The sequence below is a fragment of the Rhinatrema bivittatum genome, chromosome 12 (assembly GCF_901001135.1).
Source record: "Rhinatrema bivittatum chromosome 12, aRhiBiv1.1, whole genome shotgun sequence".
Taxonomy (NCBI): domain Eukaryota; kingdom Metazoa; phylum Chordata; class Amphibia; order Gymnophiona; family Rhinatrematidae; genus Rhinatrema; species Rhinatrema bivittatum.
Window position 1 is genome coordinate 65,751,913 of NC_042626.1, and position 101,968 is coordinate 65,853,880.

General features: G+C 46.2%; 2 protein-coding genes across 2 annotated transcripts in view; both read left to right on the top strand.

The window, feature by feature from the left end:
• The first annotated feature begins 1,720 nt into the window (after positions 1-1,720).
• LOC115073966 (mucin-13-like) lies at positions 1,721-60,643 on the top strand. The gene is made up of 12 exons (XM_029572974.1): positions 1,721-1,928; positions 35,604-36,590; positions 37,249-37,365; positions 39,202-39,311; positions 41,182-41,240; positions 43,082-43,224; positions 43,448-43,576; positions 51,093-51,135; positions 52,881-52,918; positions 53,256-53,343; positions 54,757-54,934; positions 56,116-60,643. The coding sequence occupies exons 1-12, from the start codon at positions 1,853-1,855 to the stop codon at positions 56,245-56,247; spliced, it is 2,100 nt and encodes a 699-aa protein (XP_029428834.1). The 5' UTR covers positions 1,721-1,852; the 3' UTR covers positions 56,248-60,643.
• A 34,557-nt stretch (positions 60,644-95,200) lies between these two features.
• ZNF281 (zinc finger protein 281) overlaps positions 95,201-101,968 on the top strand; it is a 42,243-nt gene continuing 35,475 nt past the window's right edge. Inside the window, 2 exon segments of the mRNA XM_029572840.1 lie at positions 95,201-95,703; positions 95,706-95,837. Coding sequence (XP_029428700.1) covers positions 95,497-95,703; positions 95,706-95,837 — 339 coding nt within the window. The 5' untranslated portion in view covers positions 95,201-95,496.

The window sequence follows — 101,968 nt, forward strand, 5'->3', positions numbered from 1 at the left end:
GTAAAGGTTAAGCGACACCTCTGAACCCAAGGCTTAGCCGCTTAAGCAGTTTTCTGAGACAGAAACTAAAGTTACAAGAGCACAAGCTTGCACTGCCCAAGGGGTGCTGATCCGGGGAGATGCCACGTTGGGGGGTCTAGGAAGGTGTTTCTTCCACCATGAGGCAACTGGCAGCGAATGCTCTCTTCCTCCGGCCCCACAGAGGGCCACGCCAGCCCGGCCAACATTTTAGCACCCAGGGCAGGCAAGCGGATTTGCATCTCCCCCCCCCCCCCCCCCCCCCCGGGCCTGTCCAGCCCATAGATTCCTAGATTCCCACTGCCCAGATGGACACCAGCTCCAGCCCCCACCCAACCTCTCAATCCTGCCCTCTGCAGCTGCCTTGAGCGCATCCCTCTCTCTCTCTCTCTCTCTCTCGTTTCTTCTGCCTCTTACCCACCACCAGCCCTGTGCTTTAATGTGTCTGTCTTGGTTTTGGTCACTGTTTTCTCTGCCAGTAAGGCTACTCCAGGCATCAGCCAGGCTCTCAGTAAGGAAAGATTTTGTCATGTTTTGTGACCTCTTGTCTTTGACCTCCCTCTTCTGTGGAATATTTCCCCTTTCCATACCTAACCAAAGCCTGCCAAATATTCGCAGGTTTCTGCCCTGCTGCCCCTGCCTTCCTTCCTCTAGCCTTTCTTGGTAGGGTTGTAGGATGTGCGTGGCCCTTTTCTGAGCTGTCTCCATCCTCTCGGGGTCCCTGTGAAGGGGCAGTTTACAGAACTGGACGCAGCATTCGAGGTGGGGCCTCACAAGTGACCTGTAACAGAGGCAGCCAAGCAGCATTCCCATTTGCTTTATTATATATTATATTATATTTGCTATATTACATTCTATCAGGGGGGCTGATTTATTATGTTAAAATATTGAAATTCCCAGGCAAAATAAAATAGAAGCTGCAGAAGAAGGTCCCTGGAGATGGTCATTCCTAGATCTCCTTGCTTGACCGCTTTCACTTCTTCCAAACGACACCTGGCTCATGGATTTTTTTTTTTATTTTTTTTTGCAGCTCAAACATAGGATTTTACACTTTTGTTGTATTGAAGCTCCTTTGCCAAACAATTTTTTTTTAAGTCCCCTTCCCATATTTCCACTTCGGGGGTGTCTGCTGCGTGGCGGGGGGTTAACATTCCTGTAAAGCAGGGTATTTACCCCCCCGGTGATAAAGATTGCTAAGAACTGGTTCTGGGGCCCAGCCTTGGGAGGACCCCGCTGATCGGTGCCCACCCCCTGCCCCTGAGTCCATGGGCGCTGGAAGTCACACTCTAGGGCAGGCGTGTGGCTGCTGCTGGTGGGGGGAACCAGGCCAAGTCCTTTTCTCCTCCTCCCCTCCCTTGAATTTGAAAGCCTAAATCATTCTGTAATGGTTTCGGGGTTTTGTGCGGTCCTGATTATGCTTCCCTCTCCTCGGATGTCTCCTTGCTTCCCAGCCCATCCATTCTGCAGTCCGGATTGCAGGGCCAGGAAGCGCTGGATCTGTTCGCCCGACCCTCACCTCTGCCAGGTGTTAAGAAAAAGGGAGTAGGGGCTTGAGCGGGGAGGGGGACTGGTGCCTCTGGGTCCGAAAGTGCAGCTTTGGAGAAGGATGCACGAGAAACCCGCCCCCAGCCCCCAGCCGTGCGATTGTTCCTCCTGAGCTTCCATAGCCGGCGCTGCCCGCACCTCTGCCCACCTCTGGCTGCCCCTCCCCCTCCCCGAGGAAGGTCAGCGGGGAGGCGCTGCCTGCGCCTCTCAGTCCCCTTCCCTGCTCGCTCCGGTCCGCTTGTCGCCGTGCGCTGCCGGTGGTCGGGGGCTGCGCTGGCCGGAGGAGGAGATGCGGGGAGCCGCCAGCGCTCTGGGCTGCCTTTGCCTGTTGCTGCTGTTGCCAGATGTGCGGGGCGCCGACGGAGGTGAGGCAGGGCTGAGGGGGGAGAGGAGGGAAGCTGGGATTGGAAAGGTGCACGGGAGGCGGCAGAGTGTCAGCGTCCCCCTCCCCCCATCCCGGGGTGTCTTCGGCTTGCCTTCTCTCCCCGGTCGGGGGAGCCACGGCGCTGCCACCCCCCTCCCCTCCCCTTATTAGTGCCCGGCTCTTCCTCTCCTGAGTTTCCCCGGATCCCTCCTCCCCCCTCCCCCCTGCTCATCGGAGCCAGGCTTCCTTCCTCTGGAGCTTTCCTTTCTCATGGCAGCCCAACCCCCCCCTCCCACCCAGGGTCTATCTGCTCCCTGCAGCCCAGTTCTCTTCTTGTCCCCTCTCCTCCCTGGAGCCCGCCTGTTCGTCCCCCCCCCCCCCCCCCCCCCCAATCTCTGCAGGAATCCAGATCGCCCCGCTCCTCCCCCAGCTATCCCCCCTTCCCTGCTCCCTGGAGCATGCACAAGTTTTCTTAATGTTGATGTGATTCATGCTCTGGTTTTCATGGCAACGGATGATTCAGAGGCTCAGAATGGCACCGATAGGAGCCGAAAGTATGCGCCCCAGAACCTGTATACAGGAGGCTGTCTGCTCCCCCAACCCCCCTCATGTGAGCTGACATAGCCAGAGCACAGCAGCTTGTTTCTTTTTTGTTTCAGACTGAATTGATAGCCTTTCAAAGTGCTAGCCCAAGGCAAGTTGCAAGTTCAGGTACAGTTGGGATGGTACTTGAGGCATTGCCCAAGGAAACAAGAAACATTGGTGTGGGAAGTGGGATTTGATCTCAGGCTTCCCTGATGTTCTTCCTTCTGCTCTAAGGGCTACTCCTTTGCCCTGCCAGGCTCTGCCTTGACACTGCCCTGCCCCCCCCAGCTCCCTTATATACACACAGCCCCAATACAGGAGGCCTGGGTCCCCCTGCACACAGAGAACCAGGAGGCGGCCGGGCCCCAGCTCCAAAGGACCAGGACCCTGCTGAGGGATACCTTTTCCTTTACAGTTATATTATTCACACCTCACAGTGTTCTCCTGAAGAAGAGAGGCAGACTGGTTGGTGGGGGAGGAGGTTACAGATTAACAGACTCCCAGATATTACTTCTTGCCCAATACCAGCTCAGATTAACTCTTAGTGGAAGGCTGCTTGTGTTGCTTATCTCTGCTTCCTGCTGGGCCCATAGGACTGGATACAGGTTGTCTACAGATTGGTTTGGGTGTGTGTTTTGTTTTCTTCCTATTGGTAAATAACTGCAGGAGTTTTTTAAACTTGATTTAAAAAAAAAAAGTGTTACCTAGTCTTGCATGTGGCTGCAGCGTGATTTCCAGCTCTGATCTGTCTGGTCACGGTCTCCTGTCATCCCCATGCTCAAGTTACTAAACAGAGAAACTGCCATACAAAGTGCAGCATGCATTCTTTCAAAAGACTGTAGGACAGTTATTGTCTGGTGATTTTATTTTATGCAAACCTTTTTTATGGCCTGGCAGGTTCCTCCTTCTCCTGTGGGTTTCCACCTTCACTGGAACCAGCCCCACTGCACTCTATGCCATCATTCACAACTACCTATGAGGAAAGGCTGAAGAGGTTAGGGCTGTTCAGCTTGGAGAAGAGACGGCTGAGGGGGGGATATAAAAGAGGTCTTTAAGATCATGAGAGGTCTTGAACGAGTAGATGTGAATCTGTTATTTACACTTTCAACTAATAGAAGGACTAGGGGGCACTCCATGAAGTTAGCAAGTAGCACATTTAAGACTAATTGGAGAAAATTCTTTTTCACTCAACGCACAATAAAGCTCTGGAATTTGTTGCCAGAGGATGTGGTTAGTGCAATTAGTGTAGCTGGATTCAAAAAAAGGTTTGGATAAGTTCTTGAAGGAGAAGTCCATTAACTGCTATTAATCAAGTTTACTTAGGGAATAGCCACTGCTATTAATTGCATCAGTAGCATGGGTTCTTCTTAGTGTTTGGGTAATTGCCAGGTTCTTGTGGCCTGGATTGGCCTCTGTTGGAAACAGGATGCTGGGCTTGATGGACCCTTGGTCTGACCCAGCATGGCAATTTCTTATGTTCTTACCTGGAGCTTTCCCTCCGTTTTTAATTCTTTCTCCTGCTTCCATCTAGCGTGGACATTTTAGTGATGTTCTGTGGTCAGGGCACACAAATCACAGCTCCCTCCAGACTTCGGTAAGCGTGCATCCCCAAGTCTGGCTCCTAGGTATCCCCGCTGGTGCATCGACAAGAGACCCCTTAGGGAGGGCTGTGATTGCTGCTTCTGCAGCTGTCCCAGGAACCGGAAGCTGGGGCTTGGGACTCAAACCCAGGCCTTCAGTCAGCTCTATCAGATAATTTTAATCTGTGACACAAGCTTCTGGGATCTGGAAGTGGCCACACCAAGGTCTCAGATTTGCGTTAGCTACTTTTTGCACTGCACAAAGGATAATTTCAAGTTGAATATTTTAAATCCGGCGACAGTTACACAGTATCTTTTCTTGCAGAGTAGCCGCATGGCTCAGTGACCGGAAAGCATGTTACGAGAGAATCTTGTTGCATGGAATGCACTCTGGTGTTTGCAATCCTGTGATATTTATTCATTTATTGTTATATTTATTTAATTTTATTCATCATAAAATATTTGTATACCGTTCTGAAAAGACTATCACAATGGTTTACAATATATACAATAGTGCACAACCAAACAATAGATAAAAGACAAAAAATGTGAAATACAAGATAAAGTATATGGAACTAAATCATATAAAATAGTAAAATCAGTAGACTAATATAAATAATTTACACAGCGAGAGTAAAAAATGAAAAAAACCCCCAAACAATAAAAGAAAAACAGCAAGCATCATTTAATATTTCCTATTCCAATACCATCAAACAGTCTCAAAAAAGAAACAGGCTATAGAGTCTGCCAGTTAGGCCTTATTTTCACAGGCTAATTTAAACAGCCAAGTCTTCAGACCTTTTTTAAAAGCAATAAAATCACTCTGCAATCTTAATTCTACCAGCATAGAGTTCCATAGTTTGGGAGCAGCTGCTGAAATTGATCTTTCTCTGACTTCACTTAAGTGGGCCGTACAAATTGATGGAACTGTTAATAATCCTTTGTTTGCAGATCATAAGTCATGTTGAGGAGTATGTAAGTGAGTCACATACACCGCTCCCACAGAGTAAATCCGGTCGGTGCAGTCTACAACATCAAAAACGCAATAAAATCATCAAACACAAAAACTTCAATAATATTTCCAATAAAAACACATTCAACTAAAACATAAATACTACATCTGAAAAGGATGCATATTGCTACCTTCCCATAGCCTGAAATATAAACAAATGTATACTTTGAAGAGCTGAAAAGTAGAATATAAAAATCTAAATACATTAATTAAGGGGGAGGGGGTGGGGAGCGAAATATCTGGACTACAGGTTGCAGTGCGCGGTGTTAGTAAAGTTGCACAGCTGGGGCTGACTTGGCTTCCTTCTGCTGACCCAGGACACACTGCTGTCCCGATGTTTGCAGATTATAATAATTCCACTGCCGAGTCAGAGACCTCAAGAAAAATATCTGGGGAACTGTATTCTTTTTTTTTTTAAAGAAGGCCAATGTTTTTTCTCTAGAGTTATGTATGATCTTATATACTTAGCTTTTCTTCACTGTCAGGTTGATATCCTTATAGGAAGACATGCCTTCCCTTCATCATCCATTCACCTCCAGAAACTCAACCCGTTGCTCCCTTAAACCTTGAAATAGCCCCCCTCTAGTAAGAGTCCCCGAATCCTTCTACTCCGTGCCTCAGCCGGTTGTGATATGGCCGTAACAATGGCTGGTGACAATCTTCTTTATTTTCAGTTGCTGTGTCACACACTGAGCTGTCTTTCATTCATGGGGATGCAGGCAGCAGTTCTTTAATGGCTGGAACGGACCTCTGTATCGAGTCGTGACGCAACGGCACCTTGAGTACTGACTGCGGAACTAGAAAAGGTGGAGAGGAGGGCGACCGAAATGATAAAGGGGATGGAGCATCTCTCTCATGAGAGCTAAGCAGGCCAGGGCTCTTCAGCTTGGAGAAGAGACAGGACAGAAGTTTATATAATCATGATTGGGGTGGAACGGGTAAATAAAGGATGGTTATTGACCCTTTTTAAATAGTACTAAAACAAGGGGACCCTCCGTGCAACTAACCACCAGCAGATTTAAAACATCAGACAGTATTTTTTCACTCAGCGCACTATCAAGCTGTGCTGTAGAAGATGTGATCAAGGTGGCTAGCATAGCAGGGTTTAAAAGAGGATTGGACAAATTCCTGGAGGAAAGGTCCATAACTCATTAGCAGCCAGGTAGACTAAAGAAAGCCATTGCTATCCCTGGGAATGAGTAACAGGAATTAGATCTGCTTTATGGCATCTGCTGGGTATGTGCGACCTGAATTGGCCGCTGTTGGAAAAGGGATGCTGGGCTCCATAGACCTTGATCTTACCTAGCTTGGCAATTCTTCTGTAAGTTACCCCTTCCCTTAATAGCTATCACCTTTTCTTCCATTCTCTGGCATTATAAAGGAGGAAACTGCCCATCTTTTCTCCTCCTCCAGATTCACTTCTTGTTAATCCCATTTCTACCAAATTCCTCAGTTCGATTTCCTCTGCAGTCATCCCCTCCATCTGTGACATCCTCAAGCTATCACTTTCCACTTCAACCGTTCCCATTGCCTTCAAACATGCTGTGATCTCACTCTCTCTCTCCCCAGAACAGTCCAGTTCCAAATTTTTGCCTTCTCGTCTGACAATACCTTCTGGTTGTCCCACCACCGCCTTAAGCTTAATCTGACCAAGACAGAAATTATTATCTTCCCACTCTTTTACATTGTTCTGTCTCTCTGGATAATATGGTCATCCTCTCGGCCCCTTTGGCCCAAAGTTTTAATCATCTTCAACTCCTCTCGCTGCTTCTTTGCATGCATGCAAAACACTGCTAAGCTGTGCAATTTGCTTGTCTAACACACTACATAATGCTTATGTACACTCCTCATTCTCACGTGCTTAGATTCCAGCAACCTACTCATAGCCAGGGCTCGACGCATCCATTAGACGAACTTAGGCAGTCGGCTATGGCGTCGACCCTTAGGGGGCGCCGAAGAGTAGCGGCAAAGAGAAGTAGAGATTTGTTGGGCCTTGAGCAGCACATATGAACGAGGTAGGAGGAATTGGGCCCAAGGCAGAAGTCTTCTAGGGCACCTACTCACCTTGCACCAGCCCTGCTCATAGCTCTCCCATGGAACCATCCATCCTCGCTACAGTCTTTTTTTTCAAAATGCATCTGTGTGACTTATCTTGCTCCGTGCCATCACTACATTGGCTTTCCCCATTCACTTTTGTGTGCATTTCAAGTTTATCCTTCTCCACCTCCAAGTGCCTTCACTCTTCAACTCAATACCTCTGTTCTCTCATCTTCCTCTACAGTCCTCCTTGTGACCTCTGTCCAATAGGCTTCTCTTATTTGTGTCCTTCCCCGTTGCAACTCCTGACTCTGTTTTCCACTTGGCTGCGCCAAATGCCTGAAGTGGCCTTTTTGAGTTTGTTGCATCCTGTTCCCTCTCTGACTGTATTCAGGTCCCATCTAAAAACCCACAGTTTTGAAACTGCTTTTAATTTTTAACCAAGGGTTCTTCCATTTTTTGGCCTTCTCGCTCTTAACCGTGTTCACTGTAATAAATACATTTCTTGAAATCTCTTAAAAACATAGAAACATGATAGAAAATTAAGACCAGGCTGCCCCATCCATCCATTTAATTTAGCATTATAATCCTCATCTCTTCCTTAGAGATCCCATGCTTTCTTGAATTCAGACACTGTTTTTGTCTTCACCACCTCCACTGGGAGACTGTTCCATGAATCCACCACCCTCACTGTAAAGAAATATTTACTAAGATTACTCCTGAGTCTACCCCCTTTCACCTTCATCTCATGACCCCTCGTTCTCGAGCCTCCTTTCCATTGAAAAAGGCTCAGCTCCAGTGCATGGAAACCTTGGAGATATTTGAATGTCTCTATTAGATCTCCTTTCTTGCCTTTCTTCTAGGGTATACATGTTTAGGTCTTTGTCCATCCCCATATGCTTGCTTGCTTTATTTATTTATTTATTTATTTATTTAGATTTAGATTTAGATTCTGCTTTTCACACTTTAGAAGGAAGACCACTGACCATTTTAGTAGCCACCCTCTGAACTGACTCCATCCTGTTTATATCCTTTTCAAGGTGTGGTGTCCAGAATTGTACACAGGTCTCACCCGGGACCTGTACAGGGTAATATCTCCCTTTGGTTTGTCTGTGTGTCATGTCTAAATAATCTCTGCTTGTGGTGCTTACAGCTTCTCATGGGTATCTTAAAGGACTGTCTACATCTAGCAGAGCTATAAAAATGAGCAGTGCTTGTAGGTAGTACTAGACTCTCCCTCTCTACAAGGACTCATGCAGAGGTCAGCTGAGAGGAATATTCCTTATCTACTGTATATGTGTGTGTGTGTGTGTATAGATATAATATACTTATACACATACATATACTTTCTAGTTACATATTGTTTTGAGGTCATTTATTATATTGATTCTTTGTATTTTTATGTATACCCACATTGATGTTTTTTTATTTCATGATATGTATGGGTGTGTGTGTATGTATGTATATGTGTATATATATTTGATAATACACAGTGGTGTACCTAAAGTATTTGGCACCCGGGGTGGATACTTCCTTTGTCACCCCCCCCCCCCCCCCCCCCCCAGTGATCTCCAGGCTCTCTCTCGCACACACCCCTGCACACAGGCTCCCTCTGTTTCTCTCTCATACACACACACAGCTCCCTCTCACGTGCACCCTCACTCCCATAGACACAAACGCTCTCTCTCTCACTTCCTATCCCGCTCCCCATCAGAAGCAGTTTCCTCCTTCAGCCCTTGTGGCAGAGGGGGACTTTTCATGTTTCTTGAGGCGGCTCGGGGGCTGGTGCAGATCTACTTCCTGCATCTGCAGTAGGGAGGGTGGGGGGCAGCACTTGCTTCGGGCTGCGACTGCATGACCTTTCCTTCTTCCCGCCTGCGCAGACGCACCACTTCCTCTTCCGGGTCGCGCGGGGGGGGGGGGGGGGGGGGCGGGAAGAAGAAAAGGCTATGCAGTTGCTGGCTCCAGGCCCGTGGCGCTCTAGGCGGCCGCCCAGTGCTTCCCACTGCTCACAGCCAGGAGGCCTCCCTCTTCTAGCGCAAGCGGGATGGGCTCCGCTTGCAGCTGCCCAACCTCCTGCCTGTCACCCGGGCGGCCTGCACTCCCCTTAGTACGCCACTGATAATACAATTAAGCAAAATAAAAAAACAATATGGTAAAACCAACAGTTAAAATAAGCAGTATATTCAATTAGAAATGGGATGAAGACCGTAAGACATCTTAAACTATAGCATATAATAGGTAGAAAGATGACCGGATGGGCCTTACAGTCCATCTGCCCAACTTACTTCCTGATACAGTACCGTTGATCCAAGGCATTCTCTTTATTTCTTCACAACTAAAGACTCTGCGTTTAATCCCAGGTTTTCTTGAATTCCGCTGCCGTCTTTGCCTCCACTGGGAGACTTTTCCATAAATCCACTCTCCTTTCTGTGACACAATATCTTCTGATGTTACTCCTCGGTCTAGGCTGCCTGGAAGCCTTTTATCATGACCTTTTGTTCTAGAAGCTCCTTACCAATGGTTATGCCTTTTGGTGTATCTGTCTTTCACATTCCCCCCACACGCCACTTCTTTTCTCTCTAGGGTATACATCTGTAGGAGCTCATATGGCTCTTGGTACAGGCTCTGAATCATTTTGGTACCCATTTCTGCACTCTTCTCTACTGTTTTATATTATTTCAGAGGTATGGCCTCCAGAAATGGATAAAATATTTCATGAGGTCTCATAGTAACATTCGGGATATACAGTAAATCCCGCGGGAGAGCCGGCGCTCCAAGGCGAGCACCGGCTCTCCCAACAAGCGCCCAGGCCACTCTTCTGGGCGCGCGATCCAGTATTTAAATGAGGGCCCGCGGTAAAAAGAGGAGCTAGGGACACTAGCGCGTCCCTAGCTCCTCCTTTTTGACAGGAGCAGCAGCTGTCAGTGGGTTTGACAGCCCACGCTCAATTTTTCCGGCATCGGTTCTCGAGCCCGCTGACAGCCACGGGTTCGGAAAACGGACACCGGCACAATTGAGCGTCCGTCTGCAGGCTGCGGGCATGTTTAAAAAAATTGTTTTTTTAATTTTTGGGGCCTCCGACTTAATATCGCTATGATATTAAGTCAGAAGGTGTACAGAAAAGCAGTTTTTTCTGCTTTTCTGTGCACTTTCCCAGTGCCCGCCGAAATTAACACCGACCTTTGGGCAGGCGCTAATTTCTGAAAGTAAAACGTGTGGCTTGGCTGCACATTTTACTTTCTGTATCGCGCGGGAATAACTAATAGGCCATCAACGTGCATTTGCATGTTGCGGGCGCTATTAGTTCGGGGGGTTGGCAGCGCGTTTTCGACGCGCTATTACCCCTTACTGTTTAAGGGGTAAAAATAGCACGTCAAATGCGCGGCCAAACGCGGGCTAACAGTGCGCTCCACTGGAGCCTACTGCACTGTGTCGGCCTGATAATAAGTGAAGGCAGAAAAAGACTCATAGGCCAACCAGTCTGCCCAACAAATTGTTTAGGATAGTAACTGCCACTCTGTGCAGGTTACCCCCCGTGCCTTCTGTTCAGGGCAGTAACTTCTGCTCTGTGCAGGTAACAACCCCCCGTGCCTTCTGTTAGTGCAAGTTACCCCTTTTCTTCATTTCCATCCTTTAGCCATAAGGATCCTGTTGTGAATCCGAAAGTGGACCCCTGTTCCGAGGTACAGTCAGTGCTACCCAAAAGGGAGACAACCCTCTTAGGTCCCTACCATCGGAGAGCAAGGCCTTATGATGCAGATGTTGATTGAAGACTTCACCCTGGAAGCTCTCGATTCCCCCAGGAGGAGCCCGTAGGAACCCAGCTTTCTGGTGACAGTAAATACACGCCCTACAGGGGGAGAGGGGAGATGGTAGGGAGGCCATTCGGCCTCATCTATCTCAGAATGAATGAAGAAAAAACTGGGGGCATAGAGGGTGGAAGCGGGGAACAGGGAGCTGAGGGGTTTGCTGGGGGGAGAAAACCTGCTTTATTGCACATGGCAGGAAGCAGAGTTAGGACGTGGTCCTTAGTTATCCTATGCCCAGTGCAGAAAAGTATTTAAAATGCTGCATCTTTGCATATCATTTTTTAGTGTATTGCATTTGAATTTAAATTACTTATATTGTGAATATTATTTCATTTGGTTTCTGCACTGGGACGAGGGAAGCAACACTGCAAGGCAAAATATGAGGAAGTGAAATATATGCCCGAAAGCCGAGCTTGGCCCCCTGCAGGGACTGGCACTGCTCCAGCATCAAGGTTGACTTTTCTCACTGCACATTAACAGGATCCAGGCAGGGGAATTTAAAATTGCTCTGGGAACCTGGAGAAGAGGAAGTGAAGGGGGGAGGGGGGGGGGAGGTCCCTCGTCTGAGCACAGGGCGATAACCTATACATTTTCCTGTGGGAATTCTGGGCACAATATATTTCTCAAAATAACTTACCTTCTCTTCCGCAGGACCATGCAGGGCTGGGTGGGACTCTTAGCGGGGAATCGGATGCAGGGGGCTCCGAGGGTGAGGTGGGTTTCTTTCCCCCGTGAGAAGGAGGGAAACCTACCTAGCACCATTTACCTGCATCAGAAGGAAATCCAAAATTAAACTTCTGCTGGTGAAAAACACTGAGCCCTTCGAGGCAAAGTGCCATCCTTCACTGCAGGGCATGGCAGCACTCACCTTTCCCAACTGGCTTGGCCTCACGCCTTCTCCATCTGTTGGGCTCAGGTAGCGACGCTTTCATTTCCGCTGGCTCTGCTTCTCTGTCACACGCCCGCGCTGCCCGTCTCGTCTGCCGTATGTCACGCCGCACCGCACAGCTCGTACAAGAAGTCCATTTGAATTGTGAAAATGGATGACCATTAAAGTTGAAGAAATGTAAACATTCAGACGGGGGTCACCTTACTGAACGGTAGGGTCGAGTGGCAGGGTCCATCCCCCGCGGTCTCTTGCTTGACTGCTGCTTCATGAGGTTGGGGGAAGAGGGGCTCTCCTCCCGCCTCCCCCAGCACCTGCTCCTCTGCCAGAATGGAAATCAAACAATAGCACGCTGACAATCCAATGTATGTGAAATGCATGTTTCCTATAGTGGCTTTTTTGCTGCTTGTACCATGACATGTGATATACATTTATTCTAAGTCTGTAATAAAAGTTTTGGTGATTCGGGAATCATCTGCCATGTAGCTCGGTAGCAGCCCTGTGCCCTGCCTTGCATAAAGCCTCTGGTTCACATCCCATAGCGCGTCTCTCGCACCCTGGGATGTGGAGCCCATGGGACGGTGCTCTAGTAGGAGCCCTGGAGCTTGGTTCCCAGCTGCTGTTGCAATGATGATCAGGATCTACTTAAAAAAAAAAAAAAAAAGAGGCAGGGGGGTTTTCCCCAGGTAGTTAATCCTGCACGAAGACTCATGATGCCAGGATCTCAGCACCAGGGCTGGTATTGGGGTACAGGGCAATTGCCGGGGGCCCTGTGGGTGAAGCCACTGAGGCAGAACGAGCCCCAGCTCACTCCAGCCGTCCCTGCGTTGACGTGCATCCTCCAGAGCTCGACTCCGATTCCAGCCCTTCAAAAGCAAAGATGGCCAACATGCTTTGCATTTTGGCTCCAAACCAGAATTTGGAGGGTTAGGAATCTTTCCCTTCTGGGTTGCTGTTTCCAGCCTCTTTGCCATCCTGCTGTCCCTCTGCTTTCCCTTCTCTGTAGGAGGCTTGGCAGAGCTGACTTAGCAGATTGTCACAAGGGATTTAAAGGTAGGGTCACCTCCTTATCGGCTGAGGAAGACTCCTCTTCTTCCGTCGCATCATGACCATGCTCCTGCTGGAGGGGGGAGAGAGAGCCCCAGCAAAAGCACGCAGGCATGGACGCAGCGCCTTCACCCATCCCTTCAGAAAAGCAAGCTTGGTTAAATGTTTACATTTGCTCATCCTTTTTCTACTGTTTAATGATGATTCTCTTTGGTTTACTTTTGACATTCAGACATGACGGCAGAAAAAGACCATAGGGCCAATGCAGTCTGCCCGTCCATCCAATTAATTTGGCCTCACTTCCATAGAGATCCCTTGTATGTATCCCACGCTTTCCTGAATTCAGGTACTGGTTTTGTCTCCACCACTTCCACTGGGAGGATGTGCCACACATCCATCAGCCTCTTGTAAAGAAATATTTCCCCAAGTTTACCCCTGAATCTACCCCCTTTCACCCTCATCTCATGTCCCCTCGCTCTAGAGTCTCCTTTCCATTGAAAAAGGCTCAGCTCCTGTGCAAGGAAACCTCTGGGATATTTGAAAGTCTCTATCAGATCTCCGCTATCGCGCCTTCCCTCTAGGGTATACATGTTTAGATCTTTAAGTCCATTTTCCTAACCTGACTGCTGGCACCCTTTTTTTTTGGGGGGGGGGGGGGGGAGACATTTAACATTTTTTTTAGTACCCTGACTTATTTGCCACAATATTAAGTCAGAGGAATTACAACAAAGCAGTATTATCTGCTTTTCTGTACACTTTTTGGGCTCCTCCAAAATTAATGCCTGCTTGGGACAGGCGTTAATTTTGGTGAGTTAAAATGTGCGCGTCGGGCACACAATTTTTTTTACGTCGGGGGGGGGGGGGGGAATAGATAATAGCTACATCAACATTCATTTACATGTGATGAGCGCTATTAGTTACGTGTGCGATTGGACGCTCCTTTTGGGTGCACTAGCCCCCATTTTGCATCAGGGTTATGGATGCGCGTCCAAAACGCACGTTGAGCTGTGCGCTGTGGCCAGTGCGCGGTGCTGCATCGGCCTGACTGGAAGCTTTGATCTTGGTCAGGGATGCAGTTAAGTGTCCAGTGCAGTTTCCTTCAATGCCATTCAGATCAGAACCCGCTGTCAGATGCGGGTTAAATAGGCGCTGATCTACCCCATAGTGCAATAGGGGGATTAGCGCCTATTTAACCCTCGTCCAACGCGGAGTGAATGAGAGAGCGCTCATCACGTGCATGTGAATGAGGCTATTAATCATTCACTCCGCATTCAAAAAAAAGTAAATGGCTCAGACGCATATTTATCGCTTAGATATTAACACCTGCCTGGAGAAGGCGTTAATAGCTGAGTGCATATAAAAGAACTACAGAAATGCAGAAAAAACTACTTTTCTGTACTTCTTCTTCAGTAAAAAAACAAAAAAAAACAAACCTCGGCAGACCGCCGAGTTATTGAAGACAGACGCCGGTAAACTCGGTGTCAGCTTTCATAATCTGCCGTCTGCCAGTAATAAAAACGGACGCCGAGTTTACCGGCTTCAGTCTTCATAATCGGCAGCCACCGCGGGGTCGCGTTAGCAAGGAGGCGCTACGGTCGCGCAAGCCACCCTAGCACCTCCCTGCTAGCGTGACCCCTAATTTGCCTATTGCATAGCGCCCCCCCCCCCCCCCTTGCGGGCGCCATGCGTGCATTTAAGAAAGCGGACACTGAAAAGTCAGAGCCCGCTCTCCGTGAAAATGATTGCATCGGCCCCCCTTGAGAGAGGTTTCCTGGTGTGAAGGGTACGGAAGGCATTAAAGTCAGGGCCAAACCAGTTTGGCAAGGTGTGAGCTGCCATTCCCTGCAGGGAACATTGGCGTTTCCCCTGGAAAGGAAGCTGGGGCAGGGGAGAAGGTGCTGGGCGGTGATCACTTAGCAGAAGGATGGTTTCAGATTTCCTTCCCATGGCAGCGGCAGGGGGGGTGGCGCTAGGCAAGTTCCCTGCTTCTCCCATGGGGGAGAAACCCAGCTCAGCTCACCCCGCGCTCTCCTGCATGCAGTGAGTGCCTCCAGCCCGCAGGTCTCCGTGTTCTCGCACACCCGTTCTCTCTTATTTCAGCCTCTAAAGAGCAAGATTTTGAGCATTGTCTGCTTTCTGTGCTGGGATGCAAGAAGCGGTGCTGTGAATAGGCGCAGCTGCATCTCCTTCCCCCATCCCTTTCGGTCTTTCAGGAGTTACAAAAAGCAGCAAATAAAGAGAACTTAAAACCTGGAGCCCACTTTATATCCCTTAAGCGCTAGTACTGAATCCAGCAGGTGGATTATTGACTCTTCTCAGCACAGGATAACAGAATAGCAGGCAGGGAGACCAAACCTGCTGTAGGGACTTGGAGAAGAGAAAGTGAAGGAGGAAATTCCTGGTTTGAGCACAAGGAGCTCCACCATAACCTTACAGAAAGCGGAAATGAGAGACTGTGGAAAAGGGCAGTACCCAGGCCCTCTGGCTGTAGTAGGAGTCCACACCTGACCATAGGTTTATCAGAGCCTAAGAGAAGGGTATGAGATGGAACCTGAGGGCAAGAGAGCACTGGTCAGGCACAGATTCAGAGAAAAGAGTAACTGGTGCAGGCCTACACTCGTTTTGATGGCTCCCATAAGATAGTCATTCACAGAGCAAACCCCGAAGCTGGCAGTTGGGCCTGGTGATTCAAAGGCACTGTGTGATGAAGTCCAGAACTTGGGTTCAAGACCTTTGCCCCGCAGGGCTCGAGCGCATCACGGAAGATATGCACTCAAAATACGGGAGGGCGGTAAGGAGAGAGCCTCTTGTACTGAGGGGGGGCTGAGTCTCGTCGCTCAGAAATGGAACCAGAGTTTCAACAGGATCAGCTCTCTGGAGAGACGGGAGTAAACGAAAAGGTGGTGAATAGGACTAAGGTCCTCTGACCTTTGTGGGCTACCTTTTCAGACAGCTGTCACCAGTCCTTAGCTCGCTTCTGGTCCCACCTTGACTATTTAGGTTCAGCAGACAGTTCCGGAGTCTGGCTCCTGCCTCTCAGTTCTCCTTCCTTAGGGTTTCTTGCTTCAGTCTTTCCTACCATGTCGCCTGTCTCTCCTCCTTTCGCTTTCATGCCTTCCCCTGGCTAATTGGGCTTCTGCCCCTAGAATAGCCTTGGCCTGACTTTCTCTGTTCCTGCCTCCATGTTTCCTGCCTTCCTCTGTGCCAGATCTCCACTGCTTTGCTGTTTTTTGGGTTTTTTTTACCTGCAGGGTATGTAAATCCCATCATAACAACCCCTGCAATCTATTCTGCTCCTGAGCGCATATGTGGAGAGAAATTTGCCCAGGGTCTATGATGGACAAAGTCTCATCAGTGTATTTTGGAGGCAGGACTGGGGGTAATAAAACAAATGCTGATAGTCCATGAAAAAGAGGACAAGCAGGATGGTAGTCGTCACATGTGGGTGACATCATCAGATGGAGCCCGGCATGGAAAACTTTTGTCAAAGTTTCTAGAAGCTTTGACTGGCAGACTGAACATGCCCAGCCTGCTACTATCCATGCATCCACGCGAGGTCCCCCTTCAGCCTCTTCTTTTCCGCGGTGCAGTAGCCTCGTGGTTGTGGAGCTTCAAACCCTTGAAAGCATCTTCGCATATTTTCGGGGGTTTTTCCTTTTTCTGCATCTGGTCTCCCTTCGCGGTTGGTTCCTCCGGTAGGTGCCCTTGGCTTTACTATTGTTCGCGGTCGATTTGACCTCGCGTGGATAGCGGCAGGCTGGGCATGCTCAGTCTGCCAGTCAAAGCTTCTAGAAACTTTGACAAAAGTTTTCCGTGCCGGACCCCATCTGATGATGTCACCCACATGTGAGGACTACCATCCTCCTTCTCCTAGGAGAACACCTGTTACAGGTAAGCAACCCTGCTTTTTTTTTTTTTATGTCTTCTCTGCTCTTGGGGACGAGTGGAGGAGAGTAGCTTAGTACAGTGGTTCTCAACCGGTGTGTCGCCAAGAATATGCAGGTGTGTCGCCACACTTCCCGGTCCCCCGCTGACCCAGCTGCTCCCCGGTCCTCCTCCGCCCGGGCTTAAAATGCTGTCAGCCCAGGCGGAACGCGGCAGAACAGCTGGAGTCAGCGGCATCGTCTCTTCTTCCCACCGCCCCCCCTCCCCGTGGCCCGGAAGAGGAAGTGGAGAGCATCGGGTGCGTGCGCGGGAAGAAGAGACCATGCTAGTGTGATCAGAATTGGCCCGAAGAACAGAAGAGAGGCGCGGTCTGAAGAATGTGCAGCGCGGCTCGGAGGAAAATGAAGAAGAGCGTCAACCCCCGCGGCCGATGGGACTCCTCCTCGGCGAGGGCTGAAAATGAAGGAGGTTAGGGTTGGGAGGAGGCTGCTGTTGCCGCTAGTTCCGGGGGGGGGGCGAGGGAGAGAGAGTGAATGAGCAAGCAAGCATGTGTGTTTGAGATCCTGTGTGTGTGTGTGAGTGAGATAGCATGTATGTGAATGATTGAGAGCCTGTATATGTGAAAGAGAGTATGTCTGTGATTGAGAGCCTGCCTGTGAGAGAGAGAGCATGAATGTAAGTTTACGATTGGGAACCTGTATGTGTAAGTTTGTGATTGAAAACCTGTTTGTGTGAAAGAGTATGTGTGTATGATTGAGATCCTTTGTGTGTGAGAGAGATCATGTGTATGTATGATTAAGAGCCTGTGTGTATAAGTAAGAGAGAGCATGTGTGTCTGTGTGAGATTGAGAGCTGGTTTAGGTGAGGGAGCATGTGAGCATGTGATTGAGAGCCTGTGTGTAAATGAGAGAGAGAGAGCATGTTTGTAAGCATGTGAATGAGAGTCTGTGTGTGAGAGAAAAAGACAGCATGTATGTGTGTGATTGAAAGCCTGTGTGTGTGTGTAAGTGTGAAAAGATAGACAGCATGTGTGTAAATGTGTAATTAAGAGCCTATATAAGTGAGAGAAAAAGCCTGTGTATATGTGAGTGACTGAGAGCATGTGTGTATAGGTGTGTAATTGAGAGCCAGTGTGAGAGAGAGCGCTGGTATGTGACAGAGAGAGGAGAAAGTTCCAAGCAAACCACCCCTCCTCCTGCTAATTCAAAACAATCTCAGGGCACCTGGATATCAAACTTTTCCAGGTATGCAGAGCAAAAAAATGTTTGTATCCTTATTTTTCATTACTGGGTCTTTGTGTCTGCTATTTTGAAATATTTTATTGGTAACTAGAAAAGTTTTATGAGTTTTTAATTATTGGATATTCCACTCATCAGCTGTTTCAAAATAATCTGTTCTTTTTGTTAGTATGGTTTTACTGCTACTGATTTTATATTTCTTGATTTGTTTTATAAGGATGGGTGATGTTTCTTTTTTCCTTTGTTACACTGCATACAGAGACTCTGGCTTGTTGCAGTTTCCAGTTCAATTTTTTCTGCATGCTTCTAGTTATGCGTTTTGGTCTCTTTATTCTTTGTTAGGTTGAGGGACAGCACATGTGATTTAGGTGAGGTTTTCTGCTGGCATGTAGTTTCTGTGTATGGCTCTATAGCAGCCTGACTTGGTCCGTTTTTCTAATAGGAGGTGTATTGGTGTCTTAAGGCCTGGTGTAATATTTCAGTGTTGCCTTTTCTTAGGTAAGGTGGTTACTGTTTAAGTGCTGGAAATTGGTGCTGTTTTGGTGTGGGATGTTTACTATTTATGCATTTTCTGTTCAGACAGAATATGTATCTTTTCCTTGTGTCATTTTAAACAATAAAAATAATTACTGGACCTTTACTTTTTATTTCCGCCGTGAATTGTAATGAGCAGTGTGTCACACATGTGAGCGTGGCCTGTCCGGTGTGTCACGAATGGAAAAAGGTTGAGAACCACGGGCTTAGTAGATAAGGGCTGTGAACAAGGGAAGCTATGCTTCAAATTCCATATCTCCCACTGCTCCTCCTTGTGACCTTGGGCGACACTTCACCCTCCATTGCCTTGGGTATGAACTTAGGGCCTGATTTGCTAAGGCTTTTCTCCCATTCTGTATGGGGAAAATGCTTATTTACTTGATGGTAAAGCCCTCTGGAGTCAGAGAAATACCTGCAGTGCCTGAAGGTAACGCACCTTGTGCTGGAGTTTGGAAAGGCGAGTAATCCGATTCAAACTTTGTGCATGGGTTTATGCGCTTTTTAAGAGCTTACTCGGGAGCTCCTGGAGATGGACCCAGGGAACCTCCCTGCTCTCCAGCTCCCCTAATCTTTTCTTCCTTCTTTCTGGGATACGGTGCCTTGTAAAAGTCTTCACGTGCTCTTATGCTTTTTCACATTCTGCTGTCTAGAAAATACAAATCAAAAGGGCATTAAAGTAGGAGTTGGTTTCACCGATCTATACAAGATACTCTAGGCTTTCATCCTGAAAGAACAATGAAGTCTCTTTTTTACAGCAGGTGGGGGAAAACTCGTACTGGAGAGGAACCAAGTGCCACTCAGTAAATTCCCTGCTCTGCTGACCCAGAGGTGCGGTGGGAGGAGGTGACGGGCGCGATGCTGGCACCTTAGCATCCAGCTGTGTGCAAATATTGAGGCAGCCCTGGTCAAATTAGATGTTTCAATGATTCTCAGAGTGAGCAGAAGCTGACTCCACCTTTACAACGGTGCAAAGTTATTGTAAACATGGCATCTTACCTTAACTTGAATGTAAAGTTAGAGTGGGCTGGATTTTAACAGCTTGAAAATAATAGAGAAGTGACTATGGTGTGTGCAAACATTTGGATTCTCTTTCAGCCAGTGCTTTGTTAACGCTTCCTTCTTAATCACGTTTGGACTATTTCTGTTTTCTTTCTTGCTAACTAATCCTTGTGGCTTTAGACTGAGTTTATCCGGCACTGCTCTTTCCTGCTTTTCTTTGGCTCTGCTTCAAGCGTGTCGTGACCTATAAAGTTCTGGGCGTGCTGTTCCTGACTGGATCCCGTGTGCCGCGGTGCTCTGTCCCTCTCCAGCATATTGGTGCTCTCCAGCCAGCCGTGATAGAGAGAGAGATTCCCTTGCTGGGCTTCTTCTGTCACTTTCTGAAGGTCCAGCTTCTCCTCTTTTTTCTTTTTTTGGCACGGGGTCTGTTTTTAAAGCAGCAGTGCAGGTTTCTAGCAGTCTTCCTACTTGCCAGTTTCTTGGTGCCATTCACTTGTTGGTTGCTCTTTTTGTATTTATTTATTTTTTACCTAAATTTATTTGCATATATATGTGTGGTGTGTGTGTGTGCTTTTTGTTAAGGTCACAACCCCTCTTTCAAAATTCTCCTTCCTTGAGTCTGCTCTTGGGCGCTGTATTGATGCTTTGTGTGATGCCTGCATTAAGGGTAAGGCACTCGTGTTGCTCCAGTTGTAGGTATTGCAAGAGGAAATATTTCATGACTTTTTTTTTTATTTCTTTTGTGCAAACAGACCTTGCTGAAGATGTCAAGGTTTAACAGTTCCTTTGCTCAGGTTTCAACAGGTTTGGCTGACACAGAGACCAGTCTTTGGCAAATCACTTGTCTCAACTGTGCATTAAACTGGATCTGCTGAGTGACCTTGCTTTAGGATTCAAGGTCAATGCCTCTATACCAGGAAGGAAGTGAAACTTCAGGTCTGCTTGTTCAGGAGCTGCATTTCATCATAAATTATGGCTGTCTCTGCCATTGCTTTTATTACAGTGGAAGAGGCTGCTTCAGTGCCCGTATGATCAGTGGGAGGTCTCTGTGTGCATCCTGTTCTCCCCAGTGTCGTTAGTATTTATAAATGTATTTTAAAATTCTTCTGCTCCACTTTAAAAAAAAAAAATCCTTCTTACAAAAGAAGTACATAAAACAGTGAGGTGAAAACAGACAACATGCCAAGCAAAGAACTAAAAAAAAAAAAAAAAAAAAAAATTCTAAAAGGGAGCAGAAATTGAGGTTCTCAGTATACAGGCCAAAAGAAACAATCTCTCATCCGGGCTCAAGCAAAATAAATAGCCTTCCTTTTCTTTCTAAATTTTATAGTTTGGTTCTCCTTGAACAAGCAGGACAAAATTCAGCCATGCAAACGGGTGATGTTATCTGGTGGCGCTGATACAGACATGTTCTGTCCGAGGTCAGGAAGAAGTCCCATGCAAGTCTCCTCAGTTGGTTTTCTTCCACTGATGTGAAAGGACGCTCAATTATTTAGTCTTCACCACCTGCAGTTTCTTCTAAAATTCGTGATGTATTTTTTTGATCTGTTTTCTTTTTTGGATTTACCTCTTAGGGGATATTTTTTTTATTTTTCAAGTCTCCTCAAAAACAAAAAGATGAGGAGGACAATCATGTTGGACAAGCAAACCTTTGAACCTTGTGTCAAACACAGCCACAAAATGGGTACCATGGATCTCCACAACCTTGCATGCAATGTTGGGTTCTATCCATGACACCACTAACTGCAAGGTCTGTAGAAGAATGTGCCCATGGGCCCTCAAATATCAAGAATTCAAGTTGATGTATGAGGCACATATTCCCAAGAAGAAGAGAGCCTCAAGGCAGACTAGTATTACTCTTCCAGAACTCCAAAGCAGAGATTCCTTCTCTTCTTCCTATTTTGTTCAGGACAAGGACAGGTCTCCCTTGGCTCACAAGTCTTGATAACAAGGCCATAAATTGATACAACAAACCTCAGGGGTAGATTTTCAGACGAGCGCGAACAGCCTACTTTTGTTTGCGCTCCAGGCGCAAACAAAAGTACGCTGGATTTTAGTAGATACGCGCGTAGTCGCGCGTATCGGCTAAAATCCTGGATCGGCGCGCGCAAGGCTATCGATTTCGTATAGCCTGCGCGCGCCGAGCCGCGCAGCCTACCCCCGTTCCCTCCTAGGCCGCTCCGAAATCGGAGCGGCCTAGAAGGGAACTTTCCTTTGCCCTCCCCTCACCTTCCCCTCCCTTCCCCTACCTAACCCACCCGCCCGGCCCTGTCTAAACCCCCATCCTACCTTTGTCGGGGGATTTACGCCTCCCGGAGGGAGGCGTAAATCCCCGCGCGCGAGCGGGACTCCTGCGCGCCGGGCTGCGACCTGGGGGCGGGTACGGAGGGCGCGGCCACGCCCCCGGGCCGTAGCCACGCCCCCGTACCCGCCCCCAAAACGCTGCCGACACGCCCCCGGAACGCCGCGACGACCGGGCCCGCCCCCGACACGCCCCCCTCCGAGAACCCCGGGACTTACGCGAGTCCCGGGGCTCTGCGCGCGCCGGGAGGCCTATGTAAAATAGGCTTCCCGGCGCGCAGGGCCCTGCTCGCCTAAATCCGCCCGGTTTTGGGCGGATTTAGGCGAGCAGGGCTCTGAAAATCTACCCCTCAGTGTGGACAGAAAAGACATACAAATCTGCACCATCTTCTGATGCCTCAGTAGCCTCAAACATTGGTGCTATCAACTTCTGGTTCCTTAGCACAGGAAGGTTCGGTGCAGAGTGTGTCAGCACCATAAAAATCTACGATGCATTTTCCGCCCATATTGGTGCCTGAGTCGTACCCCCTCATTCATAGTTATTTCTCCAAATAAGAACAGCCAGAATTGAGAGCTTTTCGAAAGCCTTCTCAAAAGCCTGTTCCAGTGCTAGAAAGATGTTGCATTACAGAGCTGTCATCAATTCTTTCATTCCAGAAGGCACCAGAGGATCAGGAAAGACCAGAATCTTCCCATTTAAAGTCTGTGTCGCCTATTCATAGCCTGGATTCAGACTTAACTCCCATTATCAATTTTCCTATGATTTCCCTTCTGGATCTTCTCTTCAGGACTCTCCAGGGATGTCTTAGGAACCCTGTCCATAGACAGCTAGAAGTGATATGATGCCTGAAGAACTTTTCTATGCAGCATTTATTCAAAAGATGGCAGAATCCATCCCTTTTCAATTGCAGGCAGACCCTGAACTGTTGGAAGGTTTTCCAGGATTCGTAAAGTATATTAATGACCCAAAACAACCATGCACAGAGCCAGTACACAAAGTGCTTCAGGACCTCCAGTCCAAGATGTGGGTCAACCCTCCTAGACACTAGGTAATGACATTCCCTCATGATTCTGTGGTGGTAGCACTTCACGAGGCTATGAAGATTTATGCAAATGATCCCCCAGAAAAAGAATGTAGACTTTTGGATAATGTAGGTAAGAAAGTTTATCAATCCACCATGCTGCAGAGCAGAAAATCAGAACATCAGTTTCAAATGATGCAAAACATACAGAATTTTACAAAAATCCAGACTATTTAACTGTGTATTCTACATATGGAGTACTTCAAAATATGTGGTAATCCTTTAAATCCTACAACCATCCATGCATACTATGGTGTTTTAACAATTAAAACCTTTTTCTATATAGAGTACTTTAGAATATGTTTCAGCCACATCTGGATGCAGATGAATACTCTGAGCATCTAAAAGTCTGTCAGTGACAACTCTGTCCTCTAGACAGAGGTTCCCAAACCTGTCCTGGGGACCCTAACCAGTCGGGTTTTCAAGATCTCCACAATGAATATGCATGAGAGAGAGAAGCATGCATTGTCTCCATTGCATGCAGATTTATCTCATACATATTCATTGTGGAGATCCTGAAATCCCAGGACAGGTTTGGGAACCGCTGCTCTAGAGCCTTGGTCATATCTGTAGCTGCCAAAAGGTCCACTTGGCTTAATGTTTCAGGTCTACAAGAAGGCATTCATGACAAATCAACGGATGCCCCTTGTACAGGGGGCAGTTTCTTTGGAGATAAAAGAAACAGTCAGTATAATCTGTGTACAACATTACAGACTTATCTTCCATATCCCCTCAAAGAAAATACTAATCTTGATCCTACAGAAAGCAGTTCTGTGGTCCATCTAGACAATATGCCCTTTATCCCTATCAGAGACAGTGGTTCTAAAAATCTTTTACCACAGCAGTAGCAACTACAGAACAGGCTGCATCTTAGAGAAAGGCACTGGGCCAAATCATTGCAACAATCAATTCAGAAACAAACACTTCATTTTTGACTACCAACACCTGCCAATGAAGGGAAAGCTTTTTTTGGTTTTCCATTCCAGTTTCTGTCTCCATATTTATAATTTGTGGTTTTTCTGTACTTGGTGAAGGTCAGTTCTGGGTGTATGACCGAGGTGAGGTATTTTACTAGCGTGTAGGCATTTGTATCAATCTTATTTGTTGTGTTTTCTCAATAGGACATGCATTAGTGGTAAATGACTGTCTTTTCATAAGGAGGGGTATTGTGCCTGGTAGTAAAGAGAGTTTGTTTTACCTTTACTGAGGTCACCAGAACCAGAATATCTTTTTTTGTATGGTGAGTTATACGGGTAATGTCCTAGTTCTGCTCTGCACTCATTGCTGGGGGTCGAAGGGGTTCCTGAGGATACAGTGTGTTTACATTTAGCCCCATGATGGTCACATGTTCAGTGTGTCATGTATGTGAGAACCATCTGTCAGGTGTGTCCCAGCCGAAAAAAGGTTGAGAACCACTGTGCTAGGGTAGACTCTGCTTGGCGTGGTTGAACCAGTACTTGTCCACAGTTTGATATTATGGCTGAGGCATAGGAACAGCAAAAGCAGAATGAAGAAAGTCTAACTCACAGGCTGGTTGTACCTGGATAGTGGTCCCAGAGGCCATATCTCAGATTCGGTTTCAGGTGGTAAACTTCTCATAATGGTAAAATATCTAACTGCAGAGAAAGATAGCTTGCAAGGCCCTTGCATTGCTACTTTCAATTCCCAGTTCACAGTGCTTGTGTACTGCGGTGATAACAGCACAGATAAGTGTTAGTCGTTAAACAAGGAAATGCACTGGAAGCTTTGGTTTTCAACTTTTACTGATATAGTGTGAAATGATGAAAATGTTCTCTGCAGCAGATCAGTTTACTTTTCAATGTTACAAGTGCTTTAAATAAATTTGGGACTTTTCACAGTCTTAAGTTTAAGATGTTAAAGTCAATTGATTCAGTCTTTAATCTGATGATTCTCCCCATCCCATTGGCATTGGACAAGGTTTATACTTCCCTCCCAATGCTGGTGAAGTATTAAAGATGAAATCCATTGTCACACATTCATTTATCTCTGACCTTTCCATGTAACTTTCTCCTCTGAGCTCCTTAGTTTCCTCACAGTACCTGAATGGCACCAAAGTATCCTCCTCTTCTCCCTTTTCAGTAACTGAGGGATACTATTGTTACTTCTCCAAATCTCCAAGAGATATTCATGGGCCCTGTTGAGGTCCATTTCCAACTCCTGTCTCCCCTCTCTGCCTCTTCTCCTCTGGATACTGATGATCCAAGGTTCCTTCTCAGGAAAGCATCCTCACCCTTTGATGATAGATCAGCAAAGGAAATAACTGAGTCCCTAGTTAATGGGTATTGAGAACTTCAAGAAATCAGCATAAAAAATGCAAAAAGGATATGGAGGGTGGACAGAAACTCCCATATCGTCATGTTTATATTAGAAGGAAGTGCAAAAGTGGCATTGTGAGACTTGAAGGGGAGGATTATGTAGAGGCTGATGAGGAAAACTGAAATTGCTTAACAAATATTTCTTTTTGATGGTCACTGTGGAAAGGCCCAGAGCAGGACTCATAAAACAAACACAAGATTGGAAGTGACGTAAACCTCAATTGATTTTCAGAACAATGTGTTCATGAGGAACTATCTAAACTTAAAGTAGATAAGGCGAGGAGGCTGGATGGGATACATCCGAGGATACTAAGATGTCCTGGTGTTGTAGACCTGGTCCCCAGAGGGGAGGAGTTACAATCTGTTATGAATCTGGCTGCTGGATACTCCCGTTGAAGGAGGAGTTAACAATCTGTTAGCGATCACCCCACCAGGGGAAGCAGAGTTAGTACTCTGTTATGGATCGTGCTAAGGAGTAGCAATCTGTTAGTGCTCTGCTCTTCCAGAGGGAAGGAGTAGCAACTGTTGTGCTTTGTTCCTGTAGAAAGATGAACCAGCAACCTGTATGATTCCCACGGGGAGATAGCTATCTGATATGGATCAGCTTCCGCAGAGAGAGGAGTGATGGTCTGATGTGGGTTGGCTCCCACAGAGTGGTAGATGAATACCGCTCTATTAGTATATTTATTTATTTATTTATTTATTTAACGTCTCTTATATACCGATAGCCGTTCGCACATCGTATCGGTTCACAAAGAACCGATACGATGTATCGTATCGGTTCTTAGTAGAAATAGTGAATCCTTGGACCGATGGCAGATGACAGCACCCTCAAATGGAGATCCTGAGAGGGACCACCGGCTAGGCTGGAGTATTGAGACAAACACAGATAGTTCTTTATTAGACTGGAAGTAGAACCACCAGAGGTGGCAGTAGTGAGTTGATATGCCCGGCAGGGCTGAAGTCCCTCTGATACTGGAACTACGATGAGTTGCTGAGCTGTAAGGAGAGACTATAGGTAGTGAGTAGACAGCGTATGCAGGGTATAACAAGTGGTAGATGATACACTCACAAATGTAGATCTCTGTAGTGTCTTCTATATGCAACAGAGAGTCTTCAGTATTCAGGAACAGGAGCCACAGGCGAGTACTGGTTCTTGTAAGCAGTCTGAAATAGAACTCACAATAACTGTGTATGGGATGGCTTCTTGAATAGAAGAGAGGCTAGGAGAAATTTAGGAACGTAGGCCCTCTTGGAGCGAGTACCGATTCCTAACTGTTAATCTGTAATAGTAATCCATAATATATAGGTATGCGATATCTTCTGAGGAAGAAGAGAGTATGAGAAAGGAATTAGGAACATAGGCCCTCATGGAGCGAGTACTGATTCCTATCCGCACTCTGCAATGGTAACTCACGATCTCTGTACCTGCATAACGTCTTAGACTGAAGGGAGCCTTAGCGACTAGGAACAATGGCCCTCGTGGAGTGAGTACCGGTTCCTGTCTGTAATAGGACTCACTGTGTTCACGTCTGCGATTGCCTCCAAGCAATAGGAGTCTTCTGAGTCTTTGGGAACCTAGGCCCTCGAGGAGCGAGTACCGGATCCCGACCAACAATCTGAAAACAAGAACAGAGCGAGCGGAGCCCCCGAGGAGCGGGTACTCCTGGTAAGTTTGAAAAGGCCGAGCAGTAGAGAAAGGTTTCCCCTTGCTGACTCGGATCGTTGTTGCAAGTATCGTGGACTGCCAAAGCAAGTCCCGTTGGAGTTCCTTGCTAACTCGCTTGTAGTTAGCAAACAAAGACCTTTTAAATTGAAAATGGATGACGTCATTATGGGGGACGCCCCCGAGGTTCGCGCCCTTGCTGGTACAAAGTCTGGAGCGCCCGTGCGCCCTTACGTCATCAGAAACATGGCGGGATCCGTAGCGTCAAGCCAGCCCGGGGACACCGGGACCAAGTGGTGGGGAGAAGCCGCGGCTGCATCTGTCCATCTGAGCCGAAGGGAGTCGCCACAAAGGTAGAGAGGGTGGAGCGAGGGCGAGAATAGGCACGAACGCAACACCTGGCAGCTCCTCTGGCTGAGCTTTTCAATGCTTCCTTAGTCTGGAGTAGTTCCGGAGGACCTGGAAAAGGGTGGATGTGGTTCCTATTCATAAAAGTGAAAGTAAGGAAGAGGCTGGGAACTACAGGCCAATTAGTCTGACCTCTGTGGTGAGCAAACTAATGGAATCCTTGCTAAAACAGAGGATAGTGCAATTTTTGGAATCCAAAGGATTGCAATATCCGAGGCAGCATGGTTTTACCAGCGGTAAATCTTGTCAGATGAATCTGATCAATTTCTTTGATTGGGTGACCAGAGAGTTGGATCAAGGGAGTGCGCCAGACATAGCGTACTTGGATTTCAGCAAGGCCTTTGACACGATTCTGCACCGAAGATTTATAAATAAATTGTGCACCCTAGAGTTACTGACTGGGTTAGATGTTGACTGAGTGGGAGGCAAAGGGAAGTAGTAATTGGTATTCTCTGAGGAGGGGGTTATAAGTGATGTGCCCCAGGGATCGTACTTAGACTGGATCTTTTCAATATTTTTGTGAGTGACATAACATAAGGGTTGTCGGGAAATGTTTGTCTTTTTGCCGTTGATACCAAAATCTGTAACAGGGTGGATAGCCAGGAAGGCGAGGAAAACATGAGGAAAGATTTAGCGAAGCTCGAGGAATGGTCTTAAGTCTGGCAGCTAAAAATGCAGCGTGATTCATTTAGGAAGCAAAAACCCAAGGGAAAGGTACAGTATTGGAGGTGACATTCTTCTAAACACAAAGGAAGAGTGGGATCTAGGGGTAATTGTATCTGATGATCTTAAGGTGGCCAGATGGTGGATAAAGTGACTGTAAAAGCCAGAAAGATGCTTGGCTGCATAGGGAGAGGAATGGTCAGCAGAAAAAGGGAAGGGATATTGCCCCTGTATAGGTCCCTGGTGAGACCTCACTTGGAATACTGAGTACAATTCTGGAGACCCCACCTTCAAAGGATAGAAACAGGATGGAGTCAGTCCAGAGGGAGCTACTAAAATGGTCAGTGGTCTTCGTTCTAAAGCATTGGGGATGGACAAAGATCTAAACATGTATACTCTAGAGGAAAGGTGAGATATGATAGACATTCAAATTTCAGGAGGTGAGCCTTTGTCAATGGAAAGGAGGCTCTAGAACGAGGGGTCATGAGATGAGGGTGAAGGGGTAGATTCAGGAGTAATCCTTAGGAAATATTTCTTTACAGAGAGGGTGGTGGATGCATGGAACAGTCTCCCAGTGGAGGTGGTGGAGACAAAACCAGTAACTGAATTTAAGAAAGCATGGGATAAATACAGGGGATCTGTAAGAAAGTGATGAGAATTATAATGCTAAATTAATTGGACGGATGGGCAGACTCGATGGGCCATATGATCTTTTTCTGCCGTCATGTTTCTATGTTTTCTCTATCCAAAATAAGTCTCCATGGAGAACTTAAGAGTCAAACAGAAAATAGCAGAGGACAACCAGGACATGGTCTGGAAAAAGAAACTAAAATCCCCACTCTAAGGCGAGGCTTTATACAGCAAAGGAGCTTCCCATTTATCAGCTTCCACAGGGGGGTGCTCTCCACCCACACTATTAGAAGTTTCCTCCCAGAACAGAAGTGGTTTGCTGCTCTACCTACCTGTTCCTAGTAGGGATCCAGGGGATCTCTACAAAAGTATGGTACAGATGTTGCTAGCTGTTTTGAAAGTTTACATGAGGGTAAAAGCACAGTGCAAACTTATTTTGGTCCCTGTACCAGAAACCAGAAGCAGTTTCTTGTAAGGACAGGCCATTTTATTGATTAAGAATGGAAACTGAATTTAAAACGAGATCCATACTGGAAAGAGCATTGCAACGTCTATGCATAATGTGCTGGACTCCTTCAACATGTGGAGGAAAAAAAAGCTCGCAGTCTGTGCTGTCGCTGACAGTGGAGCCAATGTGATGGGTGCCTGCAGCATCTTGGATCTGAATGTGTGCGCTTGTTTGGCACCTAGCTTCCATCTCTGCCTACAACAAACACATTTTTCTGCACAGGGAAAGCCAGCTCCTTTTGTGGAAGAAATACTGTATCTGTGGTGACTGGAAAATACCGAGCCATGGAAGTCACCAAGGGCTTGGCATGTCTATGTTAAGCCTTAACAAATGAAACGAACGGCGCAAGGAGTGCGCATGCCGATGTTAAGGTGCATCCAGCTGAAACTGGACCTGAACCAAAATTCCAAGAAACCGTTTCAAGATAGCTTGCCAGTGACTGGAAAAGTGATCCAGCAAGCAGAACAATTGGAAACTGCAGCTGTACAATTAAAGAAACCAGCACTAAACGTTACTGCTGAAGATAAGATACACAGCCAATGGGGCAAAATGGCAGAAATGGCGGTATGAAAACCCAGGGCAAAGCAAAGAGGAGATCCATAGGGTCCCGGAGGATGTCTCCCTGTGGTGGCGATGGGGGACTGGGACACGGGCTCTGCTCTGGAGATTGACTCCCCCCCCCCCCCCCCCCCTTTGTTGTGCCTTTTCTGCTGCTGCTGATCGTAGTGGGGGATGGGGTTCCCAGTGTGCCAGTCTCCCTTGCAAACAGCAAGAGAGGAGTTGGGTAGCAGGAGCAATGGGCACCAAAACGCCAAGGCACTGTGAGGTCCTAGGACACAGCAAAGGTGGCGTCAACATCCAGCGGCAACGAATGAGGACCAAGGGAAGAAAAAAAAAGCCCACCCCGGGGTGTAACTCAAGAGAAGAAAGCAGTATAGACTGTGGCACTATGAGAAGAGCAAACTGGCAGCTCCAACTGCAGCAAGGACTTGGTCGCAGCGTGCGTGCAAAGCAGTGGAGCGGCACAGCCGTCATTACCTTTTACTGAGTTTGGAGTCGCCAAAGTGCATGGGAGGCTCGATACTGACCGAGTACATCTCTCCCTGCCCTCGGGTCATATTAAAAACATCAGAGGCAACAACGCCCCAAGGCACCTAGAGAGGGGCAAAGCAACAGACAATGGTGGGAACAGCCCAAGGCGCCGTGAGAGAGGCAGTGGCACGGACAGCAACTTCCAAAGACTGTTCCTCAAGGAATACTACACCTCCTCCTAAAATTCTTCTCCATGCACTAACAAAGCTTTCTCTCAATAAACACAGTCTTGTGTCAAAAAAGAAAATGTAAATGTGGGAAGGGAACAGGACCTGAAGGTCTGGTTTTACTCCCCAGTGCTCGCTGGAAGGATTAACACCGTGCACGCCTGGAGTGGGACTCGCCTTACAGTTTGTGCTGAGGGAGAGGCTGCTTGCTATTAGATATCTTCAGTCTGGTGGTGGTTGCCCTCTGAGTTTCTTGATTGGGTTATTTTTCTCTGTTTTAAGTTTGTTCGGTTTATTTACTTTTGAGAGGTAATTGTTGTTTTATGTTATGCCCTTTTGATTTGTTTTAACCTATTAGTTTGATTTTTACTTTGAGTGTGTTTTTGAGCAGTAATTTCTGGAAAGACGGATTGTAAATTAACCAAATCTTTCTGACTGAATTATCTACGAACATTTGTTTCTGGTAGCACTGTGTTAAGTTGACGGATTATAGCAGGGGATGTTAATAAAGGGAGTACCAGAAAATGCCTGTATCTCTTCCTATTAAGGACAGGCACTAGATGGTAGAGCAGTCCCAGATATACAAGCTGCATTGAATACAAAATCAATCAGTTCCAATGTGGACCAGGTTAACAGCTGCTTTCCCCTTCTCTCGGTGAACAAGCCAGCAGCCTGACAGACTTCCGGCTCATGTCATATAGTTAAAAAAAAACAAAAAAAAAAAAAAAACAAAAACCCATGATAGATTGTAAATGATTTTGTCCAGCTCTTTACACTGCATGCTGCTTTCAGCCGGGGATGGATAGAGGAGGGGGTTGTTTTTGGACAGAAATCATCGGTTTGTGCGTGTTAATCTTGCTGAAATTCTCTCTGGGCAAACAGAAAATGTGAGGATGCAGTTAAGGAATCGCTGGGAACGAAGGTGATAAAGGCGCCTTTGTGCTTCTGATAGAAAGTGATTATGTGGCATTGTTGGATGCCAAGAAGCTGCAGGCTGGTTATTCTCTGCTGGTTGGGGCAGTTTCTCCACTAACACGTTCCTTCTTGTGATGAAGGAGAGAAGGAAACTTTTTTTTAAATTCATTTTTCCATCTTGTTGTACCTGAATTTGGATGCCTTAGCCATGCCTCAGCTGATCATGGGTTATGGTTGTACTGAGAAGAACACACACACAGGTTTTAACTTCTGTGTGTTCCAGGGCTGCCAGCCTTAATCCACGGCAGGAACAGAATGTGTCAGACTCCATTTTCGACCCATCATCTCAGCGGAGATGGGCCTCCACCAAATTCTGACTGCCATCCAGCACATCGGTCTCTTCCTGTTCAGTCTCCAGTACCAGGGCTGTTTAGTGTGGCTGTCCCTTTTGGCAGGGAGGTGCTGTGGCACCAGCCCCTTCTGACGAGCGTCGCTGCATGTGGTGACTACGGTGTGCTCTCACCCCGTAGCTGTTGCTGTGTTCCTGCAGCCGTCTGTCTCTCTCCCTCTCTAGCTGCTGTAGTGCCACGGCATTGTCTGACAGCAGATGAGGAACATAAACGGGACAGGGGAGATGGACCTTTAATTCTTGTTGCATTGCCTCAGGCCCTGGTTCTGTCTTCCTGTTCTCTCCTTCATAACTGAGGATCCTCTGTGCTCATCCCATGACGCCTTGAAGTCACCCTATGAGCTTTGCTGCATAGACTCACTCCCCACACAAAATGCAAGTTGAGTCCATGGAAATCTTTGAACCCATGGGCCTTTTTGCTCTAACTTTCAAAGGAGAACTACTCTGCTAGTTTCCCTTTGAAAATGATCTTGAAGCTCTATGTGTAGAAAAGAACCTGAGAATCTTCAAACTGTCTAGGGTTTTTTAAATTGCTCTCTTTAAAATTTGCATTCTTTTATATCTTGCACATCTGTTTCTTTTTCTGTGTTATGATATCGAGGTGTTTGGTGGATTCTCAGGGGCAACAGTGATGGTATCTCCTACGGGGAGGAGCCCCGTAAGGAACTGAAGCACCGGGCTAGACTCAGATGCACAAACACAGAGAATGTATCTTTTATTATACGGCTAGTGTGGTCCACCAGAGGTGGCAGTAGAGAGTAGATGAGATAGGACAGTGATGGCCAACCTTTTGAGCTCAGTGTGTCAAAATTCATAAAAAAAACCGAGCATAACTCGGGTGGTGTGTCACTTCTAGAAAAATCCATAATTTTGTGATATTTGTAGCTCTAATCAACAAAGTTATAATTTTAATATATATACTGTATTTATTAATAAAGCAAAAACAAATAATTCTTTACCTTACCTGCTTAGTGACTTTTTTGTTGCTGAATTTCATTGGCTAAATCTTCAATTGAAGGTTGGTATTTCGTACACTTCAAGTCCAAGCAAGCGTTACAAACTTCATCTGTCAGTCGATTTCTTTTATTGACTCCCATTCATGTTCACAACACTCCCTCCCCATCTCCCAGGCATGCACACATTCATTCTCACACACACAGACCCCCAGGCAGGCACCCATGCATTCACACACATACACCCCCAGGCAGAGTCCCATTCATACACATTCACACACTAAAGGTAGACCCCCCCTCTCTTTCTTTTGCCAGCAACCTCAGAACCTCTCTCATTCCTCTGCTGCCACTGTCACTGATGCCGCGTGGCTATTGCGGAGGTGCCGATTGCTGCTACTGACACTGAAGTCCATTCTGCTGCCTCCTCTGTGCAGGCCCCGTGGGCTTCCACTTTCTCCATGCTGATCTCGTACATTGTGAGATCCGTTGAGAAAGTGCTATTCTTGCACATTCCCAAAGAGTACATGTGCCAATCACTAAAAAGTACATTTTTTTTTTTTTTTTTTTTGCCTTTGCTGTCTGATCTTAGTTTTCTAATTGGTTGGTCACAGGCTTTTTTTTCACCTTCCCTTTCTTATTTTTTTGCCAATTCCTTTTATATTGTCTTTTTTTCTGTTTCTTTTTTCTCCATCTTCTTCCCTCAAACACACAGTCAGGTTCTCATTCTCACATGCATTTCTCTTTCTCACACACACAGGCTCTCACTGGCACATGCTCTCTCTCATACAATCATTCATATACACAGGCTCTCACTGGCACATGCTCTCTCTCATACAATCATTCATACACACAGGTTCTCACTGGCACATGCTCTCTCATACAATCATTCATATACACAGGCTCTCACTGGCACATGCTCTCTCTCATACAATCATTCATACACACAGGCTCTCACTGGCACATGCTCTCTCTCATACAATCATTCATACACACAGGCTTTCACTGGCACATGCTCTCTCTCATACAATCATTCATATACACAGGCTCTCACTGGCACATGCTCTCTCTCATACACTCATTCATATACACAGGCTCTCACTGGCACATGCTCTCTCTCATACAATCATTCATACACACAGGCTCTCACTGGCACATGCTCTCTCATACAATCATTCATACACACAGGCTCTCACTGGCACATGCTCTCTCTCATACAATCATTCATACACACAGGCTCTCACTGGCACATGCTCTCTCATACAATCATTCATATACACAGGCTCTCACTGGCACATGCTCTCTCTCTCTCTCTCTCATACACACACACACACACACACAGGCTCTCACATGCTGTCTCTGCAAACATTCAGGTCCTCTCTCTCAACTCACCTCATACACGCACTCTACGGGCCCTCAGCCTCTCTCTCACCTCTGGGCCTCCTCTTCGCGGGTCGCCGCAAGATGGGCTCTGCAGCGGCCCTGATCTTCTCGGGCCGCGGCAGCCCTGCTACCGGGCCTCTTCCTCTTCTTGGGCTGCTGTGACTTGGGATTCGCAGCGACCCGCGGCGGCTCCTCTTCTGCACGCGCTGATTCGCTTCCTCCTTCCTGCCCACGCGGCTCCGGCAACGTTTACTTCCGGGGCCGCACAGGCAGGAAGGAGGAGCATCAGCGCGTTGTCTTGAGGCTCATCGCTGCGACGCATGAACCTCCCTGCGCCCGGGGGCATTGGTGGAGGGTAGGGGGAAACTAAAAAACACATTTAAAGGCTCGGCGCAGCTGAAAAAGAAAAGGCTCGGTGCAGCCGATAAAAAAAAAAAAAAAAAATTCCTGATAGTCCTCGAAACGCTGCGCGTGTCAGCCAAAATGGCTCGGCGTGTCACCTCTGACACGCGTGTCATAGGTTAGCCATCACTGAGATAGGAGGTAGGAGACCCGCCCCACAATGGTGGTGTAAGGCCCCGATGCAGATGTCCAATAAGGCACTGTGGGAGAGACAGACTGGCAGATGTTATTACACACTCCCTGGTAGCTGAGTAGATAGAGTTCCCAATGAGCAGTAGAGAGAGGATAGGTATCAACAGTCTGTAATCCTCGGCAGAGGAGACCCGTTCCACAATGGTGGTGTAGGGCCCGCTGCAGATGGACAGCGAGGAGCTGTAGATGGACAGACTGGGAGAAGTTGTACTCACTCTCTGTAGCTGATAGGTAGTGTTCCAGCAGGTTGAAGAATTGGTAGCAGGCACCAGGATAGAGACACAGGCCCTCGAGGAGCGAGTACCTGTAATAGGATAGGCACCTGTAAATAAGCAAAGGGCCCCCGAGGAGCGGGTACCCAGGTTAGTAGAACCCCGGAGGGTGAAGGTGGCTTCCAGCAGAGTAGAAGCAGCAGAGCAGCTTCAGACCGGAGCAAATCCAATCTGTTGCTAATTCGGCGAGAGTCAGCAAATGGGCAACCTTTTGAATGCGGAAGCAGTGATGTCACTCGAGGGGGACGCCCCCGAGGTTTGCGCCAACACTGCTACAAGACGTGAGGCGTGCGCGCGCCCTAGGAGGCCTCAGGTGAACATGGTGGGATGCCGCGCCAGAGCTGCTCCGGGGAAGCCGGAGGGTGCGGCAAGGAGACGCTACGAACGCCATTCTCCCGAGGCTGGTGGAGAAGGCTGAAATAGAGGTGAGGCATGTCGGGCGAAGCTGTCTGAGACCGGATGCAACATTCTGCTTGTGTTATTTCTATAATTATAAAAATATTTGTGTGTAAACAAAAAAAAAAAGGCATAGGACAAGTAGAAAGGATCTTTAGCAGTGGTGAAAGACACAGGTACTTCCAGAGAGCAAGAAGTGGGATACTGCAGTTGGAAAAGGAACCAGGTAGATGAGGTGAGTCGTGCAGTCTTAATCTAATGTCATTTTTGTTTTTGTGTTGCTGTGCAGTTGTGACAACATTGGCAGCAGTTGGAGAGGTACCCAGTTCCTCGGGGAGCACAGGGATGAGAGAGAATGCAACCACAGAAGAGACAAAAGCAGGTAACAATACTACTGTCCTGGCAACAGCCGCCACAAGCAGTGAGCATACGACGGAGCCATCGAGAGAGAATTCCTCGAAGAAGTCGCAGACCAGCAGTGTGATACCAGGAAGCCAGGCAGCTTTTGCCACCTCCATAGCATTGCCTGCTGGTGCTGAGAGTCCTACGCCAAACCCAAAGTCCTCCAGCATGCCCTCCACAGTTTGGGTATCCGTTGCATCCAGGAACACTACAAAGCAGCTCCCACCGGCTGGAGGCAGAACTGAAATATCGGAAGGAGGTGCCAGTATCTCAGGGGTTACTGCGGAGGTCAGCACCACATCACCAGGAGGGCAGGGCACGGCAACCACACTGCAGTCACCCATGACATCTGGTGCGAAAGGTGTCACTGGACAGACTGTGACAATCGGGGCAGACACGTCAACAGGAAGCAATGTCACGTCCTTAAATGCAGGAACTCAAGCACCAGCAGGAGGCACTGCCCATGAGAGCAGCGATGCCAGCAGCTGGACATCGACAGGGCACCCTGCCACCTCCCTACCAGCCAGCGAGCCTACTGGCGCTGGGAATGAGACATCCACAGGGGATACTGTCACCTCTGCAACAGCCAGGCACAGTACGAATGCAGAAAGTGAAACAGCGGCCAGAGACACAGCTGCCTCCACATCCAGTCTCGCCATTACAAAACCTCAATCGACCACCCCAGTTGGCTCCACGACGGCTGGCGGGAGTTTGCTCAGCATGTCTAGCATATCCTCAGCGGGGAGCAGCAGCGCGTCCAGTGCCAAGAGCACCTCAGCACAGCCGGTGTCCCCTGGGAACAGCACGGGGCGCATCACGGCGACCCCTGCTCAGGAGTCCTCCACCACCACCACCACCGCAGCTGCTCCCACAGGTGATTTACTTTGAAATATTTACCACACCGTGCTGTGCGGCAGCAGTGCTTAAAGGAGGGGAATACTGGTAGTATACACAGAGAACAGACAGTGGTACTCGGTGTAAGTCCATGGGAGATGTCTGTGCTGAATAGGGGGTGCGGCTGGGAGTTAGAGCACGTTCATGTTCCAGCAGCACCCCCTGGACATGTACCTCCTCTTTGGTTAGCCTTTGATGGAAAGAATGTGTTTGTGCTGGGCAGTGCTGGTAGCTCGGGTTTCTGCTGATGGGACTTGGTTCTTGAGATGTTCAGCTCCCTGCCGGTCCAGTAAAACCAGAATTCAGCAGCTGCTGACTCGTGAATGTGAGGGTCCCCTGCGCCCCGCAGCCCTCCCCCGTGCCCAAACCAGATGTGAGGGTCCCCTGCGCCCCGCAGCCCTCCCCAGTGCCCAAACCAGATGTGAGGGTCCCATGCGCCCCGCAGCCCTCCCCAGTGCCCACACCAGATGTGAGGGTCCCCTGCGCCCCGCAGCCCTCCCCAGTGCCCAAACCAGATGTGAGGGTCCTGCTCTCCCCACAGTGCTCCTTAGTACTACAGCAACGGGAGGATCTAAAAAAGTGGGTTCTTGTTTTCACTGCCGCCTCTATCTGAACTTCTTTGTTTTTTTCAATTGAAGATTTCTGCAAGAATGTGACCTGCCCAAATTTCAGCAGCTGCATATCTGGACTGTCCAGCTACATCTGCCGGTGCCCCCTGGGGTGGTACTTCCAGGCCCCGGCAGCCTGTGTAACAGGTAAGTGAGGGGCAGCAGGGAGCAGGGGGACACTCCATGAAGTTAGCATGGGGCACATTTAAAACTAATCGGAGAAAGTTCTTTTTTACTCAACGCACAATTAAACTCTGGAATTTGTTGCCAGAGGATGTGGTTAGTGCAGTTAGTGGTGCTGGGTTTAAAAAAGGATTGGATACGTTCTTGGAGGAGAAGTCCATTACCTGCTATTAATTAAGTTCACTTAGAGAATAGCCACTGCTATTACCAGCAACAGTAACATGGAATAGACTTAGTTTTTGGGTACTTGCCAGGTTCTTATGGCCTGGATTGGCCACTGTTGGAAACAGGATGCTGGGCTTGATGGACCCTTGGTCTGACCCAGTATGGCATTTTCTTATGTTCTTATGTTCTTATTCCGGTTAATTATTTCAGACGAACACCCGGGCATCTTAATTGTGTTGCCATTCGCGACAACCTACCTGAGCTGAGGTTTTTTTTTCAAGTTTGATGTGTGTAAACCACCCCCACCACCAAAAACAGAGAAGGTCTGTAGTGGGATGAGCAAGAGCTCAGAGTGTCTCGCTCATCAGTTCCTGCCAGGATAAAGTTCCCTCCATTTCGCGCCACGTTCTGTTCAAGAGTCTTAGTTGGATGTTTTGTGCGAAAATTATGAAATACAACGTAAGAGAGTGCATTGTTTCTATAATAATAATGTGCTGGTGCACTGTGGTACATGCGTTGTGTGAGCGTGGGTTGGCTCCAGTGTGCCGTGGGCTGAAAAAGGCTGGGGAAACGTTGCCAGAGTGCAGGTGTAATCCTGCTGGACTGTCACCTGCATCATCACCAGCGCAATCGGCTCATTCATTTTGATGTATTTTGTGCCCGAGAGGAGAGATGAAGAGCAGAGAGGGATGGATATGGGGGGAGAGAACGGGTGTTACGAGGCTGACTAGCCAAGAGAAAGGAGTTAGGAAGGGGAGAGCGGTAAAAGTGAGGCGTGAAAGAAGGGAGCCGGCGCAGACAGTTGGATACAGGCACTGGAAGCATTTTAATTTTTTTTTTTTAAAAGAACCAGTTTCAGACTTTCTGAATGAGTTGATTTGGGGACAAAAGAGTGAGGAGACCTAAGAACAAGATTACTTCCTGACTCCCTGCCATCTCCGGTGTTAACCAGCAAATCCGTGGCTTTTCATCTGCCCTTGGCAGTGCCCTCACGGTCGCAGCTCATGAAGAGACTGCTCCCGTGTCTGAACATCTTGGTACGATTTGGGGGTGGCAGGAAAGCCACGCGGCCTCGGGACTCTTTCTTCTGATCGCATTCTGCGTTGGTGAACGCCGTTTGCCCACGTTGAGGCTGTACAGGATTGTTCAAGGAACGGCTGAAAACGAAGCAGTGTCCACAGCTCCTGGGGGGGGGGGTGTCCTAGCCATTGCACGGTAGCGACCACTAGTGGCTGGATTGTGGGCCCAGAATTGCAGGGTCCTGGAAGGATCCCCGGTGTTTCTGGGAGTTGGGCGGGGTAGAAATTACTACAGATAAATAAATAAATGACCCCTGGCCCGGGACGGTTGCGGTGATGTGGGAGTGGCTACCCAACAGGGGTGCGAAAACGAATCCCGGAGAACTTGCAAGTGATGGCCCATGGCGCCGGATCCTGACCCTAATTTTGATTTGATCTGAAAGGGACAGGAGGAAAGAGTCAGGTCCAAAAAAAAACCCCACGAAGCAATGTGCATACGCCCACAAGAGAATGAACACGACAGAGCCCTGTGAGGCAAAGTGTAGAAGCAAAGCCTAATAGGAGACTTTTACGCTTGCTCTCAGTGGCACTCATCTCTGCTGGGTTTTTTTTCCAGGGAGGACTTTCCAGGGATCCCTGCACCTTCAAAGCCTGAGTTACACTCCAGAGATGGCGAACCCAGATTCTCTGGCTTTCAAAACCACAGCTGCAAGCATTGAACGTGTCGTAAGTTGTTCGTTTTTTAGTTTCTTGGGTGATGGGCGGTACAGGGGAGGTCCCAGGCAAATGATAAATTCTTGATTCCAGCGGTCAGAGAGTGTGTGTCAGAGTCTGGTGCGGGCAGGACGTAGAAGAAGAGAGCGGGGAGGCCATAGAGAGCCAGGCTGTGGGTGCACTGACTGGCGAGCGCTGTTCAGTTTTGAACGGAGCAGGGAGTTTGGGTGGAAGCTGATGGTTGGGAGCGGAGTGATGGAATGATGTAGGGAGAAGGAAGAGACTGCACGTAATTGAATTCTGGAGGAGTCTGAGGATAAAATGATGAGTTGGGGATACCAGCGGGGAGGCTATTTATAACCAGGTGACAGAAGGAGGTGATGGCAAGAGTTGGAAGGCAAGAGATGTTGTGGAACTAGATCCGGAGAGCAGCGGATCCAGGTTTCTTAGTCACAGATTAGGAAGATGGGTTAGTGTCTACTCAAAGGCTTTTAGTAAATTCAGATGGGAAAAGGGACAAGAAGCTGATGGAAAGGAAGGAAGGGAATATAATTGATACTTTAGTTTTAGAACAGGGTTGTCCAGCTTGGCTCTCAAACCAGTCTGGTAGGCGAGATAGACTTGCATTTAATTGAGGCAGTGCACATGCATGGAGGAATTCTGAAATCCCAACTGGTATGTAGCCCACGAAGACTGGAGTTGGACAATCCTGTTGTATAGGTATTCAACATTAGAAAGCACGCGTGCACCCAGTATCAGCCCTGGAGGGGCACCAGTAAAGATCAAGGCCTGGGCAGAAAAGGAATTGTTCACCAACAATGTGAAGGAGCAGTCAGAGGGTTAAGAGGAAAACCAAGTAAGAGAAACACCAGAGAGAGCACATGAGGCAAGAGTAGGGAGAATTAATTGGTGATCTGCAGTGTCCAGAGATCCAAGAGAATGAGAATCATAAAAGTGCGAGAGGGCATGAGTTTAGTTTAAATAGGTGGAGAAGGGGGCGTGAGTGGGTCAGAACCCAGACTGAAAAGCGAGTGCATTAGTGAGAAGAGGAAAGCTTCGGATTTAGTGACAGACCTGGAAAGAAAAAGGAGAGAGACTGAATCTGGATCCGGAGAAGGGGAGACTCACATCTGCCTTGAAGGAGTTGGGGACGGTACTAGGTAGAAGAGAAGAGAGGAAGATTACCTTTGTGTTCTTTAGAAGGCGCAAGGTAGGCCGAGTCAGAGTATGGCTGGAGAGTGGAGCCACTGAGGATGTGGGCTGGAAGGACTGGGGTTGGAGAAGGGGGCAGGGGTAAAAGAGTGATTTGCTGTATCGTCTCTAGGGAAGGGGTTTAGAAAGGTGTTAGGGGGTAAGAGATTAGAATGGGGGTGGGGGGGAGTATGCGTCAGAGAATTGAAGATTGAGGAAGGCAATGGGAATTATTTTCAGAAGACTGGATAAGAGAGAGTTGCTTCCATAAAACGTGTGTATTTTCAGCAAAGTACTTGCAAATAATGAGGCTACTGATGTTGCCCCTCGATCTCTCTGTTCCCCATCCACTTACACAAATGACCCAGCCATGATTTTCACTGTAGATTAACAGGCAAGTAGGATTACCTTGCCCAAGGCATATAGTAGTCCACGGTAGCCACCTACAGAGTCTTGGGGGGGAAACAAGGGGTCCTCCCCTCCCCCACAGATCCCTAGGGAGAAGGGCCTTTCTCACCCCCAGAGGGTCCCTTCACCCTAGGGGTCCTGAGTGGATGCGTGAGAGGCAGCCCATGTTCTCAGGCTGGCTTTCTCCCCTGTCCCTACAGAAAGCTGACGTCCCTCCTGATTTTTAATATGCATGATATGAGACAGCGCACACAGATAAAAATGACTTGTGCTGCCTTTTCAGCTCTCTGAAATCCTGAAGAATCATTCCGGCTTTGTCCAATCCATCGTAGTAAAACTGACGTAAGTGGAAAAAAGTGTGTGTCTCAGTGAATGTGTGTGTGTGTGTGTGTGTGGCATGCATGTTAATGTTCTGCAATCAGTCACAGTACGTTTGCAGGAGCTGTCGGTCACAGAGGCACACAGTACCTTTTTGTAGATGGGGGGGGGGGAGGCATGATTGTACGGGGATAAGGATGCACGGTAAACCCTAATCCTGTGTGTCTGTGAAAACCATCAGCAGGTGCCGCCTGGCTTTCCATCTGAGCACATTACTGAAGTAGCGCCCCCTAGTGGTCATGACACTGAAGGACAAGAATAGGCTCCTTCCCTCTGGCTTGGACAGCGCCAGGCTCGTGAATGAAAGGTCCTGGTTCCATAGCCCTAGTTGGGGCAGGTTACAATGGAGCCAGAAGCTGCTGAGTCATAAAAAGGGGGGGAATTCCATGATAGGACCCTATTAAACTGGGAACGGTCTTCAAAAGCACCTACTTAGATGCAAAGTTCACAGGTATTTTCCCTGCAGCCGTTGCATCAATTCTCAGAGGGAAAGGAAGGGGCTTGGGGGAGAGAGAGTCCCCACAGAGCTTCCACCTGCTTTTTTCCTGCAGGTACTGGTTTTTCCCTTCAAAATAACTTGCATAGGTTTGAAAATATAATCCATGAGCCTTAGTTTCCCACTCCTCAAACTAACCATGCCCCCAGGCCCGCTTCCTTTTAAAGAATCCATCCCCCTCCCCACTTGCTTTCAGCTGGGTAATTTCCAGGCATCAGGAATAAATGTCTTCTGTGTGCTGATCCATCTGAACCCAGTCTTATCGGTCAACAAAGACTGCTCAAAGTGGCTTTTTAGCAAACACAGCTAAAATACAATTCAGAAACCTAATACATAATTCTGAAAAATGTATTAAATTACAAAATCAAAACAACATTCAGTGTAATAAATGCAGAGTAAAAAGCAATAATGATGATCCAGACCCTCTCACTAAGGAGCAGGCAGTGTCCTAAGAAATCATATCAATGTAATTATGTAGTAGATCTATAAATGACCTTCTAAATTATTCCCAGGCGATGCACATAAGAAACATGCATAATAGTTACACATAAACCAAAAACATTAAATACAAACAAACATTAAAACACAAAATAAAATAGACATGCACAACAACAAATGCTGGCTTGTTTCAATCACAGCTCCTCGCTTTGGGCAGAAATATGTTAATGAATTGGGTACTGTGGTATGGTTGCGCTGGACGCTGTCTCTTGGCCAGTGGGTGGCGCTGTTTCTGCTTGCTTCTAAATCACAGGGGCTGTATTTAAACTTCACTAGGCTGGGGACTACCAGTAGAGGGAGTTTTGTAGAGCCGGGGCCTAATCTATTTCCTTAGCTGCCTCTTCAGTATAGTACTGACAAGCTTCCCACTCCAAACAGACTCTCTCATGCAGAAGATCAAGAAAACCAAGCTGTGGTCTAATCCAAGATTTTATAATTTCAGAAGGGAAGTTTCCAGGGGGTTTAAAACTCATGCACAACAAAAACACCATTTTGCTCGTCTCCTAACAATAATTTCTTTCCCATCTTCAAATCCGTGCTTATAATAAAGACGTTTCCCTAGAGAGCCCTCCTCCCTGCTCCAGCGCTGTTGGGGCTCACTAACCAGTGACAGTCATGCTTGCCTGATCATTTAAGCTTCTGTCAAGTGCAGACTGATTTCTTCCCTCTCCTGGTGTCCCTTGCCCCTTTCCATCCCTGGATAGGGTCCTGGCAGGTGGGGACGCCCATAAGCCGCCCTTTCGCTCTGCAGCCTTTCTGCGCGGCTTCCTCTGCTTGAAGGTCCAACCACGTGTGTGTGTCTCTCTTGCAGGAGCGGCAGCGTCATCGCCACCATGAATAACCTTTTCAGTCAGTCGTCCCCGGTGACTGGCGAGGACGTGACCGGGGCCATTCAGCGTTTCATCAGCGAATGCCGTGACTGTTGGCCACTGCAGAAGGGGGATTCCTTTCAGGGTGGGGTTTACCTTGCTGCATATTACTGTGCTCTGCTTTTCCAGCGATGCCTTTTATTTAGATTTTGTATTTTTATTCTCTTACGGTTGATTGGGGAAGAAGGGGGGGGGGGAGCGAAGGACGGGAACGCAAGGCTGGGTTTGTGTTTGTCGGCACTGCGTGCAGCCAGCCTGACAAGCCAGTCCGTCTCTTTCACTTTCTCTGCCTGTTGCTGTGTTTACAGAGACGAGCATCTGTGGCCCGGACAGCTGTGACGTGAACACCACCACCTGCAGGGCCAGCAATGGAGAATTTACCTGCACTTGCAAAGATGGCTACTTCAAACTCTTCCCCTCGGACAGAAGCTGCATGGGTAGGTGATGGCAACACCTGCTATGGAGTTACCCAACATCCATTGCAGGGGAAAAATCCCCCCCCCCCCCCCATCAAGACAGACGGACAAAGAAGCTGCCAATATTCCACATAGGAACAAAAGGAAAAAAATAACCTTTAGAGGGATAGCCGTGTTAGTGTGGTGTGGCACCTTATAGACCAAGCAGTTTATTGAGGTGTGAGCTTTCAGGGACAGAGTCCACCTCATCAGAAGCAGGAGATGGGTAAATGTACATGAAGGGGTGGGAGGATACATACAGAGAAGCCACTGAATAGGGCAGCAAGATTCATGAATACTCTACCAAACAATACATGCTTACAAATACCTCTAACACCAATCAAAAACACACACAAATATTATGGAGCGATCTACAATGTATAATATCCAATAAACAAAAGCATATCACCTCCCATAAATAGGTTTCTTTGATCCTTACAATTGGTTTCAATATAACTGTAATGCATGCAATTTCTGTTTGCTTCCAGCAAATTCCCAAATAAATCAAAACAATTTTTTAAAAAAGAAAGAGAGGGTGAGGGGGTGGAGTCAAGATGGCGGCCGAATGAGAAGTGGGAGAAGGTTGCTCCACTGAATGTTTTCTTAGAATATTAGATTCTCCTTGCTAAATACCAAACGTAAAGCCCGGCTTCGAGAGAGCCAGGCAGTTTCTGAAACTCCTGATGCAAGACAAGCTACGGTTCAAACTTTCTTCACCTCGACGCCGAAGGAGCCGGGAGCAAGTGCCGCGCAGGACAGAGACGCAGAGCGAACGTCTCAGCCACTGGCAGATGAAATCTCACTTCCCCACCCCAGCGTGTGAGAGAGAAACGGGAAATTGCACCCACCAGCCTCCCAGACATCCCTGTGGAGCCTGGAGGCCGGGAGGAGTTACCGCAGTGGGGATTACATTTACCTTTAATGTCGGGAGACAGCAATCCTGTAACTCCGATGCCGGAAGCTGAACGGGACACTGTAGCTGAAGCCACGCGAGGGGGTGAATCTACAGAAGCACTAAGCTCCTTTCTTGTAAAACCCGTGGTAATAACTATGGACTCGACCTGGGAAGCATTGGCAGCTATCAAAGTAGCGATTATTAATTTGTCTAAAACCCGCCTGGAGTCAAATAAACGTAGTACTGAGAATGATAAAAGGATTGATGACCAGGAAAAGAAACGGAAAGGAAAATGAAAGTGATGGAAGGTTATCAGCAGCGCGCTACTCAACATGAGACTGTACAAAATAAGAAGATAGAGAACGCACTTCGAAGTTTAAACATAAAGGTTCTCAATTTCCCGGTCATTACCCAGATTTCAGCGATTGAAATGTTCAAGAAGTACTTAAATGTAATTCTGAAAATGCCTATGGAGGCTTTTACCTTTTAATCTCTAAGGCCTATTACCTGCCACAGAATAAAAGGGAAGGTGACCAAGAGAATTTGGAACCGTAATTACAGCTAAATGTTACCGAGTTATTGGAGTTGTCGCATGAGGATATTGTGACAACAAGAGGAGTGTTGTTTGTGACACTTGCCTTCATCACTGAAAGAAACAACGTATTGAGATGGTTCTTTCGTAGTAGATCTGAAATGTATTACGGCCAAAAAGTGTGGCTATTTCCTGATATCACCTGGGTAACGCAGGAGAGAAGGAAAAAATTCATAGAAATGAGAGTAGAAGCTTTGACTATATGTTCAAAATTTACTCTTCATTACCCCTGCAAATGCGTAGTTAAATATCTTAACTCAATATATGTATTTTTTGAACCATCACAGCTTTGTTTCTTTTTAGACTCGCATCCCAATGTGACTTAGTCAGAACAGATGGCATGTATTAAGCTCGTTCATTCGGCCGCCGATCTTTCTTTTTTCTTGTTTGCTTAATTCGATTATCACTCCTAAGATTTTTCTATATCCACCCTCATCCTATTTCTTATTATTATAGAGTGGTTTAAGAAAATAATTATTACCTGTATTTTGTTTTGAATTGAAACAATTTCAATGTAAACCACCTCATTTTTCATTCACAATGGTTTATTTGTCTAAAACTTAAAATGCAATAAAAAGAAAATAATAAGAAAAGAAAAAGAGAGAATTTTTTGGAAGGAGTGGAAAGTTTCATATACTGCTCTGTAGCCACTACCAATAGTTAACGTGCTTATGATTTTATAATCATGAACTATCCACCACCGACTTTTTTTTTGAGTGTGATCAAGTGAGTTAAAAAAACTTACAATACTGTTTCAAAAAAGATTCCTTCAAACTGATGCTCTTTTCTATTTATAAGAATTTTCTGAGACAGTGTAACCGCAATAGAACTGCGAAGGAAACTGATGGAACAATTATGACGATTGATGACCAATTCACACCCCAAAGTATGGGACTATCTTCAAGTCCTCGGCCTCATGGCATCAACCCTGGAGGTCGTCCCGTGGGCAAGGGCCCATGTGCGACTACTCCAGTACTCCTTACTGTTACGGTGGAACCCACTGTCCCAGGACTACTCAATTCGCCTCCAGCTACCAGCAGAGGTACGTTCTCAGCTCCAGTGGTGGCTACAGAAAGACCACCTAAGCAGAGGAGTAAGCCTATCCCCACCGAATTGGACCTTGCTCATCATGGATGCGAGCCTGCGAGGGTGGGGAGCCCACTGTCAGGAACTGATGGCCCAGGGACAATGGGACAAGGAAGAGGCGAAAAGGAACAAACCACCTGGAAGCTCGAGCAGTCAGACTAGCATGCCTGCAATTCAGCCATAGACTCCAAGGCAAAGCAATTTGAGTAATGTTGGACAACGCAACAACTGTTGCTTACATCAACCGCCAGGGAGGAACCAAGAGACAACAGGTGTCTCTGGAGATAGTTCCCCTCATGGCATGGACAGAGATAAACCTACAAGGAATCTCTGCCTCCCACATCTCAGGAAAAGACAACGTCTCTGCAGACTTCCTCAGCAGAGAGAGCCTGAACCCAGGAGAATGGATGCTGTCGACCACAGCCTTCCAACTGAAAGTAAATCCCTGGGGCCTCCCAGCTATGGACCTACTGACCACCCATCTCAGTGCCCAAGTTCCCAGGTTCTTCAGCCGCAGATGAGATCCACACTCCCAAGGGATCAACGCTCTCGTCCAGACTTGGCCAGAGGAAGACTTAATGTACGCCTTCCCCCCCATGGCCACTACTGGGCAAGGACATCCGCAAGATAGAACATCACAGGGGATTAGTTCTACTAGTGGCCCCGGATTGGCCAAGACGACCATGGTACGCAGACATATGAAGACTCCTTGTGGGGAACCCTCTGTGCCTACCTCCACACAGGGACCTTCTCCGACAGGGCCCGATTCTCCATGAAGATCCAACTCTATTCTCTCTTACAGTCTGGCCCTTGAGAGGGCTCGCCTGAAGAAGCGTGGTTACTCAAAGGCCGTGATTGACATCCTGCTCCGAGTGTGCAAGTTCTCCACATCCCTGTCTTACATACGGATCTGGAGAGTATTCAAAGCCTGGTGCGAAGACTGAGATACTCCTGCGGAAAACCAAGATTCCGGAGTTCCTACAGGATGGTATGAAGAAGGGGTTGTCACTCAACTCCCTCAAGGTCCAAGTAGCCGCACTGTCCTGCTTCAGAGCCGAAGTGGACAGTATCCGGCTATCAACCCATCCGGATTTGACCCGCTTCCTGAAAGGTGTTAAACAACTCCTACCACCCTTGAAGTAGCCAGTGCCTCTATGGAATCTCAATCTACTATTAGACTTTCTAGCTGGGGATTCCTTCAGACCAACAAGCAGTCTGCCACTATGTCTTTTAACGTTGAAGACTGTATTCCTGGTGGCAATATGTGCAGCTCATTGCATCTCCGAACTACAGGCACTATCCTGTCGGGAACCGTTCCTTAGTTTCACGCCTGGAACCCATTCAGCTGTGCACCGTCACCTCCTTTCTACCGAAAGTGGTTTCCCAGTTTCACTTGAACCAAACCATCACACTGTCAGCTCCGGATGAACATAAGGACTCTGAAGACTCACGCCTTCTTCACCATCTAAATGTCAGCAGGCTCCTGGTACGGTACCTGGAAGGATCGGAACCGATGCGCAAAACGGACCGCTTGTTCGTCCTTCACAGCGGGAAGAAACAAGGAGAAGCGGCCTTAACCATAGCCCGCTTAATAAAGACAGCCTACATAGAGGCAGGGAAGCTCTTACCACTACAGGTTAAAGCTCGTTCTACGAGGGCCCAGCAGTTTCTTCGGCAGAAACCAAGCTACTGTCGCCCGCTGAGATCTGTTGGGCGGCGACGTGGTCCTCCATACACACCTTCTCCAGGTTCTACCGCCTGGATGTTCAAGCCCGAGAAGAAGCAGCCTTCGCAAGGGCAGTACTAAGTGGGCCACGGGCAGCCTCCTGCCCTGTCCGGGAGTAGCTTTTGTACATCCCACTGGTCCTGAGTCCATCTGACTACACGCTAGAAATAGAGAAATTACTTACCTGATAATTTTGTTTTCCTTAGTGTAGACAGATGGTCTCAGCATCCCGCCCATGGTTGCCCCAGAAAAGGAGAACCTCAGATAGCAAACCTCGAGACTAAGCAAATACGGGTAAGCCGCGGTCTACCCCTACTTCAAGACACCCACAGTCTATCCGGTGTCGGCGTTAATTGGTTGAGTGCACTGGAAATTAGTTGAACCAGTCCAAGTTTTAATCAAGTTTAATCAAGTTATTTAAGCAAAGATATATCCACAATGGCTTTTCGAAGAGAATACTGAAGAACTGAGATTACTGCAGGGGTATATCTAGAGTGACGTCAGGTTGAAATCTGACTCTGTCTCCCATCTGCTAGCAGAAGAGCACTATACCCATTGGTCCTGACTCCATCTGTCTACACTAAGGAAAACAAAATTATCAGGTAAATAATTTCTCCATTACGCCTAACACGACAGGGTGAGGGATCCAGTTCAACTGGGGGGAGTACAGGCTGAAGAACAGAGGGGTCTGGATGAACTCGAGGCAAACTGGTAGACTAATTTAGTAAAACTGGCAACGTCCTTCACTTGAGCATGTTTTAAAATCTGCTTACCTGCACGCTTAATAGCCGACAAAGTCCTAAGGAAGATACGTGAAGTACATTTACTCGAATAATGGCTTAAAATTAGCACACATACAGGCGGTAGGCGTATTTTAAATCAGATGCGCGCAATTGTGCACATGATTTAAAATGACAGTGCATGTCCTCTCGCACGCCTCTATATGCGTGTGTGGGCACCTGCACGCTTGTTTTAAAAACAGGTAACGAGCCACCTGATCTGCTTGTTCTCCCTTCCTGCTGCAGCCATGCTGGCCCTTTCTGACCCTGGCTTTGCTCTCACTTCTTCGCTGCTAATTTGTGAGTGATCCTCTCTGCTTATCCCAGGCCTTCCTAAATTCTGTTACTGATTTTACTGTCACATTCTCCATTCTAAGGTTGTCTTACATCTGTCACCCTTTCTACGAGGAACTTGCCTTTTTTTTTTTTTAAATTTCTCTCTACCAAAAGATGCTTCCTGTGCATTATTTTTACCTTCTGAGAGATTTCAATGTGTGTTACATCCTTCCTCTCTCTCTCTCTCTCTCTCTCTCTCTCATCCTCTAGGGCAGTGGTTCTCAACCTTTTTCCGGCCAGGACACACCCAACAGATGGTTCTCACACGCATGATACACTGAACATGTGACTGTCACGGGGCTAAATGTAAACATGCATGCTGCATCCACAGGAATCCCCTCGACCCCCCAGCAATGAGTGCAGAGCAGACCTAGGGCATTACCCGTATAACTCACCATACAAAAAAGATATTCTGGTTCTGGTGACATCTCAGTAAAGGTAAAATAAATTCACTTTACTATCAGGCACAATAGCCTCCCTTATGAAAAGACAGTAATTTACCACTAATGCATGTCCTATAACAAATAAGATTGATACAAATGCCTACACGCTAGTAAAATACCTCACCTCAGTCACACACCCAGAACTGACCTTCACCAAGTACAGAAAAACCACAAATTATAAATATGGAGACAGAAACTGGAATGGAAAACCAAAAAAGCCACCCTGCATGCAGTGCAAACCTGGAGAAATGGAAAGAGAAATATAGCACCTAACATAGTCCCAGGATCTGCAATAATGCACACAAACTAATCCACACAAAGTGACACCTACATTATGGCATGCACTCCAACAGTAACAATCCTATCTATGAAAAGGCAACACTACAAATACTAAACCAGGCCCTAAACACCAATACACCTCCAATTAGGAAAACAGAAAAAGCCAAGCTGCTATAGAGCCCCACATAGTTTTATAGTTATAAATAAATGTTAAAAAACAGCTGATGAACAGAGCATCCAACAATTAAAAACTCATAAAAAGTATTAAAAATTGTCCTAATATCAATAAAATATTTCCAAAAAGCATACACATCAAATAATACCCAATAATTAAACTACACACCCCAGGCCAGTCTTTTGTCTCTCACACTTTTGCATAGAACTCCAATGCTGTGTTCCCCTTTAATTTCGCAGCGGCAGATTTCCCAGTGCTGTCGCTGCCTTCTGAGCCGCACTGAATCGGCGTACATTTATTTAAAAAAAAAAAAAATGCCGCGGCACTCGGGCCTTTCTTCTGCCTGCCAGGGATATCTCTAAGCTCCCCCCCCCCCCCCCCCCCCAATCTGCCTGCTTTTACAGCCACCTAGAGCTCCAATTGCCCCATCTGTGACCAGCATGGCTGAGTGTCACTTTTACTTTGATCGCGGTTCTGCCGCACTCATTGTTGCTTGCGATTCACTGCCGCTTTGGGGAATCCCTAGCCTATCGCTGTTCCCTGCCGCTTTGGAAGTGGGGAAAATCCTGGTGGGGCTGGCCTCTTCTCTTTGTGGCTCACCGCCACGTTTAATTTCAGCATTGCCGGCCTGTGGTAGTCTTGCTTTGACGGGGTCAGGCTTCTTCGCTGCCACGGGCCTGGACACTGCCACTCCTCCCAGCCCCTCTCAAACCACCCCACCCCCGGGCTGTGGAATGCCCCCCTTCTTCCTGTCCCAGCCAATCCGAGGCTTCCTCCCTTCTTCCTACTTCCACTGGCAGGAAGAAGGGAGGAAGCTTCTGATTGGTCAGCGGGGCCAGGAAAAAGAAAGGCTTCCCATTGGCCTGTGGGGGCAGGAAAAAGGTAACAGAAAGCATAACTGGGCCAGTAGGACATTGGGAGCTGGTGTGTCACAACACCCCGATTGAGAATCGCTGCTCTAGGGTATACATGTTTAGGTCCATAAACCTTAGGATGTATGGGTGCATAAGACATATGGTGCATGCTCTGCACCCTTTTGGTAGTCCTCCATGGAGTCTTGAGCTGGTACGAGCCCCCGGTGGACAAGAGGCTCGAGGATAAAATCCCTTCACGCCCCTGAAATAAAAATTCATATTTTCTGGAGATGCTGAGCTGACATTTTGAATGTTGTTCTCTTATTTTCCCAGCATGCTCCAGTGGATACGGCCTGCAGAACACAAAATGCGTGGCGTACGTGAGTTTCTGGAAATATTATAGTCTGAGAACTCTCAAACTTTTCTCATACTCTTTCTGGATAGCTACATCATGCCCTCCATTTCCCAAGATGGTTTCAATATCAAATACAATAGTGAAAGTAGTAGTACAACGTCACCGTCTATCTCCACACCAGAGAAATGCATCTGTGAAGTGGATGCAAAAAACCTACTGGTGCCGTCAGCTGTGTGAAGCGGGCAACTTCAAAGTGCACATAGAGCCTTCCAGATTTTTGTTCAGACAGAATTCCCTTTGATAGGGAGGTGATTTCTTCCCTGGGCATCTGAGGCCAATTTAAGCTTAACACAGTATTTTGCTCCTGTTTTAGCATACCTTTTTGTGAAGTAAACTTTACTCCGAATTTAATAGTTATTAGCATTCTAAAAGATATGCTAAAATAGGGATAGAAATATGCACCCCTATATGCTAGTGTCATGTAAATGAAGGGATTAGGGATGCAGGGAGATGCATTAAAGCTTCAAGTGCTTAACACAGATTTTTTTTTAACTGCTGGGCCAGAGGTGGAACAGAGTTAACTCACTTTCTGAGGTAGTGTTAGTCTACAGTGCTGTGCCACTACGGTCCTGAACCTCGAACACTGTAATGACCAAAGCCTTTGAATTGGTCATAGCTGTACAGGTGTAAACTGACAGGAAACAGCGTGTGCTGTAAAAGTGTATGTATCTGGCTATTCACCGTAACATATCTCCACTATAAAGGAATTAGACTGCCTGATGCTTTGTTTACATTGGTAGATTATGCTGGCATTAAAATAAACTGGATCAAATGAAAAAAATTCTCATTGCGATGTGCAGAGGGCTGTGCTTTGGATATATTAAGATTAGACCATGTGCTAAGAGCAGGTTTTTTGTTTTTTTTTGTAAATTGTATTTTTGTCTCTGCAGTTTCCTCCGGCTGTCTTTGGCTTCCAGCTCAGTCGGAGCCATGCTCTGTCTGGACAGTGTCACCATGACCTTCCGTTCACAGTTATTTCCCCTGTGTTTGATAACTTTCTCTAACCCAGTCACTGCAGTGGCGGTTCTTGGCTGGGAGTCGCAGACCGTGATGCCCTCCAGGACCCTGGTTCGCATGCCGCCCTAGTTCTAGCCAGTAGCTATGACTGGGGTGTCTTCTCTCTCAGCGGGGGACTGTGAATGCTGCTTTGCTGCATCCTCAGTCCCGGTGGCTCAGGGGATTGAACCCAGGTTTTCTGCATAGCACTGGCAGTGAGGCACCAGGCCAGCCTTGCTTGGATGCTCTTAAAGTATCCCCTGTCCAGGACAAACACACAAAGCAACCTCTGAAATATTGTGATGCGTGGAAAAGATTTAATTAGGGCAGAAAAGGACCTGCTGCATTTTAGAAAGACCCTTAAAGCCTACTTTTTCTCAATAGCTTTTCCTTCTTGGTCTCCGAGCTTAGCTGAACAACCGCAGTTAGCTCAGCTGCACAAAAGAATCTTTTTTTTTTTTTTTTTCTATTTTATCATTATTATTGTTGTATGGAGTCTGTAATTGATGACATCAGTTTGGAAGATTGGATTATGAGTCTATTGCATCTTAGTCCTGCCTTGTATTATCAGCCTTTTATTTTCTATGTTGTGCTCAAGATTGTGTATGCATTGTTGTGATTCACCAAGTGTTGTGCACTAGTAGAATATAAATGATTTATAATAAATAAATTAACATGCCATGCCTGATTAAATGACTTGTGTGTTTCAGATGTCCGTTTGGATATGGAGGTTTTAACTGCACTGATTGTAAGTAGTCTGACTCTCTGTGGGCCTTTGATTTAATGTGTGATGATCTGGCCAGAAAAGCCTTTCTGAAGCGTGCACATGCTCTCACAAGCATGCATTTGTGTGCGGTCAGACCACCTCTGCTGCACTGCTTTTAGGAATTGGTGGTGGTGAAGCCAGAACACCAAGCCTGTGTTCCCAGATACGGCGCCATCAGTGGCGGTCACACATCCGTGTGAGCATTTCCACACCTCTGAAGTGTATTATCCCCCGAAAGCACAGCTCATGCCATTCTGAAAATGCCTCATGATGCTGTCTTCTCTCCCCCCTCCCCCTTCTTTTGTACGTTCTCCTCCAGCATCTCTCCTGGCTCTTGTGGTCGTGTCCTGTGTCCTGGGATCGCTGCTGTTGATTCTCTTGCTTGTGGTGTTCATCATGTGCTGTCGGTGAGTATGAAAGCCAGGCTTCTGCGCTCACTGAGGAGAAACTTTCAGTAACTGAGTCTATCTGTTAGCGTGCAGGAGCAGACTGTTTGTGCCTCTTAGCTGGGGGGCAGTCCCCTAGTAAGGTGAATTGCACCATCTATAATATGGTCTGTGATGATCGTCCTTCTCATTTATGGATCCACGGAGACGTGACTGAAGCACTGCGCTGCGTGGAAGTGATGCCAGGCATCTGGAGAATGGCCACAAAGCCATTTCCTGTTTCCACATCCCACTGGTTTCTTATCTTTTTTTTTTTTTCCTCCCCTTGCTCATATCAAAGGGTGGGAAAAAAAAAGATGTAATGCGCTGTGTTTGAAAGACACAATAGTTTCTTCAGGATTATGTTTGCTGCACGCAGAGCACGTCACACTGCTGAATATTTGCACATGTAAGTGAGGGAATTCTTGGACTCTTACGTAGCAGGTTGAGTCCTTCCTCATGCTGATTATAATCTGCTACAATAATCCGGATAGTTTTAAACTTAACCGGCAATATTCAGCATACAGTCGAGTAAGTGGAAAAAACCCCCCAAAACCAGCAGGCAAGCAGAACGAACCCCCAAAATAATGATGGGGCAGAGCACTCATTTACCTCTCCCCACACCCCCCCCCCTCCCCCTAACGTGAACATGGACCATAGCAGCCTGAGGACCTTCCCCAAGATATTTACATTCAAAGCGCAGTGCTAGGCTTCTCCATCCTCCCGATGCTGAGAACCCCTAAACCCCCAAGGCCGAACCGGACGCACGGTAGAGTCTAACTATGTTCCCGGCCATGTCCAGGGTTGCTGGGACAGAGTAGCGTACAGCAAAAGCTTTATTGTTGGAGCAATGCTGAATGCGGCCAGGACTGCATTTAGACTTTTCTGCACTTCCAGCTCTGGTTTGGGGGGATTCCAGGTGGATGGCGAGTGTGTGTGGGGGGGGGGAGAGGTCGGGAGCTAGGTGGAGTGGGTCTCGGGACGCTATAGCCCTTGACTTTTTAAAAATAAATTTAGGAGGTGGGGGGATGGGGATCACCCTGCTTGCCTGCCAAATTCTAGATGGTATTTTTTCAGTCAATGCATAACTGAATTATAGTAAAATGTGGTCAAGGCTAATGGTATAGCCGAATTTGAGAAAGGTTTGAATATGTTTCTAGAAGGCAGGTCCATGAACAATTATTTAGCTGGATAGCCTTAGATATCTCCACCTCCCGCTTCTGGCTGTGAGCAGCATGGAATGGGTTTTCTATTTGGATCCCATGGGTCCTGGCCATAGAAAATATATATCTTTGTAAACCTACCTTTCCTTGTGTGGGCAACTAGAGTTGTAGCCTTGTGTGGCATTATGGTGCCTGATTTATTTATTTTTTTTGTTATCCTGCATTTTTGTAGGTCAAAGAAAGCACCCAGTACACCAGCCTACGAGCAGGAGACCTACCTGAGGTGGCCAAAGCAAGAAGCCCTGAAGATTCCCCGCGTGACCATGAGCTGGGACAGTGGCCAGATGGAGATGCAGGAGAATGGAAGCAGGAGCAACCTGATGGAGAAAACCGTGGGCAATGGGATCGTGGTGAGTGGTAGACGGGGGAGCACCGAGTGTCCATATCCGAGACCCAGACCTGATCTTCAGGAGATCTGAGGGACACACATTGCTCCCCCTACCCTTAATGATTAGGTCAAAGGTTATAGAAAAATCCAGAACCTAAACACAAGGTATGCTGGCTTGTTTGAATAATTTTGTTCTTGACTTGGCAAAAGAGGCAGGATCCCATTTCTGCCTCTACCCTAATGAGGACCATCTTCTCTTTCTTCTGAGCTTCCTCCTATAGTGAGCCCATGAGCACTGATGACCGAAAATTAGTGCTAGCTGTCTGGATCTAGGTAATGGCTTTTATTCAAGCTCATCACGCTGCAATTTACAGATATTGTACTTGCAAGAAGACAAACTTTTCTACTAATTCCTCTACAGCATTGCTCACAAAGCTATTAACAGAGCCAACCCCAGGACAGAACTCTGTCACTCCTTGCCCTTCTTTTTTCAGAGCACCACCATCTGTTGTCGTCACTTCAATCCAGTCTCCCACTCTGGTCCCAATCCAGTTTATCTAGCTAACTTTGAATATTGGAGTTAGCCAGCTAACTTATCTGGCTAACTTAACTCTGCCCCAGAATGCCCCTATGTTAGCCAGATAAGTCGCAGAAATATTCAGAAGTAGGCATTTAGCTGGATAACTCGCATGTCTCTTAGATATAAGCTAAATACTGCAGTGCCCTCCACTGACCAAGAATAGGAATGCACCTGGATCCAACGCTGCTTTTGCCTCGTTTCCTTGGCAGACTGGTGGTAACCCTCTTGCTCAGGGCTAGGAGTACAACTTGGCAGTTCTTGCAGTGTCAGGAGAAGCCTGGAGTTGAAACTCTTGATTCCTACTTCATGGCATTACAGTTGTAACAGCCTAGTTAGCCATCTGTCCCAGAGAGATCCCGTTTAGGAGTAGCAGCAGTGCTGACTCATCGCTTTGCTCCTTCAACTGAGAAGGAGAAAGTTAGCACTACAAATATGATCTGACTAAAACTATGGTGCATGGTGCAAGCTTTTCTTCCTTAATAAACTGGTAAAAAAAACCCCAAATAACCGCCCCCCCCCCCCCCTTAGTGCTTATGGTATTTGCAGTGCCCTCTTTCACAAACTGTCCATCTATGGTGTCGGAGAGAGAAGAGCTAAAATTGGCCCTCTGTTCTCTTGTTTAGGTCGATGACAAAGGAATGGATAGCTTGAGGACATTTACCTGCAAGAGTCCAACCCGCTACTCCTACCTGTGCCAGGGGCAGGAAAACCCTTACTTCATCAGCGATGACCATGCCCAAGTGAACCCAAAGTGACCTGCGACCATCTCCTTTCTGTCTGCTGAGGCCGGTTTCCTCCCCTCTCCCCGCCCCGCAGCCCTCACAAACGTCCATTTCTTTCCAGTAGACTTTTGATGCAAAGCACAAGAGCATGCACCAAGACTGTGTCACTTAGGAAACGTATGTGGGTACCATGCCTTTACCATACCTCCGGCAAGACAACGCTGAATTTAGATGACAGGATGTATTTTTATATCTGAAATTTTTACATTCTTTTTATGAACTATCAATCATGTGAGCCTTCAGTGCCTTTATTTCACTGCACGCCTGGCACGCACGTCAGTGACGTTCACTGCTGCTGGGACGGGGTCTGGCATACTCAGGCAGCACCAGTTCTTTTAATAGGTTTTATTTATGACGTGGGGTGGAGGGGACTAAGCCAGGACTGTGCTCAGAAGGCTATTGCAAAGTTTGGTGGGCAGGAAGTACAGTCTGTCTCGTTTAAGATTTAGTTTGACTCAGTTACCCTTCATGCAGCAGATCCATTTTTATGAAGCTTTCATCATTGGAAGAGACCATGAAGACCCAACTGCATCACTGGCTTTGGCCTGTCCGTTGGACAAACGTCTGACTTGCCACCACATAGTGAGAGGCTGCAATTGGGCCAATAAAGATTTTGGGCAGGTCTGGTGTAGATGGTCCAAAACTTGACACTATCAACCGATGTGGTGCAGTGGACTGGTAACGCGTGCTCGTTGTGTGTACTAGACATGATGTCATGTAGCGGAGTCTGGAGACTTTGGACCCAGGCTGCAGCTTCCCTACAGAAGCTTCTGGGGATCAGGGTATATTGTAAAATACCGAGGAATAATGTGCAGTGTATTGTACGCAATTATCTGTAAATCTGGTGCTGCCGAGATTGCAGACCAGGTTCTGCAAAACTGGAAAGGTTCTGGATTAAGTTAAATGTCTGTGACTTGTCATGGCTCATATCTTCCTCCTGTACCGTTTCTAATGGCATGTGAGAAAACATGGGTCATAAGGAGCCTGAGCCCAGCAGTCCTAATGTTACCAGCACACATGTGACTGAATGTACATAAAGTGGGCTAAAAGCGGCAGTCCTAATGTTAAAATCAGATACAGGAAGGTGTACACATAAGCAGGGTGAGGCCATGCAGAAATATGTGTGCATAAGGTTGCTGACAGTACTGGTCCTAACGTTTCCAGGAATGTGTGCACACACAATATGCCGCTGTTACTGGTCCTAATGCTAACAGCACGTGCAGAGCCAGCGCAAGAATATTTGGCGCCCTAGACAGACCTTCAGTCATGCACCCTGTTCCCCAACTTACCTATGGGTGGGAACTCCCAGCCCAGTGCTCCTTTCTTTGGCAAGACTGGTTCTGGTACAACGCCCTTCTGGGCCTCGCACTAGCTGAATTTTGCCACCCCCCCAAAGTTTTGGTGCTCTAGGTGACCGCCTAGTGACCCTAATGGAAGTACCGTTCCTGAGCACATGCGTACATGTATGTACATAAGGAGACCCGGCGTGCCAGTGCATTTTGCTAATTTGCTTCTTCAGTATCAGTAAATCCCATGCTACTAAATCACTCTGATGCCAAATTCTTGCATTCTCCAGTATTCTGTGCTCAGGCTGGCTTTCCTCCCCTCCTTTTAGTCATGACACTGTATCCAGCAGGACAACGGGTGGCCACTCTGCAGAGTATTAAGAAGAAACTGTCCCTAAATGTTCTTGGAGTAGATTTTAGATGTTCATCTCTATAATGCTGTAAACTGAAGAGCCCTGCCTCTGTCCAAGAGGTGATTATACAAACCCAAATTCTTTCCCAATTCTCTTATTTACTTCCAGAATTTTTACTTCTGTGTTAACAGAACTGTGTTCCCAGCAGGATTTGTACTCTGATCTTCCTATAACCAGCTTCACGCCAGCCCAATCACAAGCAGATCTGTGCAAGTTCATTACTTAGGCCATTGTTAGCAGCAAACATGTGGCCAATGTGTACACAGTTCCTTCTGAGTACTGATTCCTCTCCATCTACGTCAACAAACAGCAAGGCCAAGGTGTTCCAAGAGTAGTTTTTACATTCATTGGTGATTTATAAATTCCAGTCTCCTATCAAAGCTGGTACTTACTAGGTTCTCTGTAATATAAAAAATGCCATCCAAGGTCAGACTAATGATCCATCAGGCCCAAAATTCTGCCAGGCCTCTTGAAAGGAGTATTCATTAGATCAGAACAGAAAAATCCATTCCCTGATCTTTATTACCAGCCCCCGGCAGTAAGAAGTTGTATTCCCCAAGCCTGCCTGGCTAGTAGTTGTTAATGGACCTGTCCTCTGAGAACTTATCCAACCATTTTTAAGCCAGCCATAATACTGGCCTCAACCATATCCTCTGGCAATAATAGATGTTGACTAAAAACTTTCTTAAAATTTGTTTTAAATCTACCACCAATTAGTTCCATGGAGTTTCCCCTATTCTTACAACTGTTCCCTATTAGCCTGCTCTACAAGACTCATATCCTATCCTCCATTAGTCAACGCTTCTCCAAAGTGAAGTGCCCTCACTTGTTTGCCTTTCTTAAATCTGTTTTATCATTTCTTATTCTAATCCTTTTGAGAGATGGGGGAGAACCAGAACTTCACACAGTACTCCAGGTGTGATAGCACCAAGGATCTATACAGGAGCATACAGCGCTGCGCGGGTCTAATAGCACTATAGAAATTAGAAGCAATAGCATGATAGTCATTATGTTTAATTCCTTTCCAAATAATTTCTAATGTTCCAATCTTGGCTACTACAAAACAAAAAACCTACTCACTCAACTGAAGCAATGTTCTCACTTTATATCATTTAAATTTCCTAGCATGTAGCCCGATGGACTCAGGACCAATGGGTTTATGCTCCCCTGACAGCAGATGGATACAGAGTCAGGTTTCAAAGCTGACATCACCCTAGATACACCCCTGCAGTGACCTCTGCCTTTCAGTATTTCTCAGTCTCCAGCAGATGCGGACATGCTTTCTCTATGGGGATCGCTGTTCCTTTTGGAAGAAGAAATTCTACTTTTAAATTGGAGAAAAGATTGAGCTCCGCTCTCCTCAGTGTTACCTAAAAGTCCCTCCCATGGCTGAGGATTCCTGAGGTGATTTCCGAGATCCCTCAGAGGTGTGCATTGGTCCGGTCGGCGGTTCCCGGCAAGGACTTTGCTGCTTAAGCAGCTGAAAGGCAGCGGGTGCAGGAAGACGAGCGCGGCAGTGACAGCCCCCCCGCAGACTGAGACCATCTCTGTACTCAGCCGGTAAGCACTGAGCCCAGGTACATTTAAAAAAAAAAAAAATGTACCTCCTGATTCAGAGACGTTTAGAGGGGTTTTGGTAAGACTTCCTCCAGCCTCCTTGCTCGGCACGCTGTACCGATGTCGTTCCCGATCCGCTGGGCTAAGAGGAGGTGGGCTTCCAAGCGAATTGAGCGCCCCCCCGCCCTTTGGGCTAGGCCCCACTTCAGGCTTGGTTGGCACACTGCGTGATAGGCCGTGGCGGCACCATCTTGCGCGCATCTTTGTGTGCGCCATATTGCCCGCCATAGGATGTCAGTACGCACAGTGCGTCGGGTCTGCACAAGCACCGCACAATCTAGTAAACGCAGAACACAGGTAAAGCCGGGCACATGGGCTGTGTGTGCACCTCGCCGCATCCCGCCTAGGTGCCTGAAATCTGTGCGCATAAATTTTTAATCGCGAGCCGATTGATCGCACAGATTCCGCCGCCAATGGCACCAGCAGCCAAGAAACATAAGCGCCTTGCTCTCTGCGCTGCTCATTATATTAGGGCTTCACAGCCTAACCTGGATTCCAGCTTGTGTCAGCACTGTGAGGAAGCCCAAGGGGAGTTGGCCTTCCCAGGCTTTGCTAAGCCCGCCTCCTCCCATTCAGAGGATGGGTTGGTCACAGCCTTAACTAACGTACTCTGGACCTGAGCACTCCCTTGACTGGGTCATCCGTAGCAGAGGGAAACTCAGCTGGACCCACCCCAGTTGTCCCTGGGCTAGGCATGGACCCGGCCACCTTCTCTTCGGTGGAAATTTTTCAAGACCTTCAAGCCTACTACCTTGCTTGCCCCTATCCGGACAGAACTCCAGCCGGTAACCTTTCCCTCTCCCATTTCTATTGGCAACCCTCGAGGCATGCCTCGCCTGATCAAGGGTATCACTAGAAGGATCCCTGATGGCACAGACGAAGAGGAAGAGCCAGATCCGTTGGAAGAACGGGAAACTCCCCCGGGTTGGAACTGTATCGAACCATGTTATCATTCTTTCATAGACACGAATTGCCAGCCCTGGTTTCCCAGACCCTGAAGATGCGGGAAGTTCCTGGGGGGGGGGGGGGGGGGTACTCTATGATGGAACTAAATAAGAATCCTTTTCTGATTTCCCTGCGGAAAGCCTCATGCTATTTTCCAGTACTGGAAGCCATCCAGGAGTTGATTGATCTGGAATGGGACGCCCCAGAAGTAAGTTTTAAAGGGGGCTGAGTATTAGAAGCTCTATACCTGCTGGACCCAGCAGTGAAAGAGTGTTTGCATTTCCCTAAAATGGATGCAGTAGTCTGCGCCCTCTCCACGTGAACAACTATCCCAGGAAGGAGGAGCGGCCTTAAAGGATGCGCATGATAGATGGATGGAGTCCATCCTTAAATAGGCCTTTGACGCAGTAGCAATGACCTTACAGATTGCTTCTTGTTGTACCCTGGTAGCTCATTCGAGTCTACTTCTCTCTCAGGAAATGGATGACTCAGGGGTGAATCCCAGAGTAGTTATGGAACCTGCCGCCACCTTTTAGCAGACGTGGCCTCTGATTTAATTCATACTTCAGCCAGAGGAGTGGCCTCAGTGGTAGTGGCCAGAAGACAGCTATGGTTGCGGAACTGGTAGGCTGATGCAACCTCCAAGTCCAACCTTACAAAGATGCCCTTTAAAGGATCAGTCCTATTCGGAAACAAATTGGAAAAACTGGCCAATAAATGTGGCGAATCTCCAGTCCCCTGGCTACTGGAAGATAAGAGGAAGCAGTTGCAGCACCCCTCGCCTACGAGGGGCTGGTCCAGGGGATCCCAATGTTTCTGCCTCTATAGAAACTTGACATTTCAGAGATCTCGGCCCTTTGGGAGTCCTTTCATAGTCAACAGCCCAAAGAGGGGCAGGTTCCGGTTCAGGCTCATCCCGAACTTCCCAGTGAAATTTTATCAACCCACCTTCGGAATGAGAAGATAAGGGATCGACTGTCTCTTTTACGAATGGTGGGTCGAGATCACTTCAGACAAATGGGTACTGGAAGTCATATGAGAAGGATATGCACTGGAATTTTGCAGCACTCCTCAGGATGCACTCAGGATGTCTCCTTGCCACTCCCAGCACAAAAAGCAGGCAGTGGAGATTACTCTCTTATGGCTCCTCAGGATGAGGGTGGTAATCCCAGTACCTACACCCTGGGAAAATATGGGGTGGTGGTTCTCCTATTTCATTGTACCCAAGAAGGAAGGTCCCTTCCCCCCATCCTGGACCTCAAGAGTGTCAACCGTCACTTACGAGTGAGTCATTTCTGCATGGAAACTTTACACTCCCTGATAGTGGCCATACAGTTGGGAGAGTTCTTAACCTCCCTGGACCTATCAGAGGCCTACCTACACATTCCAATCCACCAAGAACACCAACGCTTCCTATGCTTTGCGGTACTGGGTCGCCATTATCAGTTCCAGGCACTGTCCTTTGGCCTAGCCACCACCCCCAGAACATTTTCAAAGATTACGGTGGTCGTGGCGGCAGCATTGAGAAGAGAAGGAATCCTGGAACACCCGTACTTGGACGACTGCTTGATCCAGGCCAAGTCCGTGGAAGAGAGCCTCCGGGTGACCAACAGGGTAACCTCCTTGCTTTAGGAACTCTGTTGGGTAGTAAACCTGGACAAGAGCAGTCTCAAGCATTCCCAGTCCTTGGAGTATCCGACACCAGGCAGGACAAGCTCTTTCTCCCGACCACACAGATACAGAAGTTGATGTCCCAGGTGTGTCAGTTGATGAACACAATATACTGGTATGGAGCTTTCTCCAAGTTCTCAGCTTGATGGCGACAACCTTGGAAGTAGTGTTGTGGACAAGAGCACATATGTGCCCACTTCTACGCTCAATGCTATAACATTGGAACCCACAGTCTCAAGACTATTCGATTTGGCTCCACTTACCAAATGGAGACTGCTCTCACCTCCAGTGGTGGTTGCAGGAGGCTCATCTGAGCATGTGTGTTCCTGTCCTCCATGAACTGGCTGGTTCTCACAACAGATGAGTCTCCAGGACTAGGGAGCTCACTGTCAGGAACTCACAGCCCAGGGCCATTGGACAGAAGAAGAGACCCTCTAGAACATCAATCGCCTGGAAGCCCGGGCAGTAAGACTGGCGTGCTTACAATTCAGCCACAGACTCCGGGGTCAAGCGGTCCGCATAATGTCAGACAACACATGACAGTAGCCTACATCATCCGCCAGGGAGGAATCAAGAGCCAACAAGTGTCACAGGAGATAGACCTCCTTATGGAGTGGGCAGAAATACATCTACAGATGATATCGGCTTCCCACATCACAAGAAAAGACAACGTCAGAACAGATTTTCTAAGCAGGGAGAGTGGATCCAGGAGAGTGGATGTTGTTGGAGAAAGCCTTTCAACGGATAGAAGATCGCTGGGGTCTCCCATTCATCGGCCTACTGGCCACATCTCACAATGCAAAGTTTCCCGGATTCTTCAGTCACAGATCTGTGGTCCCTGGGAATCGACTCCCTCGTTCAGCTCTGGATAGAAGAAGAGTTACTGTACGCCTTCCCTCCGTGGCCCCTGCTGGGCAGGGTCATTTGCAGAATCAAGCACCACAGGGGATTAGTCGTACTTCAGGTTGGCCCAGGAGTCCGTGGAATGCGGGCATGCGGAGACTCCTGGTGAAGAACCTACGGTGCCTCCCACCACAGCAGGGACTGGGCCATCATGAGGATCCTAGTCGATTCTGTCTTATGGTCTGGCCCTTAAGAGGGCCCTTAAGAGGGCTCGCCTGATGAAGCGAGGTAATCGTCACCTTAGTCCATGCTCGAAAGTTCTCTACATCCCTATATGTGCGGGACTGGAGAGTATTTGAAGCCTGGTGCGAGGAACGTGGTATCCTCCCCTCGGGCAGTCAAAATCCCACTAATTCTGGAATTTTTGCAGGACGGCTTGAATAAAGGTTTGGCCCTTAACTCCTTGAAGGTGCAGGTAGCAGCTCTCTCCTGTTTCAGGGGTGAGGTGAGCGGAGCCTCCCTGTCAGCTCACCTGGACATGGTCTGTTTTCTGAAGGGAGTGAAGCACCTTCGGCTTCCCCTATGGTTGCTGGTTCCCTTGTAAAATCTAAATCTAGTATTGGAATTCTTGGCAGGTCCCACTTTTAGGCCTCTTCGCAGTCTTTCCTTGCGTTTTATTAACCTTGAAAACGGTACTCCTGGTGGCTATATGCTCAGCGCGTCGCATCTCTGAATTGCAGGCATTGTCCTTCTTGCCCAGGGTAATCTTGGAGTTTCATTTGCATCAGTCCATTTCATTGTCATCCCTAGATAAACTCAAAGATGCGGAGGAATATCGCCTCGTCTGTCATTTGAATGTCAGTAGACTTTTGGTGCGGTACCTGGAAGTTTCAGAACCAGTCCGAAAGATGGACTGGCCGTTCGTCCTTCACTGTGGAAGGAAGCAGGGCAAACCAGCTTCGAGGGTTACCACAGCTCACTGGATTAAGAAGGTAGTCACGGGAGCCTATGTGGAAGCAGGAAAGCCATTACCTTCTCAGGTTAAAGCTCATTCCACCAGGGCTCAGGCGGTCTCATGGGCGGAAGTCAGACTGCTGTCTCCCGCCAAGCGGCAACGTGGTCCTCCTTACACACCTTCTGCAGGTTCTATCGCCTGGACGTACAGGCCCGAGAAGACGCAGCCTTTGCAAGGGCAGTGTTAACCGGACTGCGAGCAGCCTCCCGCCCTGATCAGGAGTAGCTTTTGTACATCCCATTGGTCCTGAGTCCATCTGGCTACACGCTAGGAAATGGAGAAATCACTTATCTGAATTTCGTTTTCCTTAGTGTAAACAGATTGACTCAGCATCCCGCCCTCGGCTGCCCAAGAACAGTGCCAAGGATTCGCCCCTGGAGTGGATATCGAATCCATGACATTACTGGTAAGCCTTGATCCAGTCCTTAGATCAGGGTATATTCTTACTGGGGTTCAGTGTTTATTATTTTGTTGAATCCAGTTACGGTTATCCATTTTTTAATCATATTTTAATCAAGTTGTTTCACTAGTATGTCCACAGTGGCTTTTGAAGAGAATACTGGAGGCCTGAGGTCACTGCAGGGGTGTATCTAGGGTGACATAAGAACATAAGAAATTGCCATACTGGTTCAGACCAATGGTCCATCAAGCCCAGTATCCTGTTTCCAACAGTGGCCAATCCAGGCTACAAGTACCTGGTAAGTACACAAACACTCATTATATCCCATGCTACTGATGCCAGTAATAGCAGTGGCTATTTTCTAAGACAACTTAATTAATAGAGGTTAATGGACTTCACCTCCAAGAACTTATCCAAACCTTTTTTTAAACCCAGCTACACTAACTGCACTAACCACATCCTCTGGCAACAAATTCCAGAGCTTTATTGTGCGTTGAGTGAAAAAGAATTTTCTCAGATTCGTTTTAAATGTGCTACTTGCTAACTTCATGGAGTGCCCCCTAGTCCTTCTATTATCTGAAAGAGTAAATAACCGATTCACATTAACCTGTTATAGACCTCTCAAGATGTTAAAGACCTCTATCATATCCCCCTCAGCCATCTCTTCTCCAAACTGAACAGTCCTAACGTCTTTAGCCTTTCCTCATAGGGGAGCTGTTCCATCCCCTTTGTCATTTTGGTCGCCCTTCTTTGTACCTTTTCCATCGCAACTATATTTTTTTTGAGATGCAGCGACAGAACTGTACATAGTACTTAAAATATGGTCTCAACACAGAGCGATACAGAGGCATTATGACATTTTCTATTTTATTCACCATTCCCTTCCTAATAATTCTTAACATTGTTTGCTTTTTTGACTGCTGCAGCACACTGAGCTGACGGTTTTAAAGTATTATCCACTATGATGCCTAGATCTTTTTCCTGGGTGGTAGCTCCTAAAACGGAACCTAACGTTGTGTACATGTAGCAAGGATTATTTTTCCCTATATGCAACACCTTGCACTTGTCCACATTGGGCATTGAAATGGTAGATGAAATTTAATCTTCCAGTCTTGCACGGTCCTCCTGCAACTTATCACAAAATGTTCGTGATTTAACTACTCTGAATAATTTTGTATCGTCTGCAAATTTGATTACCTCACTCGTCGTATTTCTTTCCAGCTTTGAAATATGACTGTCTCCATCTGCAGGCAGGGGCGCATAACCCATTGTTCCTCAGTCCATCTGTCTATACTAAGGAAAACAAAATTATCAGGTAAGTAATTTCTCCATTGCAAAAGATGATTGGGACTCACGTTCCAATAAACAAAAAAACTCCATGAAACTTTATTACAGTGTGAAGGGCCCTCAAAGAGCAGCAGAGTTCTATGAGTACACAACTACACACTCTAATTCTCCTTACAGCCACTAACAGCTCTCATCATAGGTCCCCACTTGTTGAAAAATTGTATATTTTTTTACATATAAAACCACATATGAGAGCTTTCTTTTTCAAAATATCTTCTAAAGTCCCATTGTACTTCTCAAGCAACTCTTAGAATGTCCCTTTTCTTATAAATGCAGCATAATAGCCAAAATTACTTAACTTGCTTGAAACAATCCCATACCATTTCTTTGTTCAGATCCCGACATGGGCCGCGTTTCAGATATAATCCTGCATCGGGGGATGGTTGCTTCATCCAAGTTTGCTTACTGCATCCATAACTTATTGCTTTAATGGTATCTACCACCAATTCGTAGGGTTACTGCAAAATAGGATAGCCGCTATTATTCAAATGCCTCCTGACTAATCAAATAATGACAAATGTAGAATTGAGTTGCAAACCTTCTCTATATACCACTTTTTGTCAGCTCCAAACTCAATCAATCAAAAATGAACGTGTATAAATTGTGATAGGTGCTTCTGTTACATAAGTACTAAGGCAATATATAAAGTTGGAACTGATCCAAACTGAAAAAATAGTTTTGGCTACAATACTAAATAAGTTCATTTAGTTTTTTATCTTCTATGGTGTTATTTCACTTGAGCTCCCCTTTTATCCCCTGGTCATCTAATGGTTCAGATGAGTTTTACATCTAGTTTGTCATGCTCTCTCCTAGTTTTATCATTAAGCCTTCCTTTGCATTTTTTTTTATTTTTTTTTTAGCTTTAATAGCCTCTTTTAAAGCACCATTTAGTCATACCAGAAGATATTTGGTGGTCTTTCTATCCCTTTTTTTAACATGTGGAATACATTTTATCTGGGCTTCCCTTTACCTCAGACAAGTGATGAATCTGGACATCGACAATAGAATTGCACATGTATTTGTCCCCTCTTTTTAAGACAGGCCAAGTCTCATCAAGGCTAAATACAGGCCATTCGGAAGGCTAGCACCTTTCTCCGCTGAGAAGCACCTCTCTACAGCTTGGTAATTCTCCATGAACTCTCCAGTTTTCTCCTTGGATTCCCCTGTCTCCTCTTTAACATCAGTATCAGTAGTGGCACACTGCTGCTACTTCAGAAGTCGCTGAACCCCCCACTGTAGCTGTCTCCACTATCAGCAAGGCCCTGTACACCATAAGTCCAATATTGCATCTTGGCCCTTCCTGCTTCATACGGCTGTGTGCCCTGACCCTACAGGTAGCATTTCTAACAGCTGCTTTGACCATGGGCCCTTTTCTTGCTTTCAGACTGCTGCCCTTTTGAGGTACGTGTCCCCTGCCAGCGCTGCTACAGTGTACATGTGTTTATGTGAGTAGAGAGCCAGATCTACACATTTGCAGTATACATAAAATCCAAGATGGGGCTGGCCCTGTGTTCTATTTGATTTTAGACCTTTTGATTTCTACTAAGTGTACTTATTAAGCACTGTAATTCTAATAAGAAATGAAATGACCCAGCCTGTGTTCTTATTTATGTGATAAGGCAATAAATGATTTGCTGCTTTCCCCCGGTCTGGCGTGCATTATGTTTGCTTATGTGGTTCTCGTTGCCTTTCTTTGGGAAGGGAAAGGTAAAATTCCTCTGTACTTGTTTCCAGGTAATAGTTGCTGAGGAAGAGGTTAAAGAGGGAGCATGAGTGTGCACCAGAGGTGGTGGTCTACATGGAGCAAGCAAAGCCCAAGATATTGCAATATTTTACTGTGGAGAAAGTGCAGGTGTTTTTTTTGGATGCAGGAATGGTGCTAAAGGATTGGCGATGAGCAATCTGCCCTTCACACTACGTGGAAGCAAGGAGGAGACTGAAAAATAAAGGGCAGTTACCCTGACCATCGAAGTGGAAAAATCAATGATATATGACTGAAAATATTCTGGCATATCTCCAGTCTAGCCGTTTACAGGACATGAGAGATAGTGGTATATGCAGATATTCCCGATTTTTCCAAGGATTGTCCCCCCACTGATGCTTGTCCCTGATTCTGGTGCAGTGGGGACAAAGAAAATGGATTATTCTCCTCCTTCTCCTCCTCCTCTCTTTGACCTCAAAAGAGCTGTGGTAATTTCAGTGCCAGAGGAGCAGGACTAATCTCTCCCTGCCCTGCAGAGAGGAAGAGTCACCAATTAATTTGTCTAAGGTTGGGAGAGGCAGTCCTGGGACGGTGAAGACCCACAACCGCTTGGATTTGCAGGATATCCACAAGGATGATGCACAAGATACATTTACATACATTAGGGACCTCTTTTATATACAAATGTATCTCATGCATATTCACTAATTTCCTCATTTTATCATAGCCTCCATTTATATCATCAAAGTGATTCATAAAATTAGCATAAATACAGCAACAATAACATCTCAATTATATAAGCTAATTAAGAGATAAAATAAGCATAACACACTTAGTTTTTATCTATTTTTATACTCTTGTTTTAACTTATGCATGAGACAGATTTGCTTAGAATGGAGGCAGCGCATACAAATCTAACTCAGGCATATTCATGGATATCCTGAAAACCAGACTGGCTAGGGGGGGTTCTCCAGGTCCAGCCCGAGAAACAATGGGGTGAGGGTGGTATTTATTTTATCTGGCTATAGGTGCCAACATGTCTGACAATGGCTCTGGCATTTGTTCCATCCACTATTGCTATCGGCACTATTTTCAGTACCATAGCCGGAATAAAACCCTGATTGAAATGCATGACAAACCTCCTAGTTAATTAATCCATTAGCTGAAGATAAACTCCCCTTTTCAATTAGTTTGCTTGGAAAGTGGACGATAACTGCACGCAGACCCTGGATCTGAATTCCCCTTTTTCAATACAGGTCTCAATTCTGGGCTTTCTTAAATTCAGCTGGGAAGTCACCCTGTGTACCTGTTGAATTAACGATATGTGCAAGCAACTTGGTCACTTCCTGCTTCAATGCCTTCGCTCATCTGGAGGGCACAGGTGCAGCTTACAAGGTGTTGCTTTAATAGCAGCAAGCATTTTCCCCACCTCTGCAGATGTAACCTGTCGGAAATTCTGAAATCCATCCAGTGATTGCAAGTGCTGGGAACCCAAAGCTTCCTCCGCTAATTGGGACAAATTCCCCACTGCTGAATGCAGCATCTCACAATTAATGCAAAGGGCACACCTCACTATTTATGTTCTAATGAAATAGCCCAACCCTGTCCACCAGCGATTGCCCATCTGACACAGCCTGCAATCTCTGGGAGCCTCTTCTGAATGTCCTTAATTCTGTCTTTCAAAATAATGCAAAATCATCACAAAACAGGCTCATACTAAAGGAAGAGGCCACTCTACCTGGTGGTTTCCCAAGTCCGGATACTAAATTTGTGTTTTTCAAGCCCATTATCTTCTCCTTAATAAAATCTTTTTTTTTTTTTTTTGTTAGCTCCCCTAATCGTATACTTATAAAATTGTAAGTGTGAGCTGCATTGCTCCTAATTCAATAAAGTCTTGTTTTTTTCTCTCTGATGTTTAATTAGTCAAAGCTTCTTCAGATGCCGGGAGGGACATTTTTGTTAGGATTAATGAGATAACGTTTCATAGGAGCAACGTGGTCTGTTGAAGACTGGAAAAGTGAATTCCTTTTGTAGACAGTCTTCCACCAATACAATATTCAAATTGATGACTACCTTCTGTATAACCTACAACTAAATCGTCCTTCACCAAGTTTTTTAAATTTCTGATCAACTTCAGTATTTGAAGATGTCGAGGGTAGGCCAAGTAAAGTGCACCTCAAACAGAACCAAAGAACGATCAGAGCATGGAAACAGACCCACGGTGATGAGTTGCTATAAAACATAGTCTGGGATACGCTCCTTAACAGTTAAGAAAAATCTAGAATAGGTCACCATTATACCCCCACCTTATTTATCGATTTTATTTACCAGCTCCCCGAGTTCCCAAGAAAATGCCCGAGGCGAGTCTTGCTTTATACAAAAAAAGGAAAAGCCAGGAAGAGTATACTGGTATACATGCCCTCTACCCACATTTTAGTAATCAATAATATATGCAAACATTTATCAAATATATAATCCTGCATCAATGGAGTCTTATTAACAATAGTTTAGTGATTGGAATATGTCAGCTTTGAAAATACACATCTTTTATAGGTTTTTATTTTACATAGTACAGGAGGAAATGCATTTGGGTTCCTCTAGAGTTGCACTGCATGAGGAATCTGGCCTCTTGGGGTTTCCAGTCTTTGTATATCTCTATTCTATGATCCCTTTTCTGTATGGGGTGAAGGTCTGTGTTTTGCATGAGTAACTGAGGTGAGGTATTCTGCAAGAACATAGGTACTCTTCAGGCATTTGTCTGTGGTGGTGAATGATGATGTATCCTTCAAGTATTCATTACTTTAGTTGTCTTTAATTCTTAGGGGATCCATTTCCAGCTGCTGTCCAGCCAGAAAAGTTAGCTGGTTACATTTATCTGACACACTTTGTTGGGAAATTCAGCTGTGTGTCTGCACCACTAATATACCCGACAAGCTTAAAGAGAGCCAGATAAAGTTATAATACCGAAAACTGAAGTTTAGTCAGTTAACTTAGGGCCTGATTCATCAAGATCTTTTCCCATAGACACAGAATGGGAAAAAAGCTTTAGTGACTCAAGCCCTTAGCCAGATAAATGGATCCACCCTGGAACACCCCTTCCCCGATCCTGAGCTAGCCAGATAACTTTTCAGGAAAAAGCTTAAAACCTTTTTATTTTCTCATGCGTTTGGATAGTGTCTTAGATTAAAGAAAGTGATTTCTTAGGAAGAGTTTAACCTTTTCATTTTTCAATACCGTTGGTTAGTTTCTTTGATTAATGCTGCAATGTCTAGTTTTAGCTGTTTCATTTAAGCTCCATGCCCATATTTTGTGAATAGTTTTTATTTAGAATGTGAATGTTGTGGGTTTTTTTTATTAATGTACGTGGGGTTTTTTTTAATTATCCACTTTGAAACACATTGCTGCAGTGGGCAGAATATAAATTCTCAATAAATAAAATTAAATTTTCAGCCGATAACGTGTTCTCCAGCTCTCTCAGAAGCGGTCAGCATGATGGGATTTTCAAATCCCGCCATTTGTCCAGGTAGGTCCGAACTTAACTGGAGAAATGACGCTGAATATGGACCTGTGAGTTTCTTAGTTTTTAAAGATCACGTTATATAAACATTGTGTAGACTTTTCACTTGGCTCTATCTGCCAAATTGCCTGGAGCGAAGGGCCCCAGGGCTCTGTACTAGGATTGGTGCTGTTTAACACATGTGTAAAGATCTGGAAAAGGGTGCAAAGAGCTACAGATACCAAAACATTATTCAGAGCAGTTAAAACGCAAGTGGATGGTGAAGAAGTGCAAGAGGACCTTGCATGAATAGGGAATTTGGGCATCTAAATGGCAGATGAAATTTGATGTGGACAAGCGCAAAGTGATGCATGTAGGGAAGAATATTCCAAACAGCACTTGCACAATGCTGGGGTTTCCAGATTAGGAGAATACCAGCCAGGAAAAGGACCTTGGAATCCTTGTGGACAATACCTTGAAATGCTCAGTGTGCAGCGGTGGCTGAAAAAAAAAAAAAAAAGCAAATAGAATGTTTATTTCCGTTATTTCCAGAAATTATTCGGAAAGGAATAGAAAACAATACTGAGTAAATAAAAATGCTTCCGTATCGAGGCATCATGCAATTGCACCTTGAGTGCTGTGTGCATTTCTCCATCTCCAAAAGCTATAGAAGAACTACAGGGGGGACCATGGCAGAGGAGAGGAGGTTCCTGGATGTTATGGTTTTGAGGTGTTGAAGTAGATTCTTGGGTACTGTGGTGATGGCCACTCCCATGGGGAGGAGCCCCTTGAGGATCCGCAGTACTAGGCTAGAGACTCTAGACACGCAGACACAGAGAATTTGTATTTATTATACAGCTTGATGGTACTGCCCAGGATGGAAAGCAGTGAAGGTAACCCAGTAGAAGTAGTCCAGGGGTCCTCTGCAGAGGAGACCAGTCTCACACTTGAGTAGATGAAAGGCAGTGCAGGTAGCAGAGGCAGGACCCAGATGTAGACTCCAAGCGCTGAAGCTGAAGGTGGGACAGACTGGGAGAGTTAGTACTCACTGAGTAGTTAGCTGTATTGATGAAGATCCTGGCAGGGAGAAGCCGATCAGATGCAGGCAACAGAGTAGGGAGCGCAGGCCCTCGAGGAGCGAGTACCCGATTTCCCGGATAGGTAACTGAAAGAGAGAAGAAGGGCCCCCGAGAAGCAGGTACCCAGGTTAGCGATGAATTACCCCGAAGGGCAGAGAGAGAGAGAGCTTCCAGCGGCTGCTGGGAAGCAGCAGAGCAGCTTAGACCAGAGCAAATCCAATCCAATCCAATCCTTGCTAACTCAGTTTGTTAGCAAATGAAGGGCAGGCTAAATACCAGGATGTGCTGATGACACTCGGAGGGGGACGCCCCCAAGGTTCCCGCCATGATGTGGATAAAGACATTGGTGGCGTGCGCGCGCACCCTAGGAGGCCCTTAGGAGAAACAGCGAACGCTGTCGCCGTGGCTGATCCGGGGATGCCGGGGAGAGCGGCATGAAGACGCAGTGGCAGCCAACCTCCCAAGGCTTGAGGAGAGAGAAGGAAGAAAGGTGAGGCACAAAGGTCGAAGCCGTCTGAGACCGACGGACGCAACACTGGAGAAGCCTTTCCTGCACTCCAACCATCTTGGTGAGACTATTAGCCAGATTAAAAGATCCAGCTGAGTCCCGAGTTGGCCGCTGTCGTCATCTTTGCGGGACTGCGGGACCTTCAAATCCCATGGCAGAGCAGCATACTGTAGGGACCGTGGCAGAGGAGAGGAGGTTCCTGGAGAAGCCTTTCCTGCACTCTGACCGTCGTGGTGAGACTATTAACCAGATTAAAAGATCCAGCTGAGTCCCAAGCCGGCCGCTGACATCATCTTTGTGGGACCTTCAAATCCCGCGGCAGAGCGGCGCGCCGCCAAAGGGGAGTGCGCAGCTTTGACCGGCTTTGACCGCCTTCAACTGCATAATTGGAAATTGCCTTTAGTGGTCTTTCTGGTTTTATGGGTCGAAAACGGAAAGCAAAGATCAGCACCTCATCCCCAGCTACTCATAGGAACATCAGTGTTACGATCCCCCCTGTTGCTGCGCTACAGGTGGTATCTCACCTTCCACTGGAGGCCGCTTCGAAGCCAGGGCCTCGCCTGTGTTCCATCCAGGACTTGCTCCAGGGCTTGAGAGGCCTAGCTGTTCCTGAGGCCTGCCTGTGGCTTGCTTGACTGTTTGGACTTCCTGGTTTCCGGCCACGCCATTTTCCCTAGGGGCTGGCTCGCAGCTCTCCACCTTAGTTATAGGACCAGCAAGGGGCGGTCCAGGTAAACTCCTCCCAGGGAGTTACCCTCTTCAGCTGTATAAAAGGACTTTCTTGTCAGTTCCTGCTTGCCTTTGGATTGAGCACTACAGTCGTCTGTACCTCTGCCTTGATCCAGGTCCTCCGTGGTCGTCTGTGCCTCGATGGCTCCCTGTCCTGTGTCTCTGCCTTGATGTCTGTTCCGGATGTTGCCATGATGTCTGTTCCTGATCCCATGCCTGATCCAGTTCCCGCCATTCCTACCTGCTTGAGGCTGCCAGGAATGCAGCAACCTTTCCTGCTTGAGGCTGCCAGGAGTGCAGCAGCCCACCGCTTCCTCTTCCCTGCGCGTGTCATGCTCCCGCGTTTGTGGGACAGGGTGGTCCGTGACCAGTCCAGCCGTGCTGGCTGTGTAGGGCGCCTTGAGAGACAGTGCCCATGTCTTGCTTCAGTCCTTGCCCTGATGTCTTCAATGTCTTGCTTCAGCCTGTCTTGGATGTCTTGCTTCAGCCCCCGTCTGACGTCTTCTGTGTAAGGACTCTGTCTGCCCTCGCCTCTGTCCGGCCTGCCGCCCATTGCCGTACCCAGCGGCAGGTCCGAAAGGGCCGGGAACAGTCGGAGGACCGTTCATCAATCAACATCCCCGTGTTGGTTGCCATGGGCATGCAGGTCCGGCTAAGGGTCAGACTCCACTCCTTACTTCCTGCTTCTGTACCCGCCTGGCTCACCATGCCTGCTTGGCTCACCTCCCACGGTGTGGCTTGGGGCTTCCTAAGTCTTGCCGTGGCCCAAGGGCTCACCACCCGCTTGAGACGACTGCGCTTCGCACGCGCTCGTAACAATCAGTCCCATGGATGCGCATGTGAGAAGGCTTGATATGCCACAGGAGGACTGTGTTCGAGATATTTTGGGTGTCTCTCTGATCCGGGCAATGGCCCTATTCCTCCCCAGGTGCTACAATTGAGGTGGGCTCCATTGAATGTGGTTCTGCAAACGTGAGTGATGGAGAATTAAACTCCCTTTAGTGAAACTTGCTGTAACATCTCAGTTGGGTTTGCAATAACAAGGAATATCAAATGGAACCCATCCTGTAGGTATTGGTAATCTTCAAGTGAAGACTCATCCAACGTTACGCTGGGAGATTTGTGGAGAATGCTGGTTAAGCTGGACTCAAATGTATCACAGGTTAACCCTTGTCTCTCCTACTTAGTAAATGCTATTAGATTGTCTATTGAAGATCAGGGGAAAAGATTGCTTGAGCTGGAATCTCCTGTTAAGGTTTTATCAACAAAAGTTGAGAATATTCAGAACGCTGAAAATATGCATATAACTGATAGTTTGTCTCTACATATAGAACTGGAAAATATTGAAAATTTGATAAGAGTAAAGAACTTACGTTTTGTTAACTTTCCTGTAACAAGACTGTTATCCAACAAAACAAACTGGTAACCGATCCAAGATGGCAAACAGCAAACAAACAACAAGGTGGAATCGGTAAAATGGACTTTATTGATCTTGCCTGACTCTGGCCGAGTTTCGCTCCTGAGGCAGCTCGATGAGCGAAACTCGGCCAGAGTCGGGCAAGATCAATAAAGTCCATTTTACCGATTCCACCTTGTTGTTTGTTTGCTACAAGACTGTTATCTCCTTATGAGATGTTCAGGAAGTTCCTACAGGAAAATCTATTATAGGAAGAGAATAAGATTCCACCTCTATCTAAAATCTTTTATTTTCCTACCCAGCCTAATACTACATCGGGCGGGGCAACTGAGAGTAGCCCAGGTATTTCAACATTTCTTGAAGAATCTTTAGATATCATAAATAAAAGAGCAACGTTATTTCCTTTTCTTTGAAAAGAGAGAAAGAAAGTGTATTTGAAAATGTCTTTAAAAATCAGGATGTCCCTTTTTGTGGACAGAAAATATGTTTCCTGATGTCTCCAAGCCTACTCAGGCTCGTAGGAGACATTTCCTTGCCTTGAAAAGTAAAGCCCTGGAGATTGGGGCAACTTTTTTTTATTTAAAATTTCCCTGCAGATGTCCTATAAATGATCAAGGCAAGTTTATATTTTCTGACCCATCACATCTTGGGACTGCCCTAGCAGATAACTAAGATTAAAGTGAGCCCACTAACAGCAGACAAGGAAGGCCTTAAAATAATTAACCTACCTTCCCTCTGGTTTAGTTTTATTTTTGTTAGTTTGATTTCTTAAATGTCCCCCATATTATATGGATCTTGTGAGGCATCTAATGATAATGTTAACATTTCTTGATTTGATGTAAGCTGTACCCAAGTTTGCTTGTATTACTTTTTTGTGATAGTTTCTTGGTGTAAAAAGAAAAGTTTAATAAAGAGAAAATTATACCAAAAAAAAAAAAACCAAAACTCCAGAAAGTGCTGAGAAGAGCAACAAAAATGACTGAGGGTATAGAATGGCTAAACAGCCTGGAGAAGGGACGACTGAGAGGGAATATGATAGAGGCTTATAAACTTCAGTGTGGAACAAGTTAATAGAGAACGATTATTTACTCTGTCCAATAGTAGTGAAATAAAGGGATGTGCTAAAAAAACCAACTGTTAAAAGAGAACGTAATCACAAGTTTTCATCCTAGTTAATGGAAAAGCAAAAAGTGTAGATCCGAAGGAACTGAGGGGCTGCCAGTTATAAGAACATAAGAACAGGCCATACTGGGTCAGACCAAGGGTCCATCAAGCCCAGCATCCTGTTTCCAACAGTGGCCAATCCAGGCCACAAGAACCTGGCCAGTACCCAAACACTAAGGGGCAGATTTTAAAATCTGTGCGCGGGGGCAGACTTGTTCGCACAACCCGGCGCAAACAAATCTACGCCCCATTTTATAACATGCGCGTTAGATAGGGGAAGGGAGGGGAAGGTTGGGGGGAGCGGAATTTTCCTTCCGCTCCGATTTTGGAGCGGCCTCGGAGGGAACGGGGAAAGCCATAGGGGCTCCCCTAGGGCTTGGTGCGCGCAAGGTGCACAAGTGTGCAACCCCTTGTGCGCGCCGACCCCGGATTTTATAACATGCACGTGGCTGCGCGCGCATGTTATAAAATCGGGCGTAGATTTTAATATCTGCCCCATGAGCATTTCTGTATAGTACTCCAAGCATTACTTTTTTCTAGCTTAGATTATTATAATGCCTTATTACTCGACCTACCAACAAGTACCCTAAAACAATTACAGCTTTTACAAAATGTGACTGCTAGAATATTAACTGGAGCCAGAAAATGTGATCATATACCACCAATTCTAAATTATTTGCACTGACTGCCTGTTAAATCAAGGATTGAGTTTAAAGTCTTATGTTTATTACATATATACTTAATAACAATACAGAGTGTTTAATGCAACCATCCATTTTTATATACCACAAAGAAATTTGCAATCTTCTGATAAAGGTTTCCTTGTGGTACCAACTATACGTACAGCACACCTCAGCGAAGTTAGAACCATTTCAATAGCAGGACCAAAATTGTGTAATTTAATACCTCTGGAGTTAAGAATGCAAACAGATCATTTGGCTTTTAGAAAAAAACATGGCTATTTGCAAAGGCATTTGGCACATAAACCTAATATCTGACTGAGAATGCTACTTTGTGGCCAGGATTTATTTGATTTTGTTTTGAAAATATTTTTGTTTTTATTTTATATCACTGATACTTTTAGCTGGCATTTTTATTTTATTTTTTTAATTTATTTTATGATTTAACTTGATTGTCACTGTCATTATTTAAATTTTTAAAGTTTTACTGTATTTTTTTATTAATTGTTTATTTCCTATTTATTGTAAACCATCATGAGTGAAAATCAGAATGACAGTATATAAAAGTTTGTAAATAAAATAAATTAATGCGTTAAAATTCTTTCTGTTTAGGAAAGCATTTGACATGGCCTCCTCAGAGTAACCTATTGTATGGAGCCTTGCAATGTGATTGGCTTGTCTTTCTGTTTGTTTTCTGTAATATATATAATTTATTTAAATGCTTTTCTATACTGCCTATACATTTTTAGTAGGTCTAGTAGGTTTAAAAATATAACATACATAATCAAATTGACAAGATTATTATATTTTAAAATAAAATGTAGAAACAAAAAGTTTAAAATGACAAACAGTTATACAATATATAAGTTCAAAAAACAGAATGCCTTTTTGCCTGATGATTGGTAAACACTGATGAGCATAAATATGTTTTGACAGCCTTTTTAAATTCTCTTGTATTTGTTAGGAATCTGATCGAGTTTGGTACTGAGTTCCATAATATAGGGCCGGCTATGGAGAAGGCACGTTTTCGGGTTAAGCTTAGTCTAGCTGTCCTCATGTTTGGAACCTGCAGATAGTTTTTGTTGATTGATTGATTGTAGATGGCGAGAAGGTTGGTATAAACGTAAAGAGGAACATAACCACTCTGTCGATGTGTTGTGTATTAGATTATGAATAATAGACAGAACCTTCTATTGAATACATTGACATATAGGTAGCCAGTGGAGTTGTTGTAAAACAGGAGTTTTACAACTGCTATCTTCGGTTTGTATTGGTGAGAAGGTGGGCAGCGGTGTTTTGAAGTAATTGAAAGGGGTGTAGAGTATGGTCAGGGAGACCTAGATAGAGTGAATTAAAATAGTCTAAGCTTATCAAAATGTGGGATATAAGAGAGGTTTTAATTTTTTTAACATGTGTATTTTGTAAAAAGAACTCTTTATTACTGATGAAATATTGGCAGACATTGATAAGTTGGAGTCTAAATGATACCTAGATTACGTGCCTGTCTTGAAATGGGGATAGTGATATTTTCAAATATAAATTCTGAGGAGGGGGGGCACATGTTGAATTGGGGATAGTAGATAAATATATTTTGGTTTTTGGCAGTGTTAAGTTTGAGCTGATTATAGGATAACCACGTATTGTTTTAAGGTCTAGGTTAATTGATAGTGTATTACTCCAGGAGGGTAGTGTATGGCAAGATAATTGAATGTCGTCAGCATATATTTGAATTTCATATCAAGGCAGAAAGTAGGTGGCAGAGAGGTAACAAATAAACAAAATAGCAGACAGGGGCTGACACCTGAGCTAGTGTAGTACCAGTTGGAATGACAGTGTCCGAGGTTAACCTGCTGAGGACTATGGGATAGGAATGATTTAAACCATTGAAGGACCTTACTGTTAATACCAATGTGTTGAAGGTTGGCATAGAGATTGTCATGATTTAGGGTATCGAATGTTGCGGAAATATCGAGAAAAATTAAAATGTAACCTACATTTGAATCAAAACCTTGCGTAATGGAATCAAAGGATGAGAGTAGAAGGGATTCTGTACTACGTCCTTTACGAAAACTGTGCTGATCAGGATGAATTATATTATCAACTATATATTAATTTAATTGGTGAAGTACTACTGATTCAGTTCTTTAACTACTCTAGTAAAACAGACAACTGGACAATAATTTGAAAGGTCCATAGGATCTATTAGTTTCTTTTTGGGAGTGAGAAGGATGGAGGTTTGTGTCAAGGTATTTGGAAAAATACCAGAATCAGAGGTTAAGTTGACTAGTTGTGCCAATGATCTCTTTTAGTAATTGGCCAGGACAGGGAGTGTATGGGCTATTAGATACTTTCATGCTGGTAAGAATGTGGGTTAAAGTAGAGGAGTCGATAGCACAGAAATCAGACCAGGAGCTAACAGCTGGGAGGAGGTTAATTATAGGAATGGGAAGATGGCTAAATACCAACGAGAGATTATTAATGTTGTTGCAAAAGGAATCTGAAATGTGGTCAGAGGGTTCATTTTTTATAGTGGTTAGTGATTTTATACTATTGAATAAGGTGTTGTAATTACCATTTGCTGCTTGTATTTTGTTTGCATAAAATAATTTTTTGGTATGATCAATTTCCTTTTTATATTTGTGTAGGTGAGAGAAGTAGGTGTTTTTCCTTTAAGGGAGAGGATTTTTCGCCAGCGTCAATCAAGGCAACGTAATTTAAGAGTCACATTATGTACGGGGCAGGGGGAACCATGGGGCACTTGGTCTGGGGGGGAACAGTCCATAGTTTTTTTTAGGGGCTACGATTGTCTAAGCACTAGGATTAAATAATTCCATTTCTCAACTATGGGGTCAATATCTGTTATAGTACTGAACAGTGCAGTACTCAAAATTGTGGAGATTTGGGGAAGAAGAAGATTAGCAAACAATTCTAGATCTACTTTTCTCCTTTTATAAATTTCCTTAGCAGCATTATGTGGTTGAGAAGCTTCTAGTGTCAGTTTACCAGTTACGTGAATTACAAAATGATCCTGTAACCGTCTCTTTTTAGTCAGTAAGGAGGCCCAGACAACTGATCCGTAAAGATAGACTTTTATTGCCAGCAAGATGCAAGCTAAGACAAAGGCTCAGTACAACTGCATGCCACGCCCCCTCAGGAGCAAACTTTTATGCACTTTACAACTCTTATCTTTTCACACATGCGTTCTGGTTTTTGCTGAACAAACAATTTACAAACTGCTGAACAAGCATTAGCTAGCGTGGTCCTCTAGTAGGTGTAGCTTATGATCAGACTATTGTTTCGTCCTTAATTGACGTGTTAGACATTTTACAGCGATGTTCGTATTAATACAATACAAATTATTATTCCAAAATGGAGTTACGTTACACTAAATGTTAGTGCGTAACTGCGTCACTACGCATTATGTGCCGTTTGCGTTACAAATATTAGTACAGTAAAAATGGCTGTGCGTTTCACTGCTGGCAGGGTTAGACGAGAGGTTCAGTCTTCGGAGGTCCATGAAATTGAACTCCTTCATTCCCCCCTTTGATACTTCAACTTCGGCGGAAGGCGGAAGTATCACTCATATCTGGGAAGAACTGGAACAACAAACAAGAATTAATACTGGTAACATTCAAAATGGGCCCTAAAATGTCGCTAGGTGGTTGGTTTCTTCACGGGTTTGAGACGGGTGGACCCTAGTGGTGTCACCCCCCTTTGTAGCCCGGCTTACCCTAGCTAACAAAATGGCCCAGAGTGGTTGCATCACTAGGACTAGGTTGCATTAAAGGTTAGTAGTTGCAAGGTCATCATCATTATCAGAATCGGTATCGGAATCAGATGAATCAGATGAGGGGAAATGTGGAAAGTGACACATACTATTCATCATCATAACATGAGCAGCCGCTTTCGATCAGCAATTCTTTCAATCATGGAGGCGTAAATTTCTGAAAATAAGAGGTAGACACAGAGGAAATAGAATACAGGGTAGCAAGAAAAATAATAAAGGGATGAAGAGTTCTTTCAGCCTGGAATCGACGTAAGCCAATTTGGTAGCGAGGCTGTCCAGTCAAGAACTCCAGTCCACGTCTGTACAGGAACGTGGGCTAAGCGTACCATTCGATCAGTGATCTCTTCGATGACTTTGCTCTTGTCATCTATCTGTAAACAACAATTAGAGAGGGTTAAATTTTCCACACACACCTCCTTCCTGAAGCTAGGAGGTAGTCCAGGGCTAACCGGTTTTGGTAACAGCTGTGATTATCTTTGTATTTTGTTTGGCAAGGATGTTGAGAGCCAAGGCAGAATCATTGGTCAGGAGTTCCAGTACTGCTTGTAATCGGATAATACGATTGAGCATATAAATAGGCGTTCTATATCCATAAGAACCATTCTTTCCGCCCAAGTGGCAGGCCCATAATACTGTACTATTCTTTCTGGAGGCCACTCCTTGATCCTTCCAGTCTCCAATAGTCACTTTATTGTTTCTACGACGTTTATTCGGTTTTCATGGGACTATACACCGGGACTCCCCAGCGTTTCTCCAGCAGAGATTGGTAAGAGGAAAAAGCTTGGTCGGATTGTCAGCTAAGAAGCAAGTGCCGTACCAGTGTGTGGGGTAGCTGCTCGTAAGCCCTTCGCCCGCAAAACAAAGTAGTAGCCATCTGGAGCGGGCGAAGGTGGTAGGGGCACTCCTGCAGCAGCCCATGTTTTGTTTAAGGTTAACTCAGTCCAAAAGGTAGTTGGTTTGGTGGGAATTTTCGGTCTGCCACCATGTGTGATTGGTTAAATTTGCAGTGAGAACCCCCTGTACATGGGGAATTTCCAACAGAGATAGTATATATACGTGAAGTGGTCGAGTTATACATCGTCTCTGCCAATACATCAGTCTGGAGAGCCCACTCATATGGATGAGTCTTCCGTTATAGTTACTGTTGTATTCAGGACATCGAGATCAGACTGGAATATCTCCTTGGCTTCCCAAGGCCATTGCTCTCCTGTCTTCGTACCCTCCACATACGAAGCAATTTTTTACTTCCAGAGAGAGAGCTATGTTTTCAGCCAAATTTACGAACATATTCTTTGCTTGATTGTGAAATGGTGTGCTTCTTCTGCAGTTTTTCGGTCACATGATATATTTCATCAAAGAAGGATTGATCAACAACCACAGTGGTCTGGTGGATGATTGGGCGGGGTTTGTCTCTCCGCGTGTGTATGGTAATGTAAGTCATTGGATCTTTTTCCAGTTCCGTCGATACCAAATCCCCAAGTATCTTGCCAGGGGGATCCTTCAGTTCTTATGGGCCATTGTAATGACACAATGTTTCCTTTTACTTCAGTTAATCTGCCGATTCCGTGGCCGCCATGGTAGCCTCCTCCGGTTGTAGTTCACAGACCAGGGCCCCAACCAGATAGAGTCAGGGTCCCCTCCACATGGTATCCAGCTGGATGGATTGGCTGCTCGATTGTAAGGACAAAGGTATTTATGGTTGTAGAAATATGAATCTCCCAGGATTGAGATCCACAGTGAGTGCGTTTGATGTTTATCAATTGCTTCACATGCATCGAAGGTTTGATTACAACGCTAGATCCGCCCTCCATAAGGATCTTAGTTGAATTGATGTAGTACAAGATTCCTTTTCCTTCTGGGATGATGCTTAGAAGTATAAAGCTTTTTTGGCAACCCGGCATTGAGGGTAATGTGTTGTAGTCACTTGGGAGTGGTTGGTGTATGACAAATTGACTTTGTCACCCCTCTAGACATCGATTGTGAAACGACTGGTATCCTGATTGTGTTTAGTGCACATGCAGGTTGGGTTGCACACGAAGCAGGAGGTTGAGATTGGTGTATGATTGTAGAGACAAACTGAAATCCCATCTGAGGTTGTGGTACGTATTAGTTTGACACATTCTGTACAATTCTTGCTCAGAGGTTAGAATGAGAGATGTAATTTGGTGTGCAGGAGATCAGTAGTAGAATCTGTAGAAATCTTGCTCGCTTAGAATACATAGTAGAGGCTTTTATTTTCAGAATCTGTGAAGTAGGTGTTGGCCGGTTGGCCTTGAATTAGTATTAGTTGATTTGCATAAGGTATCGATTCTGAAAGGAAGGAAAGAAACGTACACGTAGTATTTTAGTAGCAAGTTACTGAAGTCTTCTATCCAGAACTAACTCATTGCCTGCCTTGAGTGAATTTTAATTTGTGGTCCCCGATCCTGGAGACTTGCCAATTGGAGGCAGCGGGTTTTAGTCGAGTCCAGTGAATCCATGAAGGGCATCCAGAGACTTTTACGGCTGTGGGAGTGGTTAGTAACACAGTGTATGGCCCCTTCCATCGCGGCTTGAGGAAGTCCGATTCATCCCAGTCCTTCATCCACACAGAACTTCCGATTTGGAATGGATGAATCGGGGTTAGCAAGACTAGTGGTTCAATGTTGCATGTATAGTTCTGGATGGCAAGTACTGTGTTATGGAGTCCTTTGAGTTGGTTACTAAGAGACATTTCTCCTTGTATCTGCAGCGACTCAGGAAAAGATGGAAGGGGCGGAGGTCTTGCATACATCATTTCATAAGGTGTCAGACCAGACTTTCGTGGACTACACCGGACATGTAGTAAGGCTAGTGGTAGGATGTCTGGCCATTTAGTCTTTGTTTCTTGGCACAACTTAGCTATCTGATTTTTCAGAGTTCTATTGGCTCGTTCAACAGCTCCGCTGCTCTGAGGTCTCCACGCACAGTGTAGATGCCATCTGACACCCAGAATTTGGCTTAGTTGTTGAGTGATTTCACTGGTGAAAGCTGGTCCATTATCTGAATTTATTTGCCTTGGCAATCCGTACCATGGTAAGATTTGATGAAGGAGCAAAGACACTACTTCTTTGGCAGTTTCAGTTCGTGTTGGTATGGCTTCGATCCACCCAGTATAAGTACAGATAGCCACCAGCATTGCTTTGTATCCTCTTGAGGGTGTCATGTGGGTAAAGTCGATGTGACAGACTTGGAATGGTGTGGTTCCTCGTAGGATGTGTCCGGGGGCAGGACCAGGTCCATTTCTGGGATTGTTTTTGCACAAGTGATACATTGATTAGTTGCATGCTTGGTCAATGGAGTGATTCTGTTTATATAATATGTTTTCCCCAATAGTTTCGTTAAGGCATCTCGACCAAGATGGGTTTTGTTGTGGGCTTCCTTGACAATAGTCCAAGCTAATGCTTCAGGTATCCATACTCGATCATCTTGCGTAATCCACCATCCATTTTGCTGGTGAAATTGCTCATTCTGTGCCCAATCATTTTCTTCCATGGAATAGGCAGGGATTTCAGTTGGGAATTGCAAAAGTGGACACGTGTAGCTGGGGTATGTGATAAATGTGTACGTGCTGCTTCTTTCGCTGTTTTGTCTGCCCATTGGTTTCCTTTGGCGATGGGATCTGATTTCCCTGTGTGGGCTTTACAATGCATAACGCTACCTTTTTTGGTGCCCATACGGCATTTAACAGTTGGTGTATCTCGGTGCATTAGTTAGTTGCTTCCCTTCAGCAGTCAGGAATCCTCGTTCCTTGTATAAGGCTCCATGCACTTGGATGGTAAGGAAAGCATATTTTGAGTCAGTATAGATGTTTACAATTTCCCTTCTGCTAACTGTAAGCTCTAGTGAGAGCGATTAGCTCAGCCTTTTGTGCTGATGTCCCCGGGGGTAGAGGCTCAGCTTCGATGATGTCATCTTCAGAAACCACGGCATAGCCAGCGACCCGAAGTCCATTTATAACCTGGCTGCTTCCATCAGTAATAAAGTCCATGCTCCCTGCCAGGGCTGGTCACGTAGATCAGGTCGGCTGGAATGCACTGTAGCCATGATTTCCTCACATTTGTGAGTAACTAGAGCGGGAGTTGGGAGTAAAGTTGCAGGATTCAAATTCTTACTGTCTTGTATTTGAATTTCGGGAGTTTCACATAACAGAGCTTGATACTTTACAAGACGTGAATTAGTCATCCATTTTGGTCCATGGGTCTCTAGCAGTCCTTGAATGGTGTGGGGGGTGTTACGTTCAGAGTTTGACCAAAAGTTAATTTGACTGCTTCTGGAATTAGTAAGCATGCAGCCGCAATGCTTCAAAGACAACCTGGCCATCCTTTCGCAACATTGTCCATTCCTTTTGACAGATATGCAACAGGTCGTTCCCACGAGCCTAGAGTTTGAGTCAATACCCCAATGGCCATTCCTTTCTTCTCATCGACGTATAGATGAAATGGTTTCATTACATCTGGCAACCTAGGCAGGGGGTTCAATCAAGGCGTCTTTCAGTTGATGTAAACTTGCTAGCTCGTCCTTCCCATTGAAAAGTTTGAGACTCTGATTCTTTACCCCGCAACTTGTCGTACAGGGGTTGGGCAATAACTGCATAGTTAGCAATCCACAGTCTACAGTATCCTGCAGCTCCAAGGAACGCTCGGAGCTCTTTCTTGCAAGTGGGTACAGGTTGACCTCGTATTGAACTAGTACGAGAGATTCCAAGACAACGAGTGCCTTCACGGATTTGGAAGCCCAAATATTCCACTTCCAATTCACAATTTGCGCCTTCTTTTTACTTGCACGATCCTTTAGGTACAACGTCTTTAGCAAGTGGAGGGTGGCTACTGCACATTCGAGGTACGTTCTCGAAACAACAGAAGGTCGTCCACATACTGTATCACTGGCCCATACATGACTTGGTACATCTTCAAGTCTTTTGCCAGTTGCTCACCAAACAGTAGGTGAGTGCTTGAACCCTTGAGGCAAGCGAGTCCATGTGTACTGCTGCTTTATTCCAGTGTGTGCATTTTCCCATGTGAAGGCAAAAATCTTCTGACATTCCTCCGCTATTGGAACGGAGAAGAAGCATCCTTGAGATCATGACACTGTACCACTTTGACGCAGGAGAGACTTGAGCCAAGATTGAATATGGATTTGGTACGAGGGCTACTAGATCTGCTACTTGATTATTCACCTTCCGTAAATCCTGTACCGGTCGGTAATCAGTAGAACCAGGTTTCTTTACGGGTAACAAAGGGGTGTTCCAAGCAGATCGGATTCGCCGGAGAATGCCCAAATCATACAGTCTCTGCAGATGTATCTGGATTCCTTGCTGGCCATATATGGAATGGGGTATTGAGGTTGATTAATCACCTGTGCATTCTGTTTCATCTCGATCCAAATAGGAGTAGCATTGACGCTATTCCTCCCGGGATTCTGCTCAGACCACACTTTAGGCACGCTATCCATTAGCTGTCTCGTTTTTCGTTGAGAAGGGTGTTGTCTTCATATCGATGTTCAGTGATGTGCTCAATATGGGGAGATGTAGTCTCCATTCCTCCTGGAGTGGACAAATGAGGGAGACTGGATTATCAGCGAAAGATGCCTTGATTTCACCAGTGGACTCGAATTGTAAATTAGCTCTTAATTTACAAAGAAGGTCTCTCCCTATGAGTGGTACTGGGCATCCCGGGACATAAAGGAATTGGTGGGATACTAATTGTCCTCCTACTCGACCTGTCGTTTCTGGAGAAAGGAGCAATTAGTGGCTTTCCAGAGGCCCCACTATAGAGATGTTCTTAAGTGGGCGTGGTGATAGCGGTGGTCATTACAGATCTTTGCGCCCCGTGTCTAGCAATCCTTTGAATGTTTCAGTCCCTACTTTTATTTCCACCAAAGGATCAAGGGGAAGGTTCCCTTGTCTAGTCATGCTTCACTGTCTTCGCCGGAAGTTTCACCTACGGCCATCTGCCATTCCGCTTCCTTAGGTTTGGACGGAGTATATCCTTCCTGTTTTACTTGCACTTGCAGGGATCCGGGCACTCGGACTTCCAATGTCCTTCTTGTCTACAGAATGCACATTGATTAGTTCCTAACGGCATTCTTCCACCTCTAAACGATCCTCCTCTATTTGCTCGTCCTCTTGGCGGCCCCTAGAGGGCGCCCTGCCTCTTCCTCGGGGTCCAGGATGTCCTTGATAGTGCCTGGACGGATTCCCGAAATTAGTTTCTTCCAACGCTGCGGCTAACAGGCTAACACTTTCTCTTAACTTTCTAGTTTCTTTCTTCCTTCTTCTCTCCGTCCGGTTCTCGGTTTACATAGACTTTATCGGCCATGGCTTTTAATTGGCTGATAGTCATTCCCTCCGAATCCTTCCGTTTCTGCAACTTCCGGCGAATATCTGGACAGGATTGTCCGACGAAGCTCATCACTATGATGGATTGATTTTTGGAGTCTCTGGATCAAATGGACTGTATTGCCGGTATGCGTCCATCAACCGCTCCAAAAAGTTTCCGGGGGTCTCATCTCTCCCTTGCACCACGTCTGGATTTTTCCCATGTTCACAACTTTCTTCTTCCCTTTCTTTAAGCTTCAAGAAACGCAGTTGATAAGCAGCAATGCGCTCACGACCGCTGCGGTCTGGAAGTCCCAGTTGGGGTCGGCACTGGGGCTTGTGCTCTCACTGCTTCATCAGGATTACCATCTGCCCCAGCTCCTAATCGAGCTGCCTCCTCCAGATTTAATTGTATTTGCCGACGTTCTTCAGTGGTGAAAAGAATGGAGGCTAGGTGCCGAATGTCAGCCCAGTTGGGGTTATGGGCTGCAAAAATTCCTCGCAAAAAATCTATCATCTGATCTGGTTTATCAGCGTAAGAAGGGCCAAGTTGTTTCCAGTTAAAGAGATCGCTGGATGTAAAAGGTATGTAGGTAAATAACTTTATTGTTTGCGTAGTGCTATATTCGTTTTCTTCAGTGGGAACCACGGGAACTACAGTGTTTCTCTGATTGGTAATTGCAAACTTGCGGCTTGGGTTTTACTGCGAGTGCCGTCTGCCACGGACGACTCGCCGCCGTCTTCAACTTTTGCTGCCGCCGCTTCAAGCCGTACTTCGGGAGTCGGCGCTATTCTAGGATCAGCTTGTGCATTGGCGGGGGCTGAGGGACCAGGCGGCGCAGGATAATTGAGGACAACTAGGGGCATATGGTGGCGGCAAAGATGTTCTGCATCGATAGTACTGCGGGCGGCAGGGGTTTAACTTTTTTTTTTGAGTCTGTGAATTCCCTTGCACTACAAACATGGCCGCCGCAGATGACGCCTGATCTTTGATTCCCAATATGGCCGCCTGTCCCTTTCTCTTCCGGTTTGGGGACTTCCGGTCACCCATTTTGTGCACTTGTGCCACCATTACGAGGGCGGCTCCCTCCACTAACTTCTTTGCCCATGACGGAGGATTCTCAATGACTGCAATCCAAGCAGTTATGTACGGTATATCCTCAGGGCAACCCGGATTCCCTTCTTTCAAGCTATATTCAGGACCCTTGTGGCCGTTTGGAAATCGAAAGTTCCTGCCGGAGGCCAATTTACACACAAACTGGGCCACCTATGGGTACATCGCTGAATCATTCCGGGTTTCGTACATTTTCGTCTGTCGAACACTTCACTATAGTGCTTCGTCATGACTTTTAGGGAGTTGAATAGCCCCCTCCCATTAGGATAGAACACAGACAAAGGAGGGAAGGGAAGACGGATAGGTAAGGGGTCCGTATCCGTCAGACACAAAAGGGTCACAATCGCCTCGACTAGAACGCGGTCGCCCGGTCTAGAACTGCGAGGCCATTCACTCTCTTTCACACAACAAGAAACCTATTCCCACTATTATACTTCACTTATAATTTTTCTCTTATGCGCGTGGTCTTCGGAACGAATTCCTACTAAACACTGCGCGGGGTGTGATCAAAGCCCCCTCGGTCCGCTCGGGGATGGACCGGTTATTTCCTTATCTATCTCACTCCTTCCACTTTCCCATAATACTCGCCTGCAGGGGTCTTCCGATCGTCACGAAAGCCTTCTTCCCGGATCACCAGCCCAGAGGTCTCAGAAGAATTTCTGTGGAACGGTCCCCTCAGAAACCTGATCGCTGAACTCAGCGGTGGCCACTCACCAGGTACGTCTGGGGGATCGCTCCGCCACCAAACTACCGGACCCGCTGGGGGGCTAAAATAGCGTCCCCGGTACCTCCTGGCTGGCTCGCCAAATGTAACCGTCTCTTTTTAGTCAGTAAGGAGGCCCAGACAACTGATCCGTAAAGATAGACTTTTATTGCCAGCAAGATGCAGCTAAGACAAAGGCTCAGTACAACTGCATGCCACGCCCCCTCAGGAGCAAACTTTTATGCACTTTACAACTCTTATCTTTCACACATGCGTTCTGGTTTTTGCTGAACAAACAATTTACAAACTGCTGAACAAGCATTAGCTAGCGTGGTCCTCTAGTAGGTGTAGCTTATGATCAGACTATTGCTTCGTCACTTAATTGACGTGTTAGACATTTTACAGCGACGTTCGTATTAATACAATACAAATTATTATTCCAAAATGGTTACGTTACACTAAATGTTAGTGCGTAACTGCGTCACTACGCATTATGTGCCGTTTGCGTTGCAAATATTAGTACAGTAAAAATGGCTGTGCGTTTCACTGCTGGCAGGGTTAGACGAGAGGTTCAGTCTTCGGAGGTCCATGAAATTGAACTCCTTCAATCCGACTGGGGACCAATCGGCGCAGTACCTGTTAAAGTTGCAGGAGTTGTTTTGTGTTGTTCCAGCGACGTGCTGGGCCCTTTAACCGGCGCCTCTTGATGACATCAGAGGCGGGGCAAGAACAAGCCCCCATGGCAAGGAGCTGCCGATGGAGCAAGCAGCACGAGAGTTCCAGCGCCGAAGAGGCAGGTCCAAACAAACAAACAAACATATCTACTGCAACCACTATTGGATGGGTGTGGAATGTAAATCCTTTGCAATAAATAAATGCATCTTAAATCTGAGTAGCCCAGTCTAGCCCAGCAGACAAGGGAAGCAACTGCCTCTCCTTTTCAGAGCTTGGATCGCTGGATGGCTTGGAGGGGGATGACCTCTACAGTCGACCACCCCAGCTAAGGCCGGTCCTTTGTGCAGTCAGGCCTGGCGCGACCTGGCGTGCACACCATGCATTTGTAAGAGGCAGAACAGCTTGGAGGAGCGGCAGCAGCAGGAGAGGCCACGAGGCGGCCCATGGAGCTGAACCCACTGGTGGCAAAAAAATGAGAAAAGGCTGCAAGCTCTGCCAGCGATCAACAATGAGGAAGGCCCGCAAAGAGTGGTGGATCAGCAGTGAAGCTGAACCCGGCGGCCAAAAATAGGGAAAGGCCACAGCAGTGTTCCCTCTTCGCTACACGCACGCATGCACAGCCTCCCACCCCCACTGCAGGTAGGCTGGTGGCAGGGGCGGATTGCAGGAAAATATCAGCCCAGGTGATTTTTTTCAAAACTGGCCCACAAGGCATCTGTCTGACTCTCTTTGTGTACTTTCCCTGCAGCAAGTGTTTCAACGGTTCCCAAAAGCATGCCAACCTGACCCTTCCTAGGTATATCATGGGCGCTGGAGCCTGGCAGAATTGACACAAAAAATCGCCAACATAAATGTCACATTTTTCCTAAATAACTAAGTAATAGAACACACATTAGACCAGAGGTGAGCAAACGGAGCTGCAATCGGTTGCCATCCGCCTGCAAGTCTGGTTTCATCTCATAATTATATCTTGGATTCATGGTCTGGTATTAAAGTTTCTTGCCAACAATCAGTTCTTGAATCAGTTGCCAAGTAATATGGCAGCCACACTGCCAGCCAGTGTCAGATACACACACACAGCGTCTCAGACACAAAGATGCCACACACACAAACTCTGCTCTCATTGTATGGGTGAGTCAGAGAAAGTTGGGGTAGGGGGTGTCTTTCTGTGTTCGGGAGAAAGACAACCACCCTCTCTCTGAATCACATTCTGTCATTGTGCTGCTGCTGTTAGATTTGCTCACACAGTGCCACATGATTATCTAAAGGGTTTTTGCTTGCTGCTAGCCCTTCCCCAGCCTGCAGGTGCACTCACCCTCTCCCTTTCCCATTCTCACCCTCACTCCAGAAGACTCACTGTTGCCACAGCCAGAAGAAGATCCTTTCAGGAGGAAAGCCCAGCCTACAGAAGGCTCACCCCATCCCTTTTTCTGACTGTAGCTTGCCACCATTTCTCCATACCTCCCACCACCATTCCAGTACATTCCCATTGGCTGAGTGTTACAGAGTCTACTGCTTTTATAGTTCTCCAGGCTCTGCATTGCCTACCTACTCTTATTATAGCAGGCCCTAAAACACCAATACACCAGATATTAGGATAACGGAACAAGGCAGCTGTTAGATCCCTACAGAGAAACTACACAACTAGCAGAATACCTCACCTCAGTCACATATGCAGATCACACAGACCCTCACCAAATACAGAATAAAGAGACAAAGTTTAACTAGAAACATGCAAACAAAAACTGAACTGGAAACCATAACAAGACAGATTCCGTATGCAGTGCAATTGTGGAAAAACAGAAACATCACCATTCCTCCTTAAACATCAAACAATAATATCAAGATATAGAAATCATCAATCACAATAGTAAAACCCTACTCATAAAAAGAATAAATATTTCAAAGCAACTGTTGAATAGAACATCGAAGGATTAAAAATATATAACATTTAAAAACATTTTTCAATCAAAATATTTCAAAACAGCAAATGCATCAAATAACTCACTAATTAAAACTAAGGCTATAAAAAAAAATCCCTTGCTCTCCATAACTGGGAACTTTAGATTTAAGTGACCCTCAGATTGACATGGATTGGTCAAGGATAAGAGGTATGCACAAACTTTCTCCTATTTTCCTTATCTATATAGATACATACTTTCTAACATATATGATCATTCTCACACAAACTCCCCTTATATTCTCTCTCACATACACTGCTGACTGGTTCACACACATACTCACTGTTTTTAATAGTGCTCTTACTCACACAAATGGTGCGCTTTTTCTGTCTCACACACACACATGCTCACTGGCTCACTCACTTGTTCATACACATGCTCTGGAAAATACAGCAAGCCTAACTATTATGCAGTGCAACAATGGAAAAACAGAAACACTAACATTCCTTATAAGACATTAAGCAATAAAGTAAAGAGATATAAAAAAATTCTATAAAAAAGAATAAATAAAAGAATGTCAAGAGGGTAACAGCGAACAAACATCTAGTAATTAAAATTTCACAAGTTTTTTCTAATATTTCCCAACACACCAAATATTTCAAACAGCAAAACACATGAAATAACACCCTAATTTTAAAATAATGGGATTAAAAATGTCCAGCTCTCCATACCTAGGATCTTTTGATTTTCAGTCATCCACAGATTGTTGTGGAGGGGGCCTCACAATCTTTACCTCTCTCTCCCACTGCAACACATACACATGCTGTCACACACACAGCTCTCTCTCTCTCACATATATGCTGTCACATATACAGGCTCTTTCACTCTCTCACACAGTCTCTCTTGCTCTAACACACTGTTGTAAATCTACTCCTCCAGAGGGGGAGGAGTTAGCAATCTGTTGTAAATCTACTTCTCCAGAAGGGAGGAGTTAGCAATCTGTTAGGATCTGCTATGCTGATGGAAGAGCAAGCAGCTGGGAGTAGCAATCTGTTATGATATAGCCTGCTGAGTTGGCAATCTGTACCAGCGGAGTGCTAGAGAGGGTACTCAGCTGGAAAGGAATGTAAATAGGTGAATCCTTGGGCTGATGGCAGATGACAGTGCCCCCAGGAGGATATCCTGAGAGGGACCACCGGCTAGGCTTGGGTATGGAGACAGACACAGATAGTTCTTTTATTAGACAGGTTAGTAGAACCACCAGAGGTGGCAGTAGTGAGCTGATATGCCCGGCAGGGCTGAAGTCCCTCAGGTACTGGAACTGCAATCCCAGGGTTGCTGAGATGTAAAGAGACTGTAGATAGTGAATAGACAGGGTATGCTGTGTACATAGCCAGAACTAGATGACAAAACTCACATAAGGTCTTGAGAAAGCTCAGTAGCTGGAAAGGGTTAGGCCCTCGAGGAGCGAGTACCTGGTTCCAGGGAAATCTCTGAGAGAGCGATGGTAACTCACAATTGTCTGTTTCTGTAATAGCTTCCAGGCAGTAGAGAATCTTCAGTGTGTTCAGGAACATGGGCCCTCGAGGAGCGAGTACCGGTTCCTATCTGTAATCTGAAATAGTAACTCACAATGTCCGTATCTGTGATCGCTTCCAGGCACTAGAGAATCTTCAGAGGGTTTAGGAACATGGGCCCTCGAGCAGTGAGTACCGGTTCCTATCTATAATGTGAAATAGAGAAAAGAGAGCGAGGCCCCCGAGGAGCGGGTACCTCTGGTAAGTCCAAGGAAGCAGAGCAGCGTAGAAAGAAGCGGGTCCAGATGAATCCCTGCAATCAATCCTTGCTAACTCAAATCGTAAGCGTAAATGAAGACCTTTTATGTTGGAAGCGGATGACGTCAATACAGGGGGACGCCCCTGAGGTTCGTGCTCTTGCTGGTACATACTTCGGAGTGCGCGCGCCCTATGTCATCAGGAACATGGCGGACCCGCAGCGTCCAGCCGGCCCGGGGACACCCAAGAGAAGCGGCATGGAGATGCCGCAGCATGAAATCGTCCATCAGGCCCGGAGGGAATCGCCACAGAGGTAGAGAGGGTGGAGCGAGGGCGAAGAGCAGCCACGAACGCAACACACACACACATAGGCTCAGGCTCTCACAGATACATGCAGGCACTCTCTGTCATATATACACAGTCTCTCACATATAGCCAAGCTCTGTTGCTCTTTTTTACACATTCAGGCTCTCTTGCACACAAGCAAACTCTCACACACATACAAACACATGCAAGCTATCTCATACATACATGCAGGCTGTCTCTCATATACACAGATAGCTTTCTGGCCTTCCTTTTGTCTGCTGTGGGACGGCAGCGCTGCTCCTCAATATGGAAGGGAGGTGGAAGAAGGCCACTGCTGCCCACGGCTCCTGCAATGTGGGGGGGAGGGACTTGGCTGCAGCCGCACAGAACTCTCTTTGGGCCGTGGAAGGATGGGCACACAGGCCTCTCTTGGGGCTGCACAGAATGGGCTCTGCTACAGCCATGCAGGACCTCTCTTCAGGCCAGGAAGCTGGAAAAACAATCATGTCATCTGAGTGACTGGCCCACCGGGGAATGCTTGATTCTCAATAGGCCAATCCGCCTCTGGCTCACGGGGCCGAAGCAAAGACAAGCCGGCAGGGCCATGGTGGAGCTCATCCCACTGTGCGCTGAAGGAAAAAGGAGGCTATGTGTGTGTCTGTGTGTATATATGTGTATCTTTGTCAGAGCATATGTGAGTGTTTCTATGTGAAAGCTTGCATGTCTGTGTGCCTGTGAGAGCTTATATGTCACATATAGGCTCTCACAGGCATACACTCACACTGTGTCTGAGAGGAAGAGAGAGAGCCTGTGTATGTATCAGTGAGGAAGTGTTTATGAGAGCATAGGCATGTAAATGAGAGAGGGAATGTGTGAGAGAAAGAATGTTATTGTTTGTGTGTGAGGAAGATAAACTTTGTATGGCCCTATTTCCCCTGGAACTCAAAAAGCAGATGTTTAATCCTTACTAGTTTTATTTACTGGGTGTAATTTGATGTTTCTGCTGTTTTGAAATATTTTATTGTTTTTTTGGGAAATGTTAGAACATTTTAATTTTTGGATTTTTTTTATTCATTGGATGTTTTGAAATATTTTATTGGTGTTTGGGAAATTTTGGATATTCTATTTAACTGGTTTGAAATATGTATTATTTTTATGATTATGATTTGTTTTAAGAAGAATGGCAATGTTTGTTTTTTCCATTGTTGCTCTGTATACTTATATAGTAAAACATAAAAATTATATCATAAAAGAAATGAGAATTGTACACCTAAGCTTTTATTTATACTTTCCTCACAGTACCATTGATTGCAACATACAGATTTAGTTATACCACAGCTTAATTTGATATACAGCAGCGTAAGTATGCAATTCTCATTTTCTTTTAGCATTTGTTTTACTCTTATATTTTTTAAGCAAACAGAATAGATATAATTATATTTATTACTTATCACTTTGCTATGCAATATATTACACTTTTTTTAAGAGTACATATTTTTTAATATTCTTTTATCATGTCTTTCTTCTACTTGTGTTTACATGTGTCAATTAATTATTATAATTTTTATTATTTCTGTTACTATTTTTATGCTTACTTTAATATCTTTATTTTGAATGTTTCACTTTATAGATTTTTATGTAATGTTTTTAGCCCCTCATGCAGCCCAATTTTAGCCGGCGAAACTCGCCTGTAGTAGCACACGGTGTTTTATGCTAAGTTTTAAGGCAAATAAAGAATCCCTACACCTAAGGCGACCTACTCTATCCCTCATTTTGCTTCTACATGGGGTTGGACAGCTGTTCGTAGCGAAGTCTGCAAACGTTACAGGCCCAAAATGCAGGGGTGATTTAGACACCTCAGCAATATTACAGATTGAACGTGAATGTTTTATACGTGAGCAAGGGGGGGGAACCGTGCACTATACACGTTGTTATGTCCTGCAAGCCAGAGTGAACCAAGCAGAACTCAACTCATGAGCAGGGGATGGGAAGAGGCAAGGAAAGTGCGCCTGCGCACTGGGCTCTCAGAGGATCCCCCCCTCTTCCCAGCAGCCCCTGCGCCGCGCCTGCGCACTGCGGGAGAATTTTAATTCTATTGTGGCCGTCTCCGCTTCACCGTCACCGTTACCGAGCGGCGGGGGGAGGACGGGCGGGAGAGGGGGCGAGAGAAACGCGGAGCCGGGCCCCCCACCCCGAGCCCAAGACGCGGTGACCGGGCCCAGCCCCGCCGGCCTCTCATGGGCGGCACAGGGGGTTGGTGAGCGAGGCCGGCCCTCCCGCCCGCCTGCGCCAGGCCTCCCCCTCCCCGGAGCATGGAGCCCACCTTCCCCCCCAGCATGCTGATGTTCAGCCACCTGCCCCCGGTGAGCAGCTTCGCGCGGATGGCGGCGGCGGTGGGGATGCCGGGAGCGGGGCAGTGTCAGGGCCCCGGCCCGCACCTTCCCCGGGATATGGTGCTGAAGAAGGAGCCGGGCTCCCCTCCGCCGCCGCATCACCCGCACCCCTTCCTGCAGCCCCCGCCTGCCGCCATCAAGCAGGAAACGCGGCGGAGAGCGATCACTACCGGGGCAGGGCGCAGGGGCTGCCCGGCCTGCTGCAGGGGGGCCACAGCAGCAACGGCAGCCGCAGCCTGATGCACGACCTGGGCCGAGAGGTGAGTGCTCCAATGGGCAAAAGTGCGTGGGGGTTCCCCGATGTAAGGTTGTGCCCGGGAGCAGGATTCCGGGCAAGAGGAAAGCCTTACTAATTCTCTACTGGATCTGGATCCAGTCTCCAGCGGATGCGGAGTGCCTAGGGGATGGGGGCTGCCGGCTGATGCTGAGTCGGGTGGGAGGTGAGCGCAGGGATCCCTGGTGATCATGTGCTGGAGGATCCCCCGTCCCTTCGCCTCCTCTACTTGTTAATGTTCCCTGATCACATCTCCTCCCCCATGAACGCCCGGGAGTAGGCGTTCTTCAATGGGAAAGGAAGATGCTGAGCCGCCACCTCCAGCTTTCATTGCAATGCTGGAGATGTAAAGTCAGCGCATGGCCTTAGGTCCCTGCCATTGTTGTCCCTGGCTCCGGCTCCATGTGCACAGACTCGCTGGGAACATCAGTGTACGTGTCACAGCTTCTTTGCCAACCTCTCTTCTGCGCACTTTCTGGGATCCTTTATTCAAGGACGGCTCGGAAATGTTGTGAGATCACTGGCGTGATTAATTTAAATAGTTTGCTCTATGTACACTAAATGCTATAAAATACTTTGGATTTAGAAGGATGATTTCACGATCCTTTCCAGAAGACATTTTGTAATGATTACTGTATCTGTATCCTAGACTTCCCCCTTATTTACACCGTAATGAGGGGTATTCTTCAGTCCTTCCTTTCTGGGCTGTCATATAGGGCAATCTAAGTACCAACAGAGACTGCATGTATATTTCTGATTTATTACTGTAAAAGACTTCTGGAACACTTTTGTTTTTCCTAAATTTAATATTTGGGAAAGGTGGCTTCAGTTAAGTCACACTCATATTTCTGTCTTTTAAATGTATTACATTGTGTCTTAACAATTTTGTAATTTTCCACAAAGATGTTTAGTTGAAACAAAAGCTTTCCGGTGACACTGGGCTTCCCTCTGATGTGGGAAATCCATTTGAACTTGTTTCACTGTTTTCTTCCATTATATGGTAATCTGTATGCTTTGGATTTAGATTGTTGTAGAGAATAGATTTCACCAGCCTCCTCTGCTCCTTCACTGGGCATCTGTAATCTTTTGGTCTCCTTCCCTTTGGCCTCCCCTGGTACCCCTGCTTGTCTTTTCCTCACTTCTTTTCCTGCTTCCTGGCAGGTTCTTTAATTAGGTGACTAGGGAATTAGGTTTAGGGAAGGATAAAAAGATCTGGCAACAATGTAGTTAGGCTTCTTGAAATAAAGGTCAACAAAAAAATTGGAGGTGATACTTTTTTATTGGACAAACTTAATGGGTATTTGTTAGTAGCTCTGATCCTTTCATTGGCTCAATACAAAATGAGGACGAAGATGTTTCCTGACTATACAAGTAAATTGTAGGCTTGATCACATCGGTATTTTCAAAATTGACGTAAAGTAAAAGGATGTGGACTGGTGGTGATGTGTTTTAGAGAGAGGGTGAGGGAGACAAATAGAACAGTTATAGAAAAGTGGACTGTCCTGGAAAAATGCTCCCTAACAGAAATGTTACCTTGCTCTTTATAGTGCCTTGTTTGTGGAGTTTTAGTTTTGATTTTAACTTTTGTTTAAAAGATTTTTATGCTGCGCTATACCACAGTTTGAGGCAGGATACAAATAAACAACCATATAATCAAATAATAAGAAAGCAAGACAAAGCAACCAGCAAACCAGATGTGGAAATAAGACCGAATTGCTAAGACTAGGATGTTACAGAGATCTCCATACATAGAGATTGAGACCAGTCAGCAAAGCCAAAACCACTCCTGCTTAGTATCAATGCAAAAAAACCCCCAAAAACCTCATGCACTCTGTGTGGCTGAAGAGATTAACCGCCATTTACTGCAAAAGCTCCATAGTTGCTGGCTAAACAACATACACAGACAAAAACATACTTGCGGAGAGTATAAGACTGCCTGCAATATGGACTTCAAACGACTGGTCATGAGAATCGAAGGCTTGTTTAAACAGGCTTTTCTAACAGACTGCATACACATCATAGTGTGCAGTTCCTTGAGGTAAGATATTCCAAAACAATAATTCTGCTGCAGAGAAAGGTCTGTCCCAGATTTCAGTGAGATAAACGTCATGGCTGGACCTCCAACAAGCCTCAGTGCACAGATCTCTATGTGCCTGTCAGATTATAAATATGTAAAATGGCACAGATCCAAGAAGATTAAAATGACCTGAAAGTGTGACTATGCAAGGCTATCTTACATTTGATCCTCTGTAGGATTAGAAACCAATAGAAGGAAAGTAGGATAGGAGTAATGTGATCTTTGATACTGGATCCAGTCAAAATACGCACTGCAGAATTCTGAACGATTTGCAGGGCTCTAAAGGAATTTGCTACTAAACCAATATAAATAGAATTGCAGTTATCTAGCTCAATGAGTAGAAAGGTTTGGAGCGTGGTATGGAAATCACTAGAATGTAGTAGTGGTTTTAACCTACAGAACATCCACAGCTTGAGCAAGGCCACCTTCGCCACAGACTTAATCTGCACATGCATGGACAGATCAGACCCTGTTGCACCAATGTAGCATCCTACATCCTGTTTTCTGCTTTGATTGTGTACTACCTTAAGGGAAGTGCAAGAGGAGGTGGAGAAAAGAATGGTAGCGGAATTAAAAAAAAAAATATGCATGGAATAAGCACAGAGTATTCATAGTGGAAAAATACATTGGGATAACCTTCACAGGTTGGCAGTTACAGTCCAAAACAGCAATAATATGATTTGGTCAGGGCTCAGAAAAGCATGGGGAGGCAGACACTCTAATGACCGTGATGGACTTTGACCATAAACAGCTATGAGAGATGAGTTGAGAGATCGGGTGGAAGACTACGGGATCATTGATTTGGGGTTGCATTTGGGAATATTATACTGCACATCTGTCAAGAGAGGAAGAATCTCAATTGGCAGGCTAGATGAGCCACCATATCTGCCATCACTTATTATGTTACTGTGGTCTTTCTGTGCTGAACATGGAATGTTACTTTGGTGAAACAAGCCAGAAGTGAGTCCACTAAAAAGAGAATTACCTGCAACTTGTTTGTTGACCTTTTATTTCTGTGTATCCAAGCAGACTAATACTGCAGCCACAGTGTTTTATGTGAGCAGAAATAGATACATACTAGTGGTCCTGTTGGGTTTTTGAGGACATCCGCAATGAATATGGGTGAGAGAGATTAGCATGTACTGCCTCCATTGTATGCAAAGCTATCTCATGCATATTCATTGTGGATATCCTGTAAACCTGACTGGCTGGGTGTGTGTCAAGGACTGGGTTGAGAACCACTAGTATTTGCCTATTTCTGAAAGTTTTATCTCCCAAAAGATTTAGGTAGAAGAAGGTTATCAAAATTCGCCCGACTTTGCTCCATGAGCCCTATAAGGTAAGAGATAACATAAATATAGGCTAGAAAGAGGTCTCCAAATGTCGGTGCTGGCACCCAGATCTTCAGGTGGGCTAGTTTGGTACTTTATTGGCACTGTGTTTCACGTTGGTGTGTGAAGCCAATGTAATTCTCTGGCCAGCTGCCAAATGAAAGCCCTGGGATTCTGTCCTCTTCATTTCCTTCCCTGCTAGGCTGCTGCAGCAATAAGAACAAACGTTGCCACACTAGGTCCATCAAGCCCAGTATCCTCTTTCCAACAGTGGCCAATCCAGGTCACAAGTACTGGCAGGATCCCAAACAGTAAATGGATCTCCTGCTGCTATTGCGCAGTGATTAGTCCTCCAAGTTAATAGTTTATGGACTTCTCCAGGAACCTGTCCAAACCATTTTAAAACCCAGCAACACTAGCTGCCTACAGCTGATTCTTCTCTTCCCTCACTGTGCAATTCCTTTCTAAACAGGAAACACATGGGGGGGGGGATGCTGTCATTTGCTACCTACCTCCTGATTTTCTTTACTGTGGAGTAAGATGGTAGGGAGGGACAGGTGGAAGGAGATACACATGGAGGACGGAAGTGGGAAAGAGGTACATCATGAGAAGAGATGAGGGGGGAAAGGAAGGGGCAGAGAAGAGTGCCTGGTTGAGAGTTGGTGAGCGCTGGTCCTCAAGTCCTGCACACAGAGCTGTTTTTCAGAACTTCCACAGGGAATATTTGAGAGATATTTGCATACATTTGTTTCAATTTCCAGGTTTATTTGCATAATGTAACTGTCCAGATTTCCTGGAGCCAGCCACGGACCAGACTTCTTCATCTTTGCCTTGCTCCTAAAAATTACCTGCTGGCATCTAATATCTTTTCCATCCGTGCTATGAAAAAGCATCCAAATACCAGAAAGGAATAAATGCACAGAAAGCAAGCAGATTTCCAGTGGAAAGCAAATGCTGGTACGAGGGTTCATAGGGCGAGGCTGACAAGGGGCAGACTCAAAGTAACATAAGGGAAACATTACAGCACAGGAACAACCTCCCCATGGAGGTGGTAGAGGCAAAACTGTAGTGAACTTCATGACGGCTCGACGTAAGCACAGGAGATGAAGGTAAAACCAGAGGGCTTGTTCGGCTGTGCGCTATTGCCACAGGAAGAAAAATGGTGCAGATTAGGTGGATTTTGCAGACCTTATCTGCTGTCAGTCTTATTTTGTGAACTCTCCTTTCCTGTTTATTCTTCCTCTTTAATTTTTTTCTGACTTGTCTAATGTTCACGCCATCTTCTGTTGCGCTTTGTCGCCAACAGCTGCAACAATTTATTTTATAGTTTTAAAGTTCAATTTCTGTAAGCAAAGGTAATGTGTAGGGCCATAAGATTCTTTTGGGCCCGTGTCAGTTTGGTGTTGAATCCAAACAAAGAAATATCACTGGTTGAAACAAATTGATGCCTGGCTTCACAAACGGGCCGATTCAGTAAAGTGCCCGCTCTCTCGGCCCGCGCACAGGCCACTTGCCTGCGCGCGCGATTCTGTATTTAAATTAGGTGGTGCGGTAGAAACGGGCAAAAGGAGGCGCTAGGGACACTAGCGCGTCCCTAGCGCCTCCTTTTGACCCGGAGCAGCGGCTGTCAGCGGGTTTGACAGCCGACTCTCGATTTTGCCGGCATCGGTTCTCGAGCCCACTGACAGCCACAGGCTTGGAAACCGGACGCCGGCAAAATTGAGCATCCGGTTTTAGGCCCGACAGCCGCTGGCCCATTTAAAAATTTTTTTTTTTTAACTTTTTTTTACCCTTCGGGACCTCCGACTTAATATCGCCATGATATGGTGATATTAAGTCAGAGGATGCACAGAAAAGCAGTTTTTACTGCTTTTCTGTGCACTTTCCCGGTGCCGGCAGAAACTAGCGCCTACCTTTGGGTTGGCGCTAATTTCTGAAAGTAAAATGTGTGGCTTGGCTGCACATTTTACTTTCTGTATCCCGCGCGCATACCTAATAGGGCCCTCAACATGCATTTGCATGTTGAGGGCCCTATTAGGTGCCGTGGGTTGGACGCGCGTTTTCCGCCCCTTACTGAATAAGGGGTAAGGGAAAATGCGCGTCCATGAGCAGGTTAACAGTGCGCTCTGTCGGAGCGCAGTGTACTGTATCGGCCTGAAAGTAAGGAGGAACTGCCTTGCAGGATTGTACTATCTCCTCTTCTGTCTCTTGCACCACTTATTTGTGTGAGTGTGCCTCAGCTGTCTGATACGGTCACTTCGACCAAACTTCAAATGTCTCTTCTCTCTTCAAACTCTGGGCTTCCTCTTCAGCTACTTAAACCATTTGAGTTTCAAACTGATGAGAGTTCCATAGCTTCTGCTGAATCTCTTGCGCATTCCCTGCATTTCTCCACATCTTTGGAATGATTGCTTTCAGAGGTTCTCTGACGATTCACACCACAGATCAGATGACCGGTTTTTCACATCATGCCCCCCCCCCATAGGGTCAGATTAACTAAATGGTTTTCCTCGTTTTGTGTGTATCAGAAAAATGCTTTGGCGTCTCGTGTCTGTCCATCTATTGTTGTTTTCAGGGATTATATGTGTGTGTGCATAGATGCAAGCTTTTGGTCAATTTTAACTTTTTTTCAGTTTCAATAGCAGCTTTGCTTAGTTGTGCAAGATTCTCAAGGGCCGCGAACAGGTTTGGTTTGCACAAATCCGGTTC

Bases quoted from the DNA above. Each gene is read 5' to 3' on its own strand.
- LOC115073966 (XM_029572974.1), top strand. From the start codon at position 1,853: ATGCGGGGAGCCGCCAGCGCTCTGGGCTGCCTTTGCCTGTTGCTGCTG. The intron at 1,929-35,603 runs GTGAGGCAGGGC...GTTGCTGTGCAG, and splicing joins TGTGCGGGGCGCCGACGGAG to TTGTGACAACATTGGCAGCA. The intron at 41,241-43,081 runs GTAAGTGGAAAA...TCTCTCTTGCAG, and splicing joins TCCATCGTAGTAAAACTGAC to GAGCGGCAGCGTCATCGCCA.